Source organism: Heptranchias perlo, chromosome 12 (assembly GCF_035084215.1).
Source record: "Heptranchias perlo isolate sHepPer1 chromosome 12, sHepPer1.hap1, whole genome shotgun sequence".
Taxonomy (NCBI): Eukaryota; Metazoa; Chordata; class Chondrichthyes; order Hexanchiformes; family Hexanchidae; genus Heptranchias; species Heptranchias perlo.
Genome location: NC_090336.1, coordinates 70,863,220 through 70,983,487, shown reverse-complemented (window position 1 = coordinate 70,983,487; position 120,268 = coordinate 70,863,220). Strand labels below are relative to the sequence as shown.

Below are 120,268 nucleotides of genomic sequence, written 5' to 3'. Positions count from 1 at the left end.
TCTTTCTCTCCTTTCTCCTCTCTCCTCTCTCTCTATACTCTTCGCCTCAACTACTCCTTGTGCGGTTAGCGAGTTTCCACATTCTCACCACTCCCTGGGTAAAGAAGTTACTCCTGAATTCCCTTCAGCTGTATAGTAGTACAGCCAGAGGGGAGCTGCTGAACTTGGGGAAAAAGTCCATAGACACCAGCATCAGACATACCGCAGCTGAAATGATTGTTACAACAGACTGAAATCCCAACTGATCAACTCCATCACCTTCTCACTGCTCAGTAATCAATATTAGTATCTGGGGGATCTTTGCTCCTAACACTCATTAAGCAGATACCCAGAGAGAGAGGTGACTCATCTGCCATTGGAGAGACATTATCAGAGGAGATAAATTATGTCTCTTTCCTGTATGAGTTGGCTGCTTCCAAGTGGCCACACTAAGAGATGGCACAGGCACGATGGCCGAATGGCCGCCTCCTGTGCTGTGTGATTCTACCACAGGCAAATCACAATTGCGTCATATAAAAAATATATTGTATAGGGCTCCTCTGTAATTATTACCCGTAGAAACACTGTTAACAAGACCAGAACTAATGTCCCTGACAATTGTACATCAACCACGTTGGTGTGGGGACTGGAGTCACATGTAGGCCCAGACCGAGTAAGGAGGGCAGGTTTCCTTCCCGAAAGGACATCAGTGAACCAGTTGGGTTTTTAACGACAATCCGACAGCTTCATGGTCACTGTTGCCGATCCCCAGCTTTTTATTGCCAGATTTTTTTTTTAAAGACTAAATTCAAATTCTCAAACAGCCAGGGTGTGGATTTGAACTCGCGTTACTCTGGATCACTGGTCCAGTAACAATAACGCCTGCACTGGACCATTTCTTAATCCCCTGTCCCTTCAGCTTAGTAAAGGCTGCTGATGGCTTGCGATGCCTTTTGAGGCTCTCCATTAAAAAAAAAACCCCGCTGATTAATCGTCCCCAGTTGTGACGCTCCCCTTAATTGCCCCCTCCCCTTTAAAAATTTCACTTGCACGCAATTTTTCTCTCCCTGGGACCGGAGATTTGAGCAGCATCTGCGTTTTGAACGGAAGCAGGTTGGTCGTCGTTAAGTTTGCGTCCCAGAGGGTAGGAGAGGTTGAGTAGAATGGGGTCGACATTCTCTGGAGTTCAGAAGAATGAGAGGTGATCTCATTGAAACATACATGATTCTGAGAGGGCTCGACAAGGTAGATGCTGAGAGCAGCTTCCCTGGCTGGAGAGACCAGAACTTAGAGGTCATAGTCTCAAGATAAGAGGTTGGACATTTAAGACTGAGATGAGGAAAGATTTCTTCACTCAGAGGGTTGTGAATCTTTGGAATTCTCTACCCCAGAGGCTGTGGATGCTCAGTCGTTGAGTATATTCAAGGCTGAGATCGATGGATTTTTGGACTCTAGGGAATCAAAGGATATGGGGATCAGGCGGGGAAGTGGAGTTGAGGTCGAAGATCAGCCATGATCTGATTGAATGGCGGAGCAGGCTCGAGGGGCCGTATGGCCTATGTTATGTTTGTGTTTTCTCTCTCTCACCTCTTTCTCTCTCTCTCTTCTCTCTCTCTCTCTTTCTCTCTCTCTCTCTCTCTCTCTCTCTCTCTCTCTCTCACCTCTTTCTCTCTCTCTCTCACCTCTTTCTCTCTCTCTCGTCACCTCTTTCTCTCTCTCTCTCACCTCTTTCTCTCTCTCTCTCTCTCTCTCTCTCTCTCTCACCTCTTTCTCTCTCTCTCTCTCTCTCTCTCTCTCTCTCGTCTCACCTCTTTCTCTTTCTCTCTCTCTCACCTCTTTTTCTCTCTCTCTCTCTCTCTCTCTCTCTCTCTCTCTCTCTCTCTCTCTCTCTCACTCTCTTTCTCTCTCTCTCTCACCTCTTTCTCTCTCTCTCTCTCTCTCTCTCTCTCTCTCACCTCTTTCTCTCTCTCTCTCTCTCTCTCTCTCTCTCTCACCTCTTTCTCTCTCTCTCTCTCTCTCTCTCTTTTTTCTCTCTCTCTCTCTCTCTCTCACTTTTTTCTCTCTCTCTCTCTCTCTCACCTCTTTTCTCTCTCTCTCTCTCTCTCTCCTCTTTTTCTCTCTCTCTCTCTCTCTCTCAACCTCTTTTTCTCTCTCTCTCTCCTCTCTCTCACCTCTTTTTCTCTCTCTCTCTCACCTTTTTTTCTCTCTCTCTCTCTCTCTCACCTCTTTCTCTCTCTCTCTCACCCTCTTTCTCTCTCTCTCTCTCTCTCTCTCTCTCTCTCTCACCTCTTTCTCTCTCTCTCTCTCTCTCTCTCTCTCTCTCACCTCCTTTTTTTCTCTCTCTCTTTCTCTCTCACCTCTTTCTCTCTCTCACCTCTTTCTCTCTCTCTCTCTCTCTCTCTTCTCTCTCTCTCTCTCTCACCTCTCTTTCTCTCTCTCTCTCTCTCTCTCTCTCACCTCTCTCTCTCTCTCTCTCTCACCTCTCTCTCTCTCTCTCTCTCTCTCCTCTCACCTCTCTCTCTCTCTCTCTCTCTCTCTCTCTCTCACCTCTTTCTCTCTCTCTCGCTACCTTGCTCTCGCCCCCCCCCCCCTTTTTCTCTTCCTTGATCTCCTTTTTTCTTATGTTTAAAAACTTTGGTGTAGGGGTGGGGAAGCAAGCAACAATTGACCTCAGGATGTGCCTGAGCGGATCTAGCCTCAGGATGTGCCTATTTACAGCCTTAAAGGGATACACTCAAGCCCCCACCCCCCCCTGTCAGCATAATAAACGTTGTACATGACCTGATACAGTGCTCTTGACCTTAACCTGGATGACCTCCAATATCACAGTCACATGTTACAATCCAACTTACAAATCTCCTGAGAGAGAAATATAAGAATTTTATCTTCTTGTCCAGCTAACTGCATCAGTTCAAGCACTTAAATTTAGAAATTCCAATATGAATTTTTAATTCAAAATGACCTAGACTGGGTGAATTACGTTCTGACACTGAACAGTAATACTAATTAAAGTATTGCATTTGTATAGCTCCTATCATGATCTCAAGACTCAAAGCGCTTTAAAGACAAAGGACGTACTTCTTCGAAGCGTAGTCACTGTTGTAATGTAGAGAAACACAGCAGCCAATTTGCTCGCAGTAAGCTCCCACAAACAGCAATGCGATAATGACCAGATAGTTTTTTTTTTAGTGATGTTGGTCGGGGGATAAATATTGGCCCAGCGCACCGGGGAGCATTCCCCCCGCTGCTGTTCGAAAAAGTGCCGTGGGATCTTTTTACGTCCACACCGAGAGGTCAGACGGGGCCATCGGTTTAACGTCTCGTCCGAAAGGCGGCACCCCAGGCGGTTAGCCTGGATTAAGTCGATTGTGCGCCCGAGTCTCCGAGGCGGGGATCTGAACCACACCTTCTGACTCCGAAGCGTAAGTCTTAACGACTGAGCCAAGGTGGGGACTGTAGTTACTCAGGTACTGTTGCCCTGAAATGAATGATGATCAGTATGGAATTTGAAAATGGTGATTGGAAATTTACAATTCTGATCAATATGGAAACAGCCTAATGTCATGCGTATAAACCCCTGTAAATCATCTCACTGTGAAGTAACACTATTATTGTCCTTATTTTTCCAGACTTGATGGCTTTTCATTTGAGTAAGTATGAAACTCAACTTTCTGAAGTAAACTTGCAGTCGGAGGTGGAGGAGTTGGGCGTGCAATGAACCGTTTCAAATGGGCCATTAAGTGATATACTTTACACAGGTGAAGTGGGGACTCTCTCTGCCCAAGGTTTGATACTCTCTCTCTGCATGATCAGTTGAGATTTCGACACGAGTACAGATAGTCAGGCGCTCGACGAAGATCAGAATATTTCATTCATCTACTTGTTTGGAAGTTTTTTTTCTCCTCATTTCCGTTCTTGGGATGTGGGCGCCGCTGGCAAGGCTGGCATTTATTGCCCGTCCCTAGTTGCCCTCTTGAGAAGATGATGGTGGGCCTTCTTGAAGGTTTGGTACAACAGAGTGACTCAATAGGCCACTCCAGAGGGCAGTTAAAGAGTCATGATGTGGAGATGCCGGTGATTGACTGGGGTTGACAAATGTAAGAATCTTGCAACACCAGGTTATAGTCCAACAATTTTATTTGAAAATCCATTTTTATTTTTCAAATAAATTGTTGGACTATAACCTGGTGTTGTAAGATTCTTTACAGTTAAGAGTCAACCACGTTGATGTCCGACTGGAGTCACATATAGGCCCAGATCGGGTAAGGACGGCAGGTTTCCTTCCCTAAAGGACATTAGTGAACCGATTGGGTTTTTACGACAATCCGACAGCTTCATGGCCACTTTTACTGAGACCAGATTTTTTATTTCTATTTTTTTTAAACTGGATTCAAATTCTCAAGGTGCCGTAGTGGGATTGAACTCACATTCTCTGGATTATTGGTAAATTCATGAAAGGTAGCCACTGTGATATGTGGCTCTTTTAATGTAGAGGCCTTAACAAATCATAGTTCACAAAGTGATCCATTACATTATGCTAACTTATGTACTACTTTTTAACAACAAGAAAGAAAAGTAATCCAACCGTGACTAACTAGAGAAGCTAAGATTAAAATAAGAGGCTTACAGAGTTGCCAAAAAGAGTAGTAAGCCTGAGGATTGGGAGGGCTTTAGAAGCCAGCAACGGATGACCAAGAAATTGATAAAGAGGGAGAAAATTGAATATGAGAATAAACTAGCAAGAAATATAAAAACAGATTGTAAGAGCTTCTACAAGTATGTAAAAAGGAAGAGATTAGCGAAAGTAAATGTGGGTTTACTATTTACCCTTACAGGCTGAGACTGGAGAAATTAAAATGGGGAATAAAGAAATGGCAGAAATGTTAAACAAATATTTTGTATCTGTCTTCACAGTAGAAGACACAAAAAAATACCGGAAATAGTGGGGAGCCCAAGGGTCCAATGAGAGTGAGGAATTTTAAAGTAATTAATATCAACAGAGAAAAAGTACAGGAGAAACTAAGGGGACTAAAAGCCGACAAATCCCCAGGACCTGACCGCCTACGTCCGAGGGTTCTAAAAGAGGTGGCTGCAGAGATAGTGGATGCATTGGTTATGGTCTTCCAGAATTCCCTAGATTCTAGAACGATTGGAATGTCACAAATGTAACCCCGCTATTCAAGAAAGGAGGGCAGGAGAAAACAGGGAACTACAGGCCAATTAGCCTGAACTCAGTAGTAGGGAAAGTGCTAGAATCTATTAGGGATATAGCAACAGGGCACTTAGAAAATCATAATATGATTAGGCAGAGTCAACACGGTTTTATGAAAGGGAAATCATGTTTGATAAATCTATTAGTGTTTTTTGAGGATGTAACTAGCAGGGTCGATAAGATTGAACCAGTGGATGTAGTATATTTGGATTTTCAAAAGGTATTCGATAAGGTGCCATACAAGACTAGGGCTCATGGGACTGGGGGTAATATATTAGCATGGATAGAGGATTGGTTAACGGACAGAAAACAGAGAGTAGGAATGAACGGGTCATTTTCAGGTTGGCAGGCTATAACTAGTGGGGTGCCACAAGGATTGGTGCTTGGGCCTCAGCTATTTACAATCTATATTAATGACTTAGATGAGGGGACCGAATGTAATGTATCTAAGTTTGCTGACTATACAAAGCTAGGTGGGAAAGTAAGCTGTGAGGAGGACACTAAGAGGCTGCAAAGGGATATAGACAGGTTAAGTGAGTGGGCAAAAAGGTGGCAGATGGAGTATAATGTGGGGTTATTCACTTCGGTAGGAAGAATAGAAAAACAGAATATTTTTTAAAAGGGGAGAGACTAATAAATGTTGATACTCAGGGATTTGGGTGTCCTTGTACACAAATCACAGAAAGTTAACATGCAGGTACAGCATGCAATTAGGAAGGCAAATGGTATGTTAGCCTTTATGCAAGGGAATTCAATCTGGAGAAGTGTGAGGTAATGTATTTGGGGAGGGCAAACAAGGCAAGGGAATACACAAGAAATGGGGGGATACTGAGAGGTGTAGAGAAAGTGAGGGACCTTGGAGTGCATGTCCACAGATCCCTGAAGGTAGCAGGACTGGAAGATAAGGTGGTTAAGAAGGCATACGGGATACTTTCCTTTATTAGCCAAGTCATAGAATATAAGGGCAGAAAAGTTATGCTCAAACTGTATAAAACACAAGTTAGGCCACAGCTTGAGTACTGTGTACAGTTCTGGTCACCACATTACAGGAAAGGTGTGATTGCACTAGAGAGGGTACAGAGGAGATTTACGAGGATGTTGCCAGGACTGGAGAATTTTAGCTATGAGGAAAGATTGGATAGGCTGGGGTTGTTTTCTTTGGAACAGAGGAGGCTGAGGGGAGATTTAATTGAGGTGTACAAAATTATGAAGGGCCTAGACAGAGTGGATAGGAAGGACCTATTTCCCTTAGCGGAGAGGTCAGTGACCAGGGGGCATAGATTTAAAGTGATTGGTAGAAGGATTAGAGGGGAGCTGAGGCAAAATTTTTTCACCCATAGGGTGGTGGGTGTCTGGAACTCACTGCCTGAAAGGGTGGTAGAGGCAGAAACCCTCAACTTATTTAAAAAGTACTTGGATGTACAATTGAAGTGCCGTAACCCACAGGGCTACGGACCAAGTGCTGGAAAGTGGGATTAGGCTGGATGGCTCATTTTCGGCCAGCATGGACTGGGCCGAATGGCCGCCTTCTGTGCCGTAAATTTTCTATGATTCTATAAGAGTAAGGAGGTCTTGCTGCAATTATATAGGGCTTTGGTGAGACCACATCTGGAGTACTGTGTACAGTTTTGGTGTCCTCACTTAAGGCAGGATATACTTGCTTTATAGGGATTGCAACAAAGGTTCACTGGATTGATTCCTGGGATGAGAGGGTTGTCCTGTGAGGAGAGATTGAGTAGAATGGGCCTATATTCTCAGGAGTTTAGGAGAATGAGAGGCGATCTCATTGAAACCTATAGAATGCTGAGAGGCTGTTTCCCCTGGCTGGAGAGTCTAGAACCAGGGGTCATCGTCTCAAGATAAGGGGTCGGCCATTTAAGACTGAGATGAGGAGGAATTTCTTCACTCAGAGGGTTGTGAATCTTTGGAATTCTCTACCCCAGAGGGCTGTGGATGCTCAGTCGTTGAGTACATTCAAGCCTGAGATCGATGGATATTTGGACACCAAAGGAATCGACAGATATGGGGATAGGGCGGGAAAGTGGAGTTGAGGTAGAAGACCAGCCATGATCTTATTGAATGGCGGAGCAGGCTCGAGGGGCCGAATGGCCTACTCCTGCTCCTATTTCTTATGTTCTTAAGAACTTGCATTTATATAGTGCCTTTCACGACCTCAGGATGCTTTACAGCCAAGGAAGTATTTTTGAAGTGTAGTCACTGTTGTAATGTGGGAAAATGTAATAACATATCTATACATTATCAAACTGCAGACACCGATTGAGAGATCTGATTGCAGGGACTTAAATCAGAGGAAAGCCATCTAGAGATTGCTTGTTTTTTTTTGTTGTTTTTAGGGACGGGATGGATACAGACAAAGACAACCAACATAGCAGGTATCGTCGAATCTTTCTCAGCCTTTCACTTTCAAAGAAAATGGTGCTTTGGACTAATCTCTTTTGCTTCTGGTCATATTTAAAGGTGCATTTTGTTAATGGCCAAACTCTGAATGGAGGATGGGAGTTGCTTGTCCCTGCTCGATACAATCTATGCAATAAATTACATTCCTTCTTCATAATATCTAGCAGGTCTCTCGTGGGCATTGCTCGTGGAGAGTTGGAGGACGCACTAATTACATAGAATGTACTGCACAGAAACAGGCCATTCGGCCCAACAGGTCCATGCCGGTGTTTATGCTCCACACGAGCCTCCTCCCATCTCTCTTCATCTAACCCTATCAGCATATCCTTCTATTCCTTTCTCCCTCATGTGTTTATCTAACTTCCCCTTGAATAGTACAGATACATTTGCCTCAACTACTTCTTGTGGTCAAAAGTTCCACGTTCTCACCACTCTCTGGGTTAAGAAGTTTCTCCTGAGTTCCCTATTGGATTTACTAGTGACTATCTTATATTTATGGCCCTTAGTTCTGGTCTTCCCCACAAGTGGAAACATCTCCTCTACGTCTACCCTATCGAACCCTTTCATTATTTTAAAGACCTCTATTAGGTCACCCCTCAGCCTTCTCTTTTCTAGAGAAAAGAGCCCCAGTCTTTCCCGATAGGTATAACCTCTCAGTTCTGGTATCATCCTCGTAAATCTTTGTTGCACCTTCTCCAGTGCCTCTATATCCTTTTTATAATATGGAGACCAGAACTGTTCACAGCACTCCTAGAGTGTTCTAACCAAGGTTCGATACAACATAATTTCTCTGCTTTTCAATTCTGTCCCTCTAGAAATGAACCCCAGTGCTTGGTTTGTTTTTTTTTTAAACTTATGACGCTACTTTTAATGTTGCCCGTTGAACTCGGCCTCATCAACTCGATGATTTATCTATAGTTGTGTAGTTAGATAAATAGATGAACAGTTACTGTTGTGTCCTTGTATCTCTAACGTCTGACGTTTTGCAGCTTTGCCGAACATGCCTCTTGCAGGAAAGGAATCTTCTGACCTATCTTCTTAATTGCCAGTTGTCACACCGAGTTTCTGTAGCCGAGATGTTGGGCAAGTGACCCTCGGATCCCTCTGCGTTGTTCTGTAAATGAAGGGGTGCAGGCGGCCCTGGCCTGGTCTCCCTCCCCCCCCCCCCCCCCCCTCCCACCTCGTGGTGATTTTTTTTGGTTGAGAAGGACTCCTCCATCCCCCACATCACCAAATCGGGGGATGCGTCCAGCTTCCGACCTGTGTTGGCTACTAAACGAGCCAGCCCAAAGGCAGCTCACCCATGCCCTGCCCCGCGTGACGCTTCGATCCAGATTTTAACTACGTCGCCTCCTCTCTTCCCTTTTTGCAATCTTCCACAGCCTCGTCATCGGCTCGCCCCAGAGACGCGAGCTCCCCTTTCGGGCTTTGGTTGCGTTTGTTTCTTGAGCGCAGCATTGATTAAAGGGGAGCGCTTAATTTAGACCAGGGCAAACGATCATTTGGGTAATGTAAGTTAATTCTGTTCTGCGATTCTAAACGCCCGATTTCATCACTTTCGCATGACCTCGGTCTTCGAGCCCATTGAAGTATCCCATAAATGTGATGGTTTTACGATATTTTTGTAGGATGGAATCTAGGATGGAATGTGCAGACCAACACGGGAGAGTGAAAAATGCCAGGTAATCCCCCAGTCCTTTGTACTCTATCATCCCTCTATTTATAAAGCCCAGGATCCAGGAATTCTGGTCACCCCACTATAGAAAGGATATTATTAAACTACAAAGAGTGCAGAAAAGATTTACTAGGATGCTCCCGGGACTTGATGGTTTGACTTATAGGGAGAGGTTGGATAGACTGGGACTTTTTTCCCTGGAGAGTCGGAGGTTAAGGGGTGATCTTATAGAAGTCTATAAAACAATGAGGGGCATAGATAAGGTAGATAGTCAAAATCTTTTCCCAAAGGTAGGGGAGTCTATAACGAGGGGGCATAGATTTAAGGTGAGAGGGGAGAGATACAAAAGGGTCCAGAGGGGCAATTTTTTCACTCAAAGGGTGGTGAGTGTCTGGAACGAGCTGCCAGAGGCAGTAGTAGAGGCGGGTACAATTTTGTCTTTTAAAAAGCATTTGGACAGTTACATGGGTAAGATGGGTAGAGAGGGATATGGGCCAAGTGCAGGCAATTGGGACTAGCTTAGTGGTATAAACTGGGCGACATGGACATGTTGGGCCGAAGGACCTGTTTCCATGTTGTAAACTTCTATGATTCTAGAGAAGCTGGGATTGTTCTCCTCAGAGCAGAGAAGGTTAAGGGGAGATTTAATAGAGGTGTTCAAAATCAATGAGGGGTTTTGATAGAGCAGACAGGGAGAAACTGTGGTGGGAGGGTGGTTAACCAGAGGACACACATTCAAGGTAATTATCTTCGCCACACAGACTGCAGCAACTCGAGGAGAAGACCCACCCTCTCGGCATCTGGAGATGGGCAGTGAATGCCAGTGACGCCCACATCCCGAGAACAATTTTTTTAAAAAAATAAATAATTAAATCCGAATTACTATAGAGTGACAATTAAAATGCAATCGCCTCATCTCATCTTACTGTGTAACTTTTTTATTTAGCTCAATCCGTGAGAAATAGCTCATATTACCGTTCCGTTTTCAGAGAGGCTCACAGCCAGATTGAAAAACGACGTCGGGACAAAATGAACAGTTTCATCGATGAGCTGGCATCGATGGTGCCCACGTGTAACGCCATGTCGAGGAAGCTGGACAAGCTGACGGTGCTTAGGATGGCTGTCCAGCACATGAAGACCCTGCGAGGTGAGGACACAGCAGGTGACGGCCAAAGTCCCTTGAACCTTAAAGCGTAGGGGTTTTGTTTTGATCTGCGCAGATCTTCCGAGTGTTCGATACGTTGCCGTCTCCACACGACGTTTAGGGAACGTAGGAACTGCTAGATTCTTAAACAAAAACGACCAAGGTCCGTCTAGTTCGCCTTCTACCCTCCTGGTAGTCGCATGATACACTGATAATGGGAGTTGTTGACTGATGGAGATTGATCGCTACAATTAACGAGTCCACAACAGACCCAGACATGAGGCGAGGAAAGACCCCCAGTGGTTGGGAGCTTTGGGAACCTTAGATCCAAAGTCACCTCTTCCTCCCAAACATGTTACACTCACCACATGTCATGTCTCAAGTTACTCGCATACTGTATCCTAAAATGTTTTTTTAAAAATTCGTTTATGGGATGTGGGCATCGCTGGCGAGGCCGGCATTTATTGCCCATCCCTAATTGCCCCCTTGAGAAGGTGGTGGTGAGCCGCCTTCTTGAACGGCTGCAGTCCGTGCGGTGAAGGTTCTCCCACAGCGCTGTTAGGAAGGGAGTTCCAGGATTTTGACCCAGCGACGATGAAGGAACGGCCGATATATTTCCAAGTCGGGATGGTGTGTGACTTGGAGGGGAACGTGCAGGTGGTGTTGTTCCCATGTGCCTGCTGCTCTTGTCCTTCTAGGTGGTAGAGGTCGCGGGTTTGGGAGGTGCTGTCGAAGAAGCCTTGGCGAGTTGCTGCAGTGCATCCTGTGGATGGTACACACTGCAGCCACAGTGCGCCGGTGGTGAAGGGAGTGAATGTTTAGGGTGGTGGATGGGGTGCCAATCAAGCGGACTGCTTTCCGAAAGAAAGCTGTCTAATTTCTGTTGGAATGAATCTACACTCCCTGCTTCCACCACCTCCCAAGGGAGCCTGTTCCATCAATTGACCACCCACTCACTGAAATATTTGGCCCAGAATTTGCTGGAGTGGGGCATCTTGCTCCGCGCCCCATTTGCCATGTTTCTAATTCCTCATATACCGTATCCCAAGATGTTATATTCTGAAATAAGCCAAGCTGACACTCAGTAACCAATTAATTTAGTTACTGAAGATGAATATTAAACATAAAATTACAAAGCGATATTGATAGATTAGGTGAATGGGCAAAACTGTGGCAAATAGAATTCAGTGTAGACAAATGTGAGGTCATCCACTTTGGATCAAAAAAGGATAGAACAGGGTACTTTCTAAATGGTAAAAAGTTAAAAACAGTGGATGTCCAAAGGGACTTCGGGGTTCAGGTACATCGATCATTGAAGTGTCATGAACAGGTGCAGAAAATAATCAAGAAGGCTAATGGAATGCTGGCCTTTATATCGAGAGGACTAGAGTGCAAGGGGGCAGAAGTTATGCTGCAGCTATACAAAACCCTGGTTAGACCGCACCTGGAGTACTGTGAGCAGTTCTGGGCACCGCACCTTCGGAAGGACATATTGGCCTTGGAGGGAGTGCAGCGTAGGTTTACTAGAATGATACCCGGACTTCAAGGGTTAAGTTACGAGGAGAGATTACACAAATTGGGATTGTATTCTCTGGAGTTTCGAAGGTTAAGGGGTGATCTGATCGAAGTTTATAAGATATTAAGGGGAACGGATAGGGTGGATAGAGAGAGACTATTTCTGCTGGTTGGGGATTCTAGGAGTAGGGGGCACAGTCTTAAAAATTAGAGCCAGACCTTTCAGGAGCGAGATTAGAAAACATTTCTACACACAAAGGGTGGTAGAAGTTTGGAACACTCTTCCGCAAACGGCAATTGATACTAGCTCAATTGCTAAATTTAAATGCGAGATAGCTTTTTGGCAACCAAAGGTATTAAGGGACATGGGCCAAAGGCGGGTATATGGAGTTAGATCACAGATGAGCCATGATCTTCTCAAATGGCGGAGCAGGCACGAGGGGCTGAATGGCCTACTCCTGTTCCTATGTTCCTAATACCCTTACATTTGGTGGAGTTGTATGGTATTTGTACTCTGATGTTCGATTGTACGATCGCTGCGAAAATGTTACATTCTCACCGTCAACTTGCTAAACTGGAATTCGGAGACATAGTCCACGCAGTTATCCCAATAAACTTCAGAAGGTTCTACTTAAAAGCCAGCTTGGATATTGGTGACGTTTTTGCACACGTTTGAGATTTGAACATAGGTTCAATGAGCCTGATCCGCCTTTTCGTTTACCCGCCTCGGTTCCGTAACCCTTAATACCCTTGACCTAACAAAAAATCTTACCAATCTCAGTTTTGAGATTTTCAATTGACCCCCAGCCCCAACAGCTTTTGTGGGCGGGGGAGTTTTCCAGATTTCCATTCCCCTTTGTGTGAAGAAGTGCTTCCTGACATCACCCCTCAACGGCCTGGCTCTAATTTTAAGGTTACGCCCCCTTGTTCTGGACTCCCCCCACCCACCAGAAGAAACAGGGTATTCAGAGAGAAACCATCAACTCCTTTGATCACCTTAAACACCTCAATTAGATCACCCCTTAATAAGAACATAAGGAATAGGAGCAGGAGTAGGCCAATCGGCCCCTCGAGCCTGCTCCGCCATTCAATAAGATCATGGCCGATCTGATCCTAACCTCAAATCTAAATTCATGTCCAATTTCCTGCCCGCTCCCCATAACCCCTAATTCCCTTTACTTCGAGGAAACTGTCTATTTCTGTTTTAAATTTATTTAATGATGTAGCTTCCACAGCTTCCTGGGGCAGCAAATTCCACAGACCTACTACCCTCTGAGTGAAGAAGTTTCTCCTCATCTCAGTTATGAAAGAGCAGCCCCTTATTCTAAGATTATGCCCCCTAGTTCTAGTTTCACCCATCCTTGGGAACATCCTCACCGCATCCACCCGATCAAGCCCCTTCACAATCTTATATATGTTTCAATAAGATCGCCTCTCATTCTTCTGAACTCCAATGAGTAGAGTCCCAATCTACTCAAACCTCTCCTCATATGTCCACCCCCTCGTCCCTGGGAATCTTCTATACTCGAGGGAATACAAGCCTAGTCTGTCCAACCTGTCCTCATAATTTAACCCTTTTAGCCCCGGTATCATTCTGAATCTGGTAGCACTTTTCCCTTTTGAGGTTTATTGACACACATGCGCGACAGAAAATTGTCACGATAGGAAGTGTATGCATACTTAAGATATATAAAATGTAATTTATATATACTGTAAAATATAATTTATATATGTTAAGTTTTCTTAGATGTTTAATGGAGGGATAGATTTTTTTTTAAATGAAACCTGCTCTTAACAGTTGAAAGTTGATTTACATTTTTGATCCAGTTTAGATCAAAATCTATCTTCATGCTGATTTTTGTAATTTCTGTATTTCAGGGGCCACCAATGCTTACACAGAGGCTAACTACAAACCTGCTTTTCTATCAGACGATGAGCTGAAGCATCTTATCCTCAGGGTATGTTTTCCTAATAGGGTGCAATGATTTTCGGTTAATCCCATTAGGAAAGAGGCAGTTATTTACTGTTTTTTTTAATAAAAGTTTTGCTTGTGTCCATCAGACTTCCCCCTTCTCCCCCCCCAAACCCCCCAAACTGATGATGTGCTTTGTAAAACACGCCAGAGATAGAGAGCCAGGTATTTACTGCTGTTTCTTTTCTGACTGCAAGATGACCTGGCCTCTCCCCAAGGGAGAGAACCATCCAACAACGAGTCAGCCTCTTACAGGTCACTTTCTCGCACGTGAGCAGTGGCCTTAACGTGACATTCTAGGGTAGTAGCTCAACATCAGAATTGTGCTCTATCCACGAGCAATGCCACGGGTGGTCTATGGGTACAGTCCCCACCGCTCAGCCCAGAGAGCGGTTAGAATGTGGTACTCCCCACCACAGGGAGTAGTTGAGGCGAAAAGCACAGAGGCATTTAAGGGGAAGCTGGATAAACACAGGAGGAAGGGATAGGAGGTTACGTTGATGGGGTGAGATGAATTAGGGAGGGAGGAGGCTCGTGTGGAGCATAAACACCAGCATGGACCAGTTGGGCCGAATGGCCTGTTTCTGTGCTGTACGTTCTGCGTGATTATAGCGGGCACGTTTGTGCAAACGCGATTTGCCTGTTATACACTATGGCCAGTGTAACGGGGTAGGGCTATTACAGTACTCTACTATATAAACAGAAGGTTGTAGATCTTGAATAAACTGAACAAGGCTGCAAGCAATGCAGCTATCTTTAGACTGCAGTCTGTGCTCAGTACAACCTGTAACCCCCCCCAGACCACGTAGAGGGGATTAAAAAGGCTGAAGTACGCAAAAGGTAATTGAACAATTAACCAAGGGACTACTTACTTACGTTTTGTCCTTGTACTCAGTGCACCTTAACGAGTCGCGAACTAGTGAGTAAACTCAGCTCTTTCTGCCCGAAATAAATGGAGCATTTGAGACGTTATAACCGGCAATCGATGTTAACGCTAATGGTTATCGTTTTTTGGCCGATATAAGCTTCAGCCCGTTTTAAACGTGGTCGTTTTCAGTGGTGGGGAGTGTATACAATAAAGATCTATCTCTAGTGATAGAAAAGCACAAAGACGCCACAGGTCCTTAATTTAACGGCACAGATTGATTTCAAACTACAATTTTAAACAGCGAGGCGAAGGCTCTGAGCTCCTGGAAAATTTGAACTTAGGGAGTTTTTTTTTTATTCGTTCAGGGATGCAGGCGTCGCTGGCAAGGCCGGCATTTATTGCCCATCCCTAATTGCCCCTTGAGAAGGTGGTGGTGAGCCACCTTCTTGAACCGCTGCAGTCCGTGTGGTGAAGGTTCTCCCACAGTGCTGTTAGGAAGGGAGTTCCAGGATTTTGACCCAGCGACGATGAAGGAACGGCCGATATATTTCCAAGTCGGGATGGTGTGTGACTCGGAGGGGAACGTGCAGGTGGTGGTGTTCCCATGTACCTGCTGCTCTTGTCCTTCTAGGTGGTAGAGGTGGCGGGTTTGGGAGGTGCTGTCGAAGAAGCCTTGGCGAGTTGCTGCAGTGCATCCTGTGGATGGTACACACTGCAGCCACTGTGCGCCGGTGGTGAAGGGAGTGAATGTTTAGGGTGGTGGATGGGGTGCCAATCAAGCGGGCTGCTTTGTCCTGGATGGTGTCGAGCTTCTTGAGTGTTGTTGGAGCTGCACTCATCCAGGCAAGCGGAGAGTATTCCATCACACTCCTGACTTGTGCCTTGTCGATGGGGGAAGCGATTTCGTCGGCGAAATCGGCGCGAATGGGAACGGCCGCTTGCGCCAGCGCACCGGGGGGGGAAGCCATGCCGTCTGAGGGCCCGGAAGTGGCCACAGAGCGCCGCAGTTCGCTCCGCGAGAGAGGAAACAAAATAAACCCGCGACGGTTGGGTGGAAGCTGCCTTGGTCTTCCTGCGAAATCGAAATACAATAATCGGAAATGCGGATCACACCTCCCACATTGGTGCCAGCCTTGGCTCAGGTGGTAGCACTCTCACCTTTGAATCCGAAGTTCGTGCAGCGGCTTCCGTGACGGTTTTAATTAATTATTTTTTGGAACGAGTCAAAGATTTACCAGATTTACTGAATTCAGTTCCACGACCTGCCATGGTGGGATTTGAACTCTCAGACTCTGGGTTGCTGGTCCAGTGTTATCTGTCGGTCGCACTTTTTTCCATGAGGTGCCTCGCCTCCCAAAAGGCACTTTAAAATGATAATAGAATTCGATAGGGTAGGCACGGAGAAACTATTTCATCTGATTGGGGCAGGAGGTGGGGGAAGAGGGGGAGAGTCCAGAACAAGGGGGCATGATCTTAAAATTAGAGCTAGGCCGTTCAGAAGTGAAATCAGGAAGCACTTTTTCACACAAAGGTTAGTGTTAATCTGGAAATCCTCTTTCCTCCAAAATGCCGTGGATCAATTGAAATTTTCAAGACTGAGATCGATGGATTTTTGTTGGGTGAGGGTTTCAATGGATATGGAGCAAAGGCGGGTAAGTTGAGGTACAGTTCAGCCGTGATGCAGGCCCGGAGGGCTGAATGGCCTTCACCACTTCCTATAATGTGCCTTCTGAACCTGAATAACCCCAGTTAATGCTCAGTACAATTCAATCATCCAACTGTGTCATTGACTGACACTGGCTCCCAGTCTGGCAACGCCTCCATTTTAAAATTCTCATCCTTGTTTTCAAATCCCCCTCCATGGCCTCGCCCCCCACCCCCCTCCCTATCTCTGTAACCTCCTCCAGCCCCTACAACCCTCCGAGATCTCTGCGCTCCTCCAATTCTTGCCTCTTGCACATCCGAGTATGAAAAGAAACTCGCAAGGGATATCAAAACCAATACGAAGAACTTTCATTGTTATATTAGGAAAAAGAGGGTGGTCAGGAGCAGTGTTGGCCCCTTAAAAACTGAAAGTGGGGATATTGTCATTGACAATAGGGAAATGGCAGACATGTTGAACAATTACTTTGCGTCAGTATTTACAGTCGAATAAGAGGATAGCATGCCGGAAATCCCAAGAAAACTTATATTGAATCGGGGACAGGGACTCGATTAAAATTAACATAGGTAAAGCAACAGTAATGAAGAAAATAATAGCACTAAAGAGTGACAAATCCCCAGGACCAGATGGTTTCCATCCCAGGGTTTTAAAGGAAGTAGGTGAGCACATTGCGGATGCCCTAACTATAATCTTTCAAAGTTCTCTGGATTCAGGAACTGTCCCTCTAGATTGGAAAATTGCACATGTCGCTCCGCTTTTTAATAAGAACATAAGAAATAGGAGTAGGAGTAGGCCAATCGGCCCCTCGAGCCTGCTCCGCCATTCAATAAGATCATGGCTGATCTGATCCTAACCTCAAATCTAAATTCATGTCCAATTTCCTGCCCACTCCCCGTAACCCCTAATTCCCTTTACTTCTAGGAAACTGTCTATTTCTGTTTTAAATTTATTTAATGATGTAGCTTCCACAGCTTCCTGGAGCAGCAAATTCCACAGACCTACTACCCTCTGAGTGAAGAAGTTTCTCCTCATCTCAGTTTTTAAGAAAGGAGAGAGAGGGAAACCGGAGAATTATAGACCAGTTAGCCTAACAGCTGTTGTGGGGAAAATGCTGGAGTCTATAATTAAGGATAGGGTGACTGAACACCTCGAGAATTTTCAGTTAATCAGAGAGAGTCGGCATGGATTTGTGAAAGGTAAGTCGTGCCTGACAAACCTGATTGAATTTTTTGAAGAGGTGACTAAAGTAGTGGACAGGGAAATGTCAATGGATGTTATTTATATGGACTTCCAGAAGGCATTTGATAAGGTCCCGCATAAGAGACTGTTAGCTAAGATAGAAGCCCATGGAATCGAGGGAAAAGTACGGACTTGGTTAGGAAGTTGGCTGAGCGAAAGGCGACAGAGAGTAGGGATAATGGGTAGGTACTCACATTGGCAGGATGTGACCAGTGGAGTCCCGCAGGGATCTGTCTTGGGGCCTCAATTATTCACAATATTTATTAACTACTTAGATGAAGGCATAGAAAGTCTCATATCTAAGTTTGCAGATGACACAAAGATTGGTGGCATTGTAAGCAGTGTAGATGAAAACATAAAATTACAAAGCGATATTGATCGATTAGGTGAATGGGCAAAACTGTGGCAAATGGAATTCAATGTAGACAAATGTGAGGTCATCCACTTTGGATCAAAAAAGGATAGAACAGGGTACTTTCTAAATGGTAAAAAGTTAAAAACAGTGGATATCCAAAGGGACTTAGGGGTTCAGGTACATGGATCATTGAAGTGTCATGAACAGGTGCAGAAAATAATCAAGAAGGCAAATGGAATGCTGGCCTTTATATCTAGAGGACTAGAGTACAAGGGGGCAGAAGTTATGCTGCAGCTATACAAAACCCTGGTTAGACCACACCTGGAGTACTGTGAGCAGTTCTGGGCACCGCACCTTCGGAAGGACATATTGGCCTTGGAGGGAGTGCAGCGTAGATTTACTAGAATGATACCCGGACTTCACGGGTTAAGTTACGAGGAGAGATTACACAAATTGGGGTTGTATTCTCTGGAGTTTCGAAGGTTAAGGGGTGATCTGATCGAAGTTTATACGATATTAAGGGGAACAGATAGGGTGGATAGAGAGAAACTATTTCCGCTGGTTGGGGATTCTAGGAGTAGGGGGCGCAGTCTAAAAATTAGAGCCAGACCTTTCAGGAGCGAGATTAGAAAACATTTCTACACACAAAGGGTGGTAGAAGTTTGGAACTCTCTTCCGCAAACCGCAATTGATACTAGCTCAATTGCTAAATTTAAATCTGAGATAGATAGCTTTTTGGCAACCAAAGGTGTTAAGGGATATGGGCCAAAGGCAGGTATATGGAGTTAGATCACAGATCAGCCATGATCTTATCAAATGGCGGAGCAGGCACGAGGGGCTGAATGGCCTACTCCTGTTCCTATGTACCATTGGCTGCCGTGCCTTCAGCTGCCTAGGCCCTAAACTCCCGAAACCTCTCGCCTCTCCCTCCTCCTTTAAGACACTTTGTAAAACCTACCTCTTTGCTTCTCTACTTCTGTGAGACCCTCCTTAAAACCTACTTCTTTGACCCTAATATCTCCTTATATGGCTCGGTGTCAAGATTTGTCTGCTTTACGCTCCTGTGAAGCGCCTTGGGACATTTTACTACGTTAAAGGCGCTATATAAATGCAAGTTGTTGTTGCTGATCTGTTTTTAAGTGCTTGGCTCTATTGTATTGGAGGGTGTTTATTTACCAAATCATCTGCTATTCCCACAGGCGGCCGATGGATTTCTTTTTGTCGTGGGTTGTGACAGAGGAAAGATACTTTTTGTGTCTGAATCGGTCTTCAAAATCCTCAACTACAGTCAGGTAAAGTTGTACAGCCTTAAAGTGACTCGAGTCCCGTAATGGGCACAGATCCTGCTATTGTTGTCGCTTCACTGACGTGGCACTGAGACGTCTGTAGCCTGGAGTTTAATTGTAAATTCTGTGAAATCTCATGATCTGTGAAGAAGGTGGTAAAAGGATATAAGGGAAGAGCAGGGAAATGGGATTATGGTAGACAGGTCCTTTTGAAGAGCCAGCACCAGCACCGAGGCAATGGGCCGAATGGCCTCCTTCTGTGCTGTAATTTCTATGGTTCTATTGATTTAATGTTCATGGCAATTAAATATATTCTCTACATTTGACACAATGTGATCGCTGAAATCCTTTCCAACATCTACAAGGCTCAAGTCAGATGCACTTGTGACTTAGGCCATAAAAATTGCGTTCACCATTTAGGTCACAGATTTAAGATAATTGGCAAAAGAACCAGAAGGGAGATGAGAATTTCAATAGTAACTTTCAAAAGGGAATTTTTTAAAAATTTGTTCATGGGATGTGGGCGTCGCTGGCGAGGCCGGCATTTATTGCCCATCCCTAATTGCCCTCGAGAAGGTGGTGGTGAGCCGCCTTCTTGAACCGCTGCAGTCCGTGTGGTGAAGGTTCTCCCACAGTGCTGTTAGGAAGGGAGTTCCAGGATTTTGACCCACCGACGATGAAGGAACGGCAGATATATTTCCAAGTCGGGATGGTGTGCGACTTGGAGGGGAACGTGCAGGTGGTGTTGTTCCCATGTACCTGCTGCCCTTGTCCCTCTAGGTGGTAGAGGTCGAGGGTTTGGGAGGTGCTGTCGAAGGAGCCTTGGCGAGTTGCTGTAATGCATCCTGTGGATGGTACACACTGCAGCCACGGTGCGCCGGTGGTGAAGGGAGTGAATGTTTAGTGTGGTGGATGGGGTGCCAATCAAGTGGGCTGCTTCGTCTTGGATGGTGTCGAGCTTCTTGAGTGTTGTTGGAGCTGGATAAATACCTGAAACGGAAATATTTGCAGGGCCACGGGGAAAGAGCAGGGGAAGTGGGACTAATTAGACAGCTCTTTCAAAGAGCCGGCACAGGCACGATGGGCCGAATGGGTGCAATTTATTCTATTGAAAGTTTGAGATGCTTCCAAAACCAAATTGGGTTGGAGAAAATTATTTTTTTTTTCAATCTTAAAAAATATTTATTTTGTCGTTGAACGTATAATAATTGAAGCTCGGATCAGTGGGTAACACTCTTATCTGAGTCAGAAGGTCCTGGGTTCAAGCCCCACTCCAGAGACTCTAGCACAAAATCCAGGCCGACACTCCCAGTGCAGTGCTCGGATGGACGTAGCACTATTTCGAAGAAGAGCAGGGGAGTTCTCCCAGCAGTCCTGGCTCACAAACAGATTATCTGGCTGTTTACCTCAGTGCTGTTTGTGGGATCTTGCTGTGCGCAAATTGGTTGCAGCGTTTCCCTCGTGACGACACTTCAAAAGTATTTTATTGGCTGTAAGGGGCTTTGGACCGTCCTACGGTAGTGACAGGGACGATATCAATGCAAGTTCTTTCTTTCAAACTGAAGAGAGGACGTTGCAATTGAGCCATTCCTGGTCTGACCCACACAGGCATTTTCCGCTGGATAGCGACCAGAGAGGAGGGGCACCTTGGCTGATTTGCCCCTTCCTAATCCGGGAATGACCCGGCGAATTGTAGAGTCCCTACTACTGTCCCAACTGCTAGCTCAGCAGAGACTGGGAGAGAACTTGGGAGCTTCCTGGTCTGACTCGGGGACGCAATTGAAAAACTCAGCGAGACACTGGGGAAAAGCTTCAGCCTCTTATCTCCAATCATTTGGCGGGCCAGTTCTTAAAGAGGAACTTGGTTCAGTTGGCAGCACTCTTGCTCCTGCGAGAGGGTCGATGGGCTCAAGCCATCTCCAGGACCAGAGCTCCTAACCGAGCCTGAAACTCTGGTGCGGTACCGAGGGAGTGCTACGCTGCCGGAGGTGCTGCATTTCAGATGAGACCGAGTCCCCGACCGCCTGTCGAGAGGTGGATGATGGAGATCCCACGGCGATATTCGAAGAGGAGCAGGTGTCCTGGGTCAAAATTCAACCAACACCACCCAGGGGGAAAAAAAAAAACCACACAAACTGGTTGTTTGCCTCATTGCCGTTTGTGGGATCTTGCTGTGTACAAAAAGCTGTTCCGCCAAATGGACTGAACTTAAAGGTAATTTAATCGAGTGTGAAGCACTTTGGGACATAAATGCGAGGCTGAGAGCCTCTCTTTTAAGTGATCCTTTTCTGTGCTTGACTTTGCAGACTGATCTGATTGGTCAAAGCTTGTTTGACTACCTCCATCCGAAGGACATCGCCAAAGTCAAAGAACAGCTGTCGTCATTTGACACGACCCCAAGGGAAAGGCTAATAGATGCCAAAAGTGAGACCCTCCTTTTCTGCCGTAGAAGCGGCAAAAATTCACCAGCCAGTAAAGGCGGGATATAAAATAAATAGACGCAGCCCAAGTGAAGACGGTCACTGAAAACAAAATCTCTCCGCGTGTGCCAAGTATTTGTTATCGTGGAGAAGTCAAATGTCAAAAACAATTTGCACCAACCAGATTTAATCCCTCCTACCCTGCGCTTGAAGGCGGGGGGAGGGTAAATTCCAAATTAATCTAAGGAAACGTTGGCCCAGAATTCGCTGGGAAAATAACGGGCGAGTTTAACGCCGCGCGCCGATTATTAATATGTAAATCGTCCAGCAATTTGTGGCGAGGAAGAGATTTCCCCGTGAGTCGCTGGACGATTCGCGCCGCTAGCCTCGTGGGAACAGCAGCTCGTCCTCAAAACGCCCCGTGAGTTTCAAGAAATTGCTGCATTTGCCCGTTAAGCTCGGGGCACAGGAAGTTAGGGCTGGCACTTAACAGCGTAAGGACCCTTTTTCAATGAGGGGATTTATGTTCTTGCAATGCCAATCGACCTCTCCGGCCCAGAAAGGGCAACAGTTGAAACTCTGGAGTCTCGTTCCTGCAGCGAGTAAATTGTTCCTAAATTTCTCAATCCTTAGACCTCCCTGGTTAAGGAGATAGGCTGCCGATCCCGTCGTTCACTGAGGTCCCAGATGCCCTCCCCCCCCGTTGCCCTCCCGTGATCAGCTCGCACTCCCAGCAAGCTACGGCACGAAACTTTTTCGAGCTGAAGGGGTGAGGAAAGAAAACTAACAAGGTGCCCCACTCCAGCAAAATCTGGGCCAATGTTTCAGGGAACGAGTGGCCAACCAACAGAACAGGCCCCCCCCCCCCTTCTAGGGATGATGTGGAGATGCCGGTGATGGACTGGGGTGGACAAATGTAAGGAGTCTTACAACGCCAGGTTACAGTCCCAACAGTTTTGGACTATAAAACTGATGGACTATATAACCTGGTGTTGTAAGACTCCTTACATTTGTCCCCCTAGGGAGACGAAGGAATCAGGAATTATTGATCATTCACATGTAAATTGGAGAGATTTCTTTCAGAAAATAACATTTCGGGATACAGTATATGAGTAATTTGAGGCATGACGTGCGGTGGGTGTGACAGGCTCGGGAAAGAAGTGATGACTTCGGGCCCATGGTTCCCAAAGCTCTCCACCACTGGGGGCTTTCCTCGCCTCATGCCTGGGTCTGTCGTAGACTAATTGATGGAGATTGATTGCTACGATTAGTCAACAACTCCATTATCGTTGTATGATGTGACTCCCAAGATGGTAGAAGGCGAACGAGATGGACCGCGGACCTTTTTTTGGTCCAGCAATTCCTATGTTCTTGATTTTACTTGCACGTAAATTGGTTTTATTGATCTGCTGGTTATTATGGGTTGGACATCTTGCTTTTCCGACTGAAAGGTTGAAGTTGCGTCCATTAGCGTTCTTATTTTCTTTCCCTGCCTCGCTCTCCGCGATTAGCTGGCTTGCCGGTTAAGACGGACATAAGCCCAGGACCCTCCCGGTTGTGCTCGGGGGCTCGCCGCTCCTTCTTCTGTCGGATGAAATGCAACAGGCCTTCGGTCAAGGTCGAGGACAAGGACATTTCTTCAAACTGCTCTAAGAAGAAAGGTGACGTATCGTGTTTTGTTTGTGCTTCGCTCTTCTCTCGAAAGCACCTACTCAGTAACTCCTCCAGCCCTGTAACCCTACGAGATCTCCGCAACCTCCTCCGGCCCTGCAACCCTCCAAGATGTCTACACTCCTCCAGCCCTGCAACCCTCCGACACCTCCGCGCTCCTCCAGCCCTGCAATCCTCCGAGATCTCCGCAACCTCCTCCGGCCCTGCAACCCTCCAAGATGTCTACACTCCTCCAGCCCTGCAACCCTCCGACACCTCCGCGCTCCTCCAGCCCTGCAATCCTCCGAGATCTCCGCAACCTCCTCCGGCCCTGCAACCCTCCGAGATGTCTACGCTCCTCCAGCCCTGCAACCCTCTGACACCTCCGCGCTCCTCCAGCCCTGCAACCCTCCGAGATCTCTACGCTCCTCCGGCCCTGCAACCCTCCGAGATCTCTACGCTCCTCCGGCCCTGCAACCCTCCGAGATGTCTACGCTCCTCCGGCCCTGCAACCCTCCGAGATCTCTACGCTCCTCCAGCCCTGCAACCCTCCGAGATCTCTACGCTCCTCCAGCCCTGCGACCTCCGAGATCTCTACGCTCCTCCAGCCCTGCAACCCTCCGAGATCTCTACGCTCCTCCAGCCCTGCAACCCTCCGAGATCTCTACGCTCCTCCAGCCCTGCAACCCTCCGAGATCTCTACGCTCCTCCAGCCCTGCAACCCTCCGAGATCTCTACGCTCCTCCAGCCCTGCAACCCTCCGAGATCTCTACGCTCCTCCAGCCCTGCAACCCTCCGAGATCTCTACGCTCCTCCAGCCCTGCAACCCTCCGAGATCTCCGCAACCTCCTCCAGCCCTGCAACAGGATGAGGTCCTACAAGCTGAATTTAGGGAGTTCGGAGTTAAACTAAAGAGTAGGACCTCAAAGGTAGTAATCTCAGGATTGCTACCAGTGCCACGGGCTAGTCAGAGTAGCAATGACAGGATAGCTAGGATGAATACGTGGCTTGAGAGATGGTGCAAGAGGGAGGGATTCAAATTCCTGGGCCATTGGAACCGGTTCTGGGGGAGGTGGGACCAGTACAAATTGGACGGTCTGCATCTGGGCAGGACTGGAACCAATGTCCTAGGGGGAGTGTTTGCTAGTGCTGTTGGGGAGGGTTTAAACTAATGTGGCAGGGGGATGGGAACCGATGCAGGAAGTCAGTGGGAAGTAAAGTGGTGACAGAAACAAAAGGCAGTAAGGGAGAGTGTACAGAACATGACCGGACAGATGGTCTGAGAAAGCAGGGCAAAGACCAAGGGAAGTCTAGATTAAACTGCATTTATTTCAATGCAAGAAGTCTGATGGGCAAGGCAGATGAACTCAGGGCATGGATGGGTACATGGGACTGGGATGTTATAGCTATTACTGAAACATGGCTAAGGGAGGGGCAGGACTGGCAGCTCAATGTTCCAGGGTACAGATGCTATAGGAAAGATAGAGCAGGAGGTAAGAGAGGAGGAGGAGTTGCGTTCTTGATTAGGGAGAACATCACGGCAGTAGTGAGAGGGGATATATCCGAGGGTTCGCCCACTGAGTCTATTTGTGTAGAACTGAAAAATAAGAAGGGAGAGATCACTTTGATAGGATTGTACTACAGACCCCCAAATAGTCAACGGGAAATTGAGGAGCAAATATGTAAGGAGATTACAGACAGCTGCAAGAAAAATAGGGTGGTAATAGTAGGGGACTTTAACTTTCCCAACATTGACTGGGACAGCCATAGCATTAGGGGCTTGGATGGAGAGAAATTTGTTGAGTGTATTCAGGAGGAATTTCTCATTCAGTGTGTGGATGGCCCAACTAGAGAGGGGGCAAAACTTGACCTCCTCTTGGGAAATAAGGAAGGGCAGGTGACAGAAGTGTTAGTGAGGGATCACTTTGGGACCAGTGATCATAATTCCATTAGTTTTAAGATAGCTATGGAGAATGATAGGTCTGGCCCAAAAGTTAAAATTCTAAATTGGGGAAAGGCCAATTTTGATGGTATTAGACAGGAACTTTCAGAAGTTGATTGGGAGAGTCTGTTGGCAGGCAAAGGGACGTCTGGTAAGTGGGAGGCTTTCAAAAGTGTGTTAACCAGGGTTCAGGGTAAGCACATTCCTTATAAAGTGAAGGGCAAGGCTGGTAGAAGTAGGGAACCTTGGATGACTCGGGAGATTGAGGCCCTAGTCAAAAAGAAGGAGGAGGCATATGACATGTGTTGTGGAAAAAAGTTACCACTCGGAGTCAGACTTAAAGATTCAACATGCAGTTTTATTGGACAAAGCTTTGGGAGAAGACTGGACACTCCGCAGTACCGCAGCTAACTTCTCAACTTTAAAATGGTTGTCATGCTTTTTTATACCTTTGAAATACAGATTTTCAGTAGCTTTTACATCATTAATCTTGATTACACACATTAACCAATTAAGTCCGCATAGCAACAACGGACTGCTTACGCATTAACCAATTGAGTCCGAACAACTATTATCGCCTTAAGACAGTATGCCTTTGTTTCACGCAGTCTGGTTCTATAGTTTTATCAGTTCGTTGTGAAATGTCTTTTGTATTCCCAGACTGTAAGCCAGTTCTGGAATGTACAAACTCAACACTTTTAACTATCTTTCCCACAGTCACAGAATCCATTTTGTTTAATAGTGTCCATTTTGTTTAATAGTGTCCATTTTGTTTAATAGTGTCCCTTTTGTTTAATAGTGTCCATTTTATTTAATAGTGTCCCTTTTGTTTAATAGTGTCCATTTTATTTAATAGTGTCCCTTTTGTTTAATAGTGTCCATTTTATTTAATAGTGTCCCTTTTGTTTAATAGTGTCCATTTTGTTTAATAGTGTCCATTTTGTTTAATGGTGTCCATTTTATTTAATAGTGTCCCTTTTGTTTAATAGTGTCCATTTTATTTAATAGTGTCCCTTTTGTTTAATAGTGTCCATTTTGTTTAATAGTGTCCCTTTTGTTTAATAGTGTCCCTTTTGTTTAATAGTGTCCCTTTTGTTTAATAGTGTCCCTTTTGTTTAATAGTGTCCCTTTTGTTTAATAGTGTCCCTTTTGTTTAATAGTGTCCCTTTTGTTTAATAGTGTCCATTTTATTAGTAATCAAGCGTTATATTTAAGCCTTTAATTAAGGTTAGTCTAATCTACACAAAGCGCATTTCAGTGTGGTTTTAGGGTAGATACCACTGCCATGTACCCATTAGTCACTTCATCGTTGCCTTTAATTCAACAGTCCAAATTTCACGCTAACAACATGCATAGACAGCTGGGATCAAGTGGATCCCTTGAAGAGTATAGAGATTGCCGGAGTAGAGTTAAGAGAAATCAGGAGGGCAAAAGGGGGACATGAGATTGCTTTGGCAGATAAGGCAAAGGAGAATCCAAAGAGCTTCTACAAATACATAAAGGGCAAAAGAGTAACTAGGGAGAGAGTAGGGCCTCTTAAGGATCAACAAGGTCATCTATGTGCGGAACCACAAGAAATGGGTGAGATCCTGAATGAATATTTCACATCGGTATTTACGGTTGAGAAAGGCATGGATGTTAGGGAACTTGGGGAAATAAATAGTGATGTCTTGAGGAGTGTACATATTACAGAGAGGGAGGTGCTGGAAGTCTTAACGCGCATCAAGGTAGATAAATCTCCGGGACCTGATGAAATGTATCCCAGGACGTTATGGGAGGTTAGGGAGGAAATTGCGGGTCCCCCAGCAGAGATATTTGAATCATCGACAGCTACAGGTGAGGTGCCTGAAGATTGAAGGGTAGCAAATGTTGTGCCTTTGTTTAAGAAGGGAGGCAGGGAAAAGCCTGGGAATTACAGACCGGTGAGCCTGACATCTGTAGTGGGTAAGTTGTTGGAGGGTATTCTGAGAGACAGGATCTACAGGCATTTGGAGAGGCAGGGACTGATTAGGAACAGTCAGCATGGTTTTGTGAGAGGAAAATAATGTCTCACGAATTTGATTGAGTTTTTTGAAGGGGTAACCAAGAAGATAGATGAGGGCTGTGCAGTAGACGTGGTCTACATGGACTTCAGCAAAGCATTTGACAAGGTACCGCATGGTAGGTTGTTACATAAGGTTAAATCTCATGGGATCCAAGGTGAGGTAGCCAATTGGATACAAAATTGGATTGATGACAGAAGACAGAGGGTGGTTGTAGAGGGTTGTTTTTCAAACTGGAGGCCTGTGTCCAGTGGTGTGCCTCGGGGATCGGTGCTGGGTCCGCTGTTATTTGTTATTTATATTAATGATTTGGATGAGAATTTAGGAGGCATGGTTAGTAAGTTTGCAGATGACACCAAGATTGGTGGCATTGTGGACAGTGAAGAAGGTTATCTAGGATTGCAACGGGATCTTGATAAATTGGGCCAGTGGGCCGATGAATGGCAGATGGAGTTTAATTTAGATAAATGTGAGGTGATGCATTTTGGTAGATCGAATCTGGCCAGGACCTACTCCGTTAATGGTAGGGCGTTGGGGAGAGTTATAGAACAAAGAGATCTAGGAGTACAGGTTCATAGCTCCTTGACAGTTGAGTCACAGGTGGATAGGGTGGTGAAGAAGGCATTCGGCATGCTTGGTTTCATTGGTCAGAACATTGAATACAGGAGTTGGGATGTCTTGTTGAAGTTGTACAAGACATTAGTAAGGCCACACTTGGAATACTGTGTGCAGTTCTGGTCACCCTATTATAGAAAGGATATTATTAAACTAGAAAGAGTGCAGAAAAGATTTATTAGGATGCTACCGGGACTTGATGGTTTGACTTATAGGGAGAGGTTGGATAGACTGGGACTTTTTTCCCTGGAGAGGAGGAGGTTTAGGGGTGATCTTATAGAAGTCTATAAAATAATGAGGGGCATAGATAAGGTCGATAGTCAAAATCTTTTCCCAAAGGTAGGGGAGTCTATAACGAGGGGGCATAGATTTAAGGTGAGAGGGGAGAGATACAAAAGGGTCCAGAGGGGCAATTTTTTCACTCAAAGGGTGGTGAGTGTCTGGAACGAGCTGCCAGAGGCAGTAGTAGAGGCGGGTACAATTTTGTCTTTTAAAAAGCATTTGGACAGTTACATGGGTAAGATGGGTATAGAGGGATATGGGCCAAGTGCAGGCAATTGGGACTAGCTTAGTGGTATAAACTGGGCGACATGGACATGTTGGGCCGAAGGGCCTGTTTCCATTTTGTAACTTCTATGATTCTATAACCCTCCGAGATCTCCGCTGCCTCCTCCAGCCCTGCGCTCCTCCAATTCTGGCCTCTTGCACGTCCCCAGTTTCCATCGTCCCACCATTGGCGGCCGTGCCTTCAGCTGCCTAGGCCCTAAGCTCTGGAATTCCCTCCCTAAACCTCTCCGCCTCTCCAACTCTCTCCTCCTTCAAGACGCTGCCTAAAACCCGCCTCTTTGACCAAGCTTTTGGTTCCCCTGTCCTGCTACTATCTCCTCATGTGGCTCGATTTTGTCAAATTTTGTCTGATAATCGCTCCTGCGAATCGCCCTGGGATGTTAAAGGCGCTATATAAATGCAAGTTGTTGAACGCTTGTTTGTAGACTGGTGCGGTAAAAGTGCACCTCTTGCTGAAACCTCCACCCGACTTGTGTCCTGCAGCCGACCGCAAGAGCTTCTGCACCATCCACAGCAGCGGCTACCTGAAGAGTTGGCCTCCCACGAAGATGGGACTGGATGAAGACAACGAGCCCGACAACGAAGGCTGTAACTTAAGCTGCCTCGTCGCCATCGGGCGATTGCACCCTCACATCGTCCCGCAGCCAATCAGTGGCGAGATCAGAGTAAAGTCGACGGAGTACGTGTCCCGACACGCAATAGACGGAAAATTCATGTTCGTCGATCAAAGGTAGGGACTGCGTTAAAGCCCAACGTTCAAAGGGCGGTAGAAGTTTGGAACTCTCTTCCGCAAACGGCAATTGATACTAGCTCAATTGCTAAATTTAAATCTGAGAGAGATAGCTTTTTGGGCAACCAAAGGTATTAAGGGATATGGGCCAAAGGCAGGTATATGGAGTTAGATCACAGATCAGCCATGATCTTATCAAATGGCGGAGCAGGCACAAGGGGCTGAATGGCCTACTCCTGTTCCTATGGTCCTACATACTGCTTGCATAATAAGAGTTCTGGGCACTGCACCTTCGGAAGGACATATTGGCCTTGGAGGGAGTGCAGCGTAGGTTTACTCGAATGATACCCGGACTTCAAGGGTTAAGTTACGAGGAGAGATTACACAAATTGGGGTTGTATTCTCTGGAGTTTCGAAGGTTAAGGGGTGATCTGATCGAAGTTTATAAGATATTAAGGGGAACAGATAGGGTGGATAGAGAGAAACTATTTCCGCTGGTTGGGGATTCTAGGAGTAGGGGGCACAGTCTAAAAATTAGAGCCAGACCTTTCAGGAGCGAGATTAGAAAACATTTCTACACACAAAGGGTGGTAGAAGTTTGGAACTCTCTTCCGCAAACGGCAATTGATACTAGCTCAATTGCTAAATTTAAATCTGAGATAGATAGCTTTTTGGCAACTAAAGGGATATGGGCCAAAGGCAGGTATATGGAGTTAGATCACAGATCAGCCATGATCTTATCAAATGGCGGAGCAGGCACGAGGGGCTGAATGGCCTCCTCCTGTTCCTCTGTTCCTATAAAATGATGCGGGGTTTTGATAGAGTAAATAAGGAGAAACTGTTTCCAGTGGCAGGAGGGCCGGTAACCAGAGGAAACAGATTTAAGATAATTGGCAAAAGAACCAGAGGGGGAGTTGAGAATTTTTTTTTACGCAGCGAGTTGTGACGATCTGGAACGCGCTGCCTGAAAGGGCGGTGGAAGCAGATTCAATAGTAACTTTCAAAAGGGGAATTGAAAAGGAAAAATTTGCAGGGCTGTGGGATTAATTGGATGAAGCTCTTTCAAAGAGCCAACACAGGCCCGATGGGCCAAATGACCGCCTCCTGTGCTGTATGATTCCGTGAATGTTTTACCGTCGTACTTGTGGATCTGTGTTTCTGTCGGAAGGGATTGGACAGGTGCCATTTTTTCTGTCCCCAGGGCAACGGTGATTCTGGGATATTTGCCACAGGAGCTCCTTGGGACTTCATGTTATGAGTACTTCCACCAAGACGATATAGTGCACCTTGCGGAATGCCACAGACAAGGCAAGAACAATACGCTGTCTTCTGTCAGAGTTTAATGAAGTAGGACGCTATATTGGAGCAGAGAGGGTTGAGAGGAGATTTGATCGAGGTGTTCAAAATCCTGAAGGGTCTAGACAGAGTAGATAGAGAGAAACTGTTCCCATTGGCGGAAGGGTCAAGGACCAGAGGACACAGATTTAAGGTGATTGGCAAAAGAACCAAAGGCGACACGAGGAAAAACTTTTTGTTACGCAGCGAGTGGTTGTGATCTGGAATGCACTGCCCGAGGGGGTGGTGGAGGCAGATTCAATCGTGGCCTTCAAAAGGGAACTGGATAAGTACTTGAAGGGAAAAAATTTGCAGGGGCTACGGGGATAGGGCTGGGGAATGGGACTAGCCGGATTGCTCTTGCAGAGAGCCGGCACGGACTCGACGGGCCGAATGGCCTCCTTCCGTGCTGTAACCGTTCTATGATTCTGGGAAATTACAAACTATGTCCCACCTTGCACCCTCCATAAACTTGAGCCCATCCCAATTCGCACCAAGTCCCGTTCACCCATCACCCCACTTTGCTCGCTGACCTACTTTGGCTCCTGGACTGGCAACGCCTCGATTTTAAAATTCTCATCCTTGTTCTCCGTGGCCTCGCCCCCCTCCCTATCTCTGTGACCTCCTCCAGCCCTACTACCCTCCGAGATCTCTGCGCTCCTCCAATTCCGGCCTCCTGCGCATCCCCGGTTTTAATCGCTCCACCATTGGCGGCCGTGCCTTCAGCTGTCTGGGCCCTAAATTCTGGAATTCCCTCCCTAAACCTCTCCTCTCTCTCTCTCCTCCTTTTAAGATGCTCGTTAAAACCTATCTCTTTGACGATGCTTTTGGTCACCTGCCCTACTCTCTCCTTGCGTGGCTCAGTGTCCGTATTTGTCTGATTATGCTCCTGTGAAGTGCCTTTACCGCGTTAAAGGCACTATATAAATGCAGGTTGTCAGAACAGAACTGATTCCAGAGCAAACGTTTTTATCGTTCTGAATCCTATTTTTAATTTTGTCCGATAGAACTTTCATTTATATAGCGTCTTATCACCTCCTCAGGACATCCCAATGTACTTCGTAACCAATGGATTAGTTTCTCCACAGTTATGTAGACAAACGCAGCAACCAATTTGCGCACAGCAAGCTCCCACAAACAGCAATGTGATAGTGACCAGATAATCTGTTTTTAGTGATGTTGGTTGAGGGATAAATATTGGCCCCGGGTAAGAACTTGCCCTCTTGGAAACAGTGGCCGTGAGATCTTTTACGTTCACCTGAGAGGGCCTCGGTTTAGCGTCTCACCCGAAAGACAGTGCAGCGCTCCCTCAGTAGTGCTCTGGGTGTGTCAGCCTGGATCGTGGACTCGGACCCACGGCCTCCTGACTCTCCGGGGGCGAGTGTGCTACGAACTGAGCCAAGCTGACGTGAAGCTCCTGTTTTATCGTCCACGGGGTCTAGAAAGTTCTGTCGATACCAGCAGTATCTAAATGCGTTTTAAAAAGAACGGGCAGAGCTGGCAGAGGGAACGCGGTACAGATGCATCAAATGCTGGTCCGCTGATATTATCAACAGCAGATTCTGCCCTCGGGTGCCTGCGGGTTAAGTGCCTTCAAGAGCCTTGTTATAGTCTTAAGATGTGTTAAAAAATCGTAGGGCATGTTTGACAATCATCTCAGCGATCGGTTTTGTGCTCTTTTTTTTTGTAGTACTGCAGGGTAGGGACAAGATCACCACCGGCTGCTACAAATTCAGAATAAAGGACGGCTCCTTCATCACACTACGCAGTCATTGGTTCAGCTTCCTGAACCCATGGACCAAGGAAGTTGAATATATTGTTTCCATGAACACTGTCGTTTTGTAAGTTTGTGTTTGTTTATCGGAGGAGAGTGAGAGTTTTCTTTAAAAATTCGTTCGTGGGATGCGGGCGCCGCTGGCGAGGCCGGCATTTTATTGCCCCTTGAGAAGGTGGTGGTGAGCCGCCTTCTTGAACCGCTGCAGTCCGTGTGGTGAAGGTTCTCCCACGGCGCTGTTAGTCGGGAGTTCCAGGGTTTTGACCCAGCGACGATGAAGGAACGGCCGATTATATTTCCAAGTCGGGATGGTGTGTGACTTGGAGGGGGAACGTGCAGGTGGTGTTGTTCCCATGCGCCTGTTGCTCTTGTCCTTCTCGGTGGAGGAGGGCTGAGAGTGAGGGAGGGGAGGTCATGCACGATGGGAATCTGGGACATGATCTCCTGAACCTTTCACAGACGTGGCGGAGAACGGGCAGGAAGAAAATACAGATCTCACCTTCGTCTTTCAACATTGTGACTATTCCCATACTCTCCAGGCCGGCCTCCCATCTCCCATAAACTTGAGCTCATCCAAAACTCTGCTGCCCCGTATCCTAACTCTCACCAAGTCCCGTTCACCCATCACCCCCTGTGCTCGCTGACCTACGTTGGCTCCCGGGTCTGGCAATGCCTCGATTTTATAATTCTCATCCTTGTTCTCAAATCCCTCCATGGCCCTCGCCCCCCTCCCTATCTCTGTAACCTCCTCCAGCCCTACAACCCTCCGAGATCTCTGCGCTCCTCCAATTCCGGCCTCTTGAGCATCTCTGATTTCCATCGCTCCACCATTGGCGGCCGTGCCTTCAGCTGCCTAGGGCCCTAAGCTCTGGAATTCCCTCCCTAAACCTCTCCGCCTCTGCTCCTTCTAAGGCACTAATTAAAACCTACCTCTTTGACCAAGCTTTTGGTCACCTGTCCTGACGTCTCCTTATGTGGCTCAGTGTCAAATTTTGTTTGATAAACGCTCCTAGGAAGCACCTTGGGACGTTTTTACTACGTCAACGGCGCTATATAAACGCAAGTTGTTGTGATGCAGACAGGGTGCTGTTACATACGAACAATGACTGACCAGAAAAGACCCTCTGGTTCATCCAGCCTGACCCACACAACTGCGTTTCCTTGTGCATCACAATATATAGACTCCCTACCCCACCCGAGACCATCCTGGGAGAGGCGAAAAACCAGATTTTAAAAACCCGGGCCAATTTGGGGGTGGGGGGGGAAAATCTGGGAAATTTCTCCCCGACCCCCTCAAACGATCGAAACTAGTCCAGGAGTTCACTCTGGCCCTGGTTAATGTCACAAGGTACCTACCTCTTGTACTGGGTAATCTTCTCTTTCCCCCCCCCCCCCCCCAGCCAGAAACAGGACCAGCTCTCGCTTTAAGTTCTGCTATGTTGATGTGGTCTGGGGTATCTGTGGTTTTCTGTTTGGGGAACCCCCTCCCACCCCGGCCGCAGATATTGACCAGGCAACCCCTGGCCAGACTTGGTGCACTCCTGGGCACCCCTTCCAAATATTGATGCAATTCTGGGGCCCTCCTGTAAATATTGACACACTCCCAGCAGATACTCCGGGCTCCCCCTCCTTGTAAATAATCACACGACCCCCAAGGGGACCCTCTGTCAATATTAACAGTCCTGAGGCCTCCTCCTTCAGGAATGGATGTAAGGGATCTTACAACACCAGGTTATAGTCCAACAGTTTTTTTTTTATTCGTTCACGGGATGTGGGGGTCCCTGGCGAGGCCGGCATTTATTGCCCATCCCTAGTTGCCCCCTTGAGAAGGTGGTGGTGAGCCGCCTTCTTGAACCGCTGCAGTCCGTGTGGTGACGGTTCTCCCACAGTGCTGTTAGGAAGGGAGTTCCAGGATTTTGACCCAGCGACGATGAAGGAACGGCCGATATATTTCCAAGTCGGGATGGTGTGTGACTTGGAGGGGAACGTGCAGGTGGTGTTGTTCCCATGCGCCTGCTGCCCTTGTCCTTCTAGGTGGTAGAGGTCGCAGGTTTGGGAGGTGCTGTCGAAGAAGCCTTGGCAAGTTGCTGCAGTGCATCCTGTGGATGGTGCACACTGCAGCCACAGTGCGCCGGTGGTGAAGGGAGTGAATGTTTAGGGTGGTGGATGGGGTGCCAATCAAGCGGGCTGCTTTATCTTGGATGGTGTCGAGCTTCTTGAGTGTTGTTGGAGCTGCACTCATCCAGGCAAGTGGAGAGTATTCCATCACACTCCTGACTTGTGCCTTGTAGATGGTGGAAAGGCTTTGGGGAGTCAGGAGGTGAGTCACTCGCCGCAGAATACCCAGCCTCTGACCTGCTCTCGTAGCCACAGTATTTATATGGCTGGTCCAGTTAAGTTTCTGGTCAATGGTGACCCCCAGGATGTTGATGGTGGGGGATTCGGTGATGGTAATGCCATTGAATGTCAAGGGGAGGTGGTTAGACTCTCTTGTTGGAGATGGTCATTGCCTGGCACTTATCTGGCGCGAATGTTACTTGCCACTTATCAGCCCAAGCCTGGATGTTGTCCAGGTCTTGCTGCATGCAGGCTCGGACTGCTTCATTATCTGAGGGGTTGCGAATGGAACTGAACTGATTTGAAAATCGCAAGCTTTCGGAGGCTTTCTCCTTCGTCAGGTGAGTGTGGGATTCCTTGAAGGTCACCGCATATATAGTCAGAAAACAATACCTGGTAATTGCAGATAATCTTTCCAACTGCCCGTTGTCAAGGCAATCAAAGGAGTCGAATAGTGTTCAGACAGAGACATTACATACAGGACTACTGAATATACAAACGGTCAGAACCCAAAGACAGACAGACAGAGAGAGAGAGAGAGATAGATAAACATCTGAAAGGAAGAGAAAGAGAGAATGATCAGTTGTATTAAAAACAGATAACTCTTTTTTCGCTGGTGGGGTTACGTGTAGCGTGACATGAACCCATGATCCCGGTTGAGGCCGTCCTCATGGGTGCGGAACTTGGCTATCAATTTCTGCTCGACGATTTTGCGTTGTCGTGTGTCTCGAAGGCCGCCTTGGAGAACGCTTACCCGAAGATCGGTGGCTGAATGTCCTTGACTGCCGAAGTGTTCCCCGACTGGGAGGGAACCCTCCTGTCTGGCGCTTGTTGCGCGGTGTCCGTTCATCCGTTGTCGCAGTGTCTGCATGGTCTCGCCAATGCACCATGCTCCGGGGGCATCCTTTCCTGCAACGTATGAGGTAGACACACGACAACGCAAAATCGTCGAGCAGAAATTGATAGCCAAGTTCCGCACCCATGAGGGCGGCCTCAACCGGGATCTTGGGTTCATGTCACGCTACACGTAACCCCACCAGCGGAAAAAAAAGTTATCTGTTTTTAATACAACTGATCATTCTCGATGTTTCTCTCTCTCTCTCTCTGGGTTCTGACCGTTTGTATATTCGGTAGTCCTGTATGTAATGTCTCTCTGTCTGAACACTATTCGGCTCCTTTGGTTGCCTTGACAACGGGCAGTTGGAAAGATTATCTGTAATCACCAGGCATTGGTCTCTGACTATATATGCGGTACCTTCCATGGAATCCCACACTCACCTGACGAAGGAGAAAGCCTCCGAAAGCTTGTGATTTTCAAATAAAACTGTTGGGACTATAACCTGGTGTTGTAAGATTCCTTACATTTGTCCACCCCAGTCCATCACCGGCATCTCCACATTCAGGAACGTAGAAATTGCTGGACGAGAAAAAGACCGAGGTCCATCCAGTTCGTGATAATGGAGTTGTCGACTAATCACAGCAATCAATCTCCATCGATGAGTCTACAACAGACCCAGACACGAGGCGAGGAAAGCCCCCAGTGGTGGAGAGCTTTGGGAGCCATTGGTCCAAAGTCACCTGTTCCTCCCGAGCACACTCCACACGCTCTGTCTCAATTTATTCACTCGATCCCAAAATGTTTCCAGGGATCTCCCACAAACACTGATACACTTTTGCAGAACCCCCTAACACATTATTAACCCCACTTGTTTTTCTTTGATTTTCTACAAATAGTTACACATTTGTTTGGGGGGGGGTCTCTGCAAACATTTACACATTCTAGGGGTCCCTTGTCTTAATAGGAACTGGAGGAGGCCATTCAGCCCCTCCATTCAGTTAGATCAGGGCTGATCTGTACCTCAACTCCACTTACCCGCCTTTGCTCCGCATCCCTTGATACCCTTACCCAACAAAAATCTACCGATCTCAGTCTTGAAAGCCCCGATTGTCCCCCAGAATCCACTGTCTTTTGGGGGAGAGAGTTCCAGATTTCCACTCCCCTTTGTGTGACAAAGTGCTTCCTGATTTCCCTCCTAAATGGCCAGGCTCTAATTTTAAGATTGGGCCCCCTACTCCTAGAATCCCCAACCAGCGGAAATAGTTTATCTCTATCCACCCTATCCGTTCCCCTTAATATCTTATAAACTTCGATCAGATCACCCCTTAACCTTCGAAACTCCAGAGAATACAACCCCAATTTGTGTAATCTCTCCTCGTGACTTAACATAAAGGGCAAAAGGGTAACTAGGGAGAGAGTAGGGCCTCTTAAGGATCAACAAGGTCATCTATGTGCGGAACCACAAGAGATGGGTGAGATCCTGAATGAATATTTCACATCGGTATTTACGGTTGAGAAAGGCATGGATGTTGGGGAACTTGGGGAAATAAATAGTGATGTCTTGAGGAGTGTACATATTACAGAGAGGGAGGTGCTGGAAGTCTTAACGCGCATCAAGGTAGATAAATCTCCGGGACCTGATGAAATGTATCCCAGGGCGTTATGGGAGGTTAGGGAGGAAATTGCGGGTCCCCTAGCAGAGATATTTGAATCATCCACCGCTACAGGTGAGGTGCCTGAAGATTGGAGGGTAGCAAATGTTGTGCCTTTGTTTAAGAAGGGCGGCAGGGAAAAGCCTGGGAACTACAGACCGGTGAGCCTGACATCTGTAGTGGGTAAGTTGTTAGAGGGTGTTCTGAGGGACAGGATCTACAGGCATTTGGAGAGGCAGGGACTAATTAGGAACAGTCAGCATGGTTTTGTGAGAGGAAAATCATGTCTCACAAATTTGATTGAGTTTTTTGAAGGGCTAACCAAGAAGATAGATGAGGGCTGTGCAGTAGACGTGGTCTACATGGACTTCAGCAAAGCATTTGACAAGGTACCGCATGGTAGGTTGTTACATAAGGTTAAATCTCATGGGATCCAAGGTGAGGTAGCCAATTGGATACAAAATTGGCTTGACGACAGAAGACAGAGGGTGGTTGTAGAGGGTTGTTTTTCAAACTGGATGCCTGTGTCCAGCGGTGTGCCTCAGGGATCGGTGCTGGGTCCGCTGTTATTTGTTATTTATATTAATGATTTGGATGAGAATTTAGGAGGCATGGTTAGTAAGTTTGCAGATGACACCAAGATTGGTGGCATTGTGGACAGTGAAGAAGGTTATCTAGGATTGCAACGGGATCTTGATAAATTGGGCCAGTGGGCCGATGAATGGCAGATGGAGTTTAATTTAGATAAATGTGAGGTGATGCATTTTGGTAGATCGAATCGGGCCAGGACCTACTCCGTTAATGGTAGGGCGTTGGGGAGAGTTATAGAACAAAGAGATCTGGGAGTACAGGTTCATAGCTCCTTGAAAGTGGAGTCACAGGTGGATAGGGTGGTGAAGAAGGCATTCGGCATGCTTGGTTTCATTGGTCAGAACATTGAATGCAGGAGTTGGGATGTCTTGTTGAAGTTGTACAGGGCATTGGTGAGGCCACACTTGGAGTACTGTGTACAGTTCTGGTCACCCTATTATAGAAAGGATATTATTAAACTAGAAAGAGTGCAGAAAAGATTTACTAGGATGCTACCGGGACTTGATGGTTTGACTTACAGGGAGAGGTTAGACAGACTGGGACTTTTTTCCCTGGAGAGTAGGAGGTTAAGGGGTGATCTTATAGAAGTCTATAAAATAATGAGGGGCATAGATAAGGTCGATAGTCAAAATCTTTTCCCAAAGGTAGGGGAGTCTATAACGAGGGGGCATAGATTTAAGGTGAGAGGGGAGAGATACAAAAGGGTCCAGAGGGGCAATTTTTTCACTCAAAGGGTGGTGAGTGTCTGGAACGAGCTGCCAGAGGCAGTAGTAGAGGCGGGTACAATTTTGTCTTTTAAAAAGCATTTGGACAGTTACATGGGTAAGATGGGTATAGAGGGATATGGGCCAAGTGCAGGCAATTGGGACTAGCTTAGTGGTATAAACTGGGCGACATGGACATGTTGGGCCGAAGGGCCTGTTTCCATGTTGTAACTTCTATGATTCTATGATTCTAACCCTTGAAGTCCGGGTATCATTCTAGTAAATCTACGCTGCACTCCCTCCAAGGCCAATATGTCCTTCCGAAGGTGCGGTGCCCAGTCTTGATTTTTTTTTTCCCCCCACCCCCCCCCCCCAATCAATAGTTCCTCTGTATCGACCCTGTCGAATCCCTTTTCAGCATTTTTAAACACCTCGATTAGATCACTCCTCAATCTCCTAAACTCAAGGGGACACGAGCCGAGCGTGATTTCTCTCCCGGGTTTGCTCGAAGCAGTGCCCCCGGGGAGATTAATCTTCGGCTCCCGTGGACTCCAGGACGATCCTGGAGAGTTGGCCACCCGACTTTTCGGTGCAAACCTAAGCGGCCTCGGAGAGTAGAAAGCCTGAGTTAGAGCGATGCTACTTTCACACTGCCCCCAAGGGGACGGATGGACGGACTGACTGACCGATTGCCGATTTGCTGTTTTATTATTTCAGCGCCAGCTCTCTCGACAGAGGGGATTCAGTAACTCTGCCTCTCGCAGGCTCACCCCCGAACATGGATAGCGTGTTACAGGCTGGAGAAGGTACGGAGCAGGTTTTAATTTTTTTTTTAATTGCAGGAGCCCTGATTGACTCCTGTTGTTCCACGCATGCTGCCCTGACCTGCTGTGTGTTTCCAGCGTGTTCCTGTTTTAAAATTGTGGGTTCGAGCCCCACTCCAGATGACGATCCGGATTCTTTCCCCTCAGTCTGGTTCAGTAAAAACTGAAGTCGAATACATTTTAAAGTTCATCACAACTTTAATAGCAGGGTTCTCAGTCTGCAGCATTGATTTGGACTCCTGATAGAGTCCCTCTATGCTGGCAGAGCAAGAACAAGGAACATACAGAAATCCACACGTTTTTATACAAATCAATAGGGTTGGAACATACTTAACGAGGGTCAACACCAATCATAAGCCGGGCATAGGTTGCCATGCGAGGTTACATTATTTCCGGCCAATCATAAATCGTCCATGTGCTGATCATGCTGCTGTTAGACGTCAAAGGGGATAACTTCCTCACCTTCCAACTTGGAATGTTCTTCCCTGTCCCTTATCTCCCAACCTGGAATGTCTTTCAACTTTGGCTAAGCTCGTTACCTATATTGATCTGCCATAAACATGGAGACATTCAGACCAGTCCTTGAATCACATCAAAGACTCTACATTGCTAAGACCATGCAAACCTGCTGACTACGCAAACATATGGCCCAGCAGGAGGGCCAGGCCACCTGTACCAATCTCAGTTACTAACTAATTAACCCTTTCTAACCATTTTGCATTCTGCTTCTTTGCCACGTAGGCATCTTAATATTTTACCGAAAACTGACCACGTAGGGATTCTCACAGAGACTGGAGCACATCATCCAGGCCGACGCTCCCGGTGCCAGTACTGAGGGAGTGCTGCACTGTCGGAGGTGCCGTCTTTCGGATGAGACCGAGGCCCCGTCTGCCCCTCTCAGGTGGACGTAAAAGATCCCATGGCCGCTATTTCGAAGAGCAGGAGTGGGGGGGTGGGGGAGTTCTCCCCGGTGTCCTGGCCAATCTTTATTCTTCATCCAACGCATCACTTAAAAAAAAAATAGATTATCTGTTCATCATCACGTTGCTGTTTGTGGGATCTTGCTGTGCAGAGATTGGCTGCCGCGTTTCCCACATTACAACAGTGACCACAGGTCAAAAGTTCTTAATTGGCCGTAAAGCGTTTTGGGACGTCCTGAGGTCGTGAAAGGCGCAATAACCTAGAACAGTTGGATACGGGAAAGAAGCTGTTTTTGAGGCCGCTTTACCCCGTCCAGAGTGCGATTTGTCACGAGCCAGCTCTTGTGAGAAGATCTCAACAAAAGCAAAGAGCGTCTTAGCGAAAATTCTGCATCCGTGTGCTCGTTCGAATCCTATCCCCGCCCCCTCCCGGCCCCCGACGTCTCACCTGGCGAAGGAAGCGAGTATTCGAGCCAATCGGAGCGAGAAGGTCCCAGCATTGGACGGCCTGCGCTGAATAAAGTTGATATCGGTTGCGATGCCCCCCCTTAAGTCTGCTGGACTTGGCCTCAGCACCCTGGGTTGGGTTGGGTTGGGGGACGGGGGGCTCGGGCTCGTCTGCTTGTTGTCGCTAACCGGCTTGACCCTCCCCCCCCCCCCCCCCGCCCCCCCCTCTCGCCCTCGCTAGGAACGCGCGTACGAACAAAGACAAGGATGGGAGCTGGCCGCGACGCCTCTCGAGGTCGAATAGCCTACCGGCACTTCGCCGTCGGGGTGGGGGGGGGGGGGGGGGGAGGAATTCCGATTTGGGGGAAAGGCACGCGGTCGCCCGATTCTGCGGAACCCGTTGCCCCAGCAAGAATTTAGCAGCTAAGGCGGAGAGGGGGGAGGAGGAAGAAGCAAATTATAAGGTCAGAATACTGTGTATTGTAACAAGTCCCCAGCAGTTTGCAAATACCAAGGTGAGAATCTCTGTCTTAATGTAAAGGGAGACCGAGCCCTGGGCTCAGTGGGAGCCATTCTCCCCCCCCCCCCCCCCCCCCCCCCGAGTCAGAAGGTGGAGGGTTCGAACCCCACTCCGGGCGGCCCCGGGAGGGGGTCGAGGGGCGACCAGGGGGGTGGGGTGGGGGGGGCCCGGGAGGGGGGTGAGGGGAGACCAGGGGGGTGGGGGGGCCCGGGAGGGGAGACTGGGGAGGGCGGCCCCGAGAGGAGGGGGCGAGGAGAGACTGTGGAGGGCGGCCCCGAGAGGAGGGGGCGAGGAGAGACCGGGGAGGGCGGCCCCGAGAGGAGGGGGCGAGGAGAGACCGGGGCGGGGGTGGGGGGCGACTGGAGCTGTTCCGGGCGTGAATTCTGAGTTGACATCCAGCGGGATTCTCGTGGGTGTCGGTGACTTCCCCCCGCATCGTATGGGTTGTGGGAACCCAAAAAACCCTCCCCCCGGATAGGACTAACCCCCCCACTTATCGGCTGTTATAAACATGGCTACGTCCACGGAAGGAGTGTTAATCGGCCCACACTCCTCCCGCTGCTTCATGCTGTTCTCCCAGGGAAGAGCACGCGGGAATACGCAACGCAAACCCTCTTAAATGACACAGAATCGAGTGTTTCTGAACCTCTCGTCCTTCTCTCGCACTCTGCAGCCAGTTCAAAGCGCACCCTCGCCGCAGTTCCAGGCATCCCTGGGGGTACCCGTGCGGGAGCAGGGAAAATCGGTCGGATGATAGCTGAAGAGGTCATGGAGCTGCAAAGGTAACTTCTTTATCGGGGAACGGTGTGTCCATGAAGAATAAATGCGCTTTAGCAGAGAATAACCGAGCGCTGTGCGTCTCGTAGAATTTAACTCGTTGCGTTATCGACAAGGGAAATGGCACGTGAAAAATGTCTGTAGTTTTCAAAAGCCGGCCCCTCGTCCATGACTAAATAAGGGTACGTTAGCATTGCGGTTATATAATTGTACTAGTAATCCAGAGGCCTGGACTAATAATCCAGAGTCATGAGTTCAAATCCCGCCACGGCAGCCGGGGAATTTAAATTCAATTAATTAAATAAAATCTGGAATTAAAAGCTGGTATCAGTAATGGCGGCCACGAAACTACCGGTTTGTCGTAAAAACCCATCCGGTTCGCTGATGCCCTTTAGGGAAGGAAACCTGCCGTCCTTACCCGGTCTGGCTTATATGTGACTCCAGACCCACAGCAATGTGGTTGATTCTTAACTGCCCTCTGAAATGGCCCAGCAAGCCACTCAGTTCAAGAAGGCGGCTCACCGCCACCTTCTCGAGGGCAATTCGGGTTGAGCAATAAATGCCGGCCTCGCCAGCGACGCCCACATCCCATGAGTGAATAAAGAAAAAACTTAGTTGCTTCAGTTTCACGCAGTATCAGATATTCTCATCGTTGTAGCCCCGGCTCAGTGGTAGCACTCTAGCCTCTGACTCAGAAGGGTTAAAGTCCCACTCCAGAGACTTGGAGTGTCTGCCTGGGTTTTGCGCTCAAGTGCAGTACTTGAGGGAGTGCTGCACTGTCGGAGGTGCCGTCTTTCGGATGAGACGTTAAACCGAGGCCCCGTCTGCCCTCTCAGGCGGACGTAACAGATCCCATGCACTATTCGAAGAAGAGCAGGGGAGTTCTCCCCCCCCAGTATCCTGGCCAATATTTATCCCTCAACCAATCTCATCAAAGGAAAATTATCTGGTCGCTTGTCACATTGCTGTTTGTGGGATCTTGCTGTGCGCAAGTTGGCTGCCGCGTTTCCTACATTACAACAGTGACTACACTTCAAAATTACTTCATTGGCTGTAAAGCACTCTGGGAGATCCTGAGGTTGTGAAAGGCACTATATAAGTTCTTTCGTTAGAGCAGAGAAGGTTAAGGGGAGATTTTTTTTATTCGTTCATGGGACGCTGGCGAGGCCGGCATTTATTGCCCATCCCTAATTGCCCCTTGAGAAGGTGGTGGTGAGCCGCCTTCTTGAACCGCTGCAGTCCGTGTGGTGAAGGTTCTCCCACAGTGCTGTTAGGAAGGGAGTTCCAGGATTTTGACCAAGCGACGATGAAGGAACGGCCGATATATTTCCAAGTCAGGATGGTGTGTGACTTGGAGGGGAACGTGCAGGTGGTGTTGTTCCCATGTGCCTGCTGCCCTTGTCCTTCCAGGTGGTAGAGGTCGCGGGTTTGGGAGGTGCTGTTGAAGAAGCCTTGGCGAGTTGCTGCAGTGCATCCTGTGGATGGTGCACACTGCAGCCACAGTGCGCCGGTGGTGAAGGGAGTGAATGTTAAGGGTGGTGGATGGGGTGCCAATCAAGCGGGCTGCTTTATCTTGGATGGTGTCGAGCTTCTTGAGTGTTGTTGGAGCTGCACTCATCCAGGCAAGTGGAGAGTATTCCATCACACTCCTGACTTGTGCCTTGTAGATGGTGGAAAGGCTTTGGGGAGTCAGGAGGTGAGTCACTCGCCGCAGAATACCCAGCCTCTGACCTGCTCTCGTAGCCACAGTATTTATATGGCTGGTCCAGTTAAGTTTCTGGTCAATGGTGACCCCCCCCCAGGATATTGATGGTGGGGGATTCGGCGATGGTAATGCCGCAGCGAGTTGTTATGATCTGGAATGCGCTGCCTGAAAGGGCGGTGAAAGCAGATTAAATAGTAACTTTCTAAAGGGAATTGGATAAATACTTGAAAGGGAAAAATTTGCGGGGCTACGGGGAAAGAGAGGGGGGGGAGCGGGATGAATCGGACAGCTCTTTCAAAGAGCCGGCACAGGCACGGTGGGCCGAATGGCCTCCTCCTCTTGTGCTGTGAGATTCTATTCTATGACGATTTTATCTTGTCACGTATTCCTATTAATAACGCGAGCTTGTATTTGACAGGATCAGAGGGTCACCCGCATCGAGCTGCAATTCCAGTCCGCTTAACATGACCAGCACCCCACCTCCTGACACGTCATCTCCGGGGAGCAAGAAGGTAGGAGGGTCTTCTTGGCCCATATAATCCTCGAGTTGGTACCATCGAAGCCCCCCCCACTGCCCAGTCCACTCGGATCCATAGTGCGAGGACTGATGGGGAAACGATTGTTCCTCCGTTTTAAAAACAAAGGCGCCTGTTGTTCTTGCTCGCTCCACAGGGGAACGCTGTAACCACCCCCCGCCCCCGTCTCGGCCTGAAAGATTTACCGTGACCTCCGTGAGCAATTCCACGGGAGATTCAATAGCAACGGACCAAAAGTCTCGCCCATACAACAACTTGCATTCATATAGCGCCTTTAACGCGGTGAAACGTCCCAAGGTGCTTCGCAGGAGCGGTCATCAAACAAAATTTGACACCGAGCCAATTAATTAGGATATCAGGACAGGTGACCAACAGGCAGGTTTTAAGGAGCGTCTTAAAGCAGGAGAGGGGGAGAGAGAGAGAGAGAGAGGCGGAGAGGTTTAGGGAGGGAATTCCAGAGTTTAGGGCCTGGACAGCGTACGTTTCCTATAACTGTCGCACTTCGTGTAACATTGTCCCTGTCGCACTCTGTGATTATCCCGCTGTTGCTATGAAGCAGCGTGCCCTGCGACTCACCGCGAGCAATGCCACGGGTGATTTGCTGGTATATTAACAAAAGTTATGCAGTTGTCTGTCACAGTTCAGATGTCACACCTTGAAAGAGTCCTTTAAATATGGAATAAATCTCAGACGCTGCGCTTGTATGGAACTTGCATTTTTTTAAAATAAAATTATTGCCCAGCGCGATCTTGTACGAAAGCAAATTAAATCAATAGTTTGGCAAAGGGGATTTGAATCAGCTGAAGACACAGAGCTGCAGCATCAAGGATTTCTCTCTCAAAGACGGAGTTGCCCAATATATTAGCCGCATGTGGCTCATTGGAGTTTTACTCACTGGAGTTAAGAAGAACGAGAGGAGATCTTATTGAAACATGCAAGATTCTGAGGGGACTCGATAGGGTAGATGCTGAGAGGACGTTACCCCACATGGGGGAATCTAAAACTAGGGGGCGTAGTCTCAGAATAAGGGGTCGCCCGTTTAAGACGGAAATGAGGAGGAATTTCTTCTCCCAGAGGGTCGTGAATCTTTGGAATTCTTTACCCCAAGAAGCTGTGGAGGCCGAGTCATTGAATACATTCAAGGCTGAGTTGGACAAATTTTGGATCAGCGAGGGAGTCAAAGGATATGGGGAAAGGACGGGGAAAGTGGAGTTGAGGTAAAAATCAGATCAGCCATGATCTCATTGAATGGCAGAGCAGGCTCGAGGGGCCGAATGGCCTCCTCCTGCTCCTATCCCTTATGGTGGCTAATTGTGAATCCAAATGTGGCTAATTGCATTTCTGATTGTTTGTTTACTAATGAGTAACGGACACTGTTGGTGGTCACGTGATCTCAATGCTCATATTTGCATGGCGCGTGCGTGTGAACTTTAACCTTTTTGTGCGTTTGTTGGTAAAACGAAAAGCCGAGAGTTGTGCGAGTGTTTTTTGATCGTTGTGGCTGCTTTACTGGCTTGGTCAATGAATGGTGGCAGATCTTTAAGTAAATATCCACATGTGAAGTACATTTTTTTTAAAATTCGTTCATGGGATGTGGGCGTTGCTGGCAAGGGCAGTATTCATTGCCCTTGAGAAGGTGGTGGTGAGCCACCTTCTTAAACTGCTGCAGTCCGTGTGGTGACGGTTCTCCCACAGTGCTGTTAGGAAGGGAGTTCCAGGATTTTGACCCAGCGACGATGAAGGAACGGCCGATATATTTCCAAGTCGGGATGGTGTGTGACCTGGAGGGGAACGTGCAGGTGGTGTTGTTCCCATGCGCCTGCGGCCCTTGTCCTTCTAGGTGGTAGAGGTCGCGGGTTTGGGAGGTGCTGTCGAAGAAGCCTTGGCGAGTTGCTGCAGTGCATCCTGTGGATGGTACACACTGCAGCCACAGTGCGCCGGTGGTGAAGGGAGTGAATGTTTAGGGTGATGGATGGGGTGCCAATCAAGTGGGCTGCTTTGTCCTGGATGGTGTCGAGCCTCTTGAGTGTTGTTGGAGCTGCACTCATCCAGGCAAGTGGAGAGTATTCCATCACACTCCTGACTTGTGCCTTGTAGATGGTGGAAAGGCTTTGGGGAGTCAGGAGGTGAGTCACTCGCCGCAGAATACCCAGCCTCTGACCTGCTCTTGTAGCCGTATTTACCCGGATTCTACTAAAATTAGTGCATGAGGTTAAAACGGTGTCACCATAACCTCACCTGTGGCTAGTCAGCGATTTCTATTGGACAACACTGATCTAAAAGCACAGTTACAGTTCTGAAATGTCTACAGGGTACGTTAATCATAGAATCATAGAAGTTACAACATGGAAACAGGCCCTTCGGCCCAACATGTCCATGTCGCCCAGTTTATACCACTAAGCTAGTCCCAATTGCCTGCACTTGGCCCATATCCCTCTATACCCATCTTACCCATGTAACTGTCCAAATGCTTTTTAAAAGACAAAATTGTACCCGCCTCTACTACTGCCTCTGGCAGCTCGTTCCAGACACTCACCACCCTTTGAGTGAAAAAATTGCCCCTCTGGACCCTTTTGTATCTCTCCCCTCTCACCTTAAATCTATGCCCCCTCGTTATAGACTCCCCTACCTTTGGGAAAAGATTTTGACTATCTACCTTATCTATGCCCCTCATTATTTTGTAGACTTCTATAAGATCACCCCTTAACCTCCTACTCTCCAGGGAAAAAAGTCCCAGTCTGTCTAACCTCTCCCTGTAAGTCAAACCATCAAGTCCCGGTAGCATCCTAGTAAATCTTTTCTGCACTCTTTCTAGTTTAATAATATCCTTTCTATAATAGGGTGACCAGAACTGTACACAGTACTCCAAGTGTGGCCTCACCAATGCCCTGTACAACTTCAACAAGACATCCCAACCCCTGCATTCAATGTTCTGACCAATGAAACCAAGCATGCCGAATGCCTTCTTCACCACCCTATCCACCTGTGACTCCACTTTCAAGGAGCTATGAACCTGTACTCCCAGATCTCTTTGTTCTATAACTCTCCCCAACGCCCTACCATTAACGGTCCTGGCCCGATTCGATCTACCAAAATGCATCACCTCACATTTATCTAAATTAAACTCCATCTGCCATTCATCGGCCCACTGGCCCAATTGATCAAGATCCCGTTGCAATCCTAGATAACCTTCTTCACTGTCCACAATGCCACCAATCTTGGTGTCATCTGCAAACTTACTAACCATGCCTCCTAAATTCTCATCCAAATCATTAATATAAATAACAAATAACAGCGGACCCAGCACCGATCCCTGAGGCACACCGCTGGACACAGGCATCCAGTTTGAAAAACAACCCTCGACAACCACCCTCTGTCTTCTGTCGTCAAGCCAATTTTGTATCCAATTGGCTACCTCACCTTGGATCCCATGAGATTTAACCTTATGTAACAACCTACCATGCGGTACCTTTTCAAAGGCTTTGCTGAAGTCCATGTAGACCACGTCTACTGCACAGCCCTCATCTATCTTCTTGGTTACCCCTTCAAAAAAACTCAATCAAATTCGTGAGACATGATTTTCCCCTATAACAATTAGTGACATTAAACTCAACATTCCTGCAGCTCAGGTCTCCTGATACTGTAGCACTTTAAGGGATACGGGTGGTGTATGGGTTGTTGCTGGACTAGTAACCCAGAGAGCTGGACTGCTACAAGAGCAGGTCAGAGGCTGGGTATTCTGCGGCGAGTTACTCACCTCCTGACTCCCCAAAGCCTTTCCACCATCTACAAGGCACAAGTCAGGAGTGTGATTGAATACTCTCCACTTGCCTGGATGAGTGCAGCTCCAACAACACTCAAGAAGCTCGACACCATCCAGGACAAAGCAGCCTGCTTGATTGGCACCCCTTCCACCACCCTAAACATTCACTCCCTTAATCAGCGCACCGTGGCTGCAGTGTGTACCATCCACAGGATGCACTGCAGCAACTCGCCAAGGCTTCTTCGACAGCACCTCCCAAACCCGCGACCTCTACCACCTAGAAGGACAAGAGCAGCAGGCACATGGGAACAACACCACCTGCACGTTCCCCTCCAAGTCACACACCATCCCGACTTGGAAATATATCGGCCGTTCCTTCATCGTCGCTGGGTCAAAATCCTGGAACTCCCTTCCCAACAGCGCTGCGGGAGAACCTTCACCACACGGACTGCAGCGGTTCAAGAAGGCGGCTCACCACCACCTTCTCGAGGGGCAATTAGGGATGGGCGATAAATGCCGGCCTCGCCAGCGACGCCCACATCCCATGAATGAATAAAAACAAACCCAGAGACGTGGACCAGTAACCCAGGGATGTGGACTAGTAACCCAGAGACCGAGTGTTCAAATCCCACCATTGCAGTTTGATCAAATGGTTCTGTGTTGGACCTGTTCACACTACATGCTCTGTAATTCATACGCGCTTATGAAAAATGACAGACTGGCAAAGACCCACTGGTCCATCCAGCCTATCCCGTACAGTCGTGATTCCTAATGCACCCGGAAGCCAAGTGATCTCCTGAGAGATAAAACTCATTTCTAAAAAAAAAACCCGGGGCCGATTAGTAGGAAAAAAAAATCAGGAAAATTCCTCTCCGACTTCCTCAGACGTTGGAAACTAGTCCAGATCGTCGCTCTGGCCCCGATTAATGTCGTTCATTACCTCCCTCTTGTACGAGGCGATCTCCGCCCCAGCCAGAAACAGGTCCGGCTCTCGCTTGAAGGAATTTAGTGAATTGGTGTCCACTGCACGAGCCGGCAGCCTGTTCCAGAGGCCCGCTGTTCTCTGGGGAAAAGAACTGCTCAACATCCAAACTAGATCTGCCCTATCATAACTTGTAAATGTGACCCCTGGTCCTCCCTGACCTGTTCAGTTACGAGCTCAATTGCTAAATTTAAATCTGAGATAGATAGCTTTTTGGCAACCAAAGGTATTAAGGGATATGGGCCCCAAAGGCAGGTATATGGAGTTAGATCACAGATCAGCCATGATCTTATCAAATGGCGGAGCAGGCACGAGGGGCTGAATGGCCTTACTCCTGTTCTCATGTTCCTAGTTGAAACAATTGGTCCACATAAAGATTATCCAGTCCGTTCATTATCTTTATAAACCACGATCAAATCACCCCAAGTCTACACTTCTCTAAAGTGGAGAGTCGCAGCTCTATCTTGATGACTAAGATGCCTTAAATTGGGAATTCGTCCAGTGGCCCTCCTTTTGCACCCTTTCCAATCCCTCGATATCACCCACCATGTGAGGAGACCAAAACTGGACACAGTATTCCAACTGAGACCTGACCCTTAAGAGTTCATAAAAATTTGCAGCACAGAAAGAGGCCTTTCGGCCCATCGTGCCTGTGCCGGCTCTTTGAAAGAGCTGTCCAATTAGTCCCGCTCCCCCCTGCTCTTTCCCCATGGCCCTGCAATTTTCTTCTTTTCAAGTATTTATCCAATTCCCTTTTGAAAGTTATTATTGAATCTGCTTCCACCGCCCTTTCAGGCAGCGCGTTCCAGATCATCACAACTCGCTGTGTAAAAAAAAAAAAATGTCTCATCTCCCCCTCTGGCTCTTTTGCCAATTATCTTAAATCTGTGTCCTCTGGTCACCGACCCTTCTACCACTGGAAACAGTTTCTCCCTGACTACTCTATCAAAACCCCTCATGATTTTGAACACCTCCATTAAATCTCCCCATAACCTCCTTTTGCTCTAAGGAGAACAATCCCAGCTTCTCCACGTATCAGTATAGTTAAAGGGATAGCAGGTGCCAGTAAGACAGTTGCATCCTTTTTTAAGAACATAAGAAATAGGAGCAGGAGTCGGCCAATCGGCCCCTCGAGCCTGCTCCGCCATTCAATAAGATCATGGCTGATCTGATCCTAACCTCAAATCTAAATTCATTGTCCAATTTCCTGCCCGCTCCCCGTAACCCCTAATTCCCTTTACTTCTACTTTTTTTGAGTCTGATGGTAATTTTGTTCTGTGTCTCTCTCTGCAGATTCTGAATGGTGGCACCTCGGACATGACCAGTGCAGGCCTGCTCCCCGGGCACGTGACTGAGAGTGCTGGTTACCCGTACACTGACAACAGCTCGCTGCTTAGTAAGTGCTGCTCTCTCGGGCGTTGCCGGGAGAATCCTATCCGTTTCCCCGAGTTCCCAACCTGCACGATTCACGAGTGCCAGTGTGAAATCTGATAATCGTGGAAGTTACAGCGCACAAGGAAGCCTGTCGTGCCTGTCGTGCCTGTGCTAGGGTGGGAGGAGGCTCGTGTGGAGCGTAAACGCCAGTTGGGCCGAATGACCTGTTCTTGTACTGTAAATTCTGTTAAGATTTCACAGAGTTCATAGTGAAACCGCAGACTAGAAACTTCTCAATGTACTGAAAATTTAGAGGGTTAAGTTATGAGGACAGGTTGCACAAACATGACTTGTGTTCCCTTGAGTTTAGGAGATCGAGGGGTGATCTGATTGAGGTGTTTAAAATGTCAAAAGGATTCGATAGGGTCGACATAGAGAAACTATTTCCTCTGGTGGGGGAATTCAGAACAAGGGGGGGCACAATCTTAAAATTAGAGCTAGGCCTTTAGGAGCGAATTCAGGAAGGGCAGTGGTAATCTGGAACACTTTTTCCACCCCCCTCCAAAAGGCTGTGGATGCTGGGGGCCATTGGAACTTTCAAGACTGAGATCGAAAGATTTTTGTTGGGTGAGGTTATCAAGGGACGGGGAGCAAAGGCAGGTAAATGGAGTCGAGGTGCAGATCAGCCGTGATCTAATTGAACGGCGGAACAGGCTCGAGGGTCTGAACGGCCTGCGACTGTTCCCAAAACCAAGTCAGCAAAGCTGATGTTAGCGAGGCTTGTGGCCACTTACAGGACACGCTTACCTGAGCCCCTGTGCACCTGATTCCTCCAAGGAATTCAGATTTCATATTATAGATAATTCCAATTGATAACTTGAATCAGACGGGGCCAGACAGTTGGGGGGAAAAGGGGGGAGAAACTGCAAATGCTGGAAAACTGAAATAACGACAGCAAATGCTGGGAACACGCAGCGAGTCAGTCAGTGATAAAAGGGAAAGGCAGGTTAGCATTTCGGGTATGGACTAGGATTGCCAATTCTGATTGATTGGACGGACTCCGGCAAAGGTTCATCACATGACCTCCAATCGCCCACCCCCACCCCCCAGCCATTGGTCGCCCGACATGTCCATCATCGCAATGCCCCGCCTCCCCATGCCAATCGGAAAGTCATTGTTACCCAATTGGATGATTCTCGACTGTCAGTCAAACAGCCGTTTTCCCCTCCTTATCCAATATGTGTTGAGATGGAAACAAAAAACTTTTTTTTAACGTCCCTATAATTTTTCTCCTGCTCGCAGCAGTTCCGGGAAATTAATCTTTAATTCCTGGAGACTTCTGGACAATCCCTTAACGGGACTGAGTGAAATTGGGAAGATGATGGGGAACATCATGAGAACATAAGAAATAGGAGCAGGAGTAGGCCAATCGGCCCCTCGAGCCTGCTCCGCCATTCAATAAGATCATGGCTGATCTGATCCTAACCTCAAATCTAAATTCGTGTCCAATTTCCTGCCCACTCCCCGTAACCCCTAATTCCCTTTACTTCTAGGAAACTGTCGATTTCTGTTTTAAATTTATTTCATGATGCAGCTTCCACAGCTTCCTGGGGCAGCAAATTCCACAGACCTACTACCCTCTGAGTGAAGAAGTTTCTCCTCATCTCAGTTTTGAAAGAGCAGCCCCTTATTCTAAGATTATGCCCCCTAGTTCTAGTTTCACCCATCCTTGGGAAGAGAGAGAGAAAAAAAACAGCAGGCAGGAGCTTTGTCCCTTTTTATTTTGCTCGGTTCCCATGAGAAGAGCAGGCTTGAGGGGCTGAATGGCCTCCTCCTGTTCCCATTAAAGAACCCTCTTTATTTTCCAGCACCCAAGACGACAATCTGCCTTTTTACAGGTGCTACAGGGCCTATTTTATATTTTCTGCATTTTTTAAAAAAAAAATTAAATAAAGGTTTACCAGCAAGTCAGATAACGTCACGCGAAAGGTGAATTTTTAATCAGTGGGGTCTCGATGGTTTGCAGCACGAGTTCACAGCTGTAAAGAATGATTCATGGGTTGTGGAAGTAGCAGGTTATTCCAGCCAAGCTCTGCAAATTCAAGTGCCTAATGTAGTTACTGCTGAGTGCTTTTATTGGCATTTAATTTGAGGCACTCACCAGTGACAGGCCTGACTGACTGACTGCATGCAACAAAGGCACTACAGAACTGCAATGTTCAGCTAACTGGAGATATCTGACAGACAGTCGCTTGTTCTCGAGGCAGTACAAAGAAGGTTCACTCGGTTAATCCCGGGGATGAGAGGGTGGACATATGAGGAGAGGTTGAGTAGATTGGGACTCTACTCATTGGAGTTCAGAAGAATGAGAGGCGATCTTATTGAAACATATAAGATTGTGAAGGGGCTTGATCGGGTGGATGCGGTAAGGATGTTCCCAAGGATGGGTGAAACTAGAACTAGGGGGCATAATCTTAGAATAAGGGGCTGCTCTTTCAAAACTGAGCTGAGGAGAAACTTCTTCACTCAGAGGGTGGTAGGTCTGTGGAATTTGCTGCCCCAGGAAGCTGTGGAAGCTCCATCATTAAATAAATTTAAAACAGAAATAGACAGTTTCCTAGAAGTAAAGGGAATTGGGGGTTACGGGGAGCAGGCAGGAAATTGGACATGATTTTAGATTTGAGGTTAGGATCAGATCAGCCATGATCTTATTGAATGGCGGAGCAGGCTCGAGGGGCCAATTGGCCTACTCCTGCTCCTATTTCTTATGTTCTTTTGTTCTTGTCTGGGAATGCTCCTCAGCCTTTTTGCAACTTTTTTATTCTGCAGTTACTGCCTCCAACGACAGGCAACAGTCTCACCCGATACACAAGTCTGGCACCTTCACTGATCAGGCCTCAGCTTGGAGTATTGAGTCTGATTCTGGGCACCGCACTTTTTTTTTTAGGAAGGACGTCAAGGCCTTGGAGAGGTTGCAGAGGTTATTTGTCGGAATTGTACCAGGGACGAGGGACTTCAGTTATGCGGAGAGGCTGGGGTTTGCTCTCCTTAAGAGCAAGAGAGGGTTAAGGGGAGATTTAATAGAGGTGTTCAAAATTTATGAAAGGTTTCGATAGAGTAAATAAGGAGAAACTGTTTCCACTGGCAGGAGGGTCAGTAACCAGAGGACACAGAATTTAAGGTAATTGGCAAAAGAACCAGAGGGGAGATGAGGAGAACGTGTTTTTTTTTACACAGCGAGTTGTGATGATCTGGAACGCGCTGCCTGAAAGGGCGGTGGAAGCAGATTCAATAATAACTTTCGAAAAAGAATTGGATAAATACTTAAAAGGGGAAAAATTTGCAGGGCTATGAGGGAAGAGCAGGGGAGTGGGACGAATTGGGATAGCTCTTTCAAAGAGCCAGCACAGGCACGAAGGGCCAAATGGCCTCTTTCTGTGCTGCTTCATTCTGTCGTCTTCAAGTTCACAGCACGTGAGACTTCAAATGTTCAACATTTGAAAACGCATCGGGTTTTCTACGATGAATGCAGGCCCTGTTTGACGCTGAGGTTTTTATATTAAAAAAAAACCGAAGATTAAGAACAGCCTGATCTGATGTGAGCGTTTCCAACATTTGTTGGGGGGGGGAGGTTTTTATATTTTGGAATTCCCAGCATCTGTGGCGTTTTAGCTTCTGTAAAATCTTTGGCGGTCGGTGGCTGCGCGGTTCGCCGACCTGCCGAAACTAGCGTCCTCCTTCATGCGACTTTACTTTCTCCACCCAACCTTTCAGGTGACGACTCTCATCTGGGCATAGACATGGTGGAGGATCGTTCTTCGAGCAGCCCGAGCAACGACGAGGCAGCCATGGCGGTGATAATGAGCCTCCTGGAGGCCGACGCGGGTCTCGGAGGTCCGGTCGATTTCAGCGACTTGCCGTGGCCCCTCTGAACAACCCCCCCCCTATAAATACACCTGTATATTTTTTTTTTTAAATACAGAAGTGCATTACGTCGAACACAGGTGGAGCTGATCGTCGGACATTTGCCAAACGTGCGTGCGCACCGACTTGCACGTAGCAAAGATGTTTACGTGCGGACCCCACAAAAGGGATGTCAGCCCACCCCCCAATTCTGTCTCGTGCTGAGAACGAAGTAGCTACGTGAACCTTGAGTTAATGACTGGTTCCCTTCTCAAGTATGTTTTAAGCCCGGCATTTTGTTCTCAAAAAACATCGAACGGAAGCATACCTTTGCGATGGTGTTTTTTTTAACACAACGATTCCTAAGGCGCATAATCTCTTCCGCAAAACTAATTGTATCATAAAGTTGGTGTTTATTCTTACTTCTTGCAGTGCTCTGTCCCAGATATATATATTTATCGTAATAGCTGTGAAATGCTGTTTTAAAACTGCAAGGTTCACCTGGTTTCCCCGTCTTGTTCAGTTGGTCTGTACAGTTGTTTTATTTTTTTTCTACAGAAATCGCCTTGTACAAAATGAGAAATTGCTGTCTTGAAACTTTAACTGTAGTTTAATATATTTGTATATACTGTGTAAAGGGGATTTGTACAGATAGTCTCTTTCCTCCCACAGAGAGAAGATCCTGAATGTGTTTTTCTCATATATTTAAAAAAAAACACATTTTAATAATTTATTCCTTAACGCAATTGCCCGTTTGAACTGCGTCTCTGCTGTTGCCTGACCTGTAGCGTCGTACCTGGAAATCTTCATCCCGTGTGGCAGGAGATATCCCACAGAGTTGTGTAACTGCGTTGTGCTGGAATGCAGCTTTACGTTGGCTTTTTAATTTTTGACTCATTTTAAGAAAAAGAAATGCTAAATATATAATAAAGTGAATGGACCCTGTTTACAGCAAGATTGTAAATGTGTGGTGAAGGTTGTGTATTCAGGGAGAGTTGGGACCACAGCTCCCTGCTTCCAACTCAGGATGGCCTGTTGTGAACTGTCAATTTATTTTAAGGTGGGAACGATATGGGGGAAAAAAGATTGCTAAAATCTGATTTTTATTTAACGTTGGACTTTTTTCATCTGATCAGGGCCAAGGTCGATCTAGTTCACCTTCTACCATCCTGGTACTCGTGTGTTAGGACAGTGGAGTTTTAAAATTCTTATTCTCATCCTCATTTTCAAATCCCTCCATGGCCTCTAAACACCTCCAGCCCTACAACCCTCATATCGACACTCCTGATTCTCATCGCTTCATCAGCTGCCTCGGCCCTAAGCTCTGGAATTCCCTCTCCTTCAAACCTACCTCTTTGACCAAGCTTTTGGGCACCTGTTCTAATTTCATCCGGCTTGGTGTCAAAATTTTGTCTGGTAACATGGCTTGGGCTGTTCTGCATTATGTATAAATGCAAGTTGTTGTTGACTTAATCACAGCAATCAATCTCGATCAATGAGTCCACAACAGGCTGAGATGAGGTGGAGTGTTTTGGGAACCATAGATCCATAGATCATCTGTTCCTCCCAAGCCTGCTGCACTTCATACATTACAACACTGACTACACTTAAAGTACATGGCAGTTTGGTTCTACTGCAATAAAATTAGGTGACATTCACATGCTGGTAACTGCACTTCAAAAAGTACTTCAGAGGCTGTAAAGCACTTTGGATGTCCTGAATTCATGAAAGACACTATATAAATGCAAAAATATCACCGTGCCTTCATTGGCGCTGGGTCAAAATCCTGGGAGAACCTTCACCACGCGGACTGCAGCGGTTCAAGAAGGCGGCTCACCACCACCTTCTCAAGGGCACTAAATGCTGGCCTTACCAGGGCCGCGCACATCCCATGAAAGAATAAAAGTTTTTTTTTTAAAAGGGATGCAAGTCAGAAACCCAACAGTTCACTCTATTTCCTTTGCTGCCATCTACAGGAAGGCTGTAACAGGGCAGCCCTTCTAAAGACAACTTCACGTGATCCAGAGCTGACACTTGGAAATTAATGCTAGGGTTTCTATAAGGCAGATGAACTAACAATACCCGATTCCACGTTACTGTGAAATCTAATGATGCGGCTGCTTGTATAAACAGAGATTATCTACAGACAATGATGGTATATAAAGCAGATAGCACTGATTGCCACATAACACACCAGAGTGGTAGGTACGCTGATACCTGCAGCTTTTACAGCCATACAGCATCTGTACATCGCCCTAGATTCTGTTTCAAAATGTTTGTGGTGTTTCAGAACATAAGAAATAGGAGCAGGAGTAGGCCAATCGGCCCCTCGAGCCTGCTCCACCATTCAATAAGATCATGGCTGATCTGATCCTAACCTCAAATCTAAATTCATGTCCAACTTCCTGCCCGCTCCCCGTAACCCCTAATTCCCTTTACTTCTCGGAAACTGTCTACTTCTGTTTTAAATTTATTTAATGATGTAGCTTCCTGGGGCAGCAAATTCCACAGACCTACCACCCTCTGAGTGAAGAAGTTTCTCCTCATCTCACTTTTGAAAGAGCAGCCCCTTATTCTAAGATTATGCCCCCTAGTTCTAGTTTCACCCACCCTTGGGAACATCCTTACCGCATCCACCCGATCAAGCCCCTTCACAATCTTATATGTTTCAATAAGATCGCCTCTCATTCTTCTGAACTCCAATGAGTAGAGTCCCAATCCACTCAACCTCTCCTCATATGTCCACCCCCTCATCCCCGGGATTAACCGAGTGAACCTTCTTTGCACTGCCTCGAGAGCAAGTATGTCTTTTCTTAAGTATGGACACCAAAACTGTATGCAGTAGTCCAGGTGCGGTCTCACCAATACCTTATATAACTGCAGCAATAGCTCCCTGTTTTTATATTCTATCCCCCTAGCAATAAAAGCCAACATTTAAGGAATTAAAACTTTTTTTTAAAAATACAATCAGTGGGTAGTACTTGCGCCTCTGAGGCAGAATGTGGGTTCAAGTCTCCCTCCAGAGATTTGAGAATATAATCCAGGCTGACACTCCCAGTGCAGTACTGAGGGAGTGCTGCACTGTCAGAGGTGCCGTCCTTCAGACGGGGATGTTAAATGGAAGCCCCCTCAGGTGGACGTGAGGGATCTCATGGCCGCTATTTCGAAGAAGAGCCGGGGGGGGGTTCTTCCCCGGTGTCCTGGGCCGATATTTATCCCTCAACCAATATCACTAAGACAGATCACACTGCCGTTTGCGGGAGCTTCCTGTGCGACAAGATGAACTTAAGGGCGGCAGGTCTCATCAGGGAAGTCACCCGTGTAAAAACCGACCGTTTACTAGAAAATTCACACACAAAAAAAAAGGGAGAAATGCTTGTGATGTTTAATTATATAATCATTCATCAGCCGTTAGAAATACAAAGAACACTCCTGCAACATGTACATAGTTCAGGAAATTAAAATGGCTTCACAGAACAGCAGTAACCTCCAGCACACAGCTATACCTAGAGTATATACTTTATTCCCCCCACCTTTCTCTCCCTTCTCCCCCACCCCCCCCCCCCCACCCAAAAAAAAAACCTGTGCATGAAGTGAGGGTACTTCAAAACACCCAGGACAAATTCGTGTGCAAGATCAGGACATGCCTTTCTCCTAAAGTGCCACCAACGTGTTGGATCGAGTGTGCAGCGCTGGCTAGAAATTTAATGCATTTCACAGAGCACTTGGCTTAAAAATTGCAGACCAAAGCCATTCCCCTGATACGTAGCACCAAGACTGCGACAGTCTTTTTTTTTTAAGTAACACTGTGCATTAAAAATAAGAAAACCAACAACAGGCACTCTCTCTCTCCTCCTCCCACCCCCAAAAGCAATATGCTTTTGGCCAAAGATATATATATATATATATATATGTATAAAAAAAAAGTTGTAACTTAAGATGTGCAGCACGTATGGTTACGGCCATACGTTGTCCATGTTAGTGTACGACGCTGAACACTTTCTCTTGCACAGATAAACACATCACACAAGGCGAGTTACCAGCAGCATGCTCGAGAGTTTCTGACCGTCTGTCTCTCCCTCCCACACACACACACACGCACGACCCCTCCCTCCCTCCCTCCCCCCGACCACAGTCAGACGGCTGGGGGCTGCGGGTCGAGGTCGAGCTCACTGTTGTTGGCGGGGTGGTTGGGCAGAGTGTCCAGCTCGTCCACTTGCGGAGTCGGGTGCATGACCACCAGCTGGTCCTGGGGGATGTCGGCTGCCGCCGCCGCCAGGTTGGTGATGGACTTGCTCTTCACGCACTGGAAGTCGACGTGGCGGCTCTTCCCCTCCTCCTTCTCCCAGGACATCCTGATGAACGGCCGCTGGACGTAGTTGTAGATGACCTCGGGCCGCCCGCCCGGCCGCTTCTTCACCTTCTCCTTGTACGTGGGGTAACCTGACACACAAAGAGCCGCATCGGTGCTACTGCAACTGAGAACTCAGCAAGCTAGATCAGTCATCTTGGAAAACATCACCGGGGGAGGGGGGGGGGGGGGGGGGGGGAGCGCGGAAACACAGCATGAAAATCCCAGGGTGCAGGCCATTTGGCCACGCTGGGTTAAGATGCTGACCTTTGGCGCCCGGGTCCAGCTCAAACTGATGGGATGAAAGCCCTGTCTGTAAGCTGGCCGATGTGAAATGAGCTGGGGCCAGTCTCACTCCAGTACCCACAGTGGGCGTTGGGCTTACAGTGTAAAACGGACACTGACTGGCAATCACCCCGAGACCACAGGATGGCTGGCGCAGGGGGACTGGAGAAGTCACGCTGGTGCCCGAGGAGGTTGGGGCTGAGGCATGTTCAAGGGGCAGAGTACAGGGAGCTTCACTCTGCAGCTGGTTGTTCTTTGGATACCTGACTGGGGAAGTGTTTGATGCTGACACAGGGTGTCTGAAATGGGAGGAGTTTCATCACCCGGTATTAACATCTCGCCTCGAGAACAAAAACAAAATCCCAGTATACAGCCACCTAACACAAAACGGTTCACATTTTGTTGAGTCCAACCCAGACCGTATAGAGTGTGAAATGGACCAGTTCCTGGCTGGGGTGGAGTTTGCATCATTCCCTACGTGACTACAGTGACTACAACTCAAAAACACTTCACTGGCTGTAAAACACTTTGGGAAGTCTGGAGGGTGTGAAAGGCATGGCATAAATGCAAGTTTTTTTCTTTTCTTTACAAAAGTGGCAGGTACCAAATAACGTCAGGGTCAAAGTGGTCTCCTGGACCAGCTTCCATCACCTCGAGGGAGCAGAGAGGAATTTTCCAAATCCCACCCCCCCCCACTAATTGGTCGTGGGTTTTTAAATCTTGTTTCTTCGCCTCTCCCAGGGGACAGCATTACACAGAGGGGGGCGGGGGGTGAGTCGTTTCTTGGCGTGATGCATAAGGCATCACATCGGTAGGGGACAGGTTGGGTGGGCCGGCTGGTCCTGTCCTGTCCAATATTTTCGCCTGCTTCACCGAGACCCACCGTTACGTCTGGGGAGTGATGCTGCCGGAGGTGCATCGCTGCTCACACCTATCTATTGCCATTAACCCTGCAGTTGGACAATGTCGAGCCAACAGCCGGGCGCGTGAGCCAGGGACGGTTCTACCAGCCTCTTGGCTTCCTCTGAAATTTAGATAATTGCGGACACAGGAACGTACACCCCCTCTTAATGCGGCTCGCAGGTACCCCCCCACCGAGCACGCGTGGCGGGAGAGTTTCGGAAGAAGCCAGATATCGAGTGCGCTGCTAAATAACCAGGCCGATGCAACTGGGACATCGTCCAATGTTCCTCAACACGCTACTTAAAGAAGGGGAATTAAATCCAAGCCAAAAATATCTCGTTAAGATTTTTGCTTTAGTGTAAGATGACCAGGTGAGTTAACACTATATAAAAAGTTTGTGTTCTAGTCAATGATTTCCAGGCAAAAACTGATCTTACCTTCAATTCCCAATCTGATCTTCTTCAATCCTCGCTCTTTCAGGACGGTCTTGGCTACGTCCCTGTTCTCGATGTACTTGAAGAATCGATACAACTTTGTACTGTAAATAACTTGGAAAGTAAGGTTTACATTATCACAGTTGTACTTTGAAATAGTTGCACATTGAGGTCTGTTTAGCACAGGTTCAGAAGCATGAAGTCGTTCTTATGTCATAGCTTCCACGTTTTGTGAAAGCAAGTGAGTTCCGACACTCGCTGATCAGACAAGAGCAGTGGAACCACAGCGCTCGGGAGAAAAGAGGTAAAACGGGTTGGGGGAGGGAGGGTGAGGAAGGAGGAGAAATTAGGAGTTTTCTATTAAAGAGCAGGTCATTCCAGTATGACACTATGTAGCATTTCAAATAACTGGAGCCAAATTAACATGTTTTCCCCAAACAAAAAATTGAAACGTAAGGAATCTTACAACACCAGGTTATAGTCCAACAGTTTTATTTGAAAATCACAAGCTTTCGGGAAAAAAAAGTTATCTGTTTTTAATACAACTGGCCATTCTTTGTCTCTCTCTCTCTCTGTATTTGTAATCTGACCGCTTGCGTATTCAGTGGTCTTGGGCGTTATGTTCCCCTGTCTGAACACCATCCATGCAGAGGTGTGATAACAGGCAGTTGGAAAGATTATCTGTAATCACCAGGCATTGTTCTCTGACTATATATGTGACGCTTTGATGGAAACCTTCACACACCTGACGAAGGAGGAAAGCTCCGAAAGCTTGTGATTTTCAAATAAAACTGTTGGGACTATAACCCGGTGTTGTAAGATTCCTTACATTTGTCCACCCCAGTCCATCACCGGCATCTCCACATCAAAAAACTGAAAGGAACGGTTTTCTCATGGTATAAATACACACACACACCTTACAAAAAGCTGTACGGCGCAGTTTGAGTGCACACCGGCACGGCCTTCTTATTCGACTTCTTGTAAAACACAAACACTCTCGGTGTCGCCTACTTTATTACGCAAGCACTGGGTTTGCAAAAAGCAGGACATTTTCCACAGAATACTTGGCACGGTCCCAAACAAGATCCAACCAGGTGGCTGGTGGGGCGATTGAGAGCAGAGAACTTAAATTAGGAAAATTAACCTTCGGTAATTAGTTTTTCTCCGCAGTTTGGCGTCGCAAGATTGCCTGTTTAACTCGCGGACGAGGGCTCCCCAGCTGTAGCCAAGTTTGAACACAGCAATATGCAATCTAGTGTGACAGATACGCCATACGGGTCCTTTGTAAATAACGCAGATGGTATCTGCCCTGGCTCAGCCACAAGATGGGCTGACTTTTACATATTGCACCTTGCGTGATATCAGCTAAAGTCGTCGGAAACTAATACTGCTTAGGAGCAGCTCCGGTTCTGTTCCACAATCCTCCAGTTGCTCCCTTCCGACAACCTAGGTGGCGGCCTTGGTTCAGTGGGAGCACTCTCGCCTCTGAGTCAGAAGGCCGTGAAGCTCACCGACAACAACTTGCATTTATACAGCGCCTTCGATGCAGTAAAATGTCCCAAGGCGCTTCACAGCAACGTTAACGGACAAAAATTGACACCGAGCCAAAGAAGGAGACATTAGGTCGAAGAGGTAGATTCTACGAAGGAGGAGGAGAGAGAGAGGGGTAGAGAGGCGGAGAGATTTAGGGAGAGAGTTCCAGAGCTTAGGGCCCAGGTGGTTGAAGGCAGGACCACCAATGGTGGAGAGAAGGAAGCGGGAGGGGATGCACAAGAGGCCAGAATTGGAGAAACGCAGAGACGGCGGAGGGTTGTAGGGCTGGAAGAGGTTACAGAGAGGGAGCGGGGAGACTATGGAGGGATTTGAAAACTAGGATGAGAATTTTAAAATCGAGGCATTGCTGGACTGGGAGCCAAAGTAGGTCGGTGAGCACGGAGCAGCAGCAATGTGTCCACGTGTAATTATCCTTTGGAATTCTACACTTCGTGCTACTGTTCCTTCATTATTTTAAAAGTTGTTGAATTTGCATTTTACTTACTGTTATATTATCCAGTTATTTCTTTTTTTTCTGGCTAGAGTCCCCCCACTTATCCTCCGCAATGTATAAGATCCCATGGCGCTATTTCGAAGGAGGGCAGGGGAGTTCTCCCCGGTGTCCTGGGTCGATATTTTATCCCTCGACCAAAATCACTAACCTGGTCGTTTCTCTCATTTGCTGTTTGTGGGATCTTGCTGTGCGCAGATTGGCTGCCGTGTTTCCCCACATCACAACAGCGACGACACTTCAAAGATTAAGCGATTGGCGCTTTGAGACGTCCCGAGATCGTGAAAGGCATTAAATAAATGCGAGACCTTTCTCTCTTTCACTTGCCGGAGAGGGCACATTCCACAGGGCAGTGTGCGCCAATGTTATGCAACGCTTTGTTTAAAAGTATTCCAAAATTTAGATGGGTCTACTTAAATCTGTTTGATCCTGATTCGTGGGGGCAGGGCAGAAGGATGGAATAGAAAACTATCGAGCTAAATAAATCGAGGTACTCAGGGTCGTGTCCAAAGACTGAGCCCCATATCAAGTAGGGGGGGGGGTGCAAATAACCAGATGTAGCTCGCTGATAATTGAAGCGTTTTAAGGTCAGATCAGTGAAACTTTCGCTTGTCCTTTTGACAAATCCCAGAGCTGTCATATGAGCTGCTGCCATGACGCAGTTTGCAACAAAACGGCGATATCTATTTTTGAACATTCAGAAAAGACGCCCCTGGCAAGGAGACTTTTCCTGGGAGACTCGAGCATAACGTTGACACCTCAGCTTTCTGTTTACCACAAGCTGTAGCTGCCTGAATTTAAAGGGCTCTGCACCGACATCCCACTGAATGGCTGGTGAAAAGCAACTGGTCGTCGCAAACTCCACAGAGATACACGTCCGTAGCAAGGACCCAGGGGGTCAAGGCCAGCGCAATAGGTTGTCCCCGCGTGGGCCGAGACACATCTTTTGTAGCTACACCGGAGAGCCTCGGAAATACGCACCTGAGGGGCGCGGCAGGTAACCAGCTATCCTTATGCACACTGTCGGGACATTGATAGTTAAAAACCAACATTTCAAACGTCTGTTTTGATGACGGGTTAGTTTTGTGTCATCAGCAAACTTGGAAATATCACATTTGGTCCCCTTATCCAAATCATTGAGATAGATTGTGAATAGCTGGGGCCCGAGCACCGATCCCTGCGGTACCCCACTAGTCACAGTCTGCAAATCTGAAAACGACCTGTTTATTCCTACTCTCTGTTTTCTGTCTGTTAAACAAGTCTCAATCCATGCCTGTATATTACCCCCAATCCCATGTGCTTTAATTTTGCACACTAACCTCCTGTGTGGGGCCTTATCGAAAGCCTTCTGAAAATCTAAATACACCACATCCTCTGGTTCCCCCTTATCTATTCTACTAGTTACAGCCTCAAAAAACTCCAATAGGTTTGTCAAACATGATTTCCCTTTCATAAATCCATGCTGACTCTGCCAAATCCTGTTATTATTTTCTAAGTGTCCTGTTAGCACATCCTTTATAAGAGATTCGAGCATTTTCCCTAATACTGATGTCAGGCTAACCGGTCTGTAGTTCCCTGTTTTCTCTCTCCCTCCTTTCTTAAATAGTGGGGTTACATTTGCCACCCTCCAATCTGCAGGAACTGTTCCAGAATCTATAGAATTTTGGAAGATGACGACCAATGCATCCACTATCTCTATAGCCACCTCTTTCAAAACCCTGGGATGGAGATCATCAGGTCCTTGGGATTTATCGACTTTCAGTCCCATTAATGTCTCTAGTACTATGTTTTTTTTTTACTAATACTAATTTCCTTCAGTTCCTCACTCTCGCCAGGCCCTTGGTTCTCTAGTATTTCTGGGAGGTTTTTTGTGTCTCCTTCCAAGAAGACAGACACAAAATATTTGTTTAATTTCTCTGCCATTTCCTCATTCCCCATTATTAAATTCTCTCCTCTGTCTGTAAGCGACCCACATTTGCCTTCCCCAGTCTTTTCCTTTTCACATACCTATAGAAGCTGTTTCTATGTTTCTCGCTAGTTTACTCTCATATTCTATTTTCCCTTTCTTTATCAATTTCTTGGTCCTCCTTCACTGAATTCTAAAATGCTCCCAATCCTCAGGCTCCCTGCTTTTTCGAGCAACTTTATCTGCCTCTTTCTTTGACTTAAAACTATCTTTAATTTCTCTTGTTAGCCACGGTTGGACCACTAAGGTTTTTGTGCCTTAAAAAGGAATATATATGTTACAAATTATGTATTAATTCTTTAAATGCTAGCCATTGCCTGTCTATCTCTTAATATAGTTCCCCAATCAACCACAGCCAACTTGCGCCTCATACCTTCGTAGTTTCCTTTGTTTAAGATTAAAAGTTGGTTGAGGGATAAGCGTTGGCCAAGACACTGGGGAGAACTCGCCTGCTTGTCTTCCAATAGTGGCCGTGGGACCTTCTACGTTCACCCGAGGACAGACAGGGCCTCAAGTTTCACGTCTCATCTGAAAAACGGCACCTCCGACAGTGCAGCACTCCCTCGGTACTGCACTGGGAGTGTCAGCCTGGATTATGGGCTCAAGTCTCGAGTGAAACTTGAACCCACAATTATATCTGACTCGGAGGCGAGAGTGCTGCCCAATGAGCCACGGCTCACACCTTGCTACTGTAACGGAGTGCAGCTCCAACAACACTCAAGAAGCTCGACACCATCCAGGACAAAGTAGCCCGCTTGATTGGCACCCCATCCACCACCCTAAACATTCACTCCCTTCACCACCGGCGCACTGTGGCTGCAGTGTGTACCATCCACAGGATGCACTGCAGCAACTCGCCAAGGCTCATTCGACAGCACCTCCCAAACCCACGACCTCTACCACCTAGAAGGACAAGAGCAGCAGGCACATGGGAACAACACCACCTGCACGTTCCCCTTCAAGTCACACACCATCCTGACTTGGAAATATATCGGCCGTTCCTTCATCGTCGCTGGGTCAAAATCCTGGAACTCCCTTCCTAACAGCGCTGTGGGAGAACCTTCACCACACGGACTGCAGCGGTTCAAGAAGGCGGCTCACCACCACCTTCTCAAGGGGCAATTAGGGATGGGCAATAAATGCCGGCCTCGCCAGCGACGCCCACATCCCATGAACGAATTAAAAAAAACTAAAGATAACACAGAAGTCACAAAGCACTGGCACACACGCGCGGTGCAACCCAAACCGGCACAGATAGTGACGCAGGCCCGGCAGTAGAACTTAGGGACATAGGAACAAGAGCTCATTTAGCCCCTTCCGCCATTCAACGAGATCTGTGACCTAACTCCATATACCTGCCTTAAGCCCCATAATCCCTTAATACCTTCGGTTAACAAAAATCTATCATTCTTAAAATTAGCAACTGAGCTAGCATCAGCCAACGTTTGCAGAAGAGAGTTCCAAACTTCCACCACCCTTTGCGTGTAGAAGTGTTTCCTAACTTCACTCCTGGCTCTAATTTTTAGGCTATGTTGCCCTCGTTCTTGACCCTCCAACCAGTGGAAATAGTTTCTCTCTATTTAGCACTGTCAGCTCCGTATCACCACGAACAGACAGTGGGGCCTCAAATCAGCACCTCTGGTAGAGCAGGGCCGTACCAATCCAGCAATGCTTTGTTCTCCTATTGCCTTAAGGAACAAGGGAGCCTCCTCGTAGGAACATAGGAACAGGAGTAGGCCATTCAGCCCCTCGTGCCCGCTCCGCCATTTGATAAGATCATTGCTGATCTGTGATCGAACTCCATATTCCTGCCTTTGGCCCGTAGCCCTTAATACCTTTGGTTGCCAAAAAGCTATCTATCTCAGATTTAAATTTAGCAATCGAGCTTGTATCAATTGCCGTTTGCGGAAGAGAGTTCCAAACTTCTACCACCCTTTGTGTGTAGAAATGTTTTCTAATCTCACTCCTGAAAGGTCTGGCTCTAATTTTTAGACTGTGCCCCCGACTCCTAAAATCCCCAACCAGCGGAAATAGTTTCTCTCTATCCACCCTATCCGTTCCCCTTAATATCTTATAAACTTCGATCAGATCACCCCTTAACCTTCGAAACGCCAGAGAATACAACCCCAATTTGTGTAATCTCTCCTCGTAACTTAACCCTTGAAGTCCGGGTATCATTCTAGTAAACCTACGCTGCACTCCCTCCAAGGCCAACATGTCCTTCCGAAGGTGCGGTGCCCAGAACTGCTCACAGTACTCCAGGTGCGGCCTAACCAGGTTTTGTAATGTGATTAAAAGCTTCAAAAGATAATGATGGCGTTTTAGGCACCCTGGGAGGACACTCAACACACACTGCTAATAAACCAAGACTTTGAAAAACTTCACTGCAACAGGCCAAAAGACATCAAAAGGGTGAACCAGGAACTGAGCATTGCAAAAAAAAAAAATTAGCCAAATGAAACCAGCAACTGGTCACCCTATTATAGAAAGGTTATTATTAAACTAGAAAGAGTGCAGAAAAGATTTACTAGGATGCTACCGGGACTTGATGGTTTGACTTATAGGGAGAGGTTGGATAGACTGAGACTTTTTCCCCTGGAGAGTAGGAGGTTTAGGGGTGATCTTATAGAAGTCTATAAAATAATGAGGGGCACAGATAAGGTAGATAGTCAAAATCTTTTCCCAAAGGTAGGGGAATCTATAACGAGGGGGCATAGATTTAAGGTGAGAGGGGAGAGATACAAAAGGGTCCAGAGGGGCAATTTTTTCACTCAAAGGGTGGTGAGTTTCTGGAACGAGCTGCCAGAGGAAGTAGTAGAGGCGGGTACAATTTTGTGTTTTAAAAAGCATTTGGACAGTTACATGGGTAAGATGGGTATAGAGGGGTCTGGGCCAAGTGCAGGCAATTGGGACTAGCTTAGTGGTATAAACTGGGCGACATGGACATGTTGGGCCGAAGGACCTGTTTCCATGTTGTAAACTTCTATGATTCTATCTGGAGAAATGCAAACGGCGCATTTTTTAAAAAAAAATTGTGCTCTAAAGTATGCTTTCAAAGATAAAATAAACATTAAAAATTATAGCGATATATAAAACTCCAAAATTAATGTCCTGGAATTATACAGCATCAAAATGACGACTTACTTTGTGAATATTCCTCTCCCATCTGTGGTGGATACTCCTCATCCCAGTCGACCACATCGTCGTCTGTTAACACGACAATGTGGCACTCTCTGTCACCGCTCTGGGCGCTGGCCACCATCAGCGGAAGAATCATTTCCTCCAGGTAAGTTTCAAACTGCTTGCGCGCACCATCGTTTGAGAGTTCATGCATGAGCGCGCCTAAAAGAAATAAAGAAAGAAAGCCGGTTACGGTACCGCCGAGTTCTACCGAAGGTGCAAAGGCGGACTGAACGGGTAAATCCGGATTCTTAACTCGAGAAGCAAAATCGGTCAGAGTCAGTTACTGACTGGTCTTTGCTCTTTTCTCCGAGCGCTGAAGAGCAGAAGCCTGCTCCGCCCCACAGGGATAGAGGGGGCAGCTCGCAGGGCACTCCAACACTTTTCATATCAGCTGCATCTGGCACAGCATGATTGGAACCTCAAAAGGTACCAGCCTTCTGAGCAGGGCTGTTTGGCGCAGTGAGTTGGCGGCATATAATTACACAGATGTGCCCGCACACACAAAACGCTTCCTCCCCTACCACCATCATCTCCCCCCTCAATCCAAAGCCCAAAAACCAGGACTCAGCTCTTCAAGCCTCTCGGGTCTGGAGGTCCGGTATTCCTTATTGGGGCAGCTCTCTAATTCGTTCTGAATCCAGCAATCAGGGAGCAGCCTTTTCAAGTCCTCCTGGCCCAGGAGGTTTAAAGAGCTGACACCCGAATAGATATTCAATGAGAGGCGATCTTGTTGAAACATATAAGATTGTGAAGGGGCTCGATCGGGTGGATGTGGTAAGGATGTTCCCAAGGATGGGTGAAACTAGAACTAGGGGGCATAATCTTAGAATAAGGGGCTGCTCTTTCAAAAGTGAGATGAGGAGAAACTTCTTCACTCAGAGGGTAGTAGGTCTGTGGAATTTGCTGCCCCAGGAAGCTACATCATTAAATAAATTTGAAACAGAAATCGACAGTTTCCTAGAAGTAAAGGGAATTCGGGGTTACGGGGAGCGGGCAGGAAATTGGACATGAATTTAGATTTGAGGTTAGGATCAGATCAGCCATGATCTTATTGAATGGCGGAGCACGCTCGAGGGGCCGATTGGCCGACTCCTGCTCCTATTTCTTATGTTCTTATGTTCTTATATTGAAGTTGGCTTTTGGGACGAGCATGCAAACATGAATGAGACTGGGCAGGAGATTCAGGAGCTGGATAAAAGGAGTTTGCAGGCTGGGTTTTGGAAACCCCTGTCCTAGCAGATCTTGAAGTCAGTGTGGCAAAGATACTTTGTAAGTTCGGGGGTGGGGGGGGGGAAACGCAAGACCAATATTTACCCCTGGGCCAGATGGCATCTGGGAACCAGAGAGGAAATTAAAGGGGCATTGATCGCCAAGATGAGTAACTTAGCACTTAGACTTGGATAGAAACAAAACACGCTATAAATTATTTCAAAAGTTTGCATCCAAACACTATCACGGGGGAAAAAAAAAACGAGAAATTTCCAAGGAGCCTAACACTTTCAAAATTCAGTCCAACAGTACGTGGGGAAAGAGCAGGGAAGTGGGACCAACTGTATAGCTCTCTTAAAGAGCCAGCACAGGCACGATGGGCTGAAGGGCCTCCCTCTGTGATGCAAGATTCTATTATATGATACATTCCACATTAAATAGCACAATGCTCCCATGGTTATGAAACATCTTCGCCGACCCCTCGTGATGACTGGAGGTTTATACGATTGGAAATACTGAAGTTCTCCCAAGATGCAGTCTGCACACTTACTGAGATCTCTGCATTTGATGGTACTGTAGTCAAAGGAGATGCAGAGGTAGTCACAAGCTTCTCTCAGCTCCGGTATAGAGATCCCGTCGGGACAGCGGATTATACCAGTCTTGTAGTAATCCTGAAAACAAATTCAGATTTACACCCAGGAGTTTTTTAAAAAAAAAGTGAAAAAGAGAATCAGTACAGTACCTCAAAGGCAAGAGAGGTTTTGTTACCTATGGGGACTACGAAAAGGCACACCGAAGAACCCACACAGAAGTCCGACTGTTAGCAACTGTAGTTAAAAAGACAGAAAACAAAGCATGCCAGAGGTATGCTTCTAAAGACTGCAAAAGCTGCTCGTCCCAGCTATTCATCTTCAAGAAAAACTGGTTTATCACCCGGAGTATTGCATGTAGAAAGTAGAGACCGATTGTAGCTTTCAGGTGAAGCAGGATTAGAGGGTGGAGATAGCGGGACCGGGGCGCAGTCCCTATTTTAAAGTCGTGCAACCCTATCCTTACTTTTGCATTCCCATTGCCGTATTTATTACAGAAACTGCCTATGTAAACGTGTCACACTAATTATACCCTCCTGCCAGTGGGTGGTGGTGCAGAGGGAGGAGGGTGCAATTACAGCTCGATAAGTTTTACACGGCTGATTCCGTTATAAAGGCAACAATTGAAAGTTGACAGGAAGTGCACGCAGAAGCGAGATTTTGAATAATTAAAATAGGTGACTTCCAACTCGCAAGTTATGACGATCTGGAACGCGCTGCCTGAAAGGGTGGTGAAAGCAGGTTCAATAGTAACTTTCAAAAGGGAATTGGATAAATACTTGAAGGGGAAAAAAAATTACAGGGCTATGGGGAAAGAGCAAGGGAAGTGGGATTAATCAGACAGCTCTTTCAAAGAGCCAGCACAGGCACGATGGGTCGAATGGCCTCCGTCTGTGCTTCAAGTTTCTACGACTGATGCAGAAGAGGAGAGCAGCTGAAAAATTCCACGCAATAGGGAGATTTCACGCAGCATTACAACAGTGAGTAGCCTCACTGCACAGCCTTACAATTAGATCATGGCTGATCTGTACTGAATGGCAGGACAGGTTCGAGGGGTGGAATGGCCCCGAGCACGTGGAGCAGCAGATTAAACACTGTGACGTCCTGGATATTCAATCGAAATTTGTCATCGACTTTGGAAAAGGTGGGCACAAATACTGTGCTCAAATTAAGAAATAAAGGAATCCTGGTGACGTAATATGACTGCACAGTGCGAATAAAGTGACTGAACAAGCCTACCGAGGAGGAAGGGAGAAAACACCCCATGAGTATTAATTTACAACAGTTAATTCGGTAACTTCATTTCAATTTTCCAGCCTGTTTTAATGTGCACTCAAGTCCACGTGTGCAATTTTCTCTGTATTTGTTTATGCAACACGCGCGGCCTTGCACAAATACCGGTGTTTAGGAACACCGAGTGCATGTTAAACGATGACTGTCCGTATACAACACCATCTCCAACTTGTACCGATACAGCGCCTTGAACGTAGAAAAAAAAGAAACCGTTAGCCACCAAGAAGTCGCATCTTAGTGCAATGTGAAATGTAATAAATCCTTTTGGTCAGCCACTATGTCCTGTCGAAGTGATTAAGGCGATATTTACGCTATTACTGTAGCGTCGGAGAACAGCGGTTTTGTTTCATAATGACGCAGGAAAGCTATGGCGTAAACCTAGAGTGAGGGTCTGACCTGCCTCTGGCACAAGACCACCTTCAACAACAAACTTCTGGCATTTATAGAGCACCTTTAACGTAGTAAAAGCATCCCAAGGCACTTCACCAAGGAATCCCACTCCACTCAGCTGTGGCTCAGTTGGTAGCACTCTTTGCCTCTGAGTCAAGAAAGTCGAGGGTTCAAATCCCACCCCAGGAACTTGAGCATATAATCCAGGCCGACATTCAGCGTTGACGGAGTGCTGCACTGTCGGAGCTGTCGTCTTACAGATGAGGTGTTAAACTGATTCCCGCCTGCCCTTTCAGGTGGATGTGAAAGATCCTACGGTATAACTGAAAGAAGAGCAGGGGAGTTCTCCCTGGGATCCTGGCCAGTATTTAATCCCCTCAACCAACACCACTTAAACAGATTACCTGGTCATTCACCACATTGCTGTTTGTGGGACCTTGCTGTGCACAAATTGGCTGCCACGTTTCCCACATTACAACAGTGACTACACTTCAGAAGTACTTCTTTGGTTGTAAACTGCTTTGGGACATCGAGGTTGTGAAAGGCATTGTATAAATGCAAGTCTGTCTTCCTTTCATTCTCTGCAGTATCACTCTCCCTTTTGGGACACGCCTATTTATCCAAGGATAGAGTGCTTCAGTGCTGGCTGGCAAGAGCCAAGTCTTCGGTACTTCACAGTGTGCATAGGATTATTGTTCAAGTTTGACCTGCAAAAACCTCAGAGGTTTGGTAAGCTTCCCATCATTTGCCAGGGAACACCCTACCTGCTGGGGCACTGGTTTACGCTGTTAACTAATATCCTAAATTCTGACGAGATATTATGCGGCACAAAAATATTAAGCTGGAAGGTGATTAATAACAGTGAAATGACAAAAACTGAACTGAAAGTTTATTGAAAGTCTCCACTGATATTAATTTCTTTATAATTGAGCCAAGAACCAAAACAACACAATTATAGGAGTAGGTGCTGTTCCTGAAAATTACAATTAAACATTTTATTTGTTAAATTCATACCTTATGACTCTGATGTATGATTATTATTAATGTAAAACAAAAATTAAACCTTATGTCAACCTGGTTTCTACGTAAAATGATTCGATTTGAATCCTTGGGGTACATGCTCCATTTTTTAAATAGCTACACTCCTATATTTTTAGTGATCTTGGGTTGTGGACGAGACTGGCAAGGCTATATTTATCGCCCACCCCCCGGGGGGGGGGGGGGGGGGGGGAAACATAAGAGTCGACCATGTAGGAGTGGGACAGGAGTCAAATGAAGAGTACGGTTGCAGGTTCTCTTTCCTCAAGTGAACCAGTTGGGTTTTTAACGGGTCATTTTTTTTCTCTGGTTTCTGGAATTTCTGGAATTCAGGTTCACAATTTGCCATGGTAGGATTTGAACTCATGCCCTCCTGGTTACGGTACTGGACCAGCAACCATTTCACCGTCATACCCAAACTAACCCGTGCCTGTTCATTCAATCTAAAGCAGACAAAATATTTGCCCTACAACCTTTGCCGATTAATGTAACGTTTGATTTTTTTTTTTAAAAAGAGTATTGATGACAATTTGGAGGAGCTGCAACGATTAGCGGAGACTTCATGAGGTTGGAAACTAAAAGACTACCAGGAAGACAGCTTTATTCATTAATTGCAGTGCATCAACAAGAAAAGAATGCATTTAAGGGGAAGCTGGATAAACACACGAGACAGAAAGGAATAGAAGGATATGCTGATGAGGGTTAGATGCAGAGGGGTGGGAGGAGGCTCGTGTGGAGCATTTCAATAAATTTAAAACAGAAATAGACAGTTTCCTAGAAGTAAAGGGAATTAGGGGTTACGGGGAGCGGGCAGGAAATTGGACATGAATTTAGGATCAGATCAGCCATGATCTTATTGAATGGCGGAGCAGGCTCGAGGGGCCGAGTGGCCTACTCCTGGCTCCTATTTCTTATGTTCTTATAAACGCCAGCACACGCCAGTCGGGCTGAATGGCCTGTTTCTGTGCTGTACATTCTATGCAATTTCAATGTAAAAAAGAAAGCGAGTATGTATTTTACTGGTCAAACAATTACTTGGTGCTGTTTCGGAATGCTACAGAGTTATGCTACTATTTTCTCCCCATACCCCCTCCCCTCTTTACACATTAAACAACATACCACAGCCGAGGTGGTAGGCCTCTGGGCCTTGGCCTTCTTGACGTGGCCGCTGGAGAAGTGTTAGCACAGTCCAGATCGACTCCTCCAGATTCCTTGCCTGAGGGAGGGGGGGAGGAGGTGGTACCTGGGCCGTGCTCTGCAACTGCCACCAGCAGTAGGGCCCGATCAGGACCTCGACCAGGTAGGGGGGACAGAACACGAACTAGTAACACCCAGCGACGGAGCCCACTGGTGCTCCAGCGTGACGTCCCACTTATATATTTGAAACCTACTTTCAAAGTAACATCTGCTGGCAAATATTCGCACTTGAAACATGATTTTAAAAAAAAGGAATGAAATTCCCTACCAGTAGAAAAAAAATGCTCGCTACACAGCAGTGCATGTTTTTAGAAGGTTTAACAGAAAACAATGGATACTTTCAGCAAGTGAGTCAGCATTTATCTGAACCAAGGACATACTGTCAGGCACAGTGTATTTCTAACACTGTGCTAATTCCAATTAGAAACAAAAAAAACACTTGGCAAAGCGAGTAAAGTGAAGAAAAAAAAAATCTTATCTCGTGCAGCAATTTAAACTTACTTTTGTCCCCTCCCCTCTTGGAAACAGATCCAGCTTCTGCCCCCACCCCCAAATATCTTTCAACATTGCAAAAAATAGGAATAGATTCTGAGAGGGGGCTAAGCAGATTAACAAAGCCAGTGGCTAATTGGCTCACTCCCCAGCAACAGGGTGAAAATCTACATCCAACACACTAGATCGAACAGATGGAGCACTGCATTATTCAACGTTATAAACTCAACCTTGCGGCACAAACCCCTCGGAGCTTCTGTTGATTTATTAAAATACTCTTGAACGTAGGACGAAAAGACAATGATGCAAGGATGCAGTGTGTAGATGCTAATAGGTGGCTCAGAAGTAAACTCTGAGTCGGTTTTCGCTAAGTGTATTTCTCTTCTGCTGGCAGCGAACTATTTTAAATTTGTTCTTAAAATGAGTCAGCCCCTAAAGCATGTTAACAATTGCTCAACAGTCGGGCAGAAGCTCAGATTTTATTCATTCATATACAAAAAAGAGCTACAAATGGTGCAGGTAATCAACTATTTGTTCCTGGTACTTTAAAAGCACATCTTCAAGTGATAACAACCCATCCACATAACAGTATACCGTTTATTTTTCTTCAAATTATTCACCAAGATAGCAGCAGGCCAACCTCGGGAGTTAGTTCCCTTACATGATTTTTACTGGCAGTTTTTTTTTTATACTAACGCTATAGACTTACCAAAATAGCTCGAAACACTGTGGAACTGATCCCTTCTGCCACCTCGTACTCTCCCTTTTCATTCGGGCGTGTGAAATTGTGCTCTCTACCTGACCCAAACATCCTACGGGAACACATAACAGTGCGGTTAGCGACATATTCGCAGATTTGTATTGGCCGCTTCGCTCAGCTCGATGGGAGAAAGCATTTCAAGTTTGGACGGTGCAACGCCTGGCCGGTGTCGACTCCGAAGCTCCGATCACACACGTTCAACGCAAATGCCCAGGGAGCTAATTAAGCAGCGGAACTGAATTTGAAGGGCGTTCCACTCGCTCAACCTTGAACAACTCCCGGGGTCGGACGGATGAGGGTGTGCGGGTGGGGAAGGTAAAACATATGGGGAGCACAGCTTTGTTTTTGAAAAGTCAACGTTGAGCAGCGAGTTAGAAAAATAGGTTCTAATTTCAAACACCCCTTCTAAAAGTATTTAACAATGCTTCTCACCAACTTCGACATACTGTAGAATAGTGCTGTTTAAAAAAAAAATGGGACTATTTTTACATTGTCCTTTGGCAGAATAACCTTCAAGCATCTGAACATCTTTCAATTTTATTGTGGTGCAATTCCAACAAAAATATTCTTTTCAATTTTAGTAAGGAACGATTTTTTTTTAAAATCCCATAACAACTTATATTGCGTCTTTAACACAGAAAAGCATCCCAAGGGTTTAAAGGAGGGTCTTATAGGAAGAGAGGGAGGCGCAGTGGCAGAGGGGTTTTAGGGAGGGAATTGCAGAAAGCAGGACTTAGGCAGCTGAAGGCGCAGCTGGGGAAATGCATGAGGCCAGAGTAAGTAGAACAGAGTGCTCAGGGTTTTGGTGGGGAGGGGTGTGGAGAAAGAGTGCAGCATTGGTGGAGATTACAGAGATAAGGAGTGAGGCCGCATCGGGATTTAAACACGATAAAAAAATAAATGAGATGTTGGAGGACAGAGAGCCAAAGTAAGTTATCGAGGACAGAGGTAATGGGTGAGCTGGACTTGAAGGATACCATACGGGGGGGAGCAGGGTTTTGGATGAGCTGAAGTTCACAGAGTGGAGATCGTAAAGCTGGCCTGGAGGGCATTGGAACAGTTGGTTCTGGAGAAGACAAAGGCATGGATGAGGGTATCGTGGCAGAAGAACCGATGTCAGGATGGGAGCGGGTGATGATACGGATGGAGAGGATACGGATTCTGAAGCTCTGCTCGGGGTCAGATAGGATGCTGAAGATGAGAACAATCACATTCAGCCTGCGACAGCGGCTGGGGAGGGTGGGTGGAGTCAGTGGTGAGGGCACTGAGTTTGTGGCAGCAACCGAAGACCATGCCTTTGGTTTGCGTGTTTACATGGAGGAAATCGTGGATCCATCCAACACTAGGCATGAAGAAGCAGCCTGACAATAGAGCTAATGGAGGGGGGTCAAAAGAGTTGGTAGAATGGCAGAGCTGGGTGCCATCAGCATACATGCAGAAGTTGACCCCATGTCTGCGGATGGTGTCGCCAAGGGGCAGCATGAAGACGAGAGGAGAGGGCCTAGGATGGATCTTTGGGGGAACTCCCGAAATGGTGGTGTAGGGGTGGGAAGAAAAGCCATTGGTAGAGATGCTTTAGTTACGATAGGATAAAGGTGGAACCAAGCAAGGGCAGTCGCGACAACAACAACAACATGCATTTATATAGCACTTTTAACGTAGACTAAAGTTCAAAAGCACTTATCAAGTTGGATAATGGAAGAGAGAAGTTGAAGGAGGATGGTGTGGTCAATGTGTCAAAGGCTGTAAAACAGGTTCAGGAGGCATAATGCACCACAGTCACAGAGAATTTCATTCATGCCATTCTGGTGCTGTAGGAGGGCAGAAATCCGACTAGAGCCATTTAAACAGGGAGCTGTGAAAACATGCTCAAGGACTTGAGAAGTAAAGGAGGTTTGAGATGGGGAGGTAAGTTTGCAAGGTAAAAGGGGTGGGGCGATGACTGCAAATCTGAAAAGCAGGGGTCAGTGTCTGAGGAAAGTGAACCAGTTACAACGTCAGCTAGCATGGGGGCCTGGAAGGGAAATTGAGTGGGTCAGCAGTTTAGTGGGACTGGGGCCAACGGAGCAGAAGGTGATTCCTCGTGGATGAGAGGAGCTGAGAGCAAACGTGGGAGGAGATGAGACAGGAACCGGGAAGGGATAAGGGTTCGGGACTAGGTCGGAGGGGAGTTTGGCTTGTTCGGCATGGGGAAGTAGCAGAGGCAGTTGAACAGATGGCCCTACCTTGGTAACAAATGAATCCAAGAGCTGCTCACACTTGCTGTTAGGGGGTGGAACGGAGGAGGCAGGGGAGTGAGGTTTAAGGAGGAGGTTGGTAGTGGAGGAAAAGGCAGGGGTGGGGGTGAAGACAGTTCCTTTGTGTTCTTCAGAATGATCCGAGACATCAGGTCTCTGTTCCTAACAGATCTTAGTATTCTTATTTAGGATTTATCCACCAATGAGGCAAAAAATAGCCCTATGCATAATGCCACACCCTCAAAATGCAAAACTGGGCAAACCAACAAAGAAGAAATACAAGGTGCAAATAGGAGGCAGCTGCCTGGGCATCGAGGGCCGGATTACCATGGTTTACGGCCGCATCACTCCTTTAAAGCACATGAAGAAACCTGAGCCTTCAGTTCGTTGCGACAATGGAACAGGCTGTGCAGGGAATAAACATGGACACGGCTTACCTGCCGAGCATTGTGTTCGGCTGAGCAGTGAAAATGGAAGGATCCACGACAAATCTGGTGTTGTCGACAATGAGCGTAACTCGCTCTGAGGTGCGGACGTTTCGCGTCCCGTCCTTTGCGTTCTCGTACACGAAAACCATCTCTCCTGCTGACTTGCAGGTTGCATCGGCACTCGACTGGCTACAATTTCGGCTGAGGTTGCCAAGGCTGCTGGAGCCATTAGGGGAAATCTTTTGAAGACGAGGGCTGCTGGGCCGCGATGTGGAGGTGTGATCCTTTTCTCGGTCTACGGACGAAAACGTCACAGCAAAGTAAGAATAATCCACCAGTATTTGAAAACACCAACAGCCCCCCCCCCTCCAATTCCACGTACAATTCAACCAATTCTCGAGAGAAAGTAGGGCATCTCTGTTTAGGCTGTATGGGAATATTTGACTGCCCTGTGGAACTACATTTCCAGCTTTTCAGTCCAAATCAGTTTTGATGAAATGAAGAGAGACTGGTGCATATAACTGCATTGCTGACATCTAACAATGCAACAAACCACCTAGCACAGCTCTCCTATACTTTGCTGATGGAATTTCACAGTAATATCTCCACAGTACATCAAGATAATTTCACTGAGAAAATAAATTAGAAATACTATACTTAAAAGGTCAGTGGGTATTTCATTTTATTAAATTATATTAAATTAAATTATATACTTGCATGCTCCAACACATTCAATCCAAAACATGCTATCTTATAACTCAGAACCAGAAGAGAGGTGGGCCAACAATACAGACTAAAATATTAGGATCATATAAATTAATTAAGAACATAAACCTCTTAAATGTCTAAGCAACTAGTAATTTACTCTTTCACCTTGAGTTGGCAGTGGTCACCGGTTGTCAATTGTTCAATGTTCTCATGACTAAGGTCTATCTTAACTGCATGTCTCTCTTGCACAAAGGTTACATCATCTTTCACCAATAAAGCCTATACTCTTGGCTCCATTTCTACTGCATCTTGTGTATATGCCTCCACTTTCCAAAGGCTAATCCCTAATGCTGCTTCTGTAAATTACAATTACAAACATTTTTATCGGTTTTACAACTCCACAAGCTCAGAGGTAATTAGTAATCAGTAATTAGTAATCAGAAACCAAATATTTAAGGATGTCTTCTGATAAATCTAGGAAGTACATTACATAATTACCACTTACCATGAACAATGCAACCACCAAACTATTGAGCATCAAATGATTGAGGCTCGGTGTCAGTCAGCTAGCTAGCTCCAGGTGAAACAGGAAATTACAAATGAGATTTATGTTCTCAAAAGGGAATGAAAGCAACAAAGCTTTGGTTGGGCTTTATAACATCTTTTTGCAAGTGTTGTGGGTAAAATAGAATTCCACTCATGGTGTGTGGTTTTCCTCTCCTAATAAAAAGCCAGGAGCCATTTATTGTTTTCACTTCTGCTAAATGGCAAACATTGTGGACCCCACAGCTTTTCCCAGTTAGACTGTTGTTTCCTGGTCTTTAAGCATTACCGTGGAGCATACATAAATGTACATACGGGGCGGGGGAAGAGCGCGCGCGAGAGAGAGCGAGAAATTTCAGTGTCCCAGAATTAACACAAATTCATCTGATCCATTTTCAGACTAATCAGAGCACGTTATGCAACCATTTCTTTTAAGTGCACATCACATATAGTGCACTATGTAGCCGACCTGAACATAGATGTCCAAGATTCCCCAGCGAGCCCCTCAAAAAGAGAGAATCTAAGGGCTAGTTATAGGAGCAGGAGTAGGCCGTTCAGCCCCTCGAGCCTGTTCCACCATTCAATTAGATCATGGCTGATCTGTACATCAACTCCATTTACCCGCCTTTGTCCCCATTCCCTTGATAGCCTTACCCAACAAAAATTTATCGATCTCAGTTTTGAAATTTTCAAATGACCTAGCCTCATCAGGTTTTTTTTGGGGTGGGGGGAGGACAGAGTTTACTCTTGCTAATAAAGCTGCAGTCAGAAGCCCGAGAGTAAATCTCAGTGGTGTGGGGAGACACAGAAAATACTTGAACGTCCTCTCTGCAATGTTTGTGGGGCGGGGGGAGGTGAGATGAGCGAGAGAGCGCTAGTATCCACATGGGCTATAGATTAGCTCAGTGTCTTCAACAGCCTTCTATCATGTGGAGATATTTATGTTTGAGTGGTGCTGCTGACTGCATGTGCATCACAAAGCCTCCTTTGCCATTAATGCATGCACTTAAGCCATTAAGTGCCTTTGTTAAACTGCCCCAATGCTTCTTTGGAAAACCCTATTTTTGAAAGTTTATTGCAAAACAAAGCAGCAGCAGTGACATTATAAAGTACGTTAAGAAGGAGCCTGCATTTATAAAATGCCCCTTCTTGTCCTCAGGACGTCTCAAAGAGCTTCACAACCAACAAAGTACTTTTGAAGTGCAGTCTCTTGTTTTATGGGCAAACATGGCAGCCAATTTGTGCACATCATGATCCGACAAAGGGCAAAAAGACCAGGTAATCTGTTTTATTGATGTTGGTTGAGGGATACTGGGAGAACTTCACTGCTCTTTGTCAAATCTGAAAGATGGCACCGCCGACAGTGCAGCGCTCCCTCAGTACTGTACTGAAGTGTCAGCTTAGATTTTGTGTTTAAGTCTCTAGAGTGAGGCTTGAACTCATGACCTTCTGACTCAGAGGCAAGAGTGGTATCAGTGAGCTAAGATGGGCATGGTTACCAAGTGGACGGACTATTTCTTTGCTTTTGATGATACCACTTCCCCCAAAGAAACTTTAGAATGACAGTTATTGCCATTTAGGACAGCGCTAAAGAACAAATTAGCATTTATGTAGCACCTTATCACATCTCTCAGGATATCCCCAAGTGCTTCACAGGGAATGAATTAATTTGTGAAGTGCAGTCACTGTTACGTAGCTGCACATAACAGCTCATTTCTGCACGGCAAGACCCCACCAAGAGCAAATGAAATAAATGCCCAGCTAATCTGGTATTTGTTGGTGCTGGTTGAGGGGATGAATGTTGGCCAGGACACCAGGAGAACTCCATTCTTCAAAACAGTGCAATAGGATCTTTTTCTATCCAACCGAAGATACAGGCAAGGCCTCAGTTTAACATCTCATCCAGAGGACGGCACCTCCAATAATGTAGCACTCCCTCCGTACTGCACTGGAGTGTTAGCCCAGCTTATGTGCTGGAGCGGGACTTAAATCCACAACTTTAGCCACACCATGTCCACCAAAGCTCTATCAATTCATGTATATATATATTTTTAAATCTTCAGTGCATCAGTCTTTAAGCTGGAGGGCTGCACTGCTTTTGATTAACTGAATGCAGCAGTTTGTGGTTTGGCCTTGCAAAATGTTCCATTAAAGGTGCACTTCTAAGCTCATACATTGTTTATGAACTTTTGCTCCTGTATTTACTACCCAAACATTAACATTTGCCAACAATTCCACAATGTATACATTACACTATACTTTTGCATATAGCCAACAAATTACAAATGTTAGTATCATAATATTCCAAGTTTAGGGTTTCCATCTTTGATTATACACTTCCATAAACCATTTGAATTTAATGACTACTAAAATTTGAATTATTCTTTTCATACTTTAGTTACAGCACCATCTTTGTGAATCACAATTACATATATTTTTTCGGTGACAGACCATAGGAACCAAGAATAGCCACAATATCTGTACTAACTCCAAGCCACTTTGTTCTTTCAGAGGACAAGCAGCCAGCTTCAGCTCTGCACCTCTCTGCCTAAAACCCCCATCCAAAAGCAAGAAACTTAGTGCGTGGAGAATTGTGGGCGCTAACTCATATCTCATCACTCTGCGGATTACACGGCTCTCCAACAGATCAGGAGAAACTTTATCCATGTAATAAGATATTAAACAGTGGACATTAGCACAGTCTACACTCGAAAGCAGCAACTGTCAGTCAGCATCAGGCAGGTGCTTTGCTACACATTTCCCTCGGGGCACAAACCTTTTTTTGCTTTGAACTGATGGATTTTGATGCACATCAAGGTGATGATCATACATTTTCCCACATTGAGCACTCCCTGGTCAGGTATTGCGTGGGCTGGGTGCAGAGTAAAGATACCTTTTTTCTTAACAGAAACAATACACCTTCCTCCTCCAACTTCAGAAGAGCAGCTCTGTGCAACACATCATTCCTCCTATCAGCCAAGCCTGGGATCTCCTCAAATGGGGCTGCCAGTTACCGCAGGGCAAAGTCAGGAGAAGAATTCTCAAAAACCCTTAAAAAGGGTCCCTCGACCTCAATGCATTTCGCGTCGCTGTCCTTTCCAGGGAAATTACACAGCTGGGCTAAGAAGCGTCCACAATGCCAAAAGCAGAATAGAGAGGGAAATCCAACTCACCACTGTGATGCTGCCTAGTTGGCGACATAACGTTCCTAATGCACGGAGTGAGCTGCCCTTCTGTCCTTTCGTGCGACGAGTCGCGAGAGCGATCGCTTGACCTGCGCCGATCGCGCGACCGCTCGTACCCGGCGGCTGCGTGTAGGCTCATTTTGTTAATGCGCGCCGTACCAAGCTTGACTACGCGTGAAGGAGCACTGCAAAAACAAAAACAAAAACAAACCAGTCACTCATCCTGAAAACAAAAAATCCTTCAATGACCGCGTTTATTCCATTCCTCGTGCACTTCCACTAAAGTTGCAACTTTTGATTCTTGGTACAGGTGCGCGCTAATAAGAGTTTTTAAACCTGATGCACTGAAACTTTACAATAACTTTCAAAACTGCAGAAATTCTCTACCAAGAACGGATTCAATTTTACATTATGTTGTAAACTACAACTAAAAAAATATTTGGAATAAATTTTAAAGCGGTACTTGCATTGGAATAAAACATATGCAAGTGTAAATGGAAGCCAAATGTCTGAAATGAATCCAATGAATTGTAACTATTTTATAAACACTGTAGGGAACCAGTGTAAAATATATTTGTTTATATATACACAAAGTATAAAATTATCCTATAACTTACTACCAATTTTCCAACGTAAGGATAAGGGGAGATTTAACAGGGGTTCAAAAATCATGAGGGGCTTTGAAAAAGTAAATCAGGAAAAAAAAACTATTTCCACTGGTCGGTGAGTCAAAAACTAGAAGACATAAATTTAAGATGGTCACCGAAAGAACCAAGGAATAGGTTAAGAGAATTTTTTTTTTTAAAAAGGACATGAAATGCTCCATCAGAAACTGCGTTTCAAGCAGAATCCATAATGTGTTTTTTTTAATAAAAGGGATTGGATTAATAATTTTAAAAATCAATTTTAACAAGGGTATGGGGAAAGGGAAGGGGAAATGGGGCTAAGTGGATAGCTCAGAGAGCTTGCCGAGGCACGACGGCCCGAACGACCACCTTCTGTGCTACAAAATTCTATACTGGGGTCGGCCGTTTAAGACTGAGATGAGGAGGAATTTCTTCACTCAAGAGGGTGGCAAATCTTTGGAATTCTCTGCCCCAGAGGGCTGAGGATGCTGACTCGTTGAGTATATTCAAGGCTGAGAGAGATAGATTTTTGGACTCTGGGGGAATCAAGGGATCGGGCAGGATAAAATGGAGTTGAGGTTGAAGATCAGCCACGATTTGATTGAATGGTGGAGCAGGCTCGAGGGGCCGTATGGCCTACTCCTGCTCCTATTTCTTAAGTCCTTGCCGCAGATAAATCATTCTGCTGTTTTGATATGTCCACATATAACTCCAACCACCCTAGGCAAAGTTTTACTTCTTTTAAGCTTACCTTTTGTACAAAGTCACACCACACGTTAATAGGAAACATTTCTCTGAGCATATCAAAGAAAAAGATACTTTGCCTCCAAGCCTCAAGGATGATATATTAGGCAAGTACTCAAAATGCAGCAGCTAATTAAATGTCATTTTGTCTCAACAATGTCACGATAAAGGCATTTTGATTGAATTTGTCCATTTCGTGACTTAACAGAGAGCAGCCAGAGGCATGGCTTGCTTTAAAGCAACTTGCAAGCATCTTTGGTCTGATTTGCAATCGTTTCAAACCGAAGATGCAGTCTTGTCTCAAGGATCCATTACTCAACTTAGACTGGCTTCGACTTGCAAATGGGATCTGTGCAAATTCCAAAGTGAGACATTTATGTCCTATTAATCACAACCTCTCCTGGGATCGGCTTAGCTTCAAAGAATGTTGTATTAGGACTTTAAATTAACAACAGTCTACATTATACACCATACTAGACCAGTGTGCTATTTTAACACTGAACCAGCAGGAAGACAGCCCTTCAAAGCGTAATGCATTCATTAAATTGAGTCACATTTTTTAACTGACAAAACGCAATACCGGGCAACGTTGCACAGACCCAAACACTGTACAATTCACTGTTGCTCAGTGAAACTGTCCAGAAATGGAGATACATCACACTGAAGATAGAGCACAAGTCAGCGAACATCTTTCTTTTAAGGAGTGTTTGCCTGACTTTCCATTGTTTTTTTCAATCACAGAAGGCCGTCCACACCATTAAAGAAAGAACTCTCATTTATACAGCACCTTTCATGGCCTCAGGACATCCCAAAGTGCTTTACATCCAATGAAGTACTGAAGTTCAGTCACTGTTGTAATGTAGGAAACCCGGCAGCCAATTTGCGCACAGCAAGGTCCCACAAACAGCAATGAGATAATGACCAGTTTCAGTGATGTTGGTTGAGGGATAAATATTGGCCAGGGCACCAGAGGGGGAACTCCCCTGCTCTTCTTCAAAATAGCACCATGGGATCTTTTAGGTCCACCTGAGGGGGCAGACGGGGCCTCGGTTTAATGTCTCTTCTGAAAGACGGCACCTCCGACAGTGCAGCACTCCCTCAGAACTGCATTGAGGCGTCAGCCTAGGCTACGTGCTTGAGGCTCTGGAATGGGGCTCGAACCAATGACCTTGTGATTCAGCCAAGATAACACCTTGATTCCAGGAGTTGAGAAAGTAAATGGAAAGAACAATTTAAACAAACACTGAAATGGGGAACCAAAAAAAAATGGAAAGAGAAATAAGAAAAGTGATCCAGATAGTTGGACCACTAACAACTTGGATGCTAGCCCTAGATAGAGACAGTCCCAAATGTTAACTGCTTGTGAAAGTGGATGTTGATACTGTGCAAGAACACAGCACAGAAGTCATTTGGCTCTGGGATGACCTATATGTGACTAATCCACACACAGGATTGATCCTTAATGCCCGAGCCATCCACTCAAGTCAAAACCCTCCATCATAAGGTCAGAAATGGGGATGTTCGCTGATGATTGCACAGTGTTCAGTTCCATTCGCAACCCCTCAAATAACGAAGCAGTCCGAGCCCGCATGCAGCAAGAACTGGACAACATCCAGGCTTGGGCTGATAAGTGGCAAGTAACATTTGCACCAGACAAGTGCCAGGCAATGACCATCTCCAACAAGAGAGTCTAACCACCTCCCCTTGACATTCAACGGCATTACCATCGCCGAATCCCCCACCATCAACATCCTGGGGGTCACCATTGACCAGAAACTTAACTGGACCAGCCATATAATTACTGTGGCTACAAGAGCAAGTCAGAGGCTGGGTATTCTGCAGCGAGTGACTCACCTCCTGACTCCCCAAAGCCTTTCCACCACCTACAAGGCACAAGTCAGGAGTGTGATGGAATACTCTCCACTTGCTTGGATGAGTGCAGCTCCAACACTCAAGAAGCTCGACACCATCCAGGACAAAGCAGCCCGCTTGATTGGCACCCCATCCACCACCCTAAACATTCACTCCCTTCACCACCGGCGCACAGTGGCTGCAGTGTGTACCATCCACAGGATGCACTGCAGCAACTCGCCAAGACTTCTTCGACAGAACCTCCCAAACCCGCGACCTCTACCACCTAGAAGGACAAGAGCAGCAGGTACATGGGAACAACACCACCTGCACGTTCCCCTCCAAGTCACACACCATCCCGACTTGGAAACATATCGCCGTTCCTTCATCGTCGCTGGATCAAAATCCTGGAACTCCCTTCCTAACAGCACTGTGGGAGAACCTTCACCACACGGACTGCAGCGGTTCAAGAAGGCGGCTCACCACCACCTTCTCAAGGGGCAATTAGGGATGGGCAATAAATGCCGGCCTCGCCAGCAACGCCCACATCCCATGAATTAAAAAAAAACATGACTTTTGTTTAATATCTACAATGGTGCAGCACTCCCTCAGTACTGCATTGGGCTGACACCCCAAAATATATGTTCATGTCCTGAGTGGGGCTTAAGGCCACAGCTTGGACGCTGGCCCTAAACATGGGCAGACCCAAGCGTTAACTGCTTGTGCAAGTGGATGTTGTTACTGTGCAAGAACACTGGATGAAAGAAAGAAGTTCAGCAATCAAAAAGGTGGAACACAAACATAGCGTGTCAGGGCACCGTACAACAAGGTGGTAAAATGTGGTTTACGACTGCAGCTCCTGATCTGCCCAAATCAAAAAGGGAGAGATCATCCGCACGCTTCTTAGCAACTGGTTCTGCAATAGCAGTGCAGAGTCCCAGCTATAAACCTAAACGACAGGATGAGAAGATACGGTTGCACTGACATACACCAAAGATGAAGTCGAAACAGAGTCGGATCAGCTACCCGATTCCCCATCGCGCTGGGAACTCAACAGTGAAAGCTCTTAGCAGCTGGGTGTTTCAAATCCGAGCTGCGGATCCCTCACTTCAGTGTGTGCGCCACTTTCTGCAGTTCGGGCTCCTAGTCCTGGCTTGTTTTCGGCACAGCCTTGTAATATCTTGACCTTAGAACATAACTGGTGACCGAAAATGGTTTTGTCCCGAGGATCTGAGAATGGGTTTGGAAGAGCCGATGGAGATCGGCTCTCAAACGTGAGTGATTCATCAGTCGTTGGTTGTGCGCTGTCTCGTCGCACTCCATTTTTTTTTAAATGCAGTAACCAAAAAAAGAGAATTTCACACGTCTTTCTCCTCACCTCTCCCATATTTTCACAGTTTGGTTACATTGGTGGTGGAGAGGGAGTGAAAATCCTCAAAGTAAGAACGATACAAGTTGTTCTCCAATTAACAAATTTCATGATTTGCATGATTCAAAGCCATGTGCTGCTGTGATTCTGTCAGCACTGATAATTATTTTGTTAAGAGGAATTTTGAATCCAGAGACCAATCTCACTTATTAAACAGCAGTATTTAACCAGAATAGCACTCTATAAATTTTAAATGACTATATTGTTTATCTAACTACTATTTCAGGTTCAGACTAGATGTTTTCAAAATATATATATATATAAAATCTATATTATCTACATACACATTCCTTCGAACACATCCACAATGCTTTCAATAGTGTATGCAAACACTCAAGGGACGGTCAGTTAACTCAAGGGACTACAATCTCGACTTGTTTCCTGCCTATTAACTGCTTTCCCCATAAGTGCAGTTTGATGAAAATAGAACAGTTATTGAGATCAGTAAAACCTTAATGATTTTTCATTGGAAACTGCATCTTACTGGAAGAAAATATGGATTATGATTTAATAAACAAGGCCAGAAGAGACCTTCGAGAAAGCTGAAAGGCTTAAAAAAAAATAAGTTGTCAAAATCGACAGTCTGTAAACCACACTGAAATACCCACGAGAAACTGAACTGTAGCAGTAATCAGGAAAAATCCAGGATGATGAACAAGCTGAAGTTCAACAGCAAGTAGTTAAAAAGTAAGCAAAGCAGCACAACTCGCCAGAGTGTCAATACACAGCGACACAGTGAAAAGTTGTAGGATCGATCTCACTAAGTTTCCAAGCTGGATTCCACCGTTGTGGGGAAGGCGCTGAGCCACCGTTGCTGGAGGGGGTGGTGGGGGAAGAGGAAAGAGGGTCACAATCGCTGGGCAACAGTTGCGTACGTCCTAGAGTCTGACTGAGGGGGTGGCACTGGGGAATTCTCAGAAGCAGAATGCCCACTTATACAGAAGTTACAACACGGAAACAGGCCAGTCAACCCAACAGTCCAGGTCGATGTTTGTTTACTCTTCACACGAGCAGATAGTCTTAATCGTCTTTACCCACCCTGTTATCACATCCCTTCATCCACCTACTCAATAGACAGTTTCTGCCTCCAACCACTAACCCCAGAAGTGAATGCCACAGACGTACAACTCTAACGTAGTTTCTCTTGCTCTCTGTTCTAAATCTCTTACGCTTAAATCTAGTATCTAAGGCCCCTTCACTCTCGGCCCCACAACTACAGGAAACAGTCTCTTATATGCCATGTCTTATCCATTCATAATTTTAAGCAGTTTTATCAAAGCGCAATGTAATCTGTGTTGTTCTACCAAAAATGGCTTTCCTCAAATTTTGTATTTCTTCACTAGCAGGCAATACCCCAGTGAATCGGAATTGTACCCTCTCTACAGCCTTAACATCCTTCCTATGGTGTGGAGCCCAATACTGAACACAGTAATCTAACTAGGTATTTTGTATCACGTAATAAAACCTAGAATTTCATTAGCTTCTTTTATGGCCTTATCAACCTGAGGTGTTGCCTTTGATGTCGTGTGAACCTGTACCCCTCAATTCCCTCTGCTGCTGCATAGCACGAAGCCTACTTTCATTCAGAGGATAATTACTGCTGTTATTTTGTTTTAACCAAAATGCATCACCTCACACTTAGTGACATTGAATTCCATCTGGGACCATTCTTCCATCTCATCAATATCCCTTTGCAGCTTCCTTTTGTCTTCTGAAGTATTAACGATACCTCCTATTTTGGTATCATCTGCAAATTGCAACACCACTCCCTCTAGGCCTACATCCAAGTCATTAATATACACGGTGAACATTATGAAAGGGTTTGGAAGGGTAGATGCAGAGAAGATGTTTCCACTTGTGTGGGGAGGCCGGAACTAGGAGCCATACATATAAGATAGTCACCAATAAATTCAATAGGGAATTCAGGACTAAAAACAGAAAATGCTGGAAAAGCTCAGCAAGTGAGGCAGCATCTGCGGAGAAAAAAAAAAGTTAAGGTTTCAGGTCGAAGACCTTTCGTCAGAACTGGAAGATGTTGAAGAGTTAAAGTTTTTAAGCAAGTACAGAGTCAGGGAAAAGGGGGAGGAAAGAACAAAAGGGAAGGTCTGTGATAGGGTGGAGGGCAGGAGTGATTAAATGACAAAAGGGATGATGGTGAAAGGCAAGGAGGGTGGTAATGGGGCAAGTTAAGAAACAATAGATTGGTCTAGAGGAGCTGTAAATGGCAACAGCAGAACCAAGGAATTCAGGAGAAACTTCTTTCCCAGAGAGTGGTTAGAATGTGGAACTCGCTACCACAAGGAGTAGTTGAGGCGAATAGTATAGACGCATTTAAGGGGAAGCTAGATAAACACGTGATGGAGAAAGGAATAGAAGGATATGCTGATAAAGTTAGATGAGGTATAGAGGGAGGAGGCTCGTGTGGAGCATAAACACCAAATGGCCTGATTCTGTGCTGTATGCAATTCTTTGTAAAGAAGTGTAGCATTTTCAGTAGTGGACTCTTCAGTTTGGAAAAGAGGCAAATATCTTGCCTTGTTGTGGTATACAAGATACGAAGAGGAATAGAAATTGTAAATCCAAAGTACTGTTTCAAGTTAAACCACAGCTATAGGAAAGGGGGCACAAGTACAATCTGCTAAAAGGACCGATGTCAGGAAGCAGCACTTCACATAGTGACCTATACCTGGAATGGTCTTCTGAGCAGAGGTAAAACATTCTGGAGTCATTCGAGAGCCGGTTAGATGCTGCGAAAGGACCATAGGTTTCTATGGAAGGATGGGCTAGACGGGCCAAATGGCTCCCCACTATGGCACTAACCTCAGCGATGCAAGCAGGCAGCAAATATCACACTGCCCGCTACGTTGCATGGTGTGGAATGGCAAAGCGTTAACATGTGCATTCTCAAAAAGCACGCAAATACGACTACTTACTAACTGTCCCAAGCTGTGCCTCACCCAATGCCCGAACAGCGCAGTGATGTCAATTTAGCAGGGTTACACTGCGCACGCTATATAGATGTGGGTATGGTCTGCTGCACAAAAGACCCTTTCAGGCCATAGCACACTTGAACCATCCATAACATAACATAATCTCGATACGGATAGGGACAGAATGACCTTGAAAGTCACCCTCATGTACTAAATAAATAGGGAAAAATTGTGGCATTGGGGAGAAACATTGTAAAAATGAACTCCGTTCAGGGAGGTGAAACAACGAAAGTTGACAACCTAAATTAGAGTTTTAACACAGAGCAGCAAGATGGAAAATTTCCAGATGCTGTCTAGTGCAGAGTAAGCTGGGCAATCAAAATGTTACTTGTCAAATGAACTGATTAACGACTGCTGAGTCAGATCAAATTTCAGACGAAACAGAAATTGCACTAAATCATCAAATCCTCTTCAAGTGGATATAAAACATACATCATTTTAGCTACATTTGCAAATATTCAGACAGACAAATTCAATCATCTGGCACCCAAAACATACTTTACTTCAGCTGGCACCCTTCGAAAATAAGAAAACGAAATACTAGCAGCCTCTACAAGCAGAATATTTGTCAGATACGACTGTGGATTTATGGAGAAAAATAGAACAATCTGTTCAGCAAAAACTGGTTTTTAATAACCTTCACTGCATTCCGTTAAGGTAAAGATTATTAAACCGGGCCGTGCAGTGCAGCCTAACACAATATGACTTAAGAGGCTGGGACTCGGGACTACCCTTCAGAGTTAAAGCTTCGGTTACAGATTCTTCAGACCCGATACAGCAATTCGATCACTATCTGAATAGCTCATTCCAGCTGTACCATGCTCTGTGCCAACTAGTTTACAGTACCCTCTTCTCGTAACCAGCCATACAGAGGGAATCACGCTGAAGTTTTTTATTTCCCGTTTGAAATCTATACAGTCCGACACGATTATCACAATTCCTCCTGCAGACTGATACACCTACCTCGATGTCTTACACGCAACGGGAAGAAAACAGCAGGTTAAGAATTTCTGAATGCAAGGCCGATGGAAAACCCAGAACAGTCGCACTTGTGGGAAGAATGCAGCACCTGCAGCATCCTTGGGCATCACTTTTGAATCTCAGCATCTCCGGGACCCTTCCGTCACTTCCCTGCCTTATTTATGAGCCGAGAGAGAGCCCTGCAGCAAACCACTGCATCGCCCAGCCGTCCTTGGAGCTTTCAGATCCCCAGCTAAATAAACTGCCCGATTCTCAAAGTAACCTTTTCCGTTCACACGTTAAAAATCACAGGCAGGTAAGCCGCAAATCCCAATCACTTCTGTGGCAGTTGCTGACTCGGAAGGCATGCTGCCGTGTGGGTGCTGACGTCTCGAACCTCTACCAGCCTCCTTTGTTCTGCATTTGTGACTGCAATTACTCCATCTCTAAGCAGGGGAGAAGATGGTGCAATTTGACATCAGAGATGCAGAAAGGATTTATTTCCCCCCCCCCCCCCCCGCCCGCCCCCCCAACCCCCCGGTAAGCTGCCAGCTGCTGCTATTACCATCTGTCAAGCTTTTCTTCATTGTGCGTTAGTGGCCTCGACTAAACTGTAATGAAATATTCAACACGGGCCCACCAACTGCTCCACCCACAAAGAAAATCGGGAGATGCACAATTCACTCGCAAGCACACACACGTGAATGATATACTTATTATAGCATGAAAATACTAACTGTACATCCTAGGATTGTCAGTGAGGCACAGCGCAGAGAAATAAATTGGCAGGTTAAAGAAAAATGAATGGCTATAAATTCTCTTAAGAATCTCAGATTCTTACAGCACAGGAGGCAGCCATTCATGCCTGTGCTAGTGTAAGCTCTTCACCTCTTCCCTGTATCCAGTTGAAATGCTTATCCAGTTGCCTTTTCAATTATGTTACAGCCTATGCCTCAATAGCTACCCAGAGACGGTCATAAGCAAAATCAGGAAATTATCCGTGGAAAAACAGAGATAACAGGATTCAACACGAACCATAATAGCTTCTGATGCATGTAATCCATTTCAATTTTTTAAACCTGTTCACAATGTAGATCAAGCATCCCATAATCTCTGCTCCTAAGACACCCCCCTCCCCTGCAAGAGTACCACAGTTTTACATATCTCTGCATTAAACCAACTGATACGAACAATCAAACCAACCATATTCTCTGGAGTTTAGAAGAATGAGAGGTGATCTCATTGAAACGTATAAAATCCTCAGAGGTCTTTGATGCTGAGAGGCTGTTTCCCCTGGCTGGAGAGTCTAGAACTAGGGGTCATAGTCTCAGGATAAGGGGTCAACCATATAGGACCAAGATGAGGAAAACTTTCTTCGCTCAGAGGGTTGTGAATCTTTGGAATTCTCTACCCCAGAGGGCTGTGGATGCTCAGTCGTTGAGTATATTCAAATCTGAGATAGACAGATTTTTGGACACTAAGGGGAAATGGGGATAGAGCGGGAAAGTATAGTTGAGGTAGATGATCAGCCATGATCTTACTGAATGGCGGAGCAGGCTCGAGGGGCAGTATGGCCTACTCCCGCTCCTATTTAACATGTTCTTACATTATTTTACAAACGAGTCAACATGCTGGAAAAATTGAAACAATCATTTTTTTGAACAGTGAAGAATGTTTTTGTCAAGGTGGAAATTAAGGATTATTTAGGAACCTAAAGAACTGCAGTTATCACAATGGTGAGGGTTTCAACCATTTTTCTGTAGGCTCCCAACATTTTGCCAGCAATGTCGTTTGTCAATATCTCACATCAGCCTTCAAATCGAGTCCTTGCTCAAGTCTTTTGCACTTCAGGCGTCGCATTTCAGAGGGGGCAACCACTTCTTGCTTGTTGCTTCTGACCCGGAGCAGCAAGTTTACAAGCTTCTGCCAATCTGAAAACTTTCCTTACCAACCGCTATTTACCTCTAATTGACTTTACCGCAATTGGGCTTTGTGCCCTTCAACATAGCTCCAATCTTAGCGGCTGCACATCATAGTCACACGCCAGATCCGGGCTACCCGTAAGCATGGTCACAGAAGATTAGCTGGTGCTTTCTCAATCCTTTCAGCAACCAAATCGTTTCCTTAGCCACACAACTATATATCCCGAGCAACAAACATATCCATGATGTGGAGATGCCGGTGATGGACTGGGGTGGACAAATGTAAGGAATCTTACAACACCAGGTTATAGTCCAACAGTTGGACTATAACCTGGTGTTGTAAGATTCCGAACAAAAATATCAAACACTTAACAATACTTCAATTCGCAAACAAATCACGACCATTTTATCCATTTCATTTCAGTAATCCCTCTCCTTTCCCCGATACAGGCTTTTCCTTCTCTCAGGAGCTTTGGTTTTGTGTGTTCTTATCCGCAGGATTTCTTTGCATTTGATCATTTCCTCCAGTCTTCCGTGCAGAGGACAGCTTTCTGCCTCTTTCAATGTCGCTCCCCACCTGGGGGTCACCATTGACCAGAAACTTAACTGGACCAGCCATATAAATACTGTGGCTACGAGAGCAGGTCAGAGGCTGGGTATTCTGCGGCGAGTGACTCACCTCCTGACTCCCCAAAGCCTTTCCACCATCTACAAGGCACAAGTCAGGAGTGTGATGGAATACTCTGCACTTGCTTGGATGAGTGCAGCTCCAACAACACTCAAGAAGCTCGACACCATCCAAGATAAAGCAGCCCGCTTGATTGGCACCCCATCCACCACCCTAAACATTCACTCCCTTCACCACCGGCGCACTGTGGCTGCAGTGTGTACTATCCACAGGATGCACTGCAGCAACTCGCCAAGGCTTCTTCGACAGCACCTCCCAAACTCGCGACTTCTACCACCTAGAAGGACAAGAGCAGCAGGCACATGGGAACAACACCACCTGCACGTTCCCCTCCAAGTCACACACCATCCCGACTTGGAAATATATCGCCGTTCCTTCATCGTCGCTGGGTCAAAATCCTGGAACTCCCTAACAGCACTGTGGGAGAACCATCACCACACGGACTGCAGCGGTTCAAGAAGGCGGCTCACCACCACCTTCGAGGGCAATTAGGGATGGGCAATAAATGCTGGCCTCGCCAGCGACGCCCACATCCCATGAACGAATAAAAAAAAAGGACACTTGTATGCCCTTTTACTACCGTTTTCTTCAAGTGTGAACGTTACATTTTCATTCTTCTCCACCGCCCGCCCGTTCATCCCCACCGCCAACACCCCACCCCCGCCCCTCCCAAACCCCCGCTGATCAGAGTAACTCTCCCGGCAACCATGCCCTCACAACACATCAACCTCAGTGTTCTGGTCAGGCCGCACCTTGCGTACTCTGACCACTTCTGGTCACCGGGACACAGGGGAGATCTTCCAAGTGCACAAGGCAATGCAGGTAAGATTCACAAGGCTGATCCCTAGTGCCAGAGGAGTGAGTTATGAAGATTGGAGAAATTTGGGCTTTTCAGCCTAGAAAAGCGGCGTCTGAGAAGTGGTATTATAGAGATATTTGATAGTTCAGGAAACATAAAAGGCAAATTAAAGAACATTAAATTAAATTGCGAGAAAAGGGCAAGGGCTAGGTTCAAACTAGTAAAAGGTAAATTCAAGTCTGATGTCAGGAAGTACTTCTTCGCGCAAAAGATTATTGAAGGGATGGAGTTCTAGATAGATTAGAGGCAAAAACCCCGAAATAATTAATAATTCAATGCTGAAACGGGGAGGATTGTAGGGACTTTTTGAATGGATGAATTAAGATGGGTCCAATGCCTTCCTCATCTAATTATCTTGCGATTTTGAGCCAATTCAGAATTATTCCAGAATCCGAGTCGGACAGCCTTTTAAGAAAGGGCGGATTAACTGAATCTACACAAGACCAAAAACAGACTTCGGAGCTGCTCTGACCGCAGGTGTGAAAACTTAACGATCCTTTCAGCCGGAAGGACTGTCGAGCGAGCCTCGATACCATTGCCAGTCAAAGTAACAACTCACATTTACATAGCACCTTTAATGTAGAAAAATGGCCCATGGCCCTTACCAGAGTGACAATTTATTCCTTTCAATTGAGTTGTTCAAATCATCCCTCTCATGCTATTATATCTTGCCTCATCTCTCCCTCATCCAAATTCAAACAAGAACTTTGGAAACTCGTGCACTGGATTGTTGCATTGCTCTCAAACTCTACAAACACCGAGGGTTGTGATGTATCGTAATTGCCATGCTACTCAGTTGGCCAAACCATTACTTCCACTGTCCTATAATTACACATAATGCACACAAATTTATAATTAAACCTACCAAATAATTACAAGATGTTCAAATAGCCTGGTAAAATACCACAATCACATTTTTGCAATATGGGCATGCGACACCATTACAAACTATATAATGAAAATATTATGCATTTCTTTTATCATAAACCAACTTCAAAGTATGTCACAACAGAACATCACACAACTACAAATGGCCGACCCAGAGTACAATGAACTGGTTAAAAAAGAAAATATTTCTATCAAGGAATTGTAAATGCTGCATCTGTACTCAAGGTCTTCCAGTTTATTTATTGAGTAGAGCCCTCCTTTAAAACAAAATGTCTATGGTTATACTAGCAATGCATAACACAGTTGGAAGTCACATCAAAAGCAAACAGCAAGTTAATGATTTGGAGAAAGGGAAGAAAAACAGTATAAATAATAGAACAGACATGGAAAATTTAGCAGGCTGTGAAACATTGACAAATGGCTCAGACTTCAGAGGGAATTTCGGTTTTTGAACATAGCATAGGGTGAACAACTCAAGGAGGAACTGAAAATTTGTAATTCACTTGAGGAACATCCTATGGATTGCACCTTCCATGGCTAAAGCACACTTACCTGCTAAACTAGATTGAGCGTCAGCAAAACCAGGTAATGTAGGATTGGAAATCAATTGATTACATAATGCTCTTGCACTTTGAGCTGCAGACAGTGTGCAAGGTGTGAAATGCATGGGGATTAAGCAGCATAAGAATGGGAATTAGAGAACACTTGACACTATTCGGGGTCAGGACATCAAATACATTGGTTCCAAATTTGTTACAGTAGGGAAAACTGCTTCGGGAAGGAAAACCAGGGGAAATGGTTGGGGAAAATTAGTCAGCACAGAATCACATCTGGCTGGAGGTTCTGATTAAGTGTTCCCCGACTGGGAGGGTTCCCTCCCAGTCGGGGAACACTTCAGCAGTCATGGACATTCATCCACCGACCTTCGGGTAAGCGTACTCCAAGGCGGCCTTCGAGACACACGACAACGCAAAATCGTCGAGCAGAAATTGATAGCCAAGTTCCGCACCCATGAGGACGGCCTCAACCGGGATCTTGGGTTCATGTCACGCTACACGTTACCCCACCAGCGAACAAATGTTATCTGTTTTTAATATAATGGGTCATTTGCTGGCTCTCTCTGCCTTCCGCATGTTTCTGCCTCTCTCTGTTTTTTTTTCTCTGTTTTTTTTCCCTGTTTGTTTTTTTGTTGAATGTGTATTCGGGGGTTCTGCAGGTGACACCTCTCTGTCTGAACACGGTGATTGCCTTGGCAACGGGCAGTTGCAGGGGCAGTCTGTAAACACCATGTATTGTTCTATATGTATAAATGCGTAGGCTTCAAGGAGCTCTTGAAACATTTGCCTGAGGAAGGAGGAAATCTCCGAAAGCTTGTGAATTTAAAATAAAATTGCTGGACTATAACTTGGTGTTGTAAAATTGTTTACAACTGATTACAGAAGGCAGAGCATAAGTGCAAGAGAAGTACTGCATGGTTTATATTGCCCAAACCCTCAATTTAAAGTTGGTTTTGTTGCATTACTCCCAACCATCCTTATAGTCTGTAAATACCACACAATTTTTACATAAGTTTAGGACACTAAAAACTAACTACTTTAATGAACTCCAGAAGGAGGCCATGCAGGTAACCCACAATATGAATTGCACAGCTGACAGATCGGTTGACTGACAGAACAGTAAAGTTACAAGTTGCATTTACATGGTGCCCTTAACATAGAAAAACGTCCCAAAGCACGTCAGAGGCATTATCAAAAACTGGATGCCAAGACAAAGGAGAAGATACTAAAATGGGTGGATATTAAGGAGGGTCTTAAAGGAGGAGGGGCTAAGGGAAAGAGCCCAGGCAGCTAAAGACACGGCTAGCAAGAGTGGGACAAGTGATGAGGGGATGCACAAAAGGCCCGAGTCAGAGGAATGGTGACTCAGGCAAGGGGAATTACAGGGCTAGAGTCATAGAGTCATAGAAGTTTACAACATGGAAACAGGCCCTTCGGCCCAACATGTCCATGTCGCCCAGTTTATACCACTAAGCTAGTCCCAGTTGCCTGCATTTGGCCCATATCCCTCTATACCCATCTTACCCATGTAACTGTCCAAATGCTTTTTAAAAGACAAAATTGTACCCGCCTCTACTACTGCCTCTGGCAGCTCGTTCCAGACACTCACCACCCTTTGAGTGAAAAAATTGCCCCTCTGGACCCTTTTGTATCTCTCCCCTCTCACCTTAAATCTATGCCCCCTCGTTATGGACTCCCCTACCTTTGGGAAAAGATTTTGACTATCTACCTTATCGATGCCCCTCATTATTTTATAGACTTCTATAAGATCACCCCTTAACCTCCTACTCTCCAGGGAAAAAAGTCCCAGTCTATCCAACCTCTCCCTATAAGTCAAACCATCAAGTCCCGGTAGCATCCTAATAAATCTTTTCTGCACTCTTTCTAGTTTAATAATATCCTTTCTATAATAGGGTGACCAGAAAACTGTACACAGTATTCCAAGTGTGGCCTTACTAATGTCTTGTACAACTTCAACAAGACATCCCAACTCCTGTATTCAATGTTCTGACCAATGAAACCAAGCATGCTGAATGCCTTCTTCACCACCCTATCCACCTGTGACTCCACTTTCAAGGAGCTATGAACCTGTACTCCTAGATCTCTTTGTTCTATAACTCTCCCCAACGCCCTACCATTAACGGAGTAGGTCCTGGCCCGATTCGATCTACCAAAATGCATCACCTCACATTTATCTAAATTAAACTCCATCTGCCATTCATCAGCCCACTGGCCCAATTTATCAAGATCCCGTTGCAGAAAATCCACAGATGGATTTTATTTTGACAGCGAGAATGGGCCTAGGACCTAGAATAGGAGCTGTGAAGGCGGCTGTTGTACTTTAATTAGCGGCCGCTAATATTTCAGAATAATTTGTATAATTTGCACAAGTCAAACTACAAATCAGACCATAACATATGAAAACTTCTGAATGATGGAGGCTTTTTGGACTTTACCTGGATTAATTACCTGCTAAAGGAGCTGAGTTTGGTTAAAAGAACTGCTAAACTGACTGTTCAAGTAGGCAAGCTGGGAAGATTGACCAAATTCGAAAAGTGTTATGCAGATAAGGAGGCCTTGAGAGACTGTGGGAATTGTCTAAGCACCAAATGCTGTGTTGTAGCATCAATCTGTGCAACCATGGGAGAGATAGAGTGGAAAGTTATTGAAAAGGCTTGCTATTGTCAGCAACGATTTGCATTTATAGATCGTTTTTAACAGAGTAAAAAACCCCAAGGCGCTTCACAAGAGCGTCAAACAAAATTTGACACCGAGCCACAAAAGGAGATATTAGGACAGATGACCAAAAGCTTGATCAAAGAGATAGGTTTTAAGGAGCGTCTTAAAGGAGGAGAGGTAGAAAGGTTTAGGGAGGGAATTCCAGAGCTTAGGGCCTAGGCAGCTGAAGGCACGGCCGCCAATGGTGGAACCATTAAAATTGGGGATGCGCAAGAGGCCAGAATTGGAGGAGCGCAGAAATCTCGGAGGGTTGTAGGGCTGGAGGAGGTTGCAGACAGGGGCGAGGCCATGGAGGGATTTGAAAACAAGGATGACAAGAAGGGTATAAGAGCAGTTTTCTAAAGTAAAAGGCAGACAGCACATGAGTCAGACCAGAAGAACACCACACAGGATGTCGACAGATTATTAACCTTTCAGTGTTCATGAAGCAGAAGAATCTGCCATTCTGAATTTAGAGTTGTACCCCTGACTTAAAGGTTTTATGCATCGCTATCCGTTCAGCGAAAAATAGGACAGGAAAGAGAGGGGGGTGGCTGTATTGATTAAGGAGAATATTGCAGTGCTGGAGAGAGGACGCCCTGGAGGGATCAAGGACAGAATCTATTTGGTTAGCATTAAGAAACAATAGAGGTGCCTTTACACTACTGGGTGTATTCCATAAGCCACCAACTAGTAGGTAGGATATAGAGGAGCAAATTTGCATGGAAATTACAGAGAGGTGCAAGAGCCATAGAGTAGTGATAACGGGGACTTGAACTATCCTAATATAGACTGGGACAGTAATAATGTAAGGGACAAAGAGGGTGAGGAATTTTTGAAGTGTCTTCAGGAGAACTTTCTTGACCAGTACATTTCTAGCCCAATGAGGAAGGAGGCATTGCTGGACTTGGTTCTTGGGAATGAGGCGGGCCATGTAGAGCAAATGTCAGTGGGGGAACATTTAGGGAACAGCGATCATAGTATCATAAGGTTTAGAATAGCTATGGAAAAGGACACGGACCACTCTAAAGTAAAAATACTCAATTGGAGGAGGGCCAATTTCAATGGGATGAGAACAGATCTGGCCCGGGTAAATTGGAATCAAAGATTGGCAGGGAAAACTGTAATTGAACAATGGGTGGCCTTTAAGGAGGAGATGGTTCGGGTACAGTCTAGGTACATTCCCACGAGGGAGAAAGGTAGGACAACCAAAGCCAGAGCTCCCTGGATGACAAAAGAGATAGTGAGTAAGATGAAGCAGAAAAAAGGGGCATATGACAGACTTCAGGTTGATAACACAAGTGAGAACCAGGCTGAATATAGAAAGTTCAGAGGGGAAGTGAAAAAGGAAATAAGAGGGGCAAAGAGAGAGCATGAGAATCAACTGGCAGCCAACATAAAAGGGAATCCAAAAGTCTTCTACAGGCATGTAAACAGTAAACGGGTAGTAAGAGGAGGGGTGGGGCCAATTAGGGACCAAAAAGGAGATCTACTCATGCAGGCAGAGGGAATGGCTGAGGTATTAAATGGGTATTTTACATCTGTCTTTACCAAGGAAGAAGATGCTGCCAGAGTCTCAGTAAAAGATATAGTTGAGATACTGGATGGGCTAAAAATTGATTAAAAAAGAGGTGCTAGAAAAGTAGATAAGTCATCCAGTCCAGATGGGATGCATCCTAGGATGCTGAGGGAAGTAAGGGTGTAAATTGCGGAGGTACTGGCCATAATCTTCCCAACTTCCTTAGATACTGGGGTGGTGCCAGAGGACTGGAGAATTGCAAATGTTACACCCTTGTTCAAAAAAGGGTGTAAGGATAAACCCAGCAAATATAGGCCAGTCAGTTTAACCTCGGTGGTGGGGAAACTTTTAGAAATGATAATCCGGGACAGAATTAGCAGTCACTTGGACAAGTGTGGATTGATCAGGGAAAGCCAGCACGGATTTGTTAAAGGCAAACTGTGTTAGATAGATTCCTGATTAACAAGGGAGTCAAAGGTTATAGTAGGTAGACAGGAAAGTAGGGTTGAGGTCACAATCAGATCAGCCATGATCTTATCAAACGGCAGAGCAGGCTCGAGGGGCCGAATGGCCTACTCTTGCTCTTAATTCGTATGTTTGTACGTATGTTCGTATGTATGTGTTTAACTAATTTGATAAGAGTTTTTTGATGAGGTATCTGAGAGGGTAGATGAGGGCAATGCAGTTGATGTGGTGTATATGGACTTTCAAAAGGCGTTTTGATAAAGTGCCGCATAATAGGCTTGTCATCAAGACTGAAGCCCATGGAATAAGAGGCAGTAGCAGCATGGATACAGAATTGGCTAAGTATCAAGAAGTAGAGAGCAGTGATGAACTGTTGTTTTTCAGACTGGAGGGAGGTGTACAGTGGTGTTCCCCAGGGTTGGTACTAGGACCACTGCTTTTCTTGATATATATTAATGCCTTGGACTTGGGTGTACAGGACACAATTTGAAAATTTGCAGATGACACAAAACTTGGAAGTGCAGTCAACAGTGAGGAGGACAGTGATAGACTTCAAGAGGATATAGACAGGCTGGTGGCATAGGCGGGCACATAGCAGATGAAATTTAACGCAGAAAAATGCAAGGTGATACAGTTTGGTAGGAAGAATGAGGAGAGGCAATATAAACTAAAAACCTCAATTCTAAAAGGGTACAGGAACAGAAAGATGTGGGGGTATATGTAAATAAATCGTTGAAGGTGACAGGGCAGGTTGAGAAAGTGGTTAAAAAAAGCATATGGGATTCTGGGCTTTATAAACAGAGGCATAGAGTACAAAAGCAAGGAAGTCATGATGAACCTTTATAAAACACTGGTTCGGCCACAACTGAAGTTTTGAGTCCAGTTCTGGGCACCGCACATTATGAAAGATGTGAAGGCATTAGAGAGGGTGTAGAAGAGATTTACTAGAATGATTCCAGGGTTGAGGGACTTCAGTTATGCAGATAGACTGGAGTAGCTGAGGTTGTTCTCCTTGGAACAGAGAAGGTTAAGAGGAGATTTGATAGAGGTATTCAAAATCACCAAGGGTCCAGACAAGAGTAAATAGAGAGAAGCTGTTCCCATTGGCAGAAGGGTCAAGAATCAGGGGACATAGGTTTAAGGTGATTGGCAAAAGATCCAAAGATGACACAAGGAAAAACTTTTTTATGCAGCGAATGGTTAGGATCTGGAATGCACTGCCAAAGGGGGTGGCGGAGGCAGATTCAATCGTGGCTTTCAAAAGGGAACTGGATAAGTACTTGAAAGGAGAAAATTTGCAGGTCTGTGGGGAGGGGGGAGGTGGGACTAGTTGGATTGCTCTCGCGTAGAGCTGGCAAGGGCTCGATGGGCCGAATGGCCTCCTTCTGTGCTGTAAAGTTTCTATGATTCTACCTGTAAACCTGTTGTTTAATGTTAATGGAAAAGTTTAAAGTCTTGGTTGATCTCACTTCTGATTACCCTAAAGAGTTAAGAGAGTTAAAACAAATACCGTACAATGACAATGGGAGCACCACTACCCTTTCTGGGGAAAAATGTTCTCGATCGAGGCTACCACGTGCATGTTCAAGTTGCACTTAGCCTATTTGTAGATCTTTTGTGAAATCAGTAAGTCATAAACAAACGTGCCACTGCTGATAGTTCAGATGGGGTAGTTAGCATAGCACAGGCATGATGTGCTGTGCTATGTTAATACAGGGTCATCATGTGGTAAAAAAATGGGTTAGAGACACAATTAGTATCCACTTCAATGCTGAAAGCCAATGCTTCATGTCAGGAAAAGTCTGTCAACAATGAGAGGGTTTTGTGTATTTTTTTTTAAAAATGCACCATGTTTTGACAGCAGCAAAATAAAAAAAGGACCCTCTCGAGATCAGTTCCCATGCAAATGATCTGCACACAACAGAGCATCTTCCTGCTGGCCTGATGCATCAGGTACACAAACTAATTTGGAACTTTTAACAAGGAACATGCCAAAGCCCAAGATCATAATGTTTATAATCACTCACTTACCTGGAGTGCTTATAGAGTTTGCGAGGTCTGTTGTGAGAACGCCGATCCCAATTTTCCGGATCACTAGAATTACTATCATTAGGGTATGGCCGTGCAGCCATCCCACTCTAAGGGCCTCCACTTAGCCAATGCCTTCAGTTCACACACAAGGCACTCATAACCTACAAGAAAGTGTATATTCTATTACTGCAAATATTTTCAAACCTGAGCATTTTTTCATTTTACATTACTGTTTCGGGAAAAAAAAAGTTGAACATGGTCGCGAAAAAGTGACCGTTTATGGCATTTAGTGATCACCATGCATTTGATGTGTTCTAGCAGCACATGACTGCTTCAGTTCGACAAACATTTATTTATCCGCATACAACTCGTTTCCACTATCCGTGCAAAGATCAACACCAGCCCCCCACCCCCCCGCAAATATGGAAAACAAACACCAGTTTTCTCCTGTCATTATTGGTCGCCAATCTTTTAATGCTATCAATTCAGCCCTTCTCATTGTTTTTATAGGCGTTTCCACTTCAGTCTGTACCCTTCCAGCTCTTTCCCTGCATTGTCTGCCCACCTCCATCCTTGTGACTGTTACCTGAAAAGGATGAGCAGTGGAAGGATTGAAAGAAAATACAGCAGTGGAGAAATGAGAGAGAAAAATATACACAGAGGCTGCAGAACTGAGAGAGTAGGATCTGTTACTTTCAGCATGGTGATTTGCAAGAGAATATTCCATTTCATTTAATAATCCTATCTCAATCTTAACACGTAACATTCTGAAAACGAAAATAAAGTCAATCATTGCACATCTGCTTTTAACACATTTGGTTCTGTAAAAGCGAAGAAAGTAATTGAGTCTTTACACATTACTCTTTGAACTAAATACTACAGCTGAATGCTTTTGCCACAAACTTCTTCAGGCTATCTTTTCCTGTAACCAGATCGAAAAACTAACATTTTCAAAAGAAACTATCATGGAGAACTCCAAAACTCTAGAAAACAATAGCGGACCCATATCCTTGGCAGCCTTTCAGAACTGAATTACGTATCCTGTATATTCACTATATAGGATATTCAAAACAATCTAATATTAAAAAAATCTTACATTTGGGAGCACTTCTGGCCAACTTTTCCCATCGTGAATTCCTATGCCCACATTTATAATAGGAACTGCCTATGTAAATTTGTCACGCTGTAATACACCCCTGCTGCACATTGGTGACACTATAGAGTCTTAGTTTCACATCGCCAAGCTCCTCAGTTTGTACTGCAGAGAAACTCCGATGTTCCAACCAACTCTTCTTCCCCAGAGTGTCTAATGACACCACTGTGTCAGCCAATGAGTTGGAGGCGGGGCGGGACTTACAGCAGGACTCACAGCAAACAGTCTAGATTGGAAGATAGTTACATAGGAATTATGTGCGTAAAATCAAGCCCATCCTGATCCAATTATCCCCGCCCGCGACCCCTGCTGCACCTGAAAACTACACTTGGCCCCGTATGGAGACTGACTCATGTACATTTACCAAAACTTTTGACTGTTTATTCAATGAATTTTCCAGAGGTGTGGTCTGGGGTTAAGAAATTATTAAGACATTCCATCTCCTGCCAGGCCTTCCATTTTGTCTGATGAGAGTTGGTTAATTTGCAAGGCTGCAACACTACACCCAAGGATTTGATGAGTACAAAATGAATGGGTTCCTATTTGCGAATGTGGAAAAGGAAAATGATTTGAGTGGATTAAGAACAATGCACTGAAGGCATTCAACTGATGTGAATTAGGTTAATCAAGTAATGGAGATGATTCAAGGGCATTTAGCAATTAACTCCAAACAGGTTATTATAATAAGGTCACATTATCAGTGATCATAACTGCACTCATACTGCAGAATTTCAAAGAAGCAGAACTCTATGGTTTATGAAGAGACTGTATTTTGTTATAGAAAAGATTGCAACGACAAAACATCGTTCAGTGATGCCAGTCACAGGTAATGTAGATAGAGCAATTTATTTAATCTAATCTCTAACTGGAGGGCATAAATAGAAAGTTAACAATTCTCATGCAAGACAGTAGACTAGAAGGGATTTTCCCCCTCCAGAGTAGCTAATTTCTGAGGCACACTTTCAACAACGCCGTTGTCAATTACATCTCAAAAAAAAAGTTGGATAATTCTGATCACTGCTGAGGCTTGAAAGTTCAACCTGTCTCGGGAGATGGGTTATCTGTGGCATGACACAGAATATTCTGCATTGTAACACTCGAACAATTAATGGACAATGGAGTTTTTGCTTCACAACCTTCAGAGTTGTGGAGAGTTTGTCCCCTCAATGAAGATATCAGGCAGGTTGGGTAGAGTCCATTAAGGCAAATTGTATGGGCCTGTTGGGACAAAGGGTCTTTCCTCATCCATGGTACGTTCTTTCACCTATTTGAGCTTCATCAACAACTTGCCCTTAACGTAATAAAACGTCCCAAGGCATTTCACAGCAGCGTAATCACAATGAGCCAAAGAAGACAGCAAGGACCAGGTGGCCAAAAGCTTGGTCAAAGAGGTAAGTTTTAAGAAGGGTCTTGAAGGTGAAGGGAGAGAGAGAGAGAGAGAGAGAGAGAGAGAGATGGACAAGCAGAGAGGTTTATGGAGGGAATTCCAGAGCTTGGGGCTTAGACAGCTGAAGGCGAGGTTGGCAATGGTGGTGCGATGTCGGAGATGCACAAGAGGCCAGAATGGGAGAAACTCAGAGTTCTCGGAGGGTTGTAGGGCTGAGGGAAGGTGACAGAGATCATCTTGTGGTTTATCCGACCATTTAGGTATTTCCAACCCCCCTCCCCCATATTGTATAAACTTTTTGTGTTGCTCTGGTGACAGCTCATGATGCACAGGTCTCATGCAGTCGGTAGCATCACTAAAGCAATCTTATGAATTTGCTACTGCTGGTGGCTAGGAAGAACTGCTTTTTAAAAAGAAAACGGGGTAATCTCGGCCACTGGCTTGAGCAAATCCAGCCGGCATTACTTTGGTGTTGTCAACAATATAGGGAGACAATGAAACTAGCATAGCACTAGAACAATATTAAAAACAGCTCGACACCTTTGAAAAGTGGCACTCAATTATGTTTTTTTTTAAATATATGAGACAAGGTCATGTTTTCACATCAGAAGAAACTTCACAAAAGTATTGGTCACTGTGACACTCAAGTTCGAAACAGTGATCCTCATTATGGGCCACTATTGTAATTAACTACATGCACCAAAACACCAAAAGCCAGTGAACCACTCACACTGTTTACAATCTTCGCAAACTCAATAGGTGCCTATTGTACAACTTGTAACGGAAAACCAACTGAAAAATCCATTTACATGGCAGATGAAAAGTGCAATCCATCAACTCAACCCCAAACCATTCCAGATATTGAACTGTTACTATTCCCTCATTCTCAATAGCAAACTATGATACAATACGTCTTTAGCAGCTTATCTACTTGTGGTTTACATTAAAAAAAACAAACAGGCCCGGTTTTAGAAATCTATTTCAGCTTTTTCTTACTGAAAAGAGCCACTCCTACTTCTACGTTTAGGACTCAGTAGCCTAGAATAATCAAGTCTTATTACATGCTCATTAAATAGCAGCAATTTAGTCAAGATTATTTATGGGACTGTTCTTTTGCATAGCACTGACACAGGCAGGACATTCAGCTCATAACTTTTAATGTGTTCCTGGCAGTTACAGGGAATCTGAGTACAAAACATTTAAAAGGGGAGGAAAGTCTTGAGGGGGTGCATATATGGTTCAATGCACTCTCCCTTTTCATAGGATTAACTGTTAGCAGAATTTTTTTATTTTTTATTTTTACAAACACCTATTTATTTTGCAACAAGATCTCCCCTCAGTGAGATCTGCTTCTTTGTTAAGGGATGCTGGTGATGTCAATGAACTCAACATACATCCCCTCCATCATCAGCACATGGTGTATGCGGTAGGTACCATCTACTGGATGCAATGCAGCACCTCGTCAAACTTAATGCAACGCAACCTGCCTCCCCTGGGACCTCGACCACCCAAAAAGGACAGGAGCAGCAACCTCATCTCCAAGTCACACCCCATCCTGACTTTGGAGACATATCGCCGTTCCATCACTGAAGGGTCAAAATCCTGGAATGCCGAACTTAACCCCCACTGTGAGAGCACCATCACCACATGGACAGCAGTGGTTCAAAAGGGGGAGGGCCCGCCACCACCTTCTCAGGACGACGAGGGGTGGGCAATAAATGCAGCCTTTACAGCATTGCTCACATCCCAAGAACGAAAAATAGAAAAACTGCATTGGGTCAGCATGAGGGGAGGAAAATGCAGGTGTAACTTCAAATGGTTTGCAAACAGCTCTGGAAAAACCATGCTGTTAGGGAATGCAGATTTTCCAGCATGGTTCCCTCAAGGCTGGGTGGCCCTTTAAGAAGGTTTGAAGTTGTGCTCTCGGAGTGTTTCCAACAGTACTTGGAAATAAAAATACTTTTCCCATTAAGTATGTATGCGCACAACCCATTAGATGGCGAGTAGCATAACTCCACAATATCCACCCACACCACTCTGGAATTGGTAGTGACATCAATGCAGTTTGTGATGTGTTCAATCCACAATGTTTTTAAATGAGTAATCGTCTCAGTCAAAATCTCAGTGCAGCAAAATAAGTTGTGTTTTTTTTTATATCAGTATTGTGCAGAATAGCTGCTAATTCACAACTGGAGTGGATTTTAGCCTTAAGACTTCAAGTAAAATCTTCCAGCTGAGCACACTCAGCAAGTTAATGCTAGAATTTATTAGTCTGCAGTGCTGACTTCTTAATATTTGGGTAGTACAAACATTTAGCCCGTAACAATGTCTCTGGACTATCAGAACTGTCGGACTATAACTAACTACAATGTGATATAATTCGAAGGAATAACTAACAGTATATTTCCCACTCCAAATGAAGTAAACGCTTTGCAGCGTACCATAAATTTAGTGGGCATTTACATGAACTGGGAGTTTCAGTATTTAATTTGTAAAATAACTTATGGTTGCAAAGACACAAACTACTCATTTAGAAAAATTTATTTTTAAGTTGTATTTTTGTAGATCCCATGAAGATTACTTCTCAGGGAAGGATTCTCTGTTTTTTTAAAAACAAGGCAATTGCACCCCCTGCAGTCTCAAACACCATGCACCATCCAGAGTCAGTGTGAAGCTGGGCAGTAGTTATTGGCCTGAAACAACTTTCCCTCCCGGTCACTTCCCCACGTCAGAGATCAAAACCTTAGGAGTGCAAATGGCCTTGTCTACCCCTCGTGCGCCAGTTCATAAACATTTGTGGTAATGTTCTGTCACTATTTCCTGTGAACCGCAGAATCAGGAAACAGTGCCAAGAGCACAGGCCAGCTCCATTTCTAAATACTAAACTCCAAGTCAGAAAATCTTGTGGTGGACAGGAGAAGATTACAGATTTCTAAAAAGGAATGCATTTTAAAATAACCTAAAACGACAAATGTGTTTCAAGTACCAAATTTAAACGTGAGGAATTTGCACGTTTATTGTTTACGTGTTCACAGCCTTGGCATCCTGTTCAATCCTCGGATGCATTTCCTCTCCATCACAAACACTGCCTACTTCCACCTCTAACATCACCTGTCTCTATACCTCGGCACGTCTACTGTTGAAACCCTCATTTATGCCTCCCCCCTCCCATTACCTCCAGACTCAATCACGCCAATGTTCTGCTGGCCAGTCTCCCTCCCGCCACAAACTCCAAACTTGTCCAAAACTTTGCTGTTTATATCCTATTCGCCCATCAACGCACACATGTAAAATCCTTGTCCCTCCTCAGCTTCATCCCTCCCTATCTCCTTAACCTCGTACAGTACTTACAACCTCCCCAAACGTTCCCTTCCTTTGACGCCAGCCTTTTGTCCACCCCCTCACCCGCCATCAGCAGCGAAACCTTCAGCTACCTAACTTCTACTTTCTGCAATTCACTCTCTAAACCCGTCTGACTTTTCAATTTCCCTTTTACGATCCTCCTTCTAACTCACCTCTGCGACCAAGCTTTCGTACACCCTGCCTACTCTCTCCTAAACGGGCTTCGCACCAGTTTTCCCACATGTAACTGAAACACTTTTACAGAATTTGGTGATGTCAATGAACTCAACATACATCCCCTCCATCATCAGCACATGGTGAATGCGGTAGGTACCATCTACTGGATGCAATGCAGCACCTCGTCAAACTTAATGCAACGCAACCTGCCTCCCCTGGGACCTCGACCACCCAAAAAGGACAGGCGCAGCAACCTCATCTCCAAGTCACACCCCATCCTGACTTTGGAGACATATCGCCGTTCCATCACTGAAGGGTCAAAATCCTGGAATGCCGAACTTAACCCCCACTGTGGCATTCGATAAGGTGCCACACAAAAGGTTGTTACACAACATAAGGGCTCATGGGGTTGGGGGAAATATATTAGCATGGATAGAGGATTGGTTAACGGACAGAAAACAGAGAGTAGGAATAAACAGGTCATTTTCAGGTCTGCAGGCTGTAACTAGTGGGGTGCCGCAAGGATCAGTGCTATTTACAGTCTATACTAATGACTTAGATGAAGGGACCGAGTGTAATGTATCCAAGTTTGCTGACGACGCAAAGCTAGGTGGGAAAGTAATCTGAGAGGAGGGCACAAAGAGTCTGCAAAGGGGTATAAGCAGGCAAGAAGTTGACAGATGAAGTATAGTGTGGGAAAATGTGAGGTTATTCACTTTGGTTGGAAGAACAGAAAAACAGAATATTTTTTAAATGGTGAGAAACTATTAAATGTTGGTGTTCAGCGAGATATAGGTTATCTTGTATATGAAACACAAAGTTAACATGCAGGTACAGCAAGCAATTAGGAAGGCCATCAGTATATTAGCCTCTATTGCAAGGGGGTTGGAATATAACCTTGAGGTTATATTAGAGGTCTATTATATACAAGAGGTCTTGCTGCAATTACATAGGGCTCTGCTGAGACCACACCTGGAGTACTGTGTATAGTTTTGGTCTCCTCACCTAAGGAAGGATATAGTTGCTTTGGAGGGAGTGCAACAAAGGTTCACAAGATTGATTCCTGGGATGAGAAGAGAGAGTGTAGAATGGGCCTATACTCTCTGGAGTTTAGAAGAATGAGAGGTGATCTCATTGAAACATATAACATTCTTAGAGGGCTTGACAGGGTAGATGCTGAGAGATTGTTTCCCCTGGCTGGAGAGTCTAGAACTAGGGAGCATAGTCTCAGTATAAGGGATCGGCATTTACGACTGAGATGAGGAGGAATTTCTTCACTCAGAGGGTGGTGCATCTTTGGAATTCTCTACCCCAGAGGGCTGTGTTGAATATATTCAAGGCTGAGATAGACAGATTTTTGGACTCTAGGGGAAATCAAGAGATATGGGGATTGGGTGGGAAAGTGGAGTTGAGGTAGAAGATCAGCCATGATTTTACTGAATGGTGGAGCAGGCTCGAGGGCCGAATGGCCTACTCCTGCTCCTATTTCTTATGTACGGTGTTTTTCTCCATTAAAAAGGTGCTGTATAAATGCAAGTAGTACATGTTTCTATCTGGGCAAACTTCAATACATTTCATTTGACACATTATAATACAGGGGCAAAATTAACCACTATTCGAGCCACTAATCATTTTTCTTGGGTTGAAAATTACACATGGCTGCTTTTGTATTAAGAAGTTCCCCAAATGTCTGTGAGGACCAATATCTCATTAACTTTAAAATAGATTAGGTCAACAAAAAGCTTTATAATTGATCAGAATACACCCAAAGCATTGCATTACTCTGCTTTTTAGATAAACTGTTGCAGCGAGTTTTGGCAAATTACACAAGTGAAAAATATTGGGAAGCAAAATAAATTTAATATTTACTGCTTCACAAGTGGCACTCAACAAAAATCATTTGATCTATTTATTAAAAAGAATCCTTAGATCCAATCAAGATGCAGATTATTTTCATTAAGTATTGTTAAAATAAGACCTCTAAGATCTTGGACGTAAAAGGGAGAAAAACCTTTTACTGTGCATGTCAGCCCGCAGATCAGTAACTAATCTCTAAAATTTACATTTATATAGCATTGCATTAAGCCTCAGGACATCTCAAAAGCGTTTCACTTAAAATGAATTACACTGAAGTACACCTACTGTTGTTATGTAGGCAAACAAGTTTCTTTCCATTCACTCTCGGCCAGTTTTCACTTTTTGGCTTCTGTTTACCAGCACTGAATGTTTAATTTAGTGTTTATAGAAACCAACACCCTGATCAGTATTTGCTGTGGAAGTATTGCAGTAATTCCTTCACAATTGTTAATTTCTCAGTGTAGACTTGATAGTACACAGAGCTTGCACTGGCTATCAAGAGAATCTGACACAGCTGCTATCAGAGAAAAAAAATGGAATACAAATATCTCTCTTGCTCACAGATATCCTGGAGGGCTGTTTCTGTGCTGATCGCAGTCTGGCTACTGTCTAAAGTTTGCCCATCACAGCTAATAACATTTTATTTCAAGTCATGTGATTTGTTAAGTACGTTAACGATACTGAAAGAAACAGGCCATTTATTATAATACTTGCTTAAAATCCAAGTAACTTTTCTCCTTCTGCAAATCCTTTTTTCTCAGTTACTAACTGAAGTTTTTCTGCCCTACCCCCCCAAATGAATTTGCAGTATTTGATTAAGATGAGAATGCTTCTGTGTTTATTCTTCCCCCTCCCAAACATGAAAAGAGATATTTGTTTTTCCTTTACTTCTTGCAATGGATTCGTAGTCTTACTGCGGCTGTCACTGATGTGCCACGGAACCAGGCAACTTTTTCACTGTTGAGTCTCCAGTGAGACCAGCTCCTTGAACATGTGGTCAGTCAACAGCCATGGTTCGAGTAGACTGAGCCCAGTCACAATGAGTGAGTTCAGCTTCCAACCACGTAAGCATCACCCTTTGGCTCCAGTACAAACTCCACTCCTTCTTAATGAAAAAATAACCAGATCCTAAACAAAACCTCAATCTCAGAAAATGTAACTATTTCCCCCCCAACTGCGAACGACTCAGTTCATAGAATCGTAGAAATTTACAGCACAGGAGACCATTCAGCCCATTGTGTCTGCACCGGCCAAAAAAGAGCTATGCAGCCGAATCCCACTTTCCAGCTCTTGGTCGGTAGCCTTGTAGGTTATGGTGCCTCAAGTGCATATCCAGGTACTTTTTAAACGCGATGAGGGTTTCTGCCTTTTCAGGCAGTGAGTTCCAGGCTCCCACCACCCTCTGGGTGAAAATAATTTCTCAACTCCCCTCTAATCCTTCTACCAATTACTTTAAATCTATGTCCCCTGGTTATTGACCTCTCTGCTAAAGGAAATAGATCTATCTAAATAGATCACTATCCAAGTCCTTCATAATTTTATATACCTCAATTAAATCACCCCTCAGCCTCCTCTGTTCCAAAGAAAACAATCCCAGCCGATACAATCTTTCCTCATAGCTAAAATTCTCCAGTCCTGGCAACATCCTCGTAAATCTCCTCTGTACCTTCTCTAATGCAACCATATCTTTCCTGTAATGTGGTGACCAGAACTGTACACAGTACTCAAGCTGTGGCCTACTGTTTTATACAGTTCTAGCATAACCTCCCTGCTCCTACATCCTATGCTTTGGCTAATAAAGGAAAGTATCCCATATGCCTTCTTAACCACCTTATCTACCTGCCCTGCTACCTTCAGGGATCTGTGGACACTCCGAGGTCCCTCTGTTCCTCTACACGCCTCAGTATGCTACCATTTATTGTGTATTCCCTTGCCTTGTTTGCCCTCCCCAAATGCATTATCTCACACTTCTCTGGATTGAATTCCATTTGCCACCTTTCTGCCCACCCGACCAGTCCATTGATATCTTCCTGCAGTCTACAGATTTTTTTTTATATTCATTCATGGGATGGGGGCGTCACTGGCAAGGCCAGCATTTATTGCCCATCCCTAATTGCCCTTGAGAAGGTGGTGGTGAGCCGCCTTCTTGAACCGCTGCAGTCCGTGTGGTGAAGTTTCCCACAGTGCTGTTAGGAAGGGAGTTCCAGGATTTTGACCCAGCGATGATAAAGGAACGTGATATATTTCCAAGTCAGATTGGCGTGTGACTTGGAGGAGAACATGCAGGTGGTGTTGTTCCCATGTGCCTGCTGCTCTTGTCCTTCTAGGTGGTAGAGATCGCGGGTTTGGGAGGTGCTGTCGAAGAAGCCTTGGCGAGTTGCTGCAGTGCATCCTGTGGATGGTACACACTGCAGCCAAGGTGCGCCGATGGTGAAGGGAGTGAATGTTTAGGGTGGTGGATGGGGTGCCAATCAAGCGGGCTGCTTTGTCCTGGATGGTGTCGAGCTTCTTGAGTATTGTTGGAGTTGCACTCATCCAGGCGAGTGGGGAGAATTCCATCACACTCCTGACTTGTGCCTTGTTGATAGTGGAAAGGCTTTGGGGAATCAGGAGGTGAGTCACTTGTCGCAGAATACCCAGCCTCTGACCTGCTCTTGTAGCCACAGTATTTATATGGCTGGTCCAGTTAAGTTTCTGGTCAATGGTGACCCCAAGGATGTTGATGGTGGGGGATTTGGCAATGGTAATGCCTTTGAACGTTAAGGGGAGGTGGTTAGACTCTCTCTTGTTGGAGATGGTCATTGCCTGGCAAGTGAAATTCGTGCCAGACATCAGCCCAAGCCTGGATGTTGTCCAGGTCTTGCTACATGCGGGCACAGACTGCTTCATTATCTGAGGGGTTGCGAATGGAACTGAACACTGTGCAATCATCAGCGAACATTCCCATTTCTGACCTTATGATGGAGGGAAAGTCATTGATGAAGCAGCTGAAGATGTTTGGGCCAAGGACACTGCCCTGAGGAACTCTTGCAGCAATGTCCTGGGGCTGAGATGATTGGTCTCCAACAACCACTACCATCTTCCTTTGTGCTAGGTATGACTCCAGCCACTGGAGAGATTTCCCCCTGATTCCCATTGACTTCAATTTTACTAGGGCTCCTTGGTGTCACACTCTGTCAAATGCTGCCTTGATGTCAAGGGCAGTCATTCTCACCTCACCTCTGGAATTCAGCTCTTTTGTCTATGTTTGGACCAAGGCTGTAATGAGGTCTGGAGCTGAGTGGTCCTGGCAGAACCCAAACTGAGCATCGGTGAGTAGGTTATTGGTGAGTAAGTGCCGCTTGATAGCACTGTCAACGACACCTTCCATCACTCTGCTGATGATTGAGAGTAGACTGATGGGGTGGTAATTGGCCAGTTTGGATTTGTCCTGCTTTTTGTGGACAGGACATACCTGGGCAATTTTCCACATTGTCGGGTAGATGCCAGTGTTGTAGGTGTACTGGAACAGTTTGGCTAGAGGAGTGGCTAGTTCTGGAGCACAAGTCTTCAGCACTACAGCCGGGATGTTGTCGGGGCCCTTAGCCTTTGTTGTATCCAGTGCACTCAGCCGTTTCTTGATATCACGTGAAGTGAATCGAATTAGCTGAAGACCGGCTTCTGTGATGGTGGGGATATCGGGAGGAGGCTGAGATGGATCATCGACTCGGCACTTCTGGCTGAAGATGGTTGCAAACGCTTCAGCCTTGTCTTTTGCACTCACGTGCTGGACTCCGCCATCATTGAGGATGGGGATGTTTACAGAGCCTTCTCCTCCAGTTAGTTGTTTAATTGCCCACCACCATTCACGACTGGATGTGGCAGGACTGCAGAGCTGTGATTTGATCCGTTGGTTCCTCACTATCAACCACACAGCCAATTTTTGTATCATCTGCAAACTTCTTAATCATGCCCCTTACATTTAGGTCTAAATTATTGATATATACCACAAAAAGCAAATGCCCTGCGGAACCCCTCTGGAAACAGTCACAAAAACACCCATCGACCATTACCCTTTGCTTCCTGCCACTGAGCCAATTTTGGATCCAACATTTCACTGTCGCTTGGAACTTTTCTGACCAGTCTGCCACGTGGGACCTTGTCAAAAACCTTGCTGAAATCCACGTAGACTACATCAAATGTGTTACCCTCAGCAATCCCCCACCTTGTTATCTCCTCAAAAAACTCAATCAAGTTAGTCAGACATGACCTCCCCTTAACAAATCCACGCTGACTGCCCTTGATTAATCTGTACCTTTCTAAATGATGATTAATATTGTCCCTCAGAATTTTTTCCAATAATTTGCCCACCGAGGTTAGACTGACTGGCCTGTAATTGCTCAGTCTATCCCTTTCTCACTTTTTAAACAACAGTACTACGTTGGCAGTCCTCCGGCACCACGCCTCTAACCAGAGAAGATTGGAAAATGATGGTCAGAACCTCTGCTACTTCCTCCCTTGCTCCTCTTAACAGCCTGGGTTACATTTCATCTGGGCCTGGCGAATTATCTACTTTCAAAGATGCTGACGCCCTTAATATTTCTTCTCCCACTATGTTTATCTCATCCAATATTTCACATTCCTCCTCCCTAACTACAATCTTTGCACCGTCCCCCTCTTTTGTGAAGACAGATGCAAAGTATTCATTAAGAACCTTACGCACGTCTTCTGCCTCCACACACAGGTTAGCTTTTTGGTCTCTAATAGGCCCTACTCTTTCCTTCTCTTGCTCTTCATGTATTTATAAAACATCTTTGGAGTTTCCTTGATTTTACTTGCCAATATTTTTTCATGCCCTCTCTTTGCTTACCTAATTTCCTTTTTAATTTCACCCCTGCACTTTTTATACTCCTCTAGGCTTTCTGCAGTATTGAGCTCTCAGTATTCCATACTGAGACTTTTTTCCCTGGAGAGTAGGAGGTTAAGGGGTGATCTTATAGAAGTCTATAAAATAATGAGGGGCACAGATGAGGTAGATAGTCAAAATCTTTTCCCAAAGGTAGGGGAGTCTATAACGAGGGGACATAGATTTAAGGTGAGAGGGGAGAGATACAAAAGGGTCCAGAGGGGCAATGTTTTCACTCAAAGGGTGGTGAGTGTCTGGAACGAGCTGCCAGAGGCAGTAGTAGAGGCGGGTACAATTTTGTCTTTTAAAAAGCATTTGGACAGTTACATGGGTAAGATGGGTATAGAGGGATATGGGCCAAGTGCAGGCAACTGGGACTAGCTTAGTGGTATAAACTGGGCGACATGGACATGTTGGGCCGAAGGGCCTGTTTCCATGTTGTAAACTTCTATGATTCTATTTGACATAAGCTTCCCTTTTTTGCCTTATCTTACCCTGCATGCTCCATTTGGGAGTCCCACCTTTTTTCTTTGTGGGAACATATTTGCTCTGAACCCTCACTATCTCCCTCCTTGAATGTCGTCCACTGCTCTGACAATGATTTACCTTCAAGTAGCTGCTTTCAGTCCTCTTTTGCTCAATCACATCTCGGCTTAGTAAAATTGGCCTTTCCCCAACTGAGAACTTTTACTCCAGGTCTATTTTTGTCCTTTTCCATAACTACACTAAATCTAACTGAATTATGATCACCACCAAAATGCTCTCCCACTCATACCTCTTCCACCTACCCAGCTTCATTCCCTAAAACTAAGTCCAGAACTGCCCACTCTCTTGTTGAGCTTGCTATGTACTGGCTAAAAAAAAAGTTCTCCTGAATGCATTTTAAGAATTCTGCGCCCTCTATACCTTTTACACCGATTCTATCCCAGTTAATATTAAGGTATTTGTAGGTTTTCCACCTGGCTGTGATGTTGTGCTTCGTCTTGTGAATTGCACTTCCAAAGGACAGGGGTGAGAACTCCTATTTCTCCCTCACGCAGAATTTGTCAACACAAGCTGCAACTTAGTACAGTAACTTAAAATAATTAAATCTTTAACTGGTATGTGGGGTGTTCCCACCACTTCTGCCTGGTTGTTACTGTGCACTCTGGGAACTGTAGGTCCACTGGGAAGTGGGGTCGGAGAGAAAAGCAGCTCCCATGATATACTGGTCTGTCACATGTGCATACAGGCACTATACCTCCCCGTCACAGTTGAAGAATCAAAGCTCTGGGAACAGAGTCGGACTCAAGCTCGAAAGCAACAGAGGTGGCTGGCTTATTCAGGGAAAACGTCTGGAAAGCATGGTGTAACATGCAATGACGAACTTCATAGCTGTGTTTAGCATGTTACCCTAAAATTGTATAATTTTTTGATAAATTTACAAGTTTAATTTTATACGTATATACCAAAGTGTGCACGGGTAACATGGTATTTCAAAGAAGTTGCAGAAAATGTCTTTGATTGCTACTTTCCGGATCATGGTTTCTGAAATGTGTTCAGGATCACTTTCTTAACCAGTACGTTTCCGGCCCAGTGAGGAAGGAGGCATTGCTGGATCTGGTTCTCGGGAATGAGGTGGGCCAAGTGGAGCAAGTGTCAGTGGGGGAGTATTTCGGAAGCAGCGATCACAGTATCATAAGGTTTAGAATAGCTATGGAAAAGGACGCAGACCACTCTAAAGTAAAAATACTCAATTGCAGGGGGGCCAATTTCAACGGGATGAGAATAGATATGGCCCGGGTAAATTGGAATCAAAGATTGGCAGGCAAAACTGTAATTGAACAGTGGGCGGCCTGTAAAGAGATAATTCAGGTACAATCTAGGCAGATTTCCACGAGGCAGAAAGGTAGGGCAACTAAAGCCAGTGCTCCCTGGATCACAAAAGAGATAGTGAGTAAGACGAAATGGAAAAAAGGGGCGAATGACAGATGTCAGGTTGATAACACAAGTGAGAACCAGGCTGAATATAGAAAGTTCAGAGGGGAAGTGAAAAAGGAAATAAGAGGGGCAAAGAGAGGGTATGAAAATAGACTGGCGGCCAACATAAAAGGGAATCCAAAAGTCTTCTGCAGGCATGTAAACTGTTAACGGGTAGTAAGAGGGGGGGGGGGGGGGTCAGGCCAATTAAGGACCATAAAGAAGATCTACTCATGCAGGCAGAGGGGATGGCTGACGTACCAAATGAGTACTTTGCATCTGTCTTTACCAAGGAAGAAGATGCTGCCAGAGTCTCAGTAACGGAAGATATAGTTGAGATACTGGATGGGCTAAAAATTGATAAAGAAGAGGTACGAGAAAGGCTAGCTGTATTAAAGTAGATAAGTCACCGGTCCGGAATGGGATTCATCCTAGGATGCTGAGCGAAGTAAGGGTGGATATTGCGGAGGTACTGGCCATAATCTTCCAAACATCTGTAGATACGGGGGTGGTGCCAGAGGACTGGAGAACTGTAAATGTTACACCCTTGTTCAAAAAAGGGTGTAAGGATAAACCCAGCAACTATAGGCCAATCAGTTTAACGTCAGTGGTGGGGAAACTTTTAGAAACGATATTCCGGGACAGAATTAACAGTCACTTGAATGAGTGTGGATTGATTAGGAAAGCCAGCACGGATTTGTTAAAGGCATATCGTCTTTAACTAACTTGATAGAGTTTTTTGATGAGTTAACAGAGAGGGGAGATGAGGGCAATGCAGTTGATGTGGTGTGTATGGACTTTCAAAAAGGAGTTTGATGAAGTGCCGCACAGTAGGCTTATCATCAAGATTTCGGTAGGAAGAACGAGGAGAGGCAATATAAACTAGAGGGCACAGCTCTAAAAGGGGTACAGGAACAGAGATCTGGGGGTACATGTGCACTAATCGTTGAAGGTGGCAGGGCAGGTTGAGAAAGCAGTTAAAAAAGCAAACGGGATCCTAGGCTTTATAAATAGAGGCATAGAGTACAAAAGTATGGAAGTCATGATTTTTTTTATTATTCGTTCTTGGGATGTGGCGTCGCTGGCAAGGCCAACATTTATTGCCCATCCCTAATTGCCCCTTGAGAAGGTGGTGGTGAGCCGCCTTCTTGAACCGCTGCAGTCCGTGTGGTGACGGTTCTCCCACAGAGCAGTTAGGAAGGGAGTTCCAGGATTTTGACCCAGCAACAATGAAGGAACGGTGATATATTTCCAAGTCGGGATGGTGTGTGACTTGGAGGGGAACGTGCAGGTGGTGGTGTTCCCATGTGCCTGCTGCTCTTGTCCTTCTAGGTGGTAGAGGTCCCGGTTTTGGGAGGTGCTGTCGAAGAAGCCTTGGCGAGTTGCCGCAGTGCATCCTGTGGATAGTACACACTGCAGCCACAGTGCGCCGGTGGTGGAGGGAGTGAATGTTTAGGGTGGTGGATGGGTTGCCAATCAAGCGGGCTGCTTTGTCCTGGATGGTGTCGAGCTTGAGTGTTGTTGGAGTTGCACTCATCCAGGCAAGTGGAGATTATTCCATCACACTCCTGACTTGTGCCTTGTAGGTGATGGAAAGGCTTTGGGGAGTCAGGAGGTGAGTCACTCGCCGCAGAATACCCAGCTCTTGTAGCCACAGTATTTATGTGGCTGGTCCAGTTATGTTTCTGGTCAATGGTGACCCCCAGGATGTTGATGGTGGGGGATTCGGCGATGGTAATGCTGTTGAATGTCAAGGGGAGGTGGTTGGACTCTCTCTTGTTGGAGATGGTCATTGCCTGGCACAAATGTTACTTGCCACTTATCAGCCCAAGCCTGGATGCTGTCCAGGTCTTGCTGCATGCGGGCACGGACTGCTTCATTATCTGAGGTGCTGCGAATGGAACTGCACACTGTGCAATCATCAGCGAACATCCCCATTTCTGACCTTATGATGGAGGGAAGATCATGATGAACCTCAAGAAAACACTAGTTCGACCACAACTGGAACATTGTGTCCAGTTCTGGGCAACGGAATTTAGGAAAAATGTGAAGGCCTTAGAGAGGTGCAGAAGGGATTTACTCGAATGATTCCAGGGATGAGGATCTTTTGTTACGTGGATAGACTGGAGAAGCTGGGGTTGTTCTCCTTGGAACAGAGACGGTTGCGAGGAGATTTGATAGAGGTATTCAAAAACATGAAGGGTCCAGACAGAGTAGATAGAGAGGAACTGTTCCGATTGGCAGACGGTTCAAGGACTAGGGGACACAGATTTAAGGTGAAATGGCAAAAGAACCAAAGGTGACATGAGGAAAAAGTTTTTTTTTACACATAGCAAGCGGTTAGAATCTGCAATGCACTGCCTGAGGGGTGGTGGAGGCGGATTCAATCATGGCCTTCAAAGGGGAACTTGGTAAGTACTTGAAAGGAAAAAATTTGCAGGGCTACGAGGATAAGGCGGGGGAGTGAGACTAGCTGGATTGCTCTTGCGTACAGCCAACGTGGAATCGATGGGCCGAATGGCTTCTTTTCGTGCTGTAACCATTCTATGATTCTACGAATGCAACCTTGAAAAATATTGATCGATTTGATTGGTAGCTTTTCATAGTTGTCTGGTGGTGAATGGAACTGTTTTTTTGATTGGCTTAGGTTCCCTTGCACAGTATAAATATTAATAAAAGTGCCCCTCATTGGGTACATGCAGGTAACACAGGTTGGCTGTGTGCGAACATACATAAGAAACAGAAATTACAGCAGACGGAGGCCATTCAGCCCATCGCACCTGTACCACCTCTATCCACCGAGTGTCTTTCCTCATCCCAGTTTCATTTCTTATTCATATTTATCCACTTCCCTTTTAAAAGCTATCATGGATTCTGCATCACTCACTTTTTCTAACGGGGCTTTCCATGTCCGAACGACCCTCTGCACAAAAAAAATTCTCCCAAACTCTCTCTCTATTCTTTTGATGATGTTAAATGTATGCCCTCTAGTTACTGCCTCTGATCAGTTTGCCCTATTCCATATACTAATAACCAAGAAGACGGCTCACCACCACCTTCTCTAAGGCAAATAGAGATGGACAATAAATGCTGGCCTTGCCAGCGACACCCACATCCCACGAATGAATAAAAAAATAAAAAAACTTCTGTGGAAAAAAAAATCTTTTTCACAATGAATGAGGGGCTTCAGCTATGTGGAAAGACCAGAGAAGCTGAGATTGTTCTCCTTCAAGCAGAGAAGGTTAAGGGGAGACTTAATAGAGGTGTTCAAAATTATGAGGGGCTTTTAGAGGAGATAAGGAGAAACTGTTTCCACTGGCAGGAGGGTCAGTAACAAGAGGACACAGACTTAAGTTAATTGACAAAAGAACCAGAGGGGAGACAAGGAGGATATTTTTTTTAAAACGCAGCGAGTTGTTATGATCTGGAATTCACTGCAAGGCAATGGGGAAGGAGCAGGGGGGAGTGGGACTAATTGGACAGCGGGACTAATTGGACAGCTCTTTCAAAGAGCCGGCACAGGCACGATGGGCCGAATGTGCTGCAAGATTCTATGAATATCCCCTTTTGTTCCAGAGGGAACATAGGAACAGTAGGCCATTCAGCCCCTCGAGCCTGCTCCGCCATTTGATAAGATCATGGCTGATCTGTGATCTAACTCCATATACCTGCCTTTGGCCCATATCCCTTAATACCCTTGGTTGCCAAAAAGCTATCTATCTCAGATTTAAATTTAGCAATCGAGCTAGTA

General features: G+C 45.8%; 2 protein-coding genes across 3 annotated transcripts; one reads left to right on the top strand and one right to left on the bottom strand.

Moving 5' to 3' along the window:
* The first annotated feature begins 3,613 nt into the window (after positions 1-3,613).
* bmal1a (basic helix-loop-helix ARNT like 1a) lies at positions 3,614-55,229 on the top strand. Of its 2 annotated transcripts, none has more exons than XM_067994242.1 (16): positions 3,614-3,629; positions 7,546-7,584; positions 9,238-9,291; positions 10,274-10,431; positions 13,822-13,901; positions 19,240-19,332; positions 21,633-21,750; positions 23,258-23,407; positions 29,046-29,292; positions 30,494-30,600; positions 32,318-32,468; positions 39,241-39,329; positions 41,908-42,016; positions 44,135-44,228; positions 50,291-50,393; positions 54,146-55,229. In XM_067994242.1, exons 2-16 carry the CDS (start codon positions 7,553-7,555, stop codon positions 54,301-54,303), a joined length of 1,743 nt encoding a protein of 580 aa, XP_067850343.1. In that variant the 5' UTR covers positions 3,614-3,629; positions 7,546-7,552; the 3' UTR covers positions 54,304-55,229. The 2 variants fall into 2 exon arrangements, with proteins under 2 accessions (XP_067850343.1, XP_067850342.1); XM_067994241.1 differs by having other exon boundaries at positions 10,274-10,446.
* A 2,414-nt stretch (positions 55,230-57,643) lies between these two features.
* Positions 57,644-101,914, bottom strand: LOC137328083 (BTB/POZ domain-containing protein 10). The gene is made up of 8 exons (XM_067994240.1): positions 101,758-101,914; positions 81,499-81,695; positions 77,084-77,369; positions 74,359-74,461; positions 69,200-69,320; positions 67,402-67,599; positions 60,251-60,361; positions 57,644-58,717 (listed from the first exon to the last, which is right to left on the bottom strand). Exons 1-8 carry the CDS (start codon positions 101,856-101,858, stop codon positions 58,410-58,412), a joined length of 1,425 nt encoding a protein of 474 aa, XP_067850341.1. The 5' UTR covers positions 101,859-101,914; the 3' UTR covers positions 57,644-58,409.
* Between the last annotated feature and the right edge of the window lie 18,354 nt (positions 101,915-120,268).

Excerpts from the sequence above, each read along its gene's own strand:
- bmal1a (XM_067994241.1), top strand. The coding sequence starts at position 7,553 with ATGGATACAGACAAAGACAACCAACATAGCAG. Across the intron at positions 9,292-10,273 it reads GGGAGAGTGAAAAATGCCAG|AGAGGCTCACAGCCAGATTG; the intron begins GTAATCCCCCAG and ends TTCCGTTTTCAG. Across the intron at positions 21,751-23,257 it reads AAGGCTAATAGATGCCAAAA|CTGGCTTGCCGGTTAAGACG; the intron begins GTGAGACCCTCC and ends CTCCGCGATTAG.
- LOC137328083 (XM_067994240.1), bottom strand. The coding sequence starts at position 101,858 with ATGGCTGCACGGCCATACCCTAATGATAGTAATTCTAGTGATCCGGAA. Across the intron at positions 77,370-81,498 it reads AACTAGGCAGCATCACAGTG|ACCGAGAAAAGGATCACACC; the intron begins GTGAGTTGGATT and ends TTTCGTCCGTAG. Across the intron at positions 74,462-77,083 it reads CCGAACACAATGCTCGGCAG|GATGTTTGGGTCAGGTAGAG; the intron begins GTAAGCCGTGTC and ends GTGTTCCCGTAG.